Below are 144179 nucleotides of genomic sequence, written 5' to 3'. Positions count from 1 at the left end.
TTATTTACAGTCATTAAAGCCTACGAAAGCCTTATTACTCGCTTTAAATGCTTTTATAATCCTATAATTGAATTTAATTTGATTTTTTTTATTTTTTGATTAAAACATATCGTAATTGACTGTTTACCTTGGGAAACATGAAGCGAAAGCCATTCATTGACAAGAAAAGTTTATTTACTGTCACTAAAGCCTACGAAAGCCTTATTACTCGCTTTAAATGCTTTTATAATCCCATAATTGAATTTAATTTGATTTTTTTTTATTTTTTGATTAAAACATATCGTAATTGATTATTTACCTCAGGAAACATGAAGCGAAAGCCATCCATTGACAACAAAAGTTTATTTATAGTCACTAAAGCCTACGAAAGCCTTATCACTCGCTTTAAATGCTTTATAATCCCATAATTGAATTTAATTTGATTTTTTTACGTTTTTTGATTAAAATAGAATGTAATTGATTGTTTACCTCGGGAAACGTGAAGTGAAGGCTATCCATTGAAAAAAAAAGCTTATTTATAGTCATTAAAGCCTACGAAAGCCTTATTACTCGCTTTAAATGCTTTTATAATCCCATAATTCAATTTAATTTGATTTTTTTTACATATTTTGATTAAAACATATTGTAATTGATTGTTTACCTCGAGAAACATAAAGCGAAAGCCATTGATTGACAAGAAAATTTATTTACAGTCACTAAAGCCTACGAAAGCCTTATTACTCGCTTTAAATGCTTTTATAATGCCGTAATTGAATTTAATTTGATTTTTTTTACATTTTTTGATTAAAACAGATTGTAATTGATTGTTTACCTCGAGAAACGTGAAGCGAAAGCTATCCATTGAAAAGAAAAGCATATTTATAGTCACTCAAGCCTACGAAAGCCTTATTACTCGCTTTAAATGCTTTTATAATCCCATAATTGAATTTAATTTGATTTTTTTTATATTTTTTGATTAAAACAGATGGTAATTGATTGTTTACCTCGAGAAACGTGAAGCGAAAGCTATCCATTGAAAAGAAAAGCTTATTTAGAGTCACTCAAGCCTACAAAAGCCTTATTACTCGCTTTAAATGCTTTTATAATCCCATAATTGAATTTAATTTGATTTTTTTTATTTTTTGATTAAAACATATCGTAATTGATTGTTTACCTAGGAAAACATGAAGCGAAAGCCATTCATTGATAAGAAAATTTATTTACAGTCACTAAAGCCTACGAAAGCCTTATTACTCGCTTTAAATGCTTTTATAATGCCATAATTGAATTTAATTTGATTTTTTTTATATTTTTTGATTAAAACAGATTGTAATTGATTGTTTACCTCGGGAAACGTGAAGCGAAAGCTATCCATTGAAAAGAAAAGCTTATTTATAGTCACTCATGCCTACGAAAGCCTTATTACTCGCTTTCAATGCTTTTATAATCCCATAATTGAATTTAACTTGATATTTTTTACATTTTTTGACCAAAACAGATTGTAATAGATTGTTTACCTCGGGAAATGTGAAGCGAAAGCCATCCATTGATAAATAAAAAGTCCATTTATAGTCATTCATGCCTTCGGAAGCCTATTACTCGATTTAAATGCCTTTATCATCTCACAAATGATTTTAAGTTGAATTTTTTTACATTTTTTGTTAGAACATATTATAATTGAATACTTGCCTCGAGAAACGGGAAGCAAAAGCCATCCATTGGCCAGGGAAGTTCATTTATAGTCACTCATGGCTACGAAAGCCGTATTACTCGCTTTAAATGCTGTTATAATCCCATAATTGAATTTAATTTGATTTTTTTTTTATTTTTTGATTAAAACATATCGTAATTGATTGTTTACCTCGGGAAACATGAAGCGAAAGCTATCCACTGACAAGAAAAGTTTATTTACAGTCATTAAAGCCTACGAAAGCCTTATTACTCGCTTTAAATGCTTTTATAATCCTATAATTGAATTTAATTTGATTTTTTTTATTTTTTCATTAAAACATATCGTAATTGATTGTTTACCTCGGGAAACATGAAGCGAAAGCCATTCATTGACAAGAAAAGTTTATTTACTGTCACTAAAGCCTACGAAAGCCTTATTACTCGCTTTAAATGCTTTTATAATCCCATAATTGAACTTAATTTGATTTTTTTTACATTTTTTGATTAAAACAGATTGTAATTGATTGTTTGCCTCGGGAAACGTGAAGCGAAAGCTATCCATTGAAAAGAAAAGCTTTTTTATAGTCACTCATGCCTACGAAAGCCTTATTACTCGCTTTAAATGCTTTTATAATCCCATAATTGAATTTAATTTGATTTTTTTTACATGTTTTGATCAAAACAGATTGTAATTGATTGTTTACCTCGGGAAACGTGAAGCGAAAGTCATCCATTGATAAAAAAAAATGTCCTTTTATTGTCATTCATGCCTTCGGAAACCTATTACTTGATTTAAATGCCTTTACAATCTCACAAATGATTTTAAGTTGAATTTTTTTACATTTTTGGTTAGAACATATTATAATTGAATACTTGCCTCGACAAACGGGAAGCAAAAGCCATCCATTGGCCAGAGAAGTTCATTTATAGTCACTCATGGCTACGAAAGCCTTATTACTTGCTTTAAATGCTTTTATAATCCCATAATTGAATTTAATTTGATTTTTTTTTATTTTTTGATTAAAACATATCGTAATTGATTATTTACCTCAGGAAACATGAAGCGAAAGCCATCCATTGACAACAAAAGTTTATTTATAGTCACTAAAGCCTACGAAAGCCTTATCACTCGCTTTAAATGCTTTATAATCCCATAATTGAATTTAATTTGATTTTTTTACGTTTTTTGATTAAAACAGAATGTAATTGATTGTTTACCTCGGGAAACGTGAAGTGAAGGCTATCCATTGAAAAAAAAAGCTTATTTATAGTCATTAAAGCCTACAAAAGCCTTATTACTCGCTTTAAATGCTTTTATAATCCCATAATTCAATTTAATTTGATTTTTTTTACATATTTTGATTAAAACATATTGTAATTGATTGTTTACCTCGGGAAACATAAAGCGAAAGCCATTGATTGACAAGAAAATTTATTTACAGTCACTAAAGCCTACGAAAGCCTTATTACTCGCTTTAAATGCTTTTATAATGCCGTAATTGAATTTAATTTGATTTTTTTTACATTTTTTGATTAAAACAGATTGTAATTGATTGTTTACCTCGAGAAACGTGAAGCGAAGGATATCCATTGAAAAGAAAAGCTTATTTATAGTCACTCAAGCCTATGAAAGCCTTATTACTCGCTTTAAATGCTTTTATAATCCCATAATTGAATTTAATTTGATTTTTTTTGCATTTTTTGATTAAAACATATCGTAATTGATTGTTTACCTCGAAAAACATGAAGCGAAAGCCATCCATTGACAAGAAAAGTTTATTTACAGTCACTAAAGCCTACGAAAGCCTTATTACTCGCTTTGAATGCTTTTATAATCCCATAATTGAATTGAATTTTATTTTTTTTTCATTTTTTGATTAAAACATATCGTAATTGATTGTTTCCCTCGGGAAACATGAAGCGAAAGCCATTCATTGACAAGAAAATTTTTTTACAGTCACTAAAGCCTACGAAAGCCTTATTACTCGCTTTAAATGCTTTTATAATGCCATAATTGAATATAATTTGATTTTTTTTACATTTTTTTATTAAAACAGATTGTAATTGATTGTGTACCTCGGGAAACGTGAAGCGAAAGCTATCCATTGAAAAGAAAAGCTTATTTATAGTCACTCATGCCTACGAAAGCCTTATTACTCGCTTTAAATGCTTTTATAATCCCATAATTGAATTTAACTTGATATTTTTTAAATTTTTTGGCCAAAACAGATTGTAATAGATTGTTTACCTCGGGAAACGTGTAGCGAACGCCATCCATTGATAAAAAAAAAGTCCATTTATAGTCATTCATGCCTTCGGAAGCCTATTACTCGATTTAAATGCCTTTATCATCTCACAAATGATTTTAAGTTGAATTTTTTTACATTTTTTGTTAGAACATATTATAATTGAATACTTGCCTCGAGAAACGGGAAGCAAAAGCCATCCATTGGCCAGGGAAGTTCATTTATAGTCACTCATGGCTACGAAAGCCGTATTACTCGCTTTAAATGCTGTTATAATCCCATAATTGAATTTAATTTGATTTTTTTTTATTTTTTGATTAAAACATATCGTAATTGATTGTTTACCTCAGGAAACATGAAGCGAAAGCCATTCATTGACAAGCAAAGTTTATTTACTGTCACTAAAGCCTACGAAAGCCTTATTACTCGCTTTAAATGCTTTTATAATCCCATAATTGAATTGAATTTTATTTTTTTTTCATTTTTTGATTAAAACATATCGTAATTGATTGTTTTCCTCGGGAAACATGAAGCGAAAGCCATTCATTGACAAGAAAATTTTTTTACAGTCACTAAAGCCTACGAAAGCCTTATTACTCGCTTTAAATGCTTTTATAATGCCATAATTGAATATAATTTGATTTTTTTTACATTTTTTTATTAAAACAGATTGTAATTGATTGTGTACCTCGGGAAACGTGAAGCGAAAGCTATCCATTGAAAAGAAAAGCTTATTTATAGTCACTCATGCCTACGAAAGCCTTATTACTCGCTTTAAATGCTTTTATAATCCCATAATTGAATTTAACTTGATATTTTTTAAATTTTTTGGCCAAAACAGATTGTAATAGATTGTTTACCTCGGGAAACGTGTAGCGAACGCCATCCATTGATAAAAAAAAAGTCCATTTATAGTCATTCATGCCTTCGGAAGCCTATTACTCGATTTAAATGCCTTTATCATCTCACAAATGATTTTAAGTTGAATTTTTTTACATTTGTTGTTAGAACATATTATAATTGAATACTTGCCTCGAGAAACGGGAAGCAAAAGCCATCCATTGGCCAGGGAAGTTCATTTATAGTCACTCATGGCTACGAAAGCCGTATTACTCGCTTTAAATGCTGTTATAATCCCATAATTGAATTTAATTTGATTTTTTTTTATTTTTTGATTAAAACATATCGTAATTGATTGTTTACCTCAGGAAACATGAAGCGAAAGCCATTCATTGACAAGCAAAGTTTATTTACTGTCACTAAAGCCTACGAAAGCCTTATTACTCGCTTTAAATGCTTTTATAATCCCATAATTGAATTTAATTTGATTTTTTTTACATTTTTTGATTACAACATATCGTAATTGATTGTTTACCTCGGGAAACATGAAGCGAAAGCCATTCATTGACAAGAAAAGTTTATTTACTGTCACTAAAGCCTACGAAAGCCTTATTACTCGCTTTAAATGCTTTTATAATCCCATAATTGAATTTAATTTGATTTTTTTTACATTTTTTGATTAAAACAGATTGTAATTCAATGTTTACCTCGGGAAACGTGAAGCGAAAGCTATCCATTGAAAAGAAAAGCTTTTTTATAGTCACTCATGCCTACGAAAGCCTTATTACTCGCTTTAAATGCTTTTATAATCCCATAATTGAATTTAATTTGATTTTTTTTTACATGTTTTGATTAAAACAGATTGTAATTGATTGTTTGCCTCGGGAAACGTGAAGCGAAAGCTATCCATTGAAAAGAAAAGCTTTTTTATAGTCACTCATGCCTACGAAAGCCTTATTACTCGCTTTAAATGCTTTTATAATCCCATAATTGAATTTAATTTGATTTTTTTTACATGTTTTGATCAAAACAGATTGTAATTGATTGTTTACCTCGGGAAACGTGAGGCGAAAGTCATCCATTGATAAAAAAAAATGTCCTTTTATTGTCATTCATGCCTTCGGAAACCTATTACTTGATTTAAATGCCTTTACAATCTCACAAATGATTTTAAGTTGAATTTTTTTACATTTTTGGTTAGAACATATTATAATTGAATACTTGCCTCGACAAACGGGAAGTAAAAGCCATCCATTGGCCAGAGAAGTTCATTTATAGTCACTCATGGCTACGAAAGCCTTATTACTTGCTTTAAATGCTTTTATAATCCCATAATTGAATTTAATTTGATTTTTTTTTATTTTTTGATTAAAACATATCGTAATTGATTATTTACCTCAGGAAACATGAAGCGAAAGCCATCCATTGACAACAAAAGTTTATTTATAGTCACTAAAGCCTACGAAAGCCTTATCACTCGCTTTAAATGCTTTATAATCCCATAATTGAATTTAATTTGATTTTTTTACGTTTTTTGATTAAAACAGAATGTAATTGATTGTTTACCTCGGGAAACGTGAAGTGAAGGCTATCCATTGAAAAAAAAAGCTTATTTATAGTCATTAAAGCCTACGAAAGCCTTATTACTCGCTTTAAATGCTTTTATAATCCCATAATTCAATTTAATTTGATTTTTTTTACATATTTCGATTAAAACATATTGTAATTGATTGTTTACCTCGGGAAACATAAAGCGAAAGCCATTGATTGACAAGAAAATTTATTTACAGTCACTAAAGCCTACGAAAGCCTTATTACTCGCTTTAAATGCTTTTATAATGCCGTAATTGAATTTAATTTGATTTTTTTTACATTTTTTGATTAAAACAGATTGTAATTGATTGTTTACCTCGAGAAACGTGAAGCGAAGGATATCCATTGAAAAGAAAAGCTTATTTATAGTCACTCAAGCCTACGAAAGCCTTATTACTCGCTTTAAATGCTTTTATAATCCCATAATTGAATTTAATTTGATTTTTTTTATATTTTTTGATTAAAACAGATGGTAATTGATTGTTTACCTCGAGAAACGTGAAGCGAAAGCTATCCATTGAAAAGAAAAGCTTATTTAGAGTCACTCAAGCCTACAAAAGCCTTATTACTCGCTTTAAATGCTTTTATAATCCCATAATTGAATTTAATTTGATTTTTTTTATTTTTTGATTAAAACATATCGTAATTGATTGTTTACCTAGGAAAACATGAAGCGAAAGCCATTCATTGATAAGAAAATTTATTTACAGTCACTAAAGCCTACGAAAGCCTTATTACTCGCTTTAAATGCTTTTATAATGCCATAATTGAATTTAATTTGATTTTTTTTATATTTTTTGATTAAAACAGATTGTAATTGATTGTTTACCTCGGGAAACGTGAAGCGAAAGCTATCCATTGAAAAGAAAAGCTTATTTATAGTCACTCATGCCTACGAAAGCCTTATTACTCGCTTTCAATGCTTTTATAATCCCATAATTGAATTTAACTTGATATTTTTTACATTTTTTGACCAAAACAGATTGTAATAGATTGTTTACCTCGGGAAATGTGAAGCAAAAGCCATCCATTGATAAAAAAAAAGTCCATTTATAGTCATTCATGCCTTCGGAAGCCTATTACTCGATTTAAATGCCTTTATCATCTCACAAATGATTTTAAGTTGAATTTTTTTACATTTTTTGTTAGAACATATTATAATTGAATACTTGCCTCGAGAAACGGGAAGCAAAAGCCATCCATTGGCCAGGGAAGTTCATTTATAGTCACTCATGGCTACGAAAGCCGTATTACTCGCTTTAAATGCTGTTATAATCCCATAATTGAATTTAATTTGATTTTTTTTTTATTTTTTGATTAAAACATATCGTAATTGATTGTTTACCTCGGGAAACATGAAGCGAAAGCTATCCACTGACAAGAAAAGTTTATTTATAGTCACTAAAGCCTACGAAAGCCTTATTACTCGCTTTAAATGCTTTTATAATCCCATAATTGAATTGAATTTTATTTTTTTTTCATTTTTTGATTAAAACATATCGTAATTGATTGTTTACCTCGGGAAACATGAAGCGAAAGCCATTCATTGACAAGAAAATTTTTTTACAGTCACTAAAGCCTACGAAAGCCTTATTACTCGCTTTAAATGCTTTTATAATGCCATAATTGAATTTAATTTGATTTTTTTTACATTTTTTTATTAAAACAGATTGTAATTGATTGTGTACCTCGGGAAACGTGAAGCGAAAGCTATCCATTGAAAAGAAAAGCTTATTTATAGTCACTCATGCCTACGAAAGCCTTATTACTCGCTTTAAATGCTTTTATAATCCCATAATTGAATTTAACTTGATATTTTTTAAATTTTTTGACCAAAACAGATTGTAATAGATTGTTTACCTCGGGAAACGTGTAGCGAACGCCATCCATTGATAAAAAAAAAGTCCATTTATAGTCATTCATGCCTTCGGAAGCCTATTACTCGATTTAAATGCCTTTATCATCTCACAAATGATTTTAAGTTGAATTTTTTTACATTTTTTGTTAGAACATATTATAATTGAATACTTGCCTCGAGAAACGGGAAGCAAAAGCCATCCATTGGCCAAAGAAGTTCATTTATAGTCACTCATGGCAACGAAAGTCTTATTACTCGCTTTAAATGCTTTTATAATCCCATAATTGAACTTAATTTGATTTTTTTTACATTTTTTGATTAAAACAGATTGTAATTGATTGTTTGCCTCGGGAAACGTGAAGCGAAAGCTATCCATTGAAAAGAAAAGCTTTTTTATAGTCACTCATGCCTACGAAAGCCTTATTACTCGCTTTAAATGCTTTTATAATCCCATAATTGAATTTAATTTGATTTTTTTTACATGTTTTGATCAAAACAGATTGTAATTGATTGTTTACCTCGGGAAACGTGAAGCGAAAGTCATCCATTGATAAAAAAAAATGTCCTTTTATTGTCATTCATGCCTTTGGAAACCTATTACTTGATTTAAATGCCTTTACAATATCATAAATGATTTTAAGTTGAATTTTTTTACATTTTTGGTTAGAACATATTATAATTGAATACTTGCCTCGACAAACGGGAAGCAAAAGCCATCCATTGTCCAGAGAAGTTCATTTATAGTCACTCATGGCTACGAAAGCCTTATTACTTGCTTTAAATGCTTTTATAATCCCATAATTGAATTTAATTTGATTTTTTTTTATTTTTTGATTAAAACATATCGTAATTGATTATTTACCTCAGGAAACATGAAGCGAAAGCCATCCATTGACAACAAAAGTTTATTTATAGTCACTAAAGCCTACGAAAGCCTTATCACTCGCTTTAAATGCTTTATAATCCCATAATTGAATTTAATTTGATTTTTTTACGTTTTTTGATTAAAACAGAATGTAATTGATTGTTTACCTCGGGAAACATGAAGTGAAGGCTATCCATTGAAAAAAAAAGCTTATTTATAGTCACTAAAGCCTACGAAAGCCTTATTACTCGCTTTAAATGCTTTTATAATCCCATAATTCAATTTAATTTGATTTTTTTTACATATTTTGATTAAAACATATTGTAATTGATTGTTTACCTCGGGAAACATAAAGCGAAAGCCATTGATTGACAAGAAAATTTATTTACAGTCACTAAAGCCTACGAAAGCCTTATTACTCGCTTTAAATGCTTTTATAATGCCGTAATTGAATTTAATTTGATTTTTTTTACATTTTTTGATTAAAACAGATTGTTATTGATTGTTTACCTCGAGAAACGTGAAGCGAAGGATATCCATTGAAAAGAAAAGCTTATTTATAGTCACTCAAGCCTACGAAAGCCTTATTACTCGCTTTAAATGCTTTTATAATCCCATAATTGAATTTAATTTGATTTTTTTTGCATTTTTTGATTAAAACATATCGTAATTGATTGTTTACCTCGAAAAACATGAAGCGAAAGCCATCCATTGACAAGAAAAGTTTATTTACAGTCACTAAAGCCTACGAAAGCCTTATTACTCGCTTTAAATGCTTTTATAATCCCATAATTGAATTTAATTTTATTTTTTTTTCATTTTTTGATTAAAACATATCGTAATTGATTGTTTACCTCGGGAAACATGAAGCGAAAGCCATTCATTGACAAGAAAATTTTTTTACAGTCACTAAAGCCTACGAAAGCCTTATTACTCGCTTTAAATGCTTTTATAATGCCATAATTGAATTTAATTTGATTTTTTTTACATTTTTTTATTAAAACAGATTGTAATTGATTGTGTACCTCGGGAAACGTGAAGCGAAAGCTATCCATTGAAAAGAAAAGCTTATTTATAGTCACTCATGCCTACGAAAGCCTTATTACTCGCTTTAAATGCTTTTATAATCCCATAATTGAATTTAACTTGATATTTTTTAAATTTTTTGACCAAAACAGATTGTAATAGATTGTTTACCTCGGGAAACGTGTAGCGAACGCCATCCATTGATAAAAAAAAAGTCCATTTATAGTCATTCATGGCTTCGGAAGCCTATTACTCGATTTAAATGCCTTTATCATCTCACAAATGATTTTAAGTTGAATTTTTTTACATTTTTTGTTAGAACATATTATAATTGAATACTTGCCTCGAGAAACGGGAAGCAAAAGCCATCCATTGGCCAGGGAAGTTCATTTATAGTCACTCATGGCTACGAAAGCCGTATTACTCGCTTTAAATGCTGTTATAATCCCATAATTGAATTTAATTTGATTTTTTTTTATTTTTTGATTAAAACATATCGTAATTGATTGTTTACCTCGGGAAACATGAAGCGAAAGCCATTCATTGACAAGCAAAGTTTATTTACTGTCACTAAAGCCTACGAAAGCCTTATTACTCGCTTTAAATGCTTTTATAATCCCATAATTGAATTTAATTTGATTTTTTTTACATTTTTTGATTACAACATATCGTAATTGATTGTTTACCTCGGGAAACATGAAGCGAAAGCCATTCATTGACAAGAAAAGTTTATTTACTGTCACTAAAGCCTACGAAAGCCTTATTACTCGCTTTAAATGCTTTTATAATCCCATAATTGAATTTAATTTGATTTTTTTTACATTTTTTGATTAAAATAGATTGTAATTCAATGTTTACCTCGGGAAACGTGAAGCGAAAGCTATCCATTGAAAAGAAAAGCTTTTTTATAGTCACTCATGCCTACGAAAGCCTTATTACTCGCTTTAAATGCTTTTATAATCCCATAATTGAATTTAATTTGATTTTTTTTTACATGTTTTGATTAAAACAGATTGTAATTGATTGTTTACCTTGAGAACCGTGAAGCGAAAGTCATCCATTGATAAAAAAAATGTCCATATATAGTCATTCATGCCTTCGGAAACCTATTATTTGATTTAAATGCCTTTACAATCTCACAAATGATTTTAAGTTGAATTTTTTTACATTTTTGGTTAGAACATATTATAATTGAATACTTGCCTCGAGAAACGGGAAGCAAAAGCCATCCATTGGCCAGAGAAGTTCATTTATAGTCACTCATGGCTACGAAAGCCTTATTACTTGCTTTAAATGCTTTTATAATCCCATAATTGAATTTAATTTGATTTTTTTTTAATTTTTTGATTAAAACAGATCGTAATTGATTATTTACCTCGGGAAACATGAAGCGAAAGCCATCCATTGACAACAAAAGTTTATTTATAGTCACTAAAGCCTATGAAAGCTTTATCACTCGCTTTAAATGCTTTATAATCCCATAATTGAATTTAATTTGATTTTTTTACATTTTTTGATTAAAACAGAATGTAATTGATTGTTTACCTCAGGAAACGTGAAGCGAAAGCTATCCATTGAAAAGAAAAGCTTATTTATAGGCACTCATGCCTACGAAAGCCTTATTACTCGCTTTAAATGCTTTTATAATCCCATAATTGAATTTAAATTGATTTTTTTTTCATTTTTTGTTTAAAACATATCGTAATTGATTGTTTACCTCGGGAAACATGAAGCGAAAGCCATCCATTGACAAGAAAAGTTTATTTACAGTCATTAAAGCCTACGAAAGCCTTATTACTCGCTTTAAATGCTTTTATAATCCCATAATTGAATTTAGTTTGACTTTTTTTGCATTTTTTAATTAAAACAGATTGTAATTGATTGTTTACCTCGGGAAACATGAAGCAAAAGCCATCCATTGACAAGAAAAGTTTATTTATAGTCACTAAAGCCTACGAAAGCCTTATTACTCGCTTGAAATGATTTTATAATCCTGTAATTGAATTTAATTTGATTTTTTTTACATATTTTGATTAAAACAGATTGTAATTGATTGTTTACCTTGGGAAACATGAAGCGAAAGCCATTGATTGACAAGAAAATTTATTTACAGTCACTAAAGCCTACGAAAGCCTTATTACTCGCTTTAAATGCTTTTATAATGCCGTAATTGAATTTAATTTGATTTTTTTTACATTTTTTGATTAAAAAAGATTGTAATTGATTGTTTACCTCGAGAAACGTGAAGCGAAAGCTATCCATTGAAAAGAAAAGCTTATTTATAGTCACTCAAGCCTACGAAAGCCTTATTATTCGCTTTAAATGCTTTTATAATCCCATAATTGAATTTAATTTGATTTTTTTGCATTTTTTGATTAAAACATATCGTAATTGATTGTTTACCTCAGAAAACATGAAGCGAAAGCCATCCATTGACAATAAAAGTTTATTTACAGTCACTAAAGCCTACGAAAGCCTTATTACTCGCTTTAAATGCTTTTATAATCCCATAATTGAATTTAATTTGATTTTTTTTTATTTTTTGATTAAAACATATCGTAATTGATTGTTTACCTCGGGAAACATGAAGCGAAAGCCATTCATTGACAAGAAAATTTATTTACAGTCACTAAAGCCTACGAAAGCCTTATTACTCGCTTTAAATGCTTTTATAATGCCATAATTGAATTTAATTTTATTTTTTTTACATTTTTTGATTAAAACAGATTGTAATTGATTGTTTACCTCGGGAAACGTGAAGCGAAAGCTATCCATTGAAAAGAAAAGCTTATTTATAGTCACTCATGCCTACGAAAGCCTTATTACTCGCTTTAAATGCTTTTATAATCCCATAATTGAATTTAACTTGATATTTTTTACATTTTTTGACCAAAACAGATTGTAATAGATTGTTTACCTCAGGAAACGTGAAGCGAAAGCCATCCATTGATAAAAAAAAGTCCATTTATAGTCATTCATGCCTTCGAAAGCCTATTACTCGATTTAAATGCCTTTATCATCTCACAAATGATTTTAAGTTGAATTTTTTTACATTTTTTGTTAGAACATATTATAATTGAATACTTGGCTCGAGAAACGGGAAGCAAAAGCCATCCATTGGCCAGGGAAGTTCATTTATAGTCACTCATGGCTACGAAAGCCGTATTACTCGCTTTAAATGCTGTTATAGTCCCATAATTGAATTTAATTTGATTTTTTTTTATTTTTTGATTAAAACATATCGTAATTGATTGTTTACCTAGGGAAACATGAACCGAAAGCTATCCACTGACAAGAAAAGTTTATTTACAGTCACTAAAGCCTACGAAAGCCTTATTACTCGCTTTAAATGCTTTTATAATCCCATAATTGAATTTAATTTGATTTTTTTTATTTTTTGATTAAAACATATCGTAATTGACTGTTTACCTCGGGAAACATGAAGCGAAAGCCATTCATTGACAAGAAAAGTTTATTTACTGTCACTAAAGCCTACGAAAGCCTTATTACTCGCTTTAAATGCTTTTATAATCCCATTATTGAATTGAATTTGATTTTTTTTACATTTTTTGATTAAAACAGATTGTAATTGATTGTTTGCCTCGGGAAACGTGAAGCAAAAGCTATCCATTGAAAAGAAAAGCTTTTTTATAGTCACTCATGCCTACGAAAGCCTTATTACTCGCTTTAAATGCTTTTATAATCCCATAATTGAATTTAATTTGATTTTTTTTACATGTTTTGATCAAAACAGATTGTAATAGATTGTTTACCTTGGGAAACGTGAAGCGAAAGTCATCCATTGATAAAAAAAATGTCTATTTATAGTCATTCATGGCTTCGAAAACCTATTACTTGATTTAAATGCCTTTACAATCTCACAAATGATTTTAAGTTGAATTTTTTTACATTTTTGGTTAGAACATACTATAATTGAATACTTGCCTCGAGAAACGGGAAGCAAAAGCCATCCATTGGCTAGAGAAGTTCATTTATAGTCACTCATGGCTACGAAAGCCTTATTACTTGCTTTAAATGCTTTTATAATCCCATAATTGAATTTAATTTGATTTTTTTTATTTTTTGATTAAAACAGATCGTAATTGATTATTTACCTCGGGAAACAAGAAGCGAAAGCCATCCATTGACAACAAAAGTTATTTATAGTCACTAAAGCCTACGAAAGCCTTATCACTCGCTTTAAATGCTTTATAATCCCATAATTGAATTTAATTTGACTTTTTTATATTTTTTGATTAAAACATAATGTAATTGATTGTTTACCTCGGGAAACGTGAAGCGAAAGCTATCCATTGAAAAAAAAAGCTTATTTATAGTCACTCATGCCTACGAAAGCCTTATTACTCGCTTTAAATGCTTTTATAATCCCATAATTGAATTTAATTTGATTTTTTTTTCATTTTTTGATTAAAACATATCGTAATTGATTTTTTACCTCGGGAAACATGAAGCGAAAGCCATCCATTGACAAGAAAAGTTTGTTTACAGTCACTAAAACCTACGAAAGCCGTATTACTCGCTTTAAATGCTTTTATAATCGCATAATTGAATTTAATTTGATTTTTTTTCATTTTTTGATTAAAACATATCGTAATTGATTGTTTACCTCGGGAAACATGAAGCGAACGCCATTCATTGACAAGAAAAGTTTATTTACAGTCACTAAAGCCTACGAAAGCCTTATTACTCACTTTAAATGCTTATTTTTTAATTAAAACAGATTGTAATTAATTGTTTACCTCGGGAAACGTGAAGCGAAAGCTATCCATTGAAAAGAAAAGCTTATTTATAGTTACTCATGCCTACGAAAGCCTTATTACTCGCTTTAAATGCTTTTATAATCCCATAATTGAATTTAACTTTATTTTTTTTTACATTTTTTGATTAAAACAGATTGTAATAGATTGTTTACCTCAGGAAACGTGAAGCGAAAGCCATCCATTGATAAAAAAAAAGGTCCATTTATAGTCATTCAAACCTTCGGAAGCCTCTTACTCGATTTAAATGCCTTTATCATCTCACAAATGATTTTAAGTTGAATTTTTTTACATTTTTTGTTAGAACATATTATAATTGAATACTTGCCTCGAGAAACGGGAAGCAAAAGCCATCCATTGGCCAGAGAAGTTCATTTATAGTCACTCATGGCTACGAAAGCCTTATTACTCGCTTTAAATGCTTTTATAATCCCATAATTGAATTGAATTTGATTTTTTTTTTCATTTTTTGATTAAAACTTATCGTAATTGATTGTTTACCTCGGGAAACATGAAGCGAAAGCCATCCATTGACAAGAAAAGTTTATTTACAGTCACTAAAGCATACGAAAGCCTTATTACTCGCTTTAAATGCTTTTATAATCCCATAATTGAATTTAGTTTGACTTTTTTTGCATTTTTTGATTAAAACAGATTGTAATTGATTGTTTACCTCGGGAAACATGAAGCGAAAGCCATTCATTGACAAGAAAATTTATTTACAGTCACTAAAGCCTACGAAAGCCTTATTACTCGCTTTAAATGCTTTTATAGTGCCGTAATTGAATTTAATTTGATTTTTTTTTTCATTTTTTGATTAAAACATATCGTAATTGATTGTTTACCTCGGGAAACGTGAAGCGAAAGCCATTCATTGACAAGAAAATTTATTTACAGTCACTAAAGCCTACGAAAGCCTTATTACTCGCTTTAAATGCTTTTATAATGCCATAATTGAATTTAATTTTATTTTTTTTACATTTTTTGAATAAAACAGATTGTAATTGATTGTTTACCTCGGGAAACGTGAAGCGAAAGCTATCCATTGAAAAGAAAAGCTTATTTATAGTCACTCATGCCTACGAAAGCCTTATTACTCGCTTTAAATGCTTTTATAATCCCATAATTGAATTTAACTTGATATTTTTTACATTTTTTGACCAAAACAGATTGTAACAGATTGTTTACCTTGGGAAACGTGAAGCGAAAGCCATCCATCGATAAGAAAAAAAAGTCCATTTATAGTCATTCATGCCTTCGGAAGCCTATTACTCGATTTAAATGCCTTTATCATCTCACAAATGATTTTAAGTTGAATTTTTTTACATTTTTTGTTAGAACATATTATAATTGAATACTTGCCTCGAGAAACGGGAAGCAAAAGCCATCCATTGGCCAGGGAAGTTCATTTATAGTCACTCATGGCTACGAAAGCCGTATTACTCGCTTTAAATGCTGTTATAATCCCATAATTGAATTTAATTTGATTTTTTTTTATTTTTTGATTAAAACATATCGTAATTGATTGTTTACCTCGGGAAAGATGAACCGAAAGCTATCCACTGACAAGAAAAGTTTATTTACGGTCACTAAAGCCTACGAAAGCCTTATTACTCGCTTTAAATGCTTTTATAATCCCATAATTGAATTGAATTTGATTTTTTTTATTTTTTGATTAAAACATATCGTAATTGATTGTTTACCTCGGGAAACATGAAGCGAAAGCCATTCATTGACAAGAAAAGTTTATTTACTCTCACTAAAGCCTACGAAAGCCTTATTACTCGCTTTAAATGCTTTTATAATCCCATAATTGAATTGAATTTGATTTTTTTTACATTTTTTGATTAAAACAGATTGTAATTGATTGTTTGCCTCGGGAAACGTGATGCGAAAGCTATCCATTGAAAAGAAAAGCTTTTTTATAGTCACTCATGCCTACGAAAGCCTTATTACTCGCTTTAAATGCTTTTATAATCCCATAATTGAATTTAATTTGATTTTTTTTACATGTTTTGATCAAAACAGATTGTAATAGATTGTTTACCTCGGGAAACGTGAAGCGAAAGCCATCCATTGATAAAAAAAAGGTCCATTTATAGTCATTCATGCCTTCGGAAGCCTATTACCCGATTTAAATTCCTTTATCATCTCACAAATGATTTTAAGTTGAATTTTTTTACATTTTTGGTTAGAACATATTATAATTGAATACTTGCCTCGAGAAACGGGAAGCAAAAGCCATCCATTGGCCAGAGAAGTTCATTTATAGTCACTCATGACTACGAAAGCCTTATTACTCGCTTTAAATGCTTTTATAATCCCATAATTGAAATTAATTCGATTTTTTTTTACATTTTTTGTTTAAAACATATCGTAATTGATTGTTTACCTCGGGAAACATGAAGCGAAAGCCATCCATTGACAAGAAAAGTTTATTTACGGTCACTAAAGCCTACGAAAGCCTTATTACTCGCTTTAAATGCTTTTATAATCCCATAATTGAATTTAGTTTGACTTTTTTTGCATTTTTTGATTAAAACAGATTGTAATTGATTGTTTACCTCGGGAAACATGAAGCGAAAGCCATCCATTGACAAGAAAAGTTTATTTATAGTCACTAAAGCCTACGAAAGCCTTGTTACTCGTTTTAAATGCTTTTATAATCCCATAATTGAATTTAATTTGATTTTTTTTACATATTTTGATTCAAACAGATTGTAATTGATTGTTTACCTCGGGAAACATGAAGCTAAGGCACTTCATTGAGAAGAAAATTTATTTACAGTCACTAAAGCCTACGAAAGCCTTATTACTCGCTTTAAATGCTTTTATAATGCCGTAATTGAATTTAATTTGATTTTTTTTACCTTTTTTGATTAAAACAGATTGTAATTGATTGTTTACCTCAGGAAACGTGAAGCGAAAGCTATCCATTGAAAAGAAAAGCTTATTTATAGTCACTCAAGCCTACGAAAGCCTTATTACTCGCTTTAAATGCTTTTATAATCCCATAATTGAATTTAATTTGATTTTTTTTGCATTTTTTGATTAAAACATATCGTAATTGATTGTTTACCTTGAGAAACATGAAGCGAAAGCCATCCACTGACAAGAAAAGTTTATTTACAGTCACTAAAGCCTACGAAAGCCTTATTACTCGCTTTAAATGCTTTTATAATCCCACAATTGAATTTAATTTGATTTTTTTTTTATTTTTTGATTAAAATAGATCGTAATTGATTGTTTACCTCGGGAAACATGAAGCGAAAGCCATCCACTGACAAGAAAAGTTTATTTACAGTCACTAAAGCCTACGAAAGCCTTATTACTCGCTTGAAATGCTTTTATAATCCCATAATTGAATTTAATTTGATTTTTTTTACCTTTTTTGATTAAAACAAATTGTAATTGATTGTTTACCTCGGGAAACGTGAAGCGAAAGCTATCCATTGAAAAGAAAAGCTTATTTATAGTCACTCAAGCCTACGAAAGCCTTATTACTCGCTTTAAATGCTTTTATAATCCCATAATTGAATTTAATTTGATTTTTTTTGCATTTTTTGATTAAAACATATCGTAATTGATTGTTTACCTCGGAAAACATGAAGCGAAAGCTATCCACTGACAAGAAAAGTTTATTTACAGTCACTAAAGCCTACGAAAGCCTTATTACTCGCTTTAAATGCTTTTATAATCCCATAATTGAATTTAATTTGATTTTTTTTTCATTTTTTGATTAAAACATATCGTAATTGATTGTTTACCTCGGGAAACAAGAAGCGAAAGCCATTCATTGACAAGAAAATTTATTTACAGTCACTAACACCTACGAAAGCCTTATTACTCGCTTTAAATGCTTTTATAAAGCCATAATTGAATTTAATTTGATTTTTTTTACAAACAGATTGTAATTGATTGTTTACCTCGGGAAACGTGAAGCGAAAGCTATCCATTGAAAAGAAAAGTTTATTTATAGTCACTCATGCCTACGAAAGCCTTATTACTCGCTTTAAATGCTTTTATAATCCCATAATTGAATTTAACTTGATTTTTTCTACATTTTTTGACCAAAACAGATTGTAATAGATTGTTTACCTCGGGAAACGTGAAGCGAAAGCCATCCATTGATAAAAAAAAGTCCATTTATAGTCATTCATGCCTTCGGAAGCCTATTACTCGATTTAAATGGCTTTTTCATCTCACAAATGATTTTAAGTTGAATTTTTTTACATTTTTTGTTAGAACATATTATAATTGAATACTTGCCTCGAGAAACGGGAAGCAAAAGCCATCCATTGTCCAGGGAAGTTCATTTATAGTCACTCATCGCTACGAAAGCCGTATTACTCGCTTTAAATGTTGTTATAATCCCATAATTGAATTTAATTTGATTTTTTTTTTATTTTTTGATTAAAACATATCGTAATTGATTGTTTACCTCGGGAAACATGAAGCGAAAGCCATCCACTGACAAGAAAAGTTTATTTACAGTCACTAAAGCCTACGAAAGCCTTATTACTCGCTTTAAATGCTTTTATAATCCCATAATTGAATTTAATTTGATTTTTTTTTATTTTTTGATTAAAATAGATCGTAATTGATTGTTTACCTCGGGAAACATGAAGCGAAAGCCATCCACTGACAAGAAAAGTTTATTTACAGTCACTAAAGCCTACGAAAGCCTTATTACTCGCTTTAAATGCTTTTATAATCCCATAATTGAATTTAATTTGATTTTTTTTTATTTTTTGATTAAAACATATCGTAATTGATTGTTTACCTCGGGAAACATGAAGCGAAAGCCATTCATTGATAAGAATATTTATTTACAGTCACTAAAACCTACGAAAGCCTTATTACTCGCTTTAAATGCTTTTATAATGCCATAATTGAATTTAATTTGATTTTTTTACATTTTTTGTTTAAAACTGATTGTAATTGATTGTTTACCTCGGGAAACGTGAAGCGAAAGCTATCCATTGAAAAGAAAAGCTTATTTATAGTCACTCATGCCTACGAAAGCCTTATTACTCGCTTTAAATGCTTTTATAATCCCCTAATTGAATTTAAATTGATTTTTTTTTCTTTTTTTGATTAAAACATATCGTAATTGATTGTTTACCTCGTGAAACATGAAGCGAAAGCCATCCATTGACAAGAAAAGTTTATTTACAGTCACTGAAGCCTACGAAAGCCTTATTACTCGCTTTAAATGCTTTTATAATCCCATAATTGAATTTAATTTGATTTTTTTTCATTTTTTGATTAAAACATATCGTAATTGATTGTTTACCTCGGGAAACATGAGCAAACGCCATTCATTGACAAGAAAAGTTTATTTACAGTCACTAAAGCCTACGAAAGCCTTATTACTCACTTTAAATGCTTATTTTTTGATTAAAACATAATGTAATTGATTGTTTACCTCGGGAAACGTGAAGCGAAAGCCATCCATTGATAAAAAAAAAGGTCCATTTATAGTCATTCATGCCTTCGGAAGCCTATTACTCGATTTAAATGCCTTTATCATCTCACAAATGATTTTAAGTTGAATTTTTTTACATTTTTTGTTAGAACATATTATAATTGAATACTTGCCTCGAGAAACGGGAAGCAAAAGCCATCCATTGGCCAGAGAAGTTCATTTATAGTCACTTATGGCTACGAAAGCCTTATTACTCGCTTTAAATGCTTTTATAATCCCATAATTGAATTTAATTTGATTTTTTTTTCATTTTTTTATTAAAACTTATCGTAATTGATTGTTTACCTCGGGAAACATGAAGCAAAAGCCATCCATTGACAAGAAAAGTTTATTTACAGTCACTGAAGCCTACGAAAGCCTTATTACTCGCTTTAAATACTTTTATAATCCCATAATTGAATTTAGTTTGACTTTTTTTACATTTTTTGATTAAAACAGATTGTAATTGATTGTTTACCTCGGGAAACATGAAGCGAAAGCCATTCATTGACAAGAAAATTTATTTACAGTCACTAAAGCCTACGAAAGCCTTATTAGTCGCTTTAAATGCTTTTATAGTGCCGTAATTGAATTTAATTTGATTTTTTTACATTTTTTGATTAAAACAGATTGTAATTGATTGTTTACCTCGAAAAACGTGAAGCGAAAGCTATCCATTGAAAAGAAAAGCTTATTTATAGTCACTCATGCCTACGAAAGCCTTATTACTCGCTTTAAATGCTTTTATAATCCCATAATTGAATTTAACTTTATTTTTTGTTACATTTTTTGATCAAAACAGATTGTAATAGATTGTTTACCTCAGGAAACGTGAAGCGAAAGCCATCCATTGATAAAAAAAAAGGTCCATTTATAGTCATTCATGCCTTCGGAAGCCTATTACTCGATTTAAATGCCTTTATCATCTCACAAATGATTTTAAGTTGAATTTTTTTACATTTTTTGTTAGAACATATTATAATTGAATACTTGCCTCGAGAAACGGGAAGCAAAAGCCATCCATTGGCCAGAGAAGTTCATTTATAGTCACTTATGGCTACGAAAGCCTTATTACTCGCTTTAAATGCTTTTATAATCCCATAATTGAATTTAATTTGATTTTTTTTTCATTTTTTGATTAAAACTTATCGTAATTGATTGTTTACCTCGGGAAACATGAAGCAAAAGCCATCCATTGACAAGAAAAGTTTATTTACAGTCACTGAAGCCTACGAAAGCCTTATTACTCGCTTTAAATACTTTTATAATCCCATAATTGAATTTAGTTTGACTTTTTTTACATTTTTTTATTAAAACAGATTGTAATTGATTGTTTACCTCGGGAAACATGAAGCGAAAGCCATTCATTGACAAGAAAATTTATTTACAGTCACTAAAGCCTACGAAAGCCTTATTAGTCGCTTTAAATGCTTTTATAGTGCCGTAATTGAATTTAATTTGATTTTTTTACATTTTTTGATTAAAACAGATTGTAATTGATTGTTTACCTCGAAAAACGTGAAGCGAAAGCTATCCATTGAAAAGAAAAGCTTATTTATAGTCACTCATGCCTACGAAAGCCTTATTACTCGCTTTAAATGCTTTTATAATCCCATAATTGAATTTAAATTGATTTTTTTTCATTTTTTGATTAAAACATATCGTAATTGATTGTTTACCTCGGGAAACATGAAGCGAAAGCCATCCATTGACAAGTAAAGTTTATTTACAGTCACTAAAGCCTACGAAAGCCTTATTACTCGCTTTAAATGCTTTTATAATCCCATAATTGAATTTAATTTATTTTTTTTACATTTTTTGATTAAAACAGATTGTAATTGATTGTTTGCCTCGAGAAACGTGAAGCGAAAGCTATCCATTGAAAAGAAAAGCTTATTTATAGTCACTCATGCCTACGAAAGCCTTATTACTCGCTTTAAATGCATTTATAATCCCATAATTGAATTTAATTTGATTTTTCTTACATGTTTTGATCAAAACAGATTGTAATTGATTGTTTACCTCAGGAAACGTGAAGCGAAAGTCATCCATTGATAAAAAAAAAGTCCATTTATAGTCATTCATGCCTTCGGAAACCTATTACTTGATTTAAATGCCTTTACAATCTCACAAATGATTTTAAGTTGAATTTTTTTACATTTTTGGTTAGAACATATTATAATTGAATACTTGCCTCGAGAAACGGGAAGCAAAAGCCATCCATTGGCCAGAGAAGTTCATTTATAGTCACTCATGGCTACGAAAGCCTTATTACTCGCTTTAAATGCTTTTATAATCCCATAATTGAATTTAATTTGATTTTTTTTTCATTTTTTGAATAAAACTTATCGTAATTGATTGTTTACCTCGGGAAACATGAAGCAAAAGCCATCCATTGACAAGAAAAGTTTATTTACAGTCACTGAAGCCTACGAAAGCCTTATTACTCGCTTTAAATACTTTTATAATCCCATAATTGAATTTAGTTTGACTTTTTTTACATTTTTTGATTAAAACAGATTGTAATTGATTGTTTACCTCGGGAAACATGAAGCGAAAGCCATTCATTGACAAGAAAATTTATTTACAGTCACTAAAGCCTACGAAAGCCTTATTAGTCGCTTTAAATGCTTTTATAGTGCCGTAATTGAATTTAATTTGATTTTTTTACATTTTTTGATTAAAACAGATTGTAATTGATTGTTTACCTCGAAAAACGTGAAGCGAAAGCTATCCATTGAAAAGAAAAGCTTATTTATAGTCACTCATGCCTACGAAAGCCTTATTACTCGCTTTAAATGCTTTTATAATCCCATAATTGAATTTAACTTTATTTTTTGTTACATTTTTTGATCAAAACAGATTGTAATAGATTGTTTACCTCAGGAAACGTGAAGCGAAAGCCATCCATTGATAAAAAAAAAGGTCCATTTATAGTCATTCATGCCTTCGGAAGCCTATTACTCGATTTAAATGCCTTTATCATCTCACAAATGATTTTAAGTTGAATTTTTTTACATTTTTGGTTAGAACATATTATAATTGAATACTTGCCTCGAGAAACGGGAAGCAAAAGCCATCCATTGGCCAGAGAAGTTCATTTATAGTCACTCATGGCTACGAAAGCCTTATTACTCGCTTTAAATGCTTTTATAATCCCATAATTGAATTTAATTTGATTTTTTTTTCATTTTTTGATTAAAACTTATCGTAATTGATTGTTTACCTCGGGAAACATGAAGCAAAAGCCATCCATTGACAAGAAAAGTTTATTTACAGTCACTGAAGCCTACGAAAGCCTTATTACTCGCTTTAAATACTTTTATAATCCCATAATTGAATTTAGTTTGACTTTTTTTACATTTTTTGATTAAAACAGATTGTAATTGATTGTTTACCTCGGGAAACATGAAGCGAAAGCCATTCATTGACAAGAAAATTTATTTACAGTCACTAAAGCCTACGAAAGCCTTATTAGTCGCTTTAAATGCTTTTATAGTGCCGTAATTGAATTTAATTTGATTTTTTTACATTTTTTGATTAAAACAGATTGTAATTGATTGTTTACCTCGAAAAACGTGAAGCGAAAGCTATCCATTGAAAAGAAAAGCTTATTTATAGTCACTCATGCCTACGAAAGCCTTATTACTCGCTTTAAATGCTTTTATAATCCCATAATTGAATTTAACTTTATTTTTTTTCATTTTTTGATTAAAACTTATCGTAATTGATTGTTTACCTCGGGAAACATGAAGCAAAAGCCATCCATTGACAAGAAAAGTTTATTTACAGTCACTGAAGCCTACGAAAGCCTTATTACTCGCTTTAAATACTTTTATAATCCCATAATTGAATTTAGTTTGACTTTTTTTACATTTTTTGATTAAAACAGATTGTAATTGATTGTTTACCTCGGGAAACATGAAGCGAAAGCCATTCATTGACAAGAAAATTTATTTACAGTCACTAAAGCCTACGAAAGCCTTATTAGTCGCTTTAAATGCTTTTATAGTGCCGTAATTGAATTTAATTTGATTTTTTTACATTTTTTGATTAAAACAGATTGTAATTGATTGTTTACCTCGAAAAACGTGAAGCGAAAGCTATCCATTGAAAAGAAAAGCTTATTTATAGTCACTCATGCCTACGAAAGCCTTATTACTCGCTTTAAATGCTTTTATAATCCCATAATTGAATTTAACTTTATTTTTTGTTACATTTTTTGATCAAAACAGATTGTAATAGATTGTTTACCTCAGGAAACGTGAAGCGAAAGCCATCCATTGATAAAAAAAAAGGTCCATTTATAGTCATTCATGCCTTCGGAAGCCTATTACTCGATTTAAATGCCTTTATCATCTCACAAATGATTTTAAGTTGAATTTTTTTACATTTTTTGTTAGAACATATTATAATTGAATACTTGCCTCGAGAAACGGGAAGCAAAAGCCATCCATTGGCCAGAGAAGTTCATTTATAGTCACTTATGGCTACGAAAGCCTTATTACTCGCTTTAAATGCTTTTATAATCCCATAATTGAATTTAATTTGATTTTTTTTTCATTTTTTGATTAAAACTTATCGTAATTGATTGTTTACCTCGGGAAACATGAAGCAAAAGCCATCCATTGACAAGAAAAGTTTATTTACAGTCACTGAAGCCTACGAAAGCCTTATTACTCGCTTTAAATACTTTTATAATCCCATAATTGAATTTAGTTTGACTTTTTTTACATTTTTTTATTAAAACAGATTGTAATTGATTGTTTACCTCGGGAAACATGAAGCGAAAGCCATTCATTGACAAGAAAATTTATTTACAGTCACTAAAGCCTACGAAAGCCTTATTAGTCGCTTTAAATGCTTTTATAGTGCCGTAATTGAATTTAATTTGATTTTTTTACATTTTTTGATTAAAACAGATTGTAATTGATTGTTTACCTCGAAAAACGTGAAGCGAAAGCTATCCATTGAAAAGAAAAGCTTATTTATAGTCACTCATGCCTACGAAAGCCTTATTACTCGCTTTAAATGCTTTTATAATCCCATAATTGAATTTAAATTGATTTTTTTTCATTTTTTGATTAAAACATATCGTAATTGATTGTTTACCTCGGGAAACATGAAGCGAAAGCCATCCATTGACAAGTAAAGTTTATTTACAGTCACTAAAGCCTACGAAAGCCTTATTACTCGCTTTAAATGCTTTTATAATCCCATAATTGAATTTAATTTATTTTTTTTACATTTTTTGATTAAAACAGATTGTAATTGATTGTTTGCCTCGAGAAACGTGAAGCGAAAGCTATCCATTGAAAAGAAAAGCTTATTTATAGTCACTCATGCCTACGAAAGCCTTATTACTCGCTTTAAATGCATTTATAATCCCATAATTGAATTTAATTTGATTTTTCTTACATGTTTTGATCAAAACAGATTGTAATTGATTGTTTACCTCAGGAAACGTGAAGCGAAAGTCATCCATTGATAAAAAAAAAGTCCATTTATAGTCATTCATGCCTTCGGAAACCTATTACTTGATTTAAATGCCTTTACAATCTCACAAATGATTTTAAGTTGAATTTTTTTACATTTTTGGTTAGAACATATTATAATTGAATACTTGCCTCGAGAAACGGGAAGCAAAAGCCATCCATTGGCCAGAGAAGTTCATTTATAGTCACTCATGGCTACGAAAGCCTTATTACTCGCTTTAAATGCTTTTATAATCCCATAATTGAATTTAATTTGATTTTTTTTTCATTTTTTGAATAAAACTTATCGTAATTGATTGTTTACCTCGGGAAACATGAAGCAAAAGCCATCCATTGACAAGAAAAGTTTATTTACAGTCACTAAAGCCTACGAAAGCCTTATTACTCGCTTTAAATGCTTTTATAATGCCATAATTGAATTTAATTTGATTTTTTTACATTTTTTGTTTAAAACTGATTGTAATTGATTGTTTACCTCGGGAAACGTGAAGCGAAAGCTATCCATTGAAAAGAAAAGCTTATTTATAGTCACTCATGCCTACGAAAGCCTTATTACTCGCTTTAAATGCTTTTATAATCCCCTAATTGAATTTAAATTGATTTTTTTTTCTTTTTTTGATTAAAACATATCGTAATTGATTGTTTACCTCGTGAAACATGAAGCGAAAGCCATCCATTGACAAGAAAAGTTTATTTACAGTCACTGAAGCCTACGAAAGCCTTATTACTCGCTTTAAATGCTTTTATAATCCCATAATTGAATTTAATTTGATTTTTTTTCATTTTTTGATTAAAACATATCGTAATTGATTGTTTACCTCGGGAAACATGAGCAAACGCCATTCATTGACAAGAAAAGTTTATTTACAGTCACTAAAGCCTACGAAAGCCTTATTACTCACTTTAAATGCTTATTTTTTGATTAAAACATAATGTAATTGATTGTTTACCTCGGGAAACGTGAAGCGAAAGCCATCCATTGATAAAAAAAAAGGTCCATTTATAGTCATTCATGCCTTCGGAAGCCTATTACTCGATTTAAATGCCTTTATCATCTCACAAATGATTTTAAGTTGAATTTTTTTACATTTTTTGTTAGAACATATTATAATTGAATACTTGCCTCGAGAAACGGGAAGCAAAAGCCATCCATTGGCCAGAGAAGTTCATTTATAGTCACTTATGGCTACGAAAGCCTTATTACTCGCTTTAAATGCTTTTATAATCCCATAATTGAATTTAATTTGATTTTTTTTTCATTTTTTGATTAAAACTTATCGTAATTGATTGTTTACCTCGGGAAACATGAAGCAAAAGCCATCCATTGACAAGAAAAGTTTATTTACAGTCACTGAAGCCTACGAAAGCCTTATTACTCGCTTTAAATACTTTTATAATCCCATAATTGAATTTAGTTTGACTTTTTTTACATTTTTTGATTAAAACAGATTGTAATTGATTGTTTACCTCGGGAAACATGAAGCGAAAGCCATTCATTGACAAGAAAATTTATTTACAGTCACTAAAGCCTACGAAAGCCTTATTAGTCGCTTTAAATGCTTTTATAGTGCCGTAATTGAATTTAATTTGATTTTTTTACATTTTTTGATTAAAACAGATTGTAATTGATTGTTTACCTCGAAAAACGTGAAGCGAAAGCTATCCATTGAAAAGAAAAGCTTATTTATAGTCACTCATGCCTACGAAAGCCTTATTACTCGCTTTAAATGCTTTTATAATCCCATAATTGAATTTAACTTTATTTTTTGTTACATTTTTTGATCAAAACAGATTGTAATAGATTGTTTACCTCAGGAAACGTGAAGCGAAAGCCATCCATTGATAAAAAAAAAGGTCCATTTATAGTCATTCATGCCTTCGGAAGCCTATTACTCGATTTAAATGCCTTTATCATCTCACAAATGATTTTAAGTTGAATTTTTTTACATTTTTTGTTAGAACATATTATAATTGAATACTTGCCTCGAGAAACGGGAAGCAAAAGCCATCCATTGGCCAGAGAAGTTCATTTATAGTCACTTATGGCTACGAAAGCCTTATTACTCGCTTTAAATGCTTTTATAATCCCATAATTGAATTTAATTTGATTTTTTTTTCATTTTTTGATTAAAACTTATCGTAATTGATTGTTTACCTCGGGAAACATGAAGCAAAAGCCATCCATTGACAAGAAAAGTTTATTTACAGTCACTGAAGCCTACGAAAGCCTTATTACTCGCTTTAAATACTTTTATAATCCCATAATTGAATTTAGTTTGACTTTTTTTACATTTTTTTATTAAAACAGATTGTAATTGATTGTTTACCTCGGGAAACATGAAGCGAAAGCCATTCATTGACAAGAAAATTTATTTACAGTCACTAAAGCCTACGAAAGCCTTATTAGTCGCTTTAAATGCTTTTATAGTGCCGTAATTGAATTTAATTTGATTTTTTTACATTTTTTGATTAAAACAGATTGTAATTGATTGTTTACCTCGAAAAACGTGAAGCGAAAGCTATCCATTGAAAAGAAAAGCTTATTTATAGTCACTCATGCCTACGAAAGCCTTATTACTCGCTTTAAATGCTTTTATAATCCCATAATTGAATTTAAATTGATTTTTTTTCATTTTTTGATTAAAACATATCGTAATTGATTGTTTACCTCGGGAAACATGAAGCGAAAGCCATCCATTGACAAGTAAAGTTTATTTACAGTCACTAAAGCCTACGAAAGCCTTATTACTCGCTTTAAATGCTTTTATAATCCCATAATTGAATTTAATTTATTTTTTTTATATTTTTTGATTAAAACAGATTGTAATTGATTGTTTGCCTCGAGAAACGTGAAGCGAAAGCTATCCATTGAAAAGAAAAGCTTATTTATAGTCACTCATGCCTACGAAAGCCTTATTACTCGCTTTAAATGCATTTATAATCCCATAATTGAATTTAATTTGATTTTTCTTACATGTTTTGATCAAAACAGATTGTAATTGATTGTTTACCTCAGGAAACGTGAAGCGAAAGTCATCCATTGATAAAAAAAAAGTCCATTTATAGTCATTCATGCCTTCGGAAACCTATTACTTGATTTAAATGCCTTTACAATCTCACAAATGATTTTAAGTTGAATTTTTTTACATTTTTGGTTAGAACATATTATAATTGAATACTTGCCTCGAGAAACGGGAAGCAAAAGCCATCCATTGGCCAGAGAAGTTCATTTATAGTCACTCATGGCTACGAAAGCCTTATTACTCGCTTTAAATGCTTTTATAATCCCATAATTGAATTTAATTTGATTTTTTTTTCATTTTTTGAATAAAACTTATCGTAATTGATTGTTTACCTCGGGAAACATGAAGCAAAAGCCATCCATTGACAAGAAAAGTTTATTTACAGTCACTAAAGCCTACGAAAGCCTTATTACTCGCTTTAAATGCTTTTATAATCCCATAATTGAATTTAGTTTGACTTTTTTTGCAGTTTTTGATTAAAACAGATTGTAATTGATTGTTTACCTCGGGAAACATGAAGCGAAAGCCATTCATTGACAAGAAAATTTATTTACAGTCACTAAAGCCTACGAAAGCCTTATTACTCGCTTTAAATGATTTTATAGTGCCGTAATTGAATTTAATTTGATTTTTTTTACATTTTTTGATTAAAACAGATTGTAATTGATTGTTTACCTCGGGAAACGTGAAGCGAAAGCTATCCATTGAAAAGAAAAGCTTATATATAGTCACTCATGCCTACGAAAGCCTTATTACTCGCTTTAAATGCTTTTATAATCCCATAATTGAATTTAAATTGATTTTTTTTTTATTTTTTGATTAAAACATATCGTAATTGATTGTTTACCTCGGGAAACATAAAGCGAAAGCCATCCATTGACAAGTAAAGTTTATTTACAGTCACTAAAGCCTACGAAAGCCTTATTACTCGCTTTAAATGCTTTTATAATCCCATAATTGAATTGAATTTTATTTTTTTACATTTTTTGGTTAAAACAGATTGTAATTGATTGTTTGCCTCGAGAAACGTGAAGCGAAAGCTATCCATTGAAAAGAAAAGCTTATTTATAGTCACTCATGCCTACGAAAGCCTTATTACTCGCTTTAAATGCATTTATAATCCCATAATTGAATTTAATTTGATTTTTCTTACATGTTTTGATCAAAACAGATTGTAATTGATTGTTTACCTCGATAAACGTGAAGCGAAAGTCATCCATTGATAAAAAAAAAGACCATTTATAGTCATTCATGCCTTCGGAAACCTATTACTTGATTTAAATGCCTTTACAATCTCACAAATGATTTTAACTTGAATTTTTTTACATTTTTGGTTAGAACATATTATAATTGAATACTTGCCTCGACAAACGGGAAGCAAAAGCCATCCATTGGCCAGAGAAGTTCATTTATAGTCACTCATGGCTACGAAAGCCTTATTACTCGATTTAAATGCTTTTATAATCCCATAATTGAATTTAATTTGATTTTTTTTATTTTTTAATTAAAACATATCGTAATTGATTATTTACCTCAGGAAACATGAAGCGAAAGCCATCCATTGACAACAAAAGTTTATTTATAGTCACTAAAGCCTACGAAAGCCTTATCACTCGCTTTAAATGCTTTATAATCCCATAATTGAATTTAATTTGATTTTTTTACATTTTCTGATTAAAACATAATGTAATTGATTGTTTACCTCGGGAAACGTGAAGAGAAAGCTATCCATTGAAAAGAAAAGCTTATTTATAGTCACTCATGCCTACGAAAGCCTTATTACTCGCTTTAAATGCTTTTATAATCCCATAATTGAATTTAACTTTATTTTTTGTTACATTTTTTGATCAAAACAGATTGTAATAGATTGTTTACCTCAGGAAACGTGAAGCGAAAGCCATCCATTGATAAAAAAAAGGTCCATTTATAGTCATTCATGCCTTCGGAAGCCTATTACTCGATTTAAATGCCTTTATCATCTCACAAATGATTTTAAGTTGAATTTTTTTACATTTTTTGTTAGAACATATTATAATTGAATACTTGCCTCGAGAAACGGGAAGCAAAAGCCATCCATTGGCCAAAGAAGTTCATTTATAGTCACTCATGGCAACGAAAGCCTTATTACTCGCTTTAAATGCTTTTATAATCCCATAATTGAATTTAATTTGATTTTTTTTTCATTTTTTGATTAAAACTTATCGTAATTGATTGTTTACCTCGGGAAACATGAAGCAAAAGCCATCCATTGACAAGAAAAGTTTATTTACATTCACTAAAGCCTACGAAAGCCTTATTACTCGCTTTAAATGCTTTTATAATCTCATAATTGAATTTAGTTTGACTTTTTTTCCATTTTTTGATTAAAACAGATTGTAATTGATAGTTTACCTCGGGAAACATGAAGCGAAAGCCATTCATTGACAAGAAAATTTATTTACAGTCACTAAAGCCTACGAAAGCCTTATTAGTCGCTTTAAATGCTTTTATAGTGCCGTAATTGAATTTAATTTGATTTTTTTACATTTTTTGATTAAAACAGATTGTAATTGATTGTTTACCTCGAAAAACGTGAAGCGAAAGCTATCCATTGAAAAGAAAAGCTTATTTATAGTCACTCATGCCTACGAAAGCCTTATTACTCGCTTTAAATGCTTTTATAATCCCATAATTGAATTTAAATTGATTTTTTTTCATTTTTTGATTAAAACATATCGTAATTGATTGTTTACCTCGGGAAACATGAAGCGAAAGCCATCCATTGACAAGTAAAGTTTATTTACAGTCACTAAAGCCTACGAAAGCCTTATTACTCGCTTTAAATGCTTTTATAATCCCATAATTGAATTTAATTTATTTTTTTTATATTTTTTGATTAAAACAGATTGTAATTGATTGTTTGCCTCGAGAAACGTGAAGCGAAAGCTATCCATTGAAAAGAAAAGCTTATTTATAGTCACTCATGCCTACGAAAGCCTTATTACTCGCTTTAAATGCATTTATAATCCCATAATTGAATTTAATTTGATTTTTCTTACATGTTTTGATCAAAACAGATTGTAATTGATTGTTTACCTCAGGAAACGTGAAGCGAAAGTCATCCATTGATAAAAAAAAAGTCCATTTATAGTCATTCATGCCTTCGGAAACCTATTACTTGATTTAAATGCCTTTACAATCTCACAAATGATTTTAAGTTGAATTTTTTTACATTTTTGGTTAGAACATATTATAATTGAATACTTGCCTCGAGAAACGGGAAGCAAAAGCCATCCATTGGCCAGAGAAGTTCATTTATAGTCACTCATGGCTACGAAAGCCTTATTACTCGCTTTAAATGCTTTTATAATCCCATAATTGAATTTAATTTGATTTTTTTTTCATTTTTTGAATAAAACTTATCGTAATTGATTGTTTACCTCGGGAAACATGAAGCAAAAGCCATCCATTGACAAGAAAAGTTTATTTACAGTCACTAAAGCCTACGAAAGCCTTATTACTCGCTTTAAATGCTTTTATAATCCCATAATTGAATTTAGTTTGACTTTTTTTGCAGTTTTTGATTAAAACAGATTGTAATTGATTGTTTACCTCGGGAAACATGAAGCGAAAGCCATTCATTGACAAGAAAATTTATTTACAGTCACTAAAGCCTACGAAAGCCTTATTACTCGCTTTAAATGATTTTATAGTGCCGTAATTGAATTTAATTTGATTTTTTTTACATTTTTTGATTAAAACAGATTGTAATTGATTGTTTACCTCGGGAAACGTGAAGCGAAAGCTATCCATTGAAAAGAAAAGCTTATTTATAGTCACTCATGCCTACGAAAGCCTTATTACTCGCTTTAAATGCTTTTATAATCCCATAATTGAATTTAAATTGATTTTTTTTTCATTTTTTGATTAAAACATATCGTAATTGATTGTTTACCTCGGGAAACATGAAGCGAAAGCCATCCATTGACAAGTAAAGTTTATTTACAGTCACTAAAGCCTACGAAAGCCTTATTACTCGCTTTAAATGCTTTTATAATCCCATAATTGAATTGAATTTTATTTTTTTACATTTTTTGGTTAAAACAGATTGTAATTGATTGTTTGCCTCGAGAAACGTGAAGCGAAAGCTATCCATTGAAAAGAAAAGCTTATTTATAGTCACTCATGCCTACGAAAGCCTTATTACTCGCTTTAAATGCATTTATAATCCCATAATTGAATTTAATTTGATTTTTCTTACATGTTTTGATCAAAACAGATTGTAATTGATTGTTTACCTCGATAAACGTGAAGCGAAAGTCATCCATTGATAAAAAAAAAGACCATTTATAGTCATTCATGCCTTCGGAAACCTATTACTTGATTTAAATGCCTTTACAATCTCACAAATGATTTTAACTTGAATTTTTTTACATTTTTGGTTAGAACATATTATAATTGAATACTTGCCTCGGCAAACGGGAAGCAAAAGCCATCCATTGGCCAGAGAAGTTCATTTATAGTCACTCATGGCTACGAAAGCCTTATTACTCGCTTTAAATGCTTTTATAATCCCATAATTGAATTTAATTTGATTTTTTTTATTTTTTAATTAAAACATATCGTAATTGATTATTTACCTCAGGAAACATGAAGCGAAAGCCATCCATTGACAACAAAAGTTTATTTATAGTCACTAAAGCCTACGAAAGCCTTATCACTCGCTTTAAATGCTTTATAATCCCATAATTGAATTTAATTTGATTTTTTTACATTTTTTGATTAAAACATAATGTAATTGATTGTTTACCTCGGGAAACGTGAAGCGAAAGCTATCCATTGAAAAGAAAAGCTTATTTATAGTCACTCATGCCTACGAAAGCCTTATTACTCGCTTTAAATGCTTTTATAATCCCATAATTGAATTTAACTTTATTTTTTGTTACATTTTTTGATCAAAACAGATTGTAATAGATTGTTTACCTCAGGAAACGTGAAGCGAAAGCCATCCATTGATAAAAAAAAGGTCTATTTATAGTCATTCATGCCTTCGGAAGCCTATTACTCGATTTAAATGCCTTTATCATCTCACAAATGATTTTAAGTTAAATTTTTTTACATTTTTTGTTAGAACATATTATAATTGAATACTTGCCTCGAGAAACGGGAAGCAAAAGCCATCCATTGGCCAGAGAAGTTCATTTATAGTAACTCATGGCTACGAAAGCCTTATTACTCGCTTTAAATGCTTTTATAATCCCATAATTGAATTTAATTTGATTTTTTTTTCATTTTTTGAATAAAACTTATCGTAATTGATTGTTTACCTCGGGAAACATGAAGCAAAAGCCATCCATTGACAAGAAAAGTTTATTTACAGTCACTAAAGCCTACGAAAGCCTTATTACTCGCTTTAAATGCTTTTATAATCCCATAATTGAATTTAGTTTGACTTTTTTTGCACTTTTTGATTAAAACAGATTGTAATTGATTGTTTACCTCGGGAAACATGAAGCGAAAGCCATTCATTGACAAGAAAATTTATTTACAGTCACTAAAGCCTACGAAAGCCTTATTACTCGCTTTAAATGATTTTATAGTGCCGTAATTGAATTTAATTTGATTTTTTTTACATTTTTTGATTAAAACAGATTGTAATTGATTGTTTACCTCGGGAAACGTGAAGCGAAAGCTATCCATTGAAAAGAAAAGCTTATATATAGTCACTCATGCCTACGAAAGCCTTATTACTCGCTTTAAATGCTTTTATAATCCCATAATTGAATTTAAATTGATTTTTTTTTTATTTTTTGATTAAAACATATCGTAATTGATTGTTTACCTCGGGAAACATAAAGCGAAAGCCATCCATTGACAAGTAAAGTTTATTTACAGTCACTAAAGCCTACGAAAGCCTTATTACTCGCTTTAAATGCTTTTATAATCCCATAATTGAATTGAATTTTATTTTTTTACATTTTTTGGTTAAAACAGATTGTAATTGATTGTTTGCCTCGAGAAACGTGAAGCGAAAGCTATCCATTGAAAAGAAAAGCTTATTTATAGTCACTCATGCCTACGAAAGCCTTATTACTCGCTTTAAATGCATTTATAATCCCATAATTGAATTTAATTTGATTTTTCTTACATGTTTTGATCAAAACAGATTGTAATTGATTGTTTACCTCGATAAACGTGAAGCGAAAGTCATCCATTGATAAAAAAAAAGACCATTTATAGTCATTCATGCCTTCGGAAACCTATTACTTGATTTAAATGCCTTTACAATCTCACAAATGATTTTAACTTGAATTTTTTTACATTTTTGGTTAGAACATATTATAATTGAATACTTGCCTCGACAAACGGGAAGCAAAAGCCATCCATTGGCCAGAGAAGTTCATTTATAGTCACTCATGGCTACGAAAGCCTTATTACTCGATTTAAATGCTTTTATAATCCCATAATTGAATTTAATTTGATTTTTTTTATTTTTTAATTAAAACATATCGTAATTGATTATTTACCTCAGGAAACATGAAGCGAAAGCCATCCATTGACAACAAAAGTTTATTTATAGTCACTAAAGCCTACGAAAGCCTTATCACTCGCTTTAAATGCTTTATAATCCCATAATTGAATTTAATTTGATTTTTTTACATTTTCTGATTAAAACATAATGTAATTGATTGTTTACCTCGGGAAACGTGAAGAGAAAGCTATCCATTGAAAAGAAAAGCTTATTTATAGTCACTCATGCCTACGAAAGCCTTATTACTCGCTTTAAATGCTTTTATAATCCCATAATTGAATTTAACTTTATTTTTTGTTACATTTTTTGATCAAAACAGATTGTAATAGATTGTTTACCTCAGGAAACGTGAAGCGAAAGCCATCCATTGATAAAAAAAAGGTCCATTTATAGTCATTCATGCCTTCGGAAGCCTATTACTCGATTTAAATGCCTTTATCATCTCACAAATGATTTTAAGTTGAATTTTTTTACATTTTTTGTTAGAACATATTATAATTGAATACTTGCCTCGAGAAACGGGAAGCAAAAGCCATCCATTGGCCAAAGAAGTTCATTTATAGTCACTCATGGCAACGAAAGCCTTATTACTCGCTTTAAATGCTTTTATAATCCCATAATTGAATTTAATTTGATTTTTTTTTCATTTTTTGATTAAAACTTATCGTAATTGATTGTTTACCTCGGGAAACATGAAGCAAAAGCCATCCATTGACAAGAAAAGTTTATTTACATTCACTAAAGCCTACGAAAGCCTTATTACTCGCTTTAAATGCTTTTATAATCTCATAATTGAATTTAGTTTGACTTTTTTTGCATTTTTTGATTAAAACAGATTGTAATTGATAGTTTACCTCGGGAAACATGAAGCGAAAGCCATTCATTGACAAGAAAATTTATTTACAGTCACTAAAGCCTACGAAAGCCTTATTACTCGCTTTAAATGCTTTTATAGTGCCGTAATTGAATTTAATTTGATTTTTTTTTCATTTTTTGATTAAAACTTATCGTAATTGATTGTTTACCTCGGGAAACATGAAGCAAAAGCCATCCATTGACAAGAAAAGTTTATTTACAGTCACTAAAGCCTACGAAAGCCTTATTACTCGCTTTAAATGCTTTTATAATCCCATAATTGAATTTAGTTTGACTTTTTTTGCATTTTTTGATTAAAACAGATTGTAATTGATAGTTTACCTCGGGAAACATGAAGCGAAAGCCATTCATTGACAAGAAAATTTATTTACAGTCACTAAAGCCTACGAAAGCCTTATTACTCGCTTTAAATGCTTTTATAGTGCCGTAATTGAATTTAATTTGATTTTTTTTACATTTTTTGATTAAAACAGATTGTAATTGATTGTTTACCTCGGGAAACGTGAAGCGAAAGCTATCCATTGAAAAGAAAAGCTTATTTATAGTCACTCATGCCTACGAAAGCCTTATTACTCGCTTTAAATGCATTTATAATCCCATAATTGAATTTAATTTGATTTTTCTTACATGTTTTGATCAAAACAGATTGTAATTGATTGTTTACCTCGGGAAACGTGAAGCGAAAGTCATCCATTGATAAAAAAAAAGTCCATTTATAGTCATTCATGCCTTCGGAAGCCTATTACTTGATTTAAATGCCTTTACAATCGCACAAATGATTTTAAGTTGAATTTTTTTACATTTTTGGTTAGAACATATTATAATTGAATACTTGCCTCGACAAACGGGAAGCAAAAGCCATCCATTGGCCAGAGAAGTTCATTTATAGTCACTCATAGCTACGAAAGCCTTATTACTCGCTTTAAATGCTTTTATAATCCCATAATTGAATTTAATTTGATTTTTTTTTATTTTTTGATTAAAACATATCGTAATTGATTTTTTCTCTCGGGAAACATGAAGCGAAAGCCATTCATTGATAAGAAAATTTTTTACAGTCACTAAAACCTACGAAAGCCTTATTACTCGCTTTAAATGCTTTTATAATGCCATAATTGAATTTAATTTGATTTTTTTACATTTTTTGATTAAAACTGATTGTAATTGATTGTTTACCTCGGGAAACGTGAAGCGAAAGCTATCCATTGAAAAGAAAAGCTTATTTATAGTCACTCATGCCTACGAAAGCCTTATTACTCGCTTTAAATGCTTTTATAATCCCATAATTGAATTTAAATTGATTTTTTTTTCTTTTTTTGATTAAAACAGATTGTAATTGATTGTTTACCTCAGGAAACATGAAGCGAAAGCCATCCATTGACAAGAAAAGTTTATTTATAGTCACTAAAGCCTACGAAAGCCTTATTACTGGCTTTAACTGCTTTTATAATCCCATAATTGAATTTAATTTGATTTTTTTTTTCATTTTTTGATTAAAACATATCGTAATTGATTGTTTACCTCAGGAAACATGAAGCGAACGCCATTCATTGACAAGAAAAGTTTATTTACAGTCACTAAAGCCTACGAAAGCCTTATTACTCACTTTAAATGCTTATTTTTTGATTAAAACAGATTGTAATTGATTCTTTACCTCGAGAAACGTGAAGTGAAAGCTATCCATTGAAAAGAAAAGCTTATTTATAGTCACTCATGCCTACGAAAGCCTTATTACTCGCTTTAAATGCTTTTATAATCCCATAATTGAATTTAACTTTATTTTTTGTTACATTTTTTGATCAAAACAGATTGTAATAGATTGTTTACCTCAGGAAACATGAAGCGAAAGCCATCCATTGATAAAACAAAAGGTCCATTTATAGTCATTCATGCCTTCGGAAGCCTATTACTCGATTTAAATGCCTTTATCATCTCACAAATGATTTTGAGTTGAATTTTTTTACATTTTTTGTTAGAACATATTATAATTGAATACTTGCCTCGAGAAACGGGAAGCAAAAGCCATCCATTGGCCAGAGAAGTTCATTTATAGTCACTCATGGCTACGAAAGCCTTATTACTCGCTTTAAATGCTTTTATAATCCCATAATTGAATTTAATTTGATTTTTTTTTCATTTTTTGACTAAAACTTATCGTAATTGATTGTTTACCTCAAGAAACATGAAGCAAAAGCCATCCATTAACAAGAAAAGTTTATTTACAGTCACTAAAGCCTACGAAAGCCTTATTACTCGCTTTAAATGCTGTTATAATCCCATAATTGAATTTAATTTGATTTTTTTACATTTTTTGATTAAAACATAATGTAATTGATTGTTTACCTCGGGAAACGTGAAGCGAAAGCTATCCATTGAAAAGAAAAGCTTATTTATAGTCACTCATGCCTACGAAAGCCTTATTACTCGCTTTAAATGCTTTTATAATCCCATAATTGAATTTAACTTTATTTTTTGTTACATTTTTTGATCAAAACAGATTGTAATAGATTGTTTACCTCAGGAAACGTGAAGCGAAAGCCATCCATTGATAAAAAAAAAGGTCCATTTATAGTCATTCAAGCCTTCGAAAGCCTATTACTCGATTTAAATGCCTTTATCATCTCACAAATGATTTTTAGTTGAATTTTTTTACATTTTTTGTTAGAACATATTATAATTGAATACTTGCCTCGAGAAACGGGAAGCAAAAGCCATCCATTGGCCAGAGAAGTTCATTTATAGTCACTCATGGCTACGAAAGCCTTATTACTCGCTTTAAATGCTTTTATAATCCCATAATTGAATTTAATTTGATTTTTTTTTCATTTTTTGACTAAAACTTATCGTAATTGATTGTTTACCTCAAGAAACATGAAGCAAAAGCCATCCATTAACAAGAAAAGTTTATTTACAGTCACTAAAGCCTACGAAAGCCTTATTACTCGCTTTAAATGCTTTTATAATCCCATAATTGAATTTAGTTTGACTTTTTTTACATTTTTGATTAAAACAGATTGTAATTGATTGTTTACCTCGGGAAACATGAAGCGAAAGCCATTCATTGACAAGAAAATTTATTTACAGTCACTAAAGCCTACGAAAGCCTTATTACTCGCTTTAAATGCTTTTATAGTGCCGTAATTGAATTTAATTTGATTTTTTTTACATTTTTTGATTAAAACAGATTGTAATTGATTGTTTACCTCGGGAAACGTGAAGCGAAAGCTATCCATTGAAAAGAAAAGCTTATTTATAGTCACTCATGCCTACGAAAGCCTTATTACTCGCTTTAAATGCTTTTATAATCCCATAATTGAATTTAAATTGAGTTTTTTTTCATTTTTTGATTAAAATATATCGTAATTGATTGTTTACCTCGGGAAACATGAAGCGAAAGCCATCCATTGACAAGTAAAGTTTCTTTACAGTCACTAAAGCCTACGAAAGCCTTATTACTCGCTTTAAATGCTTTTATAATCCCATAATTGAATTTAATTTCATTTTTTTACATTTTTTTATTAAAACAGATTGTAATTGATTGTTTGCCTCGAAAAACGTGAAGCGAAAGCTATCCATTGAAAAGAAAAGCTTATTTATAGTCACTCATGCCTACGAAAGCCTTATTACTCGCTTTAAATGCATTTATAATCCCATAATTGAATTTAATTTGATTTTTCTTACATGTTTTGATCAAAACAGATTGTAATTGATTGTTTACCTCGGGAAACGTGAAGCGAAAGTCATCCATTGATAAAAAAAAAGTCCATTTATAGTCATTCATGCCTTCGGAAACCTATTACTTGATTTAAATGCCTTTACAATTTCACAAACGATTTTAAGTTGAATTTTTTTACATTTTTGGTTAGAACATATTATAATTGAATACTTGCCTCGAGAAACAGGAAGCAAAAGCCATCCATTGGCCAGAGAAGTTCATTTATAGTCACTCAAGGCTACGAAAGCCTTATTACTCGCTTTAAATGCTTTTATAATCCCATAATTAAATTTAATTCGATTTTTTTTACATTTTTTGTTTAAAACATATCGTAATTGATTGTTTACCTCGGGAAACATGAAGCGAAAACCATCCATTGACAAGAAAAGTTTATTTACAGTCACTAAAGCCTACGAAAGCCTTATTACTCGCTTTAAATGCTTTTATAATCCCATAATTGAATTTAGTTTGACTTTTTTTGCATTTTTTGATTAAAACAGATTGTAATTGATTGTTTACCTCAGGAAACATGAAGCGAAAGCCATCCATTGACAAGAAAAGTTTATTTATAGTCACTAAAGCCTACGAAAGCCTTATTACTCGCTTTAAATGCTTTTATAATCCCATAATTGAATTGAATTTAATTTTTTTTACATATTTTGATTAAAACAGATTGTAATTGATTGTTTACCTCGGGAAACATGAAGTGAAAGCACTTCATTGACAAGAAAATTTATTTACAGTCACTAAAGCCTACGAAAGCCTTATTACTCGCTTTAAATGCTTTTATAATGCCGTAATTGAATTTAATTTGATTTTTTTTACATTTTTTGATTAAAACAGATTGTAATTGATTGTTTACCTCGGGAAACGTGAAGCGAAAGCTATCCATTGAAAAGAAAAGCTTATTTATAGTCACTCAAGCCTACGAAAGCCTTATTACTCGCTTTGAATGCTTTTATAATCCCATAATTGAATTTAATTTGATTTTTTTTGCATTTTTTGATTAAAACATATCATAATTGATTGTTTACCTCGGAAAACATGAAGCGAAAGCCATCCATTGATAAGAAAAGTTTATTTACAGTCACTAAAGCCTACGAAAGCCTTATTATTCGCTTTAAATGCTTTTATAATCCCATAATTGAATTTAATTTGATTTTTTTTTTTTTGATTAAAACATATCGTAATTGATTGTTTACCTCGGGAAACATGAAGCGAAAGCCATTCATTGATAAGAAAATTTATTTACAGTCACTAAAACCTACGTAAGCCTTATTACTCGCTTTAAATGCTTTTATAATGTCATAATTGAATTTAATTTGATTTTTTTTACATTTTTTGATTAAAACTGATTGTAATTGATTGTTTACCTCGGAAAACGTGAAGCGAAAGCTATCCATTGAAAAGAAAAGCTTATTTATAGTCACTCATGCCTACGAAAGCCTTATTACTCGCTTTAAATGCTTTTATAATCCCATAATTGAATTTAAATTGATTTTTTTTTCTTTTTTTGATTAAAACATATCGTAATTGATTGTTTACCTCGTGAAACATGAAGCGAAAGCCATCCATTGACAAGAAAAGTTTATTTACAGTCACTAAAGCCTACGAAAGCCTTATTACTCGCTTTAAATGCTTTTCTAATCCCATAATTGAATTTAATTTGATTTTTTTTCATTTTTTGATTAAAACATATCGTAATTGATTGTTTACCTCGGGAAACATGAAGCGAACGCCATTCATTGACAAGAAAAGTTTATTTCCAGTCACTAAAGCCTACGAAAGCCTTATTACTCACTTTAAATGCTTATTTTTTGATTAAAACAGATTGTAATTGATTGTTTGCCTCGAGAAACGTGAAGCGAAAGCTATCCATTGAAAAGAAAAGCTTATTTATAGTCACTCATGCCTACGAAAGCCTTATTACTCGCTTTAAATGCATTTATAATCCCATAATTGAATTTAATTTGATTTTTCTTACATGTTTTGATCAAAACAGATTGTAATTGATTGTTTACCTCGGGAAACGTGAAGCGAAAGTCATCCATTGATAAAAAAAAAGTCCATTTATAGTCACTCATGCCTACGAAAGCCTTATTACTCGCTTTAAATGCTTTTATAATGCCGTAATTGAATTTAATTTGATTTTTTTTACATTTTTTGATTAAAACAGATTGTAATTGATTGTTTACCTCGGGAAACGTGAAGCGAAAGCTATCCATTGAAAAGAAAAGCTTATTTATAGTCACTCAAGCCTACGAAAGCCTTATTACTCGCTTTGAATGCTTTTATAATCCCATAATTAAATTTCATTTGATTTTTTTTGCATTTTTTGATTAAAACAGATCATAATTGATTGTTTACCTCGGAAAACATGAAGCGAAAGCCATCCATTGACAAGAAAAGTTTATTTACAGTCACTAAAGCCTACGAAAGCCTTATTACTCGCTTTAAATGCTTTTATAATCCCATAATTGAATTTAATTTGATTTTTTTTTTATTTTTAGATTAAAACATATCGTAATTGATTGTTTACCTCGGGAAACATGAAGCGAAAGCCATTCATTGATAAGAAAATTTATTTACAGTCACTAAAACCTACGAAAGCCTTATTACTCGCTTTAAATGCTTTTATAATGCCATAATTGCATTTAATTTGATTTTTTTTACATTTTTTGATTAAAACTGATTGTAATTGATTGTTTACCTCGGGAAACGTGAAGCGAAAGCTATCCATTGAAAAAAAAAGCTTATTTATAGTCACTCATGCCTACGAAAGCCTTATTACTCGCTTTAAATGCTTTTATAATCCCATAATTGAATTTAAATTGACTTTTTTTTTCTTTTTTTGATTAAAACATATCGTAATTGATTGTTTACCTCGTGAAACATGAAGCGAAAGCCATCCATTGACAAGAAAAGTTTATTTACAGTCACTAAAGCCTACGAAAGCCTTATTACTCGCTTTAAATGCTTTTCTAATCCCATAATTGAATTTAATTTGATTTTTTTTTATTTTTTGATTAAAACATATCGTAATTGATTGTTTACCTCGGGAAACATGAAGCGAACGCCATTCATTGACAAGAAAAGTTTATTTACCTACGAAAGCCTTATTACTCACTTTAAATGCTTATTTTTTGATTAAAACAGATTGTAATTGATTGTTTACCTCGGGAAACGTGAAGCGAAAGCTATCCATTGAAAAGAAAAGCTTATTGATAGTCACTCATGCCTACGAAAGCCTTATTACTCGCTTTAAATGCTTTTATAATCCCATAATTGAATTTAACTTTATTTTTTGTTACATTTTTTGATCAAAACAGATTGTAATAGATTGTTTACCTCAAGAAACGTGAAGGGAAGGCCATCCATTGATAAAAAAAAATGTCCATTTATAGTCATTCATGCCTTCGGAAGCCTATTACTCGATTTAAATGCCTTTATCATCTCACAAATGATTTTAAGTTCAATTTTTTTACATTTTTTGTTAGAACATATTATAATTGAATACTTGCCTCGAGAAACGGGAAGCAAAAGCCATCCATTGGCCAGAGAAGTTCATTTATAGTCACTCATGGCTACGAAAGCCTTATTACTCGCTTTAAATGCTTTTATAATCCCATAATTGAATTTAATTTGATTTTTTTTTTCATTTTTTGATTAAAACTTATCGTAATTGATTGTTTACCTCGGGAAACATGAAGCAAAAGCCATCCATTGAACAGTTTATTTACAGTCACTAAAGCCTACGAAAGCCTTATTACTCGCTTTAAATGCTTTTATAATCCCATAATTGAATTTAGTTTGACTTTTTTTGCATTTTTTGATTAAAACAGATTGTAATTGATTGTTTACCTCGGGAAACATGAAGCGAAAGCCATTCATTGACAAGAAAATTTATTTACAGTCACTAAAGCCTACGAAAGCCTTATTACTCGCTTTAAATGCTTTTATAGTGCCGTAATTGAATTTAATTTGATTGTTTTTACATTTTTTGATTAAAACAGATTGTAATTGATTGTTTACCTCGGGAAACGTGAAGCGAAAGCTATCCATTGAAAAGAAAAGCTTATTTATAGTCACTCATGCCTACGAAAGCCTTATTACTCGCTTTAAATGCTTTTATAATCCCATAATTCAATTTCATTTGATTTTTTTTTCATTTTTTGATTAAAACATATCGTAATTGATTGTTTACCTCGGGAAACATGAAGCGAAAGCTATCCATTGACAAGTAAAGTTTATTTACAGTCACTAAAGCCTACGAAAGCCTTATTACTCGCTTTAAATGCTTTTATAATCCCATAATTGAATTTAATTTCATTTTTTTACATTTTTTGATTAAAATAGATTGTAATTGATTGTTTGCCTCGAGAAACGTGAAGCGAAAGCTATCCATTGAAAAGAAAAGCTTATTTATAGTCACTCATGCCTACGAAAGCCTTATTACTCGCTTTAAATGCATTTATAATCCCATAATTGAATTTAATTTGATTTTTCTTACATGTTTTGATCAAAACAGATTGTAATTGATTGTTTACCTCGGGAAACGTGAAGCGAAAGTCATCCATTGATAAAAAAAAAGTCCATTTATAGACATTCATGCCTTCGGAAACCTATTACTTGATTTAAATGCCTTTACAATCTCACAAATGATTTTAAGTTGAATTTTTTAACATTTTTGGTTAGAACATATTATAATTGAATACTTGCCTCGACAAACGGGAAGCAAAAGCCATCCATTGGCCAGAGAAGTTCATTTATAGTCACTCAAGGCTACGAAAGCCTTATTACTCGCTTTAAATGCTTTTATAATCCCATAATTGAATTTAATTCGATTTTTTTTACATTTTTTGTTTAAAACATATCGTAATTGATTGTTTACCTCGGGAAACATGAAGCGAAAACCATCCATTGACAAGAAAAGTTTATTTACAGTCACTAAAGCCTACGAAAGCCTTATTACTCGCTTTAAATGCTTTTATAATCCCATAATTGAATTTAGTTTGACTTTTTTTGCATTTTTTGATTAAAACAGATTGTAATTGATTGTTTACCTCAGGAAACATGAAGCGAAAGCCATCCATTGACAAGAAAAGTTTATTTATAGTCACTAAAGCCTACGAAAGCCTTATTACTCGCTTTAAATGCTTTTATAATCCCATAATTGAATTGAATTTAATTTTTTTTACATATTTTGATTAAAACAGATTGTAATTGATTGTTTACCTCGGGAAACATGAAGTGAAAGCACTTCATTGACAAGAAAATTTATTTACAGTCACTAAAGCCTACGAAAGCCTTATTACTCGCTTTAAATGCTTTTATAATACCGTAATTGAATTTAATTTGATTTTTTTTACATTTTTTGATTAAAACAGATTGTAATTGATTGTTTACCTTGGGAAACGTGAAGCGAAAGCTATCCATTGAAAAGAAAAGCTTATTTATAGTCACTCAAGCCTACGAAAGCCTTATTACTCGCTTTGAATGCTTTTATAATCCCATAATTGAATTTAATTTGATTTTTTTTGCATTTTTTGATTAAAACATATCATAATTGATTGTTTACCTCGGAAAACATGAAGCGAAAGCCATCCATTGACAATAAAAGTTTATTTACAGTCACTAAAGCCTACGAAAGCCTTATTACTCGCTTTAAATGCTTTTTTAATCCCATAATTGAATTTAATTTGATTTTTTTTTATTTTTTGATTAAAACATATCGTAATTGATTGTTTACCTCGGGAAACATGAAGCGAAAGCCATTCATTGATAAGAAAATTTATTTACAGTCACTAAAACCTACGAAAGCCTTATTACTCCTTTAAATGCTTTTATAATGCCATAATTGCATTTAATTTGATTTTTTTTACATTTTTTGATTAAAACTGATTGTAATTGATTGTTTACCTCGGGAAACGTGAAACGAAAGCTATCCATTGAAAAGAAAAGCTTATTTATAGTTACTCATGCCTACGAAAGCCTTATTACTCGCTTTAAATGCTTTTATAATCCCATAATTGAATTTAAATTGACTTTTTTTTTCTTTTTTTGATTAAAACATATCGTAATTGATTGTTTACCTCGTGAAACATGAAGCGAAAGCCATCCATTGACAAGAAAAGTTTATTTACAGTCACTAAAGCCTACGAAAGCCTTATTACTCGCTTTAAATGCTTTTCTAATCCAATAATTGAATTTAATTTGATTTTTTTTCATTTTTTGATTAAAACATATCGTAATTGATTGTTTACCTCGGGAAACATGAAGCGAACGCCATTCATTGACAAGAAAAGTTTATTTACAGTCACTAAAGCCTACGAAAGCCTTATTACTCACTTTAAATGCTTATTTTTTGATTAAAACATATTGTAATTGATTGTTTACCTCGGGAAACGTGAAGCGAAAGCTATCCATTGAAAAGAAAAGCTTATTTATAGTCACTCATGCCTACGAAAGCCTTATTACTCGCTTTAAATGCTTTTATAATCCCATAATTGAATTTAACTTTATTTTTTGTTACATTTTTTGATCAAAACAGATTGTAATAGATTGTTTACCTCAAGAAACGTGAAGCGAAGGCCATCCATTGATAAAAAAAAATGTCCATTTATAGTCATTCATGCCTTCGGAAGCCTATTACTCGATTTAAATGCCTTTATCATCTCACAAATGATTTTAAGTTCAATTTTTTTACATTTTTTGTTAGAACATATTATAATTGAATACTTGCCTCGAGAAACGGGAAGCAAAAGCCATCCATTGGCCAGAGAAGTTCATTTATAGTCACTCATGGCTACGAAAGCCTTATTACTCGCTTTAAATGCTTTTATAATCCCATAATCGAATTTAATTTGATTTTTTTTTTCATTTTTTGATTAAAACTTATCGTAATTGATTGTTTACCTCGGGAAACATGAAGCAAAAGCCATCCATTGAACAGTTTATTTACAGTCACTAAAGCCTACGAAAGCCTTATTACTCGCTTTAAATGCTTTTATAATCCCATAATTGAATTTAGTTTGACTTTTTTTGCATTTTTTGATTATAACATATTGTAATTGATTGTTTACCTCGGGAAACATGAAGCGAAAGCCATTCATTGACAAGAAAATTTATTTACAGTCACTAAAGCCTACGAAAGCCTTATTACTCGCTTTAAATGCTTTTATAGTGCCGTAATTGAATTTAATTTGATTTTTTTTACATTTTTTGATTAAAACAGATTGTAATTGATTGTTTACCTCGGGAAACGTGAAGCGAAAGCTATCCATTGAAAAGAAAAGCTTATTTATAGTCACTCATGCCTACGAAAGCCTTATTACTCGCTTTAAATGCTTTTATAATCCCATAATTCAATTTCATTTGATTTTTTTTTCATTTTTTGATTAAAACATATCGTAATTGATTGTTTACCTCGGGAAACATGAAGCGAAAGCTATCCATTGACAAGTAAAGTTTATTTACAGTTACTAAAGCCTACGAAAGCCTTATTACTCGCTTTAAATGCTTTTATAATCCCATAATTGAATTTAATTTCATTTTTTTACATTTTTTGATTAAAATAGATTGTAATTGATTGTTTACCTCGATAAACGTGAAGCGAAAGCTATCCATTGAAAAGAAAAGCTTATTTATAGTCACTCATGCCTACGAAAGCCTTATTACTCGCTTTAAATGCATTTATAATCCCATAATTGAATTTAATTTGATTTTTCTTACATGTTTTGATCAAAACAGATTGTAATTGATTGTTTACCTCGGGAAACGTGAAGCGAAAGTAATCCATTGATAAAAAAAAGTCCATTTATAGTCATTCATGCCTTCGGAAACCTATTACTTGATTTAAATGCCTTTACAATCTCACAAATGATTTTAAGTTGAATTTTTTTACATTTTTGGTTAGAACATATTATAATTGAATACTTGCCTCGACAAACGGGAAGCAAAAGCCATCCATTGGCCAGAGAAGTTCATTTATAGTCACTCATGGCTACGAAAGCCTTATTACTCGCTTTAAATACTTTTATAATCCCATAATTGAATTTAATTCGATTTTTTTACATTTTTTGTTTAAAACATATCGGAATTGATTGTTTACCTCGGGAAACATGAAGCGAAAGCCATCCATTGACAAGAAAAGTTTATTTATTGTCACTAAAGCTTACGAAAGCCTTATTACTCGCTTTAAATACTTTTATAATCCCATAATTGAATTTAGTTTGACTTTTTTTGCATTTTTTGATTAAAACATAATGTAATTGATTGTTTACCTCAAGAAACGTGAAGCGAAAGCTATCCATTGAAAGGAAAAGCTTATTTATAGTCACTCATGCCTACGAAAGCCTTATTACTCGCTTTAAATGCTTTTATAATCCCATAATTGAATTTAATTTGATTTATTTTATTTTTTGATTAAAACATATCGTAATTCATTATTTACCTCGGGAAACATGATGCGAAAGCCATCCATTGACAACAAAAGTTTATTTATAATCACTAAAGCCTACGAAAGCCTTATTACTCGCTTTAAATGCTTTTATAATCCCATAATTGAATTTAAATTGATTTTTTTTTTAATTTTTTGATTAAAACATATCGTAATTGATTGTTTACCTCGGGAAACATGAAGCGAAAGCCATCCATTGACAAGAAAAGTTTATTTACAGTCACTAAAGCCTACGAAAGCCTTATTATTCGCTTTAAATGCTTTTATAATCCCATAATTGAATTTAGTTTGACTTTTTTTGCATTTTTTGATTAAAACAGATTGTAATTGATTGTTTACCTCGAGAAACATGAAGCGAAAGCCATCCATTGACAAGAAAAGTTTATTTATAGTCACTAAAGCCTACGAAAGCCTTATTACTCGCTTTAAATGCTTTTATAATCCCATAATTGAATTTAATTTGATTTTTTTTACATATTTTGATTAAAACAGATTGTAATTGATTGTTTACCTCGGGAAACATGAAGCGAAAGCACTTCATTGACAAGAAAATATATTTACAGTCACTAAAGCCTATGAAAGCCTTATTACTCGCTTTAAATGCTTTTATAATGCCGTAATTGAATTTAATTTCATTTTTTTACATTTTTTGATTGAAACAGATTGTAATTGATTGTTTACCTCAGGAAACGTGAAGCGAAAGCTATCCATTGACAAGAAAAGTTTATTTACAGTCACTAAAGCCTACGAAAGCCTTATTACTCGCTTTAAATGCTTTTATAATCCCATAATTGAATTTAATTTGATTTTTTTTTATTTTTTGATTAAAACATATCGTAATTGATTGTTTACCTCGGGAAACATGAAGCGAAAGCCATTCATTAACAAGAAAATTTATTTACAGTCACTAAAACCTACGAAAGCCTTATTACTCGCTTTAAATGCTTTTATAATTGAATTTAATTGGATTTTTTTTACATTTTTTGATTAAAACAGATTGTAATTGATTGTTTACCTCGGGAAACGTGAAGCGAAAGCTATCCATTGAAAGGAAAAGCTTATTTATAGTCACTCATGCCTACGAAAGCCTTATTACTCGCTTTAAATGCTTTTATAATCCCATAATTGAATTTAATTTGATTTTTCTTACATGTTTTGATCAAAACAGATTGTAATTGATTGTTTACCTCGGGAAACGTGAAGCGAAAGTCATCCATTGATAAAAAAAAAGTCCATTTATAGTCATTCATGCCTTCGGAAACCTATTACTTGATTTAAATGCCTTTACAATCTCACAAATGATTTTAAGTTGAATTTTTTTACATTTTTGGTTAGAACATATTATAATTGAATACTTGCCTCGAGAAACGGGAAGCAAAAGCCATCCATTGGCCAGAGAAGTTCATTTATAGTCACTCATGGCTACGAAAGCCTTATTACTAGCTTTAAATGCTTTTATAATCCCATAATTGAATTTAATTTGATTTTTTTTATTTTTTGATTAAAGCATATCGTAATTGATTATTTACCTCGGGAAACATGAAGCGAAAGCCATCCATTGACAACAAAAGTTTATTTATAGTCACTAAAGCCTACGAAAGCCTTATCACTCGCTTTAAATGCTTTATAATCCCATAATTGAATTTAATTTAATTTTTTTACATTTTTTGATTAAAACATAATGTAATTGATTGTTTACCTCGGGAAACGTGAAGCGAAAGCTATCCATTGAAAAGAAAAGCTTATTTATAGTCACTCATGCCTACGAAAGCCTTATTACTCGCTTTAAATGCTTTTATAATCCCATAATTGAATTTCAATTGAATTTTTTTTTATTTTTTGATTAAAACATATCGTAATTGATTGTTTACCTCGGGAAACATGAAGCGAAAGCCATCCATTGACAAGAAAAGTTTATTTACAGTCACTAAAGCCTACGAAAGCCTTATTATTCGCTTTAAATGCTTTTATAATCCCATAATTGAATTTAGTTTGACTTTTTTTGCATTTTTTGATTAAAACAGATTGTAATTGATTGTTTACCTCGGGAAACATGAAGCGAAAGCCATCCATTGACAAGAAAAGTTTATTTATAGTCACTAAAGCCTACGAAAGCCTTATTACTCGCTTTAAATGCTTTTATAATCCCATAATTGAATTTAATTTGATTTTTTTTACATATTTTGATTAAAACAGATTGTAATTGATTGTTTACCTCGGGAAACATGAAGCGAAAGCACTTCATTGACATGAAAATTTATTTACAGTCACTAAAGCCTACGAAAGCCTTATTACTCGCTTTAAATGCTTTTATAATCCCATAATTGAATTTAATTTGATTTTTTTTACATTTTTTGATTAAAACATATTGTAATTGATTGTTTGCCTCGAGAAACGTGAAGCGAAAGCTATCCATTGAAAAGAAAAGCTTTTTTATAGTCACTCATGCCTACGAAAGCCTTATTACTCGCTTTAAATGCTTTTATAATCCCATAATTGAATTTAATTTGATTTTGTTTACATGTTTTGATCAAAACAGATTGTAATTGATTGTTTACCTCGGGAAACGTGAAGCGAAAGTCATCCATTGATAAAAAAAATATCCATTTATAGTCATTCATGCCTTCGGAAACCTAGTACTTGATTTAAATGCCTTTACAATCTCACAAAATGATTTTAAGTTGAATTTTTTTACATTTTTGATTAGAACATATTATAATTGAATACTTGCCTCGAGAAACGGGAAGCAAAAGCCATCCATTGGCCAGAGAAGTTCATTTATAGTCACTCATGGCTACGAAAGCCTTATTACTTGCTTTAAATGCTTTTATAATCCCATAATTGAATTTAATTTGATTTTTTTTATTTTTTGATTAAAACAGATCGTAATTCATTATTTACCTCGGGAAACATGATGCGAAAGCCATCCATTGACAACAAAAGTTTATTTATAGTCACTAAAGCCTACGAAAGCCTTATCACTCGCTTTAAATGCTTTATAATCCCATAATTGAATTTAATTTGATTTTTTTTCATTTTTTGATTAAAACATATCGTAATTGATTTTTTACCTCGGGAAACATGAAGCTAAAGCCATCCATTGACAAGAAAAGTTTATTTACAGTCACTAAAGCCTACGAAAGCCTTATTACTCACTTTAAATGCTTATTTTTTGATTAAAACATATCGTAATTGATTGTTCACCTCGGGAAACGTGAAGCGAAAGCTATCCATTGAAAAGAAAAGCTTATTTATAGTCACTCATGCCTACGAAAGCCTTATTACTCGCTTTAAATGCTTTTATAATCCCATAATTGAATTTAACTTTATTTTTTTTTACATTTTTTGATCAAAACAGATTGTAATAGATTGTTTACCTCAGGAAACGTGAAGCGAAAGCCATCCATTGATAAAAAAAAAGGTCCATTTATAGTCATTTACGCCTTCGGAAGCCTATTACTCGATTTAAATGCCTTTACCATCTCACAAATGATTTTAAGTTGAATTTTTTTACTATTTTTGTTAGAACATATTATAATTGAATACTTGCCTCGAGAAACGGGAAGCAAAAGCCATCCATTGGTCAGAGAAGTTCATTTATAGTCACTCATGGCTACGAAAGCCTTATTACTCGCTTTAAATGCTTTTATAATCCCATAATTGAATTTAATTCGATTTTTTTTACATTTTTTGTTTAAAACATATCGTAATTGATTGTTTACCTCGGGAAACATAAAGGGAAAGCCATCCATTGACAAGTAAAGTTTATTTACAGTCACTAAAGCCTACGAAAGCCTTATTACTCGCTTTAAATGCTTTTATAATCCCATAAGTGAATTTAATTTCATTTTTTTACATTTTTAGATTAAAACAGATTGTAATTGATTGTTTGCCTCGAGAAACATGAAGCGAAAGCTATCCATTGAAAAGAAAAGCTTATTTATAGTCACTCATGCCTACGAAAGCCTTATTACTCGCTTTAAATGCTTTTATAATCCCATAATCGAATTTAAATTGATTTTTTTTTTCAGTTTTTGATTAAAACATATCGTAATTGATTGTTTTCCTCGGGAAACATGAAGCGAAAGCCATCCATTGACAAGTAAAATTTATTTACAGTCACTAAAGCCTATGAAAGCCTTATTACTCGCTTTAAATGCTTTTATAATCCCATAATTGAATTTAATTTCATTTTTTTACATTTTTTGATTAAAACAGATTGTAATTGATTGTTTGCCTCGAGAAACGTGAAGCGAAAGCTATCCATTGAAAAGAAAAGCTTATTTATAGTCACTCATGCCTACGAAAGCCTTATTTCTCGCTTTAAATGCATTTATAATCCCATAATTGAATTTAATTTGATTTTTCTTACATGTTTTGATCAAAACATATTGTAATTGATTGTTTACTTCGGGAAACGGGAAGCGACAGTCATCCATTGATAAAAAAAAATGTCCATTTATAGTCAATCATGCCTTCGTAAACCTATTACTTGATTTAAATGCCTTTACAATCTCACAAATGATTTTAAGTTGAATTTTTTTACATTTTTGGTTAGAACATATTATAATTGAATACTTGCCTCGAGAAACGGGAAGCAAAAGCCATCCATTGGCCAGAGAAGTTCATTTATAGTCACTCATGGCTACGAAAGCCTTATTACTCGCTTTAAATGCTTTTATAATCTCATAATTGAATTTAATTCGATTTTTTTTACATTTTTTGTTTAAAACATATCGTAATTGATTATTTACCTCGGGAAACATGAAGCGAAAGCCATTCATTGACAAGAAAAGTTTATTTACAGTCACTAAAGCCTACGAAAGCCTTATTACTCGCTTTAAATGCTTTTATAATCCCATAGTTGAATTTAGTTCGACTTTTTTTGCATTTTTTGATTAAAACAGATTGTAATTGATTGTTTACCTCGGGAAACATGAAGCGAAAGCACTTCATTGACAAGAAAATTTATTTACAGTCACTAAAGCCTACGAAAGCCTTATTACTCGCTTTAAATGCTTTTATAATGCCGTAATTGGATTTAATTTGATTTTTTTACATTTTTTGATTAAAACAGATTCTAATTGATTGTTTACCTCGGGAAACGTGAAGCGAAAGCTATCCATTGAAAAGAAAAGCTTATTTATAGTCACTCAAGCCTACGAAAGCCTTATTACTCGCTTTGAATGCTTTTATAATCCCATAATTGAATTTAATTTGATTTTTTTTGCATTTTTTGATTAAAACATATCGTAATTGATTGTTTACCTCGGAAAACATGAAGCGAAAGCCATCCATTGACAAGAAAAGTTTATTTACAGTCACTAAAGCCTACGAAAGCCTTATTACTCGCTTTAAATGCTTTTATAATCCCATAATTGAATTTAATTTGATTTTTTTTTATTTTTTGATTAAAACATATCGTAATTGATTGTTTACCTCGGGAAACATGAAGCGAAAGCCATTCATTAACAAGAAAATTTATTTACAGTCACTAAAACCTACGAAAGCCTTATTACTCGCTTTAAATGCTTTTATAATGCCATAATTGAATTTAATTGGATTTTTTTTACATTTTTTGATTAAAACAGATTGTAATTGATTGTTTACCTCGGGAAACGTGAAGCGAAAGCTATCCATTGAAAAGAAAAGCTTATTTATAGTCACTCATGCCTACGAAAGCCTTATTACTCGCTTTAAATGCTTTTATAATCCCATAATTGAATTTAATTTGATTTTTCTTACATGTTTTGATCAAAACAGATTGTAATTGATTGTTTACCTCGGGAAACGTCAAGCGAAAGTCATCCATTGATAAAAAAAAAGTCCATTTATAGTCAATCATGCCTTCGGAAACCTATTACTTGATTTAAATGCCTTTACAATCTCACAAATGATTTTAAGTTGAATTTTTTTACATTTTTGGTTAGAACATATTATAATTGAATACTTGCCTCGACAAACGGGAAGCAAAAGCCATCCATTGGCCAGAGAAGTTCATTTATAGTCACTCATGGCTACGAAAGCCTTATTACTCGCTTTAAATGGTTTTATAATCCCATAATTGAATTTAATTTGATTTTTTTTTTATTTTTTAATTAAAACATATCGTAATTGATTATTTACCTCGGGAAACATGAAGCGAAAGCCATCCATTGACAAGAAAAGTTTATTTAGAGTCACTAAAACCTACGAAAGCCTTATCACTCGCTTTAAATGCTTTATAATCCCATAATTGAATTTAATTTGATTTTTTTACATTTTTTGATTAAAACATAATGTAATTGATTGTTTACCTCGGGAAACGTGAAGCGAAAGCTATCCATTGAAAAGAAAAGCTTATTTATAGTCACTCATGCCTACGAAAGCCTTATTACTCGCTTTAAATGCTTTTATAATCCCATAATTGAATTTAACTTTATTTTTTTTTACATTTTTTGATCAAAACAGATTGTAATAGATTGTTTACCTCAGGAAACGTGAAGCGAAAGCCATCCATTGATAAAAAAAAAGGTCCATTTATAGTCATTTATGCCTTCGGAAGCCTATTACTCGATTTAAATGCCTTTATCATCTCACAAATGATTTTAAGTTGAATTTTTTTACATTTATTGTTAGAACATATTATAATTGAATACTTGCCTCGAGAAACGGGAAGCAAAAGCCATCCATTGGCCAAAGAAGTTCATTTATAGTCACTCATGGCTACGAAAGCCTTATTACTCGCTTTAAATGCTTTTATAATCCCATAATTGAATTTAATTCGATTTTTTTTATATTTTATGTTTAAAACATATCGTAATTGATTGTTTACCTCGGGAAACATGAAGCGAAAGCCATCCATTGACAAGTAAAGTTTATTTACAGTCACTAAAGCCTACGAAAGCCTTATTACTCGCTTTAAATGCTTTTATAATCCCATAATTGAATTTAATTTCATTTTTTTACATTTTTTGGTTAAAACAGATTGTAATTGATTGTTTTCCTTGAGAAACGTGAAGCGAAAGCTATCCATTGAAAAGAAAAGCTTATTTATAGTCACTCATGCCTACGAAAGCCTTATTACTCGCTTTAAATGCTTTTATAATCCCATAATTGAATTTAAATTGATTTTTTTTTTCATTTTTTGATTAAAACATATCGTAATTGATTGTTTACCTCGGGAAACATGAAGCGAAAGCCATCCATTGACAAGTAAAGTTTATTTACAGTCACTAAAGCCTACGAAAGCCTTATTACTCGCTTTAAAGGCTTTTATAATCCCATAATTGAATTTAATTTCATTTTTTTACATTTTTTGATTAAAACTGATTGTAATTGATTGTTTACCTCGGGAAACGTGAAGCGAAAGCTATCCATTGAAAAGAAAAGCTTATTTATAGTCACTCATGCCTACGAAAGCCTTATTACTCGCTTTAAATGCTTTTATAATCCCATAATTGAATTTAATTTGATTTTTTTTATTTTTGATTAAAACATATCCTAATTGATTGTTTACCTCGGGAAACATGAAGCGAAAGCCATTCATTGACAAGAAAATTTATTTACAGTCACTAAAACCTACGAAAGCCTTATTACTCGCTTTAAATGCTTTTATAATCCCATAATTGAATTTAATTTGATTTTTTTTACATTTTTTGATTAAAACAGATTGTAATTGATTGTTTACCTCGGGAAACGTGAAGCGAAAGCTATCCATTGAAAAGAAAAGCTTATTTATAGTCACTCATGCCTACAAAAGCCTTATTACTCGCTTTAAATGCTTTTATAATCCCATAATTGAATTTAAATTGATTTTTTTTCATTTTTTGATTAAAACATATCGTAATTGATTGTTTACCTTGAGAAACATGAAGCGAAAGCCATCCATTGACAAGAAAAGTTTATTTACAGTCACTAAAGCCTACGAAAGCCTTATTACTCGCTTTAAATGCTTTTATAATCCCATAATTGAATTTAATTTCATTTTTTTACATTTTTTGATTAAAACAGATTGTAATTGATTGTTTGCCTCGGGAAACGTGAAGCGAAAGCTATCCATTGAAAAGAAAAGCTTATTTATAGTCACTCATGCCTACGAAAGCCTTATTACTCGCTTTAAATGCTTTTATAATCCCATAATTGAATTTAATTTGATTTTTCTTACATGTTTTGATCAAAACAGATTGTAATTGATTGTTTACCTCGGGAAACGTGAAGCGAAAGTCATCCATTGATAAAAAAAAAGTCCATTTATAGTCATTCATGCCTTCGAAAACCTATTACTTGATTTAAATGCCTTTACAATCTCACAAATGATTTTAAGTTGAATTTTTTTATATTTTTGGTTAGAACATATTATAATTGAATACTTGCCTCGACAAACGGGAAGCAAAAGCCATCCATTGGCCAGAGAAGTTCATTTATAGTCACTCATGGCTACGAAAGCCTTATTACTCGCTTTAAATGCTTTTATAATCCCATAATTGAATTTAATTTGATTTTTTTACATTTTTTGATTAAAACATAATGTAATTGATTGTTTACCTCGGGAAACGTGAAGCGAAAGCTATCCATTGAAAAGAGAAGCTTATTTATAGTCACTCATGCCTACGAAATCCTTATTACTCGCTTTAAATGCTTTTATAATCCCATAATTGAATTTAAATTGATTTTTTTTTTCATTTTTTGTTTAAGACATATCGTAATTGATTGTTTACCTCGGGAAACATGAAGCGAAAGCCATCCATTGACAAGTAAAGTTTATTTACAGTCACTAAAGCCTACGAAAGCCTTATTACTCGCTTTAAATGCTTTTATAATCCCATAATTGAATTTAATTTCATTTTTTTACATTTTTCGGTTAAAACAGATTGTAATTGATTGTTTGCCTTGAGAAACGTGAAGCGAAAGCTATCCATTGAAAAGAAAAGCTTATTTATAGTCACTCATGCCTACGAAAGCCTTATTACTCGCTTTAAATGCTTTTATAATCCCATAATTGAATTTAAATTGATTTTTTTTTTCATTTTTTGATTAAAACATATCGTAATTGATTGTTTACCTCAGGAAACATGAAGCAAAAGCCATCCATTGACAAGTAAAGTTTATTTACAGTCACTAAAGCCTACGAAAGCCTTATTACTCGCTTTAAAGGCTTTTATAATCCCATAATTGAATTTAATTTCATTTTTTTACATTTTTTGATTAAAACTGATTGTAATTGATTGTTTACCTCGGGAAACGTGAAGCGAAAGCTATCCATTGAAAAGAAAAGCTTATTTATAGTCACTCATGCCTACGAAAGCCTTATTACTCGCTTTAAATGCTTTTATAATCCCATAATTGAATTTAATTTGATTTTTTTTATTTTTGATTAAAACATATCCTAATTGATTGTTTACCTCGGGAAACATGAAGCGAAAGCCATTCATTGACAAGAAAATTTATTTACAGTCACTAAAACCTACGAAAGCCTTATTACTCGCTTTAAATGCTTTTATAATCCCATAATTGAATTTAATTTGATTTTTTTTACATTTTTTGATTAAAACAGATTGTAATTGATTGTTTACCTCGGGAAACGTGAAGCGAAAGCTATCCATTGAAAAGAAAAGCTTATTTATAGTCACTCATGCCTACGAAAGCCTTATTACTCGCTTTAAATGCTTTTATAATCCCATAATTGAATTTAAATTGATTTTTTTTCATTTTTTGATTAAAACATATCGTAATTGATTGTTTACCTTGAGAAACATGAAGCGAAAGCCATCCATTGACAAGAAAAGTTTATTTACAGTCACTAAAGCCTACGAAAGCCTTATTACTCGCTTTAAATGCTTTTATAATCCCATAATTGAATTTAATTTCATTTTTTTACATTTTTTGATTAAAACAGATTGTAATTGATTGTTTGCCTCGGGAAACGTGAAGCGAAAGCTATCCATTGAAAAGAAAAGCTTATTTATAGTCACTCATGCCTACGAAAGCCTTATTACTCGCTTTAAATGCTTTTATAATCCCATAATTGAATTTAATTTGATTTTTCTTACATGTTTTGATCAAAACAGATTGTAATTGATTGTTTACCTTGGGAAACGTGAAGCGAAAGTCATCCATTGATAAAAAAAAAGTCCATTTATAGTCATTCATGCCTTCGGAAACCTATTACTTGATTTAAATGCCTTTACAATCTCACAAATGATTTTAAGTTGAATTTTTTTATATTTTTGGTTAGAACATATTATAATTGAATACTTGCCTCGACAAACGGGAAGCAAAAGCCATCCATTGGCCAGAGAAGTTCATTTATAGTCACTCATGGCTACGAAAGCCTTATTACTCGCTTTAAATGCTTTTATAATCCCATAATTGAATTTAATTTCATTTTTTTACATTTTTTGATTAAAACATAATGTAATTGATTGTTTACCTCGGGAAACGTGAAGCGAAAGCTATCCATTGAAAAGAGAAGCTTATTTATAGTCACTCATGCCAACGAAATCCTTATTACTCGCTTTAAATGCTTTTATAATCCCATAATTGAATTTAAATTGATTTTTTTTTTCATTTTTTGTTTAAGACATATCGTAATTGATTGTTTACCTCGGGAAACATGAAGCGAAAGCCATCCATTGACAAGAAAAGTTTATTTACAGTCACTAAAGCCTACGAAAGCCTTATTACTCGCTTTAAATGCTTTTATAATCCCATAATTGAATTTAGTTTGACTTTTTTTGCATTTTTTGATTAAAACGTATTGTAATTGATTGTTTACCTCAGGAAACATGAAGCGAAAGCCATCCATTGACAAGAAAAGTTTATTTATAGTCACTAAAGCCTACGAAAGCCTTATTACTCGCTTTAAATGCTTTTATAATCCCATAATTGAATTTAATTTGATTTTTTTTACATATTTTGATTAAAACAGATTGTAATTGATTGTTTACCTCGTGAAACATGAAGCAAAAGCACTTCATTGACAAGAAAATTTATTTACAGTCACTAAAGCCTAGAAAGCCTTATTACTCGCTTTAAATGCTTTTATAATGCCGTAATTGAATTTAATTTGATTTTTTTTACATTTTTTGATTAAAACAGATTGTAATTGATTGTTTACCTCGGGAAACGTGAAGTGAAAGCTATCCATTGAAAAGAAAAGCTTATTTATTGTCACTCAAGCCTACGAAAGCCTTATTACTCGCTTTAAATGCTTTTATAATCCCATAATTGAATTTAATTTGATTTTTTTTGCATTTTTTGATTAAAACATATCGTAATTGATTGTTTATCTCGGAAAACATGAAGCGAAAGCCATCCATTGACAAGAAAAGTTTATTTACAGTCACTAAAGCCTACGAAAGCCTTATTACTCGCTTTAAATGCTTTTATAATCCCATAATTGAATTTAATTTGATTTTTTTTTCATTTTTTGATTAAAACATATCGTAATTGATTGTTTACCCTCGGGAAACATGTAGCGAAAGCCATTCATTGACAAGAAAATTTATTTACAGTCACTAAAACCTACGAAAGCCTTATTACTCGCTTTAAATGCTTTTATAATGCCATAATTGAATTTATTTTGATTCTTTTTACATTTTGTGATTAAAACAGATTGTAATTGATTGTTTGCCTCGGGAAACGTGAAGCGAAAGCTATCCATTGAAAAGAAAAGCTTATTTATAGTCACTCATGCCTACGAAAGCCTTATTACTCGCTTTAAATGCTTTTATAATCCCATAATTGAATTTAAATTGATTTTTTTTTTCATTTTTTGATTAAAACATATCGTAATTGATTGTTTACCTCGGGAAACATGAAGCGAAAGCCATCCATTGACAAGTAAAGTTTATTTACAGTCACTAAAGCCTACGAAAGCCTTATTACTCGCTTTAAAGGCTTTTATAATCCCATAATTGAATTTAATTTCATTTTTTTACATTTTTTGATTAAAACTGATTGTAATTGATTGTTTACCTCGGGAAACGTGAAGCGAAAGCTATCCATTGAAAAGAAAAGCTTATTTATAGTCACTCATGCCTACGAAAGCCTTATTACTCGCTTTAAATGCTTTTATAATCCCATAATTGAATTTAATTTGATTTTTTTTATTTTTGATTAAAACATATCCTAATTGATTGTTTACCTCGGGAAACATGAAGCGAAAGCCATTCATTGACAAGAAAATTTATTTACAGTCACTAAAACCTACGAAAGCCTTATTACTCGCTTTAAATGCTTTTATAATCCCATAATTGAATTTAATTTGATTTTTTTTACATTTTTTGATTAAAACAGATTGTAATTGATTGTTTACCTCGGGAAACGTGAAGCGAAAGCTATCCATTGAAAAGAAAAGCTTATTTATAGTCACTCATGCCTACGAAAGCCTTATTTCTCGCTTTAAATGCTTTTATAATCCCATAATTGAATTTAAATTGATTTTTTTTTCATTTTTTGATTAAAACATATCGTAATTGATTGTTTACCTTGAGAAACATGAAGCGAAAGCCATCCATTGACAAGAAAAGTTTATTTACAGTCACTAAAGCCTACGAAAGCCTTATTACTCGCTTTAAATGCTTTTATAATCCCATAATTGAATTTAATTTCATTTTTTTACATTTTTTGATTAAAACAGATTGTAATTGATTGTTTGCCTCGGGAAACGTGAAGCGAAAGCTATCCATTGAAAAGAAAAGCTTATTTATAGTCACTCATGCCTACGAAAGCCTTATTACTCGCTTTAAATGCTTTTATAATCCCATAATTCAATTTAATTTGATTTTTTTTACATTTTTTGATTAAAACAGATTGTAATTGATTATTTACCTCGGGAAACGTGAAGCGAAAGCTATCCATTGAAAAGAAAAGCTTATTTATAGTCACTCATGCCTACGAAAGCCTTATTACTCGCTTTAAATGCTTTTATAATCCCATAATTGAATTTAATTCGATTTTTTTAACATTTTTTGTTTAAAACATATCGTAATTGATTGTTTACCTCGGGAAACACGAAGCGAAAGCCATCCATTGACAAGAAAAGTTTATTTACAGTCACTAAAGCCTACGAAAGCCTTATTACTCGCTTTAAATGCTTTTATAATCCCATAATTGAATTTAGTTTGACTTTTTTTGCATTTTTTGATTAAAACAGATTGTAATTGATTGTTTACCTCGGGAAACATGAAGCGAAAGCCATCCATTGACAAGAAAAGTTTATTTATAGTCACTAAAGCCTACGAAAGCCTTATTACTCGCTTTAAATGCTTTTATAATCCCATAGTTGAATTTAATTTGATTTTTTTTACATATTTTGATTAAAACAGATTGTAATTGATTGTTTACCTCGGGAAACATGAAGCGAAAGCACTTGATTGAGAAGAAAATTTATTTACAGTCACTAAAGCCTGCGAAAGCCTTATTACTCGCTTTAAATGCTTTTATAATGCCGTAATTGAATTTAATTTGATTTTTTTTACATTTTTTGATTAAAACAGATTGTAATTGATTGTTTACCTCGAGAAACGTGAAGCGAAAGCTATCCATTGAAAAGAAAAGCTTATTTATAGTCACTCAAGCCTACGAAAGCCTTATTACTCGCTTTGAATGCTTTTATAATCCCATAATTGAATTTAATTTTATTTTTTTTGCATTTTTTGATTAAAACATATCGTAATTGATTGTTTACCTCGGAAAACATGAAGCGAAAGCCATCCATTGACAAGAAAAGTTTATTTACAGTCACTAAAGCCTACGAAAGCCTTATTACTCGCTTTAAATGCTTTTATAATCCCATAATTGAATTTAATTTGATTTTTTTTTATTTTTGATTAAAACATATCGTAATTGATTGTTTACCTCGGGAAACATGAAGCGAAAGCCATTCATTGACAAGAAAATTTATTTACAGTCACTAAAACCTATGAAAGCCTTATTACTCGCTTTAAATGCTTTTATAATCCCATAATTGAATTTAATTTGATTTTTTTTACATTTTTTGATTAAAACAGATTGTAATTGATTGTTTACCTCGGGAAACGTGAAGCGAAAGCTATCCATTGAAAAGAAAAGCTTATTTATAGTCACTCATGCCTACGAAAGCCTTATTACTCGCTTTAAATGCTTTTATAATCCCATAATTGAATTTAAATTGATTTTTTTTTCATTTTTTGATTAAAACATATCGTAATTGATTGTTTACCTTGAGAAACATGAAGCGAAAGCCATCCATTGACAAGAAAAGTTTATTTACAGTCACTAAAGCCTACGAAAGCCTTATTACTCGCTTTAAATGCTTTTATAATCCCATAATTGAATTTAATTTTATTTTTTTACATTTTTTGATTAAAACAGATTGTAATTGATTGTTTGCCTCGGGAAACGTGAAGCGAAAGCTATCCATTGAAAAGAAAAGCTTATTTATAGTCACTCATGCCTACGAAAGCCTTATTACTCGCTTTAAATGCTTTTATAATCCCATAATTCAATTTAATTTGATTTTTCTTACATGTTTTGATCAAAACAGATTGTAATTGATTGTTTACCTTGGGAAACGTGAAGCGAAAGTCATCCATTGATAAAAAAAAAGTCCATTTATAGTCATTCATGCCTTCGGAAACCTATTACTTGATTTAAATGCCTTTACAATCTCACAAATGATTTTAAGTTGAATTTTTTTATATTTTTGGTTAGAACATATTATAATTGAATACTTGCCTCGACAAACGGGAAGCAAAAGCCATCCATTGGCCAGAGAAGTTCATTTATAGTCACTCATGGCTACGAAAGCCTTATTACTCGCTTTAAATGCTTTTATAATCCCATAATTGAATTTAATTTCATTTTTTTACATTTTTTGATTAAAACATAATGTAATTGATTGTTTACCTCGGGAAACGTGAAGCGAAAGCTATCCATTGAAAAGAGAAGCTTATTTATAGTCACTCATGCCTACGAAATCCTTATTACTCGCTTTAAATGCTTTTATAATCCCATAATTGAATTTAAATTGATTTTTTTTTTCATTTTTTGTTTAAAACATATCGTAATTGATTGTTTACCTCGGGAAACATGAAGCGAAAGCCATCCATTGACAAGAAAAGTTTATTTACAGTCACTAAAGCCTACGAAAGCCTTATTACTCGCTTTAAATGCTTTTATAATCCCATAATTGAATTTAGTTTGACTTTTTTTGCATTTTTTGATTAAAACAGATTGTAATTGATTGTTTACCTCAGGAAACATGAAGCGAAAGCCATCCATTGACAAGAAAAGTTTATTTATAGTCACTAAAGCCTACGAAAGCCTTATTACTCGCTTTAAATGCTTTTATAATCCCATAATTGAATTTAATTTGATTTTTTTTACATATTTTGATTAAAACAGATTGTAATTGATTGTTTACCTCGTGAAACATGAAGCAAAAGCACTTCATTGACAAGAGAATTTATTTACAGTCACTAAAGCCTACGAAAGCCTTATTACTCGCTTTAAATGCTTTTACAATGCCGTAATTGAATTTAATTTGATTTTTTTTACATTTTTTGATTAAAACAGATTGTAATTGATTGTTTACCTCGGGAAACGTGAAGCGAAAGCTATCCATTGAAAAGAAAAGCTTATTTATTGTCACTCAAGCCTACGAAAGCCTTATTACTCGCTTTAAATGCTTTTATAATCCCATAATTGAATTTAATTTGATTTTTTTTTGCATTTTTTGATTAAAACATATCGTAATTGATTGTTTACCTCGGAAAACATGAAGCGAAAGCCATCCATTGACAAGAAAAGTTTATTTACAGTCACTAAAGCCTACGAAAGCCTTATTACTCGCTTTAAATGCTTTTATAATCCCATAATTGAATTTAATTTGATTTTTCTTACATGTTTTGATCAAAACAGATTGTAATTGATTGTTTACCTCGGGAAACGTGAAGCGAAAGTCATCCATTGATAAAAAAAAAGTCCATTTATAGACATTCATGCCTTCGGAAACCTATTACTTGATTTAAATGCCTTTACAATCTCACAAATGATTTTAAGTTGAATTTTTTTACATTTTTGGTTAGAACATATTATAATTGAATACTTGCCTCGACAAACGGGAAGCAAAAGCCATCCATTGGCCAGAGAAGTTCATTTATAGTCACTCAAGGCTACGAAAGCCTTATTACTCGCTTTAAATGCTTTTATAATCCCATAATTGAATTTAATTCGATTTTTTTTACATTTTTTGTTTAAAACATATCGTAATTGATTGTTTACCTCGGGAAACATGAAGCGAAAACCATCCATTGACAAGAAAAGTTTATTTACAGTCACTAAAGCCTACGAAAGCCTTATTACTCGCTTTAAATGCTTTTATAATCCCATAATTGAATTTAGTTTGACTTTTTTTGAATTTTTTGATTAAAACAGATTGTAATTGATTGTTTACCTCAGGAAACATGAAGCGAAAGCCATCCATTGACAAGAAAAGTTTATTTATAGTCACTAAAGCCTACGAAAGCCTTATTACTCGCTTTAAATGCTTTTATAATCCCATAATTGAATTTAATTTAATTTTTTTTACATATTTTGATTAAAACAGATTGTAATTGATTGTTTACCTCGGGAAACATGAAGTGAAAGCACTTCATTGACAAGAAAATTTATTTACAGTCACTAAAGCCTACGAAAGCCTTATTACTCGCTTTAAATGCTTTTATAATACCGTAATTGAATTTAATTTGATTTTTTTTACATTTTTTGATTAAAACAGATTGTAATTGATTGTTTACCTCGGGAAACGTGAAGCGAAAGCTATCCATTGAAAAGAAAAGCTTATTTATAGTCACTCAAGCCTACGAAAGCCTTATTACTCGCTTTGAATGCTTTTATAATCCCATAATTGAATTTAATTTGATTTTTTTTGCATTTTTTGATTAAAACATATCATAATTGATTGTTTACCTCGGAAAACATGAAGCGAAAGCCATCCATTGACAATAAAAGTTTATTTACAGTCACTAAAGCCTACGAAAGCCTTATTACTCGCTTTAAATGCTTTTTTAATCCCATAATTGAATTTAATTTGATTTTTTTTTATTTTTTGATTAAAACATATCGTAATTGATTGTTTACCTCGGGAAACATGAAGCGAAAGCCATTCATTGATAAGAAAATTTATTTACAGTCACTAAAACCTACGAAAGCCTTATTACTCGCTTTAAATGCTTTTATAATGCCATAATTGCATTTAATTTGATTTTTTTTACATTTTTTGATTAAAACTGATTGTAATTGATTGTTTACCTCGGGAAACGTGAAGCGAAAGCTATCCATTGAAAAGAAAAGCTTATTTATAGTTACTCATGCCTACGAAAGCCTTATTACTCGCTTTAAATGCTTTTATAATCCCATAATTGAATTTAAATTGACTTTTTTTTTCTTTTTTTGATTAAAACATATCGTAATTGATTGTTTACCTCGTGAAACATGAAGCGAAAGCCATCCATTGACAAGAAAAGTTTATTTACAGTCACTAAAGCCTACGAAAGCCTTATTACTCGCTTTAAATGCTTTTCTAATCCAATAATTGAATTTAATTTGATTTTTTTTCATTTTTTGATTAAAACATATCGTAATTGATTGTTTACCTCGGGAAACATGAAGCGAACGCCATTCATTGACAAGAAAAGTTTATTTACAGTCACTAAAGCCTACGAAAGCCTTATTACTCACTTTAAATGCTTATTTTTTGATTAAAACATATTGTAATTGATTGTTTACCTCGGGAAACGTGAAGCGAAAGCTATCCATTGAAAAGAAAAGCTTATTTATAGTCACTCATGCCTACGAAAGCCTTATTACTCGCTTTAAATGCTTTTATAATCCCATAATTGAATTTAACTTTATTTTTTGTTACATTTTTTGATCAAAACAGATTGTAATAGATTGTTTACCTCAAGAAACGTGAAGCGAAGGCCATCCATTGATAAAAAAAAATGTCCATTTATAGTCATTCATGCCTTCGGAAGCCTATTACTCGATTTAAATGCCTTTATCATCTCACAAATGATTTTAAGTTCAATTTTTTTACATTTTTTGTTAGAACATATTATAATTGAATACTTGCCTCGAGAAACGGGAAGCAAAAGCCATCCATTGGCCAGAGAAGTTCATTTATAGTCACTCATGGCTACGAAAGCCTTATTACTCGCTTTAAATGCTTTTATAATCCCATAATCGAATTTAATTTGATTTTTTTTTTCATTTTTTGATTAAAACTTATCGTAGTTGATTGTTTACCTCGGGAAACATGAACCAAAAGCCATCCATTGAACAGTTTATTTACAGTCACTAAAGCCTACGAAAGCCTTATTACTCGCTTTAAATGCTTTTATAATCCCATAATTGAATTTAGTTTGACTTTTTTTGCATTTTTTGATTAAAACATATTGTAATTGATTGTTTACCTCGGGAAACATGAAGCGAAAGCCATTCATTGACAAGAAAATTTATTTACAGTCACTAAAGCCTACGAAAGCCTTATTACTCGCTTTAAATGCTTTTATAGTGCCGTAATTGAATTTAATTTGATTTTTTTTACATTTTTTGATTAAAACAGATTGTAATTGATTGTTTACCTCGGGAAACGTGAAGCGAAAGCTATCCATTGAAAAGAAAAGCTTATTTATAGTCACTCATGCCTACGAAAGCCTTATTACTCGCTTTAAATGCTTTTATAATCCCATAATTCAATTTCATTTGATTTTTTTTTCATTTTTTGATTAAAACATATCGTAATTGATTGTTTACCTCGGGAAACATGAAGCGAAAGCTATCCATTGACAAGTAAAGTTTATTTACAGTTACTAAAGCCTACGAAAGCCTTATTACTCGCTTTAAATGCTTTTATAATCCCATAATTGAATTTAATTTCAATTTTTTACATTTTTTGATTAAAATAGATTGTAATTGATTGTTTACCTCGATAAACGTGAAGCGAAAGCTATCCATTGAAAAGAAAAGCTTATTTATAGTCACTCATGCCTACGAAAGCCTTATTACTCGCTTTAAATGCATTTATAATCCCATAATTGAATTTAATTTGATTTTTCTTACATGTTTTGATCAAAACAGATTGTAATTGATTGTTTACCTCGGGAAACGTGAAGCGAAAGTAATCCATTGATAAAAAAAAGTCCATTTATAGTCATTCATGCCTTCGGAAACCTATTACTTGATTTAAATGCCTTTACAATCTCACAAATGATTTTAAGTTGAATTTTTTTACATTTTTGGTTAGAACATATTATAATTGAATACTTGCCTCGACAAACGGGAAGCAAAAGCCATCCATTGGCCAGAGAAGTTCATTTATAGTCACTCATGGCTACGAAAGCCTTATTACTCGCTTTAAATACTTTTATAATCCCATAATTGAATTTAATTCGATTTTTTTACATTTTTTGTTTAAAACATATCGTAATTGATTGTTTACCTCGGGAAACATGAAGCGAAAGCCATCCATTGACAAGAAAAGTTTATTTATAGTCACTAAAGCTTACGAAAGCCTTATTACTCGCTTTAAATACTTTTATAATCCCATAATTGAATTTAGTTTGACTTTTTTTGCATTTTTTGATTAAAACATAATGTAATTGATTGTTTACCTCAAGAAACGTGAAGCGAAAGCTATCCATTGAAAGGAAAAGCTTATTTATAGTCACTCATGCCTACGAAAGCCTTATTACTCGCTTTAAATGCTTTTATAATCCCATAATTGAATTTAATTTGATTTATTTTATTTTTTGATTAAAACATATCGTAATTCATTATTTACCTCGGGAAACATGATGCGAAAGCCATCCATTGACAACAAAAGTTTATTTATAATCACTAAAGCCTACGAAAGCCTTATTACTCGCTTTAAATGCTTTTATAATCCCATAATTGAATTTAAATTGATTTTTTTTTAATTTTTTGATTAAAACATATCGTAATTGATTGTTTACCTCGGGAAACATGAAGCGAAAGCCATCCATTGACAAGAAAAGTTTATTTACAGTCACTAAAGCCTACGAAAGCCTTATTATTCGCTTTAAATGCTTTTATAATCCCATAATTGAATTTAGTTTGACTTTTTTTGTATTTTTTGATTAAAACATATTGTAATTGATTGTTTACCTCGAGAAACATGAAGCGAAAGCCATCCATTGACAAGAAAAGTTTATTTATAGTCACTAAAGCCTACGAAAGCCTTATTACTCGCTTTAAATGCTTTTATAATCCCATAATTGAATTTAATTTGATTTTTTTTACATATTTTGATTAAAACAGATTGTAATTGATTGTTTACCTCGGGAAACATGAAGCGAAAGCACTTCATTGACAAGAAAATATATTTACAGTCACTAAAGCCTATGAAAGCCTTATTACTCGCTTTAAATGCTTTTATAATGCCGTAATTGAATTTAATTTCATTTTTTTACATTTTTTGATTGAAACAGATTGTAATTGATTGTTTACCTCAGGAAACGTGAAGCGAAAGCTATCCATTGACAAGAAAAGTTTATTTACAGTCACTAAAGCCTACGAAAGCCTTATTACTCGCTTTAAATGCTTTTATAATCCCATAATTGAATTTAATTTGATTTTTTTTTATTTTTTGATTAAAACATATCGTAATTGATTGTTTACCTCGGGAAACATGAAGCGAAAGCCATTCATTAACAAGAAAATGTATTTACAGTCACTAAAACCTACGAAAGCCTTATTACTCGCTTTAAATGCTTTTATAATGCCATAATTGAATTTAATTGGATTTTTTTTACATTTTTTGATTAAAACAGATTGTAATTGATTGTTTACCTCGGGAAACGTGAAGCGAAAGCTATCCATTGAAAGGAAAAGCTTATTTATAGTCACTCATGCCTACGAAAGCCTTATTACTCGCTTTAAATGCTTTTATAATCCCATAATTGAATTTAATTTGATTTTTCTTACATGTTTTGATCAAAACAGATTGTAATTGATTGTTTACCTCGGGAAACGTGAAGCGAAAGTCATCCATTGATAAAAAAAAAGTCCATTTATAGTCATTCATGCCTTCGGAAACCTATTACTTGATTTAAATGCCTTTACAATCTCACAAATGATTTTAAGTTGAATTTTTTTACATTTTTGGTTAGAACATATTATAATTGAATACTTGCCTCGAGAAACGGGAAGCAAAAGCCATCCATTGGCCAGAGAAGTTCATTTATAGTCACTCATGGCTACGAAAGCCTTATTACTAGCTTTAAATGCTTTTATAATCCCATAATTGAATTTAATTTGATTTTTTTTATTTTTTGATTAAAACATATCGTAATTGATTATTTACCTCGGGAAACATGAAGCGAAAGCCATCCATTGACAACAAAAGTTTATTTATAGTCACTAAAGCCTACGAAAGCCTTATCACTCGCTTTAAATGCTTTATAATCCCATAATTGAATTTAATTTAATTTTTTTACATTTTTTGATTAAAACATAATGTAATTGATTGTTTACCTCGGGAAACGTGAAGCGAAAGCTATCCATTGAAAAGAAAAGCTTATTTATAGTCACTCATGCCTACGAAAGCCTTATTACTCGCTTTAAATGCTTTTATAATCCCATAATTGAATTTAAATTGATTTTTTTTTATTTTTTGATTAAAACATATCGTAATTGATTGTTTACCTCGGGAAACATGAAGCGAAAGCCATTCATTGACAAGAAAATTTATTTACAGTCACTAAAACCTACGAAAGCCTTATTACTCGCTTTAAATGCTTTTATAATCCCATAATTGAATTTAATTTGATTTTTTTTACATTTTTTGATTAAAACAGATTGTAATTGATTGTTTACCTCGGGAAACGTGAAGCGAAAGCTATCCATTGAAAAGAAAAGCTTATTTATAGTCACTCATGCCTACGAAAGCCTTATTACTCGCTTTAAATGCTTTTATAATCCCATAATTGAATTTAAATTGATTTTTTTTTCATTTTTTGATTAAAACATATCGTAATTGATTGTTTACATTGAGAAACATGAAGCGAAAGCCATCCATTGACAAGAAAAGTTTATTTACAGTCACTAAAGCCTACGAAAGCCTTATTACTCGCTTTAAATGCTTTTATAATCCCATAATTGAATTTAATTTCATTTTTTTACATTTTTTGATTAAAACAGATTGTAATTGATTGTTTGCCTCGGGAAACGTGAAGCGAAAGCTATCCATTGAAAAGAAAAGCTTATTTATAGTCACTCATGCCTACGAAAGCCTTATTACTCGCTTTAAATGCTTTTATAATCCCATAATTGAATTTAAATTGATTTTTTTTTTCATTTTTTGATTAAAACATATCGTAATTGATTGTTTACCTCGGGAAACATGAAGCGAAAGCCATCCATTGACAAGTAAAGTTTATTTACAGTCACTAAAGCCTACGAAAGCCTTATTACTCGCTTTAAAGGCTTTTATAATCCCATAATTGAATTTAATTTCATTTTTTACATTTTTTGATTAAAACTGATTGTAATTGATTGTTTGCCTCGAGAAACATGAAGCGAAAGCTATCCATTGAAAAGAAAAGCTTATTTATAGTCACTCATGCCTACGAAAGCCTTATTACTCGCTTTAAATGCATTTATAATCCCATAATTGAATTTAATTTGATTTTTCTTACATGTTTTGATCAAAACAGATTGTAATTGATTGTTTACCTCGGGAAACGTGATGCGAAAGTCATCCATTGATAAAAAAAAAGTCCATTTATAGTCATTCATGCCTTCGGAAACCTATTACTTGATTTAAATGCCTTTACAGTCTCACAAATGATTTTAAGTTGAATTTTTTTACATTTTTGGTTAGAACATATTATAATTGAATACTTGCCTCGAGAAACGGGAAGCAAAAGCCATCCATTGGCCAGAGAAGTTCATTTATAGTCACTCATGGCTACGAAAGCCTTATTACTCGCTTTAAATGCTTTTATAATCCCATAATTGAATTTAATTCGATTTTTTTAACATTTTTTGTTTAAAACATATCGTAATTGATTGTTTACCTCGGGAAACACGAAGCGAAAGCCATCCATTGACAAGAAAAGTTTATTTACAGTCACTAAAGCCTACGAAAGCCTTATTACTCGCTTTAAATGCTTTTATAATCCCATAATTGAATTTAGTTTGACTTTTTTTGCATTTTTTGATTAAAACAGATTGTAATTGATTGTTTACCTCGGGAAACATGAAGCGAAAGCCATCCATTGACAAGAAAAGTTTATTTATAGTCACTAAAGCCTACGAAAGCCTTATTACTCGCTTTAAATGCTTTTATAATCCCATAGTTGAATTTAATTTGATTTTTTTTACATATTTTGATTAAAACAGATTGTAATTGATTGTTTACCTCGGGAAACATGAAGCGAAAGCACTTCATTGAGAAGAAAATTTATTTACAGTCACTAAAGCCTACGAAAGCCTTATTACTCGCTTTAAATGCTTTTATAATGCCGTAATTGAATTTAATTTGATTTTTTTTACATTTTTTGATTAAAACAGATTGTAATTGATTGTTTACCTCGAGAAACGTGAAGCGAAAGCTATCCATTGAAAAGAAAAGCTTATTTATAGTCACTCAAGCCTACGAAAGCCTTATTACTCGCTTTGAATGCTTTTATAATCCCATAATTGAATTTAATTTTATTTTTTTTGCATTTTTTGATTAAAACATATCGTAATTGATTGTTTACCTCGGAAAACATGAAGCGAAAGCCATCCATTGACAAGAAAAGTTTATTTACAGTCACTAAAGCCTACGAAAGCCTTATTACTCGCTTTAAATGCTTTTATAATCCCATAATTGAATTTAATTTGATTTTTTTTTTATTTTTGATTAAAACATATCGTAATTGATTGTTTACCTCGGGAAACATGAAGCGAAAGCCATTCATTGACAAGAAAATTTATTTACAGTCACTAAAACCTATGAAAGCCCTATTACTCGCTTTAAATGCTTTTATAATCCCATAATTGAATTTAATTTGATTTTTTTTACATTTTTTGATTAAAACAGATTGTAATTGATTGTTTACCTCGGGAAACGTGAAGCGAAAGCTATCCATTGAAAAGAAAAGCTTATTTATAGTCACTCATGCCTACGAAAGCCTTATTACTCGCTTTAAATGCTTTTATAATCCCATAATTGAATTTAAATTGATTTTTTTTTCATTTTTTGATTAAAACATATCGTAATTGATTGTTTACCTTGAGAAACATGAAGCGAAAGCCATCCATTGACAAGAAAAGTTTATTTACAGTCACTAAAGCCTACGAAAGCCTTATTACTCGCTTTAAATGCTTTTATAATCCCATAATTGAATTTAATTTCATTTTTTTACATTTTTTGATTAAAACAGATTGTAATTGATTGTTTGCCTCGGGAAACGTGAAGCGAAAGCTATCCATTGAAAAGAAAAGCTTATTTATAGTCACTCATGCCTACGAAAGCCTTATTACTCGCTTTAAATGCTTTTATAATCCCATAATTCAATTTAATTTGATTTTTCTTACATGTTTTGATCAAAACAGATTGTAATTGATTGTTTACCTTGGGAAACGTGAAGCGAAAGTCATCCATTGATAAAAAAAAAGTCCATTTATAGTCATTCATGCCTTCGGAAACCTATTACTTGATTTAAATGCCTTTACAATCTCACAAATGATTTTAAGTTGAATTTTTTTATATTTTTGGTTAGAACATATTATAATTGAATACTTGCCTCGACAAACGGGAAGCAAAAGCCATCCATTGGCCAGAGAAGTTCATTTATAGTCACTCATGGCTACGAAAGCCTTATTACTCGCTTTAAATGCTTTTATAATCCCATAATTGAATTTAATTTCATTTTTTTACATTTTTTGATTAAAACATAATGTAATTGATTGTTTACCTCGGGAAACGTGAAGCGAAAGCTATCCATTGAAAAGAGAAGCTTATTTATAGTCACTCATGCCTACGAAATCCTTATTACTCGCTTTAAATGCTTTTATAATCCCATAATTGAATTTAAATTGATTTTTTTTTTCATTTTTTGTTTAAAACATATCGTAATTGATTGTTTACCTCGGGAAACATGAAGCGAAAGCCATCCATTGACAAGAAAAGTTTATTTACAGTCACTAAAGCCTACGAAAGCCTTATTACTCGCTTTAAATGCTTTTATAATCCCATAATTGAATTTAGTTTGACTTTTTTTGCATTTTTTGATTAAAACAGATTGTAATTGATTGTTTACCTCAGGAAACATGAAGCGAAAGCCATCCATTGACAAGAAAAGTTTATTTATAGTCACTAAAGCCTACGAAAGCCTTATTACTCGCTTTAAATGCTTTTATAATCCCATAATTGAATTTAATTTGATTTTTTTTACATATTTTGATTAAAACAGATTGTAATTGATTGTTTACCTCGTGAAACATGAAGCAAAAGCACTTCATTGACAAGAAAATTTATTTACAGTCACTAAAGCCTACGAAAGCCTTATTACTCGCTTTAAATGCTTTTATAATGCCGTAATTGAATTTAATTTGATTTTTTTTACATTTTTTGATTAAAACAGATTGTAATTGATTGTTTACCTCGGGAAACGTGAAGCGAAAGCTATCCATTGAAAAGAAAAGCTTATTTATTGTCACTCAAGCCTACGAAAGCCTTATTACTCGCTTTAAATGCTTTTATAATCCCATAATTGAATTTAATTTGATTTTTTTTTGCATTTTTTGATTAAAACATATCGTAATTGATTGTTTACCTCGGAAAACAAGAAGCGAAAGCCATCCATTGACAAGAAAAGTTTATTTACAGTCACTAAAGCCTACGAAAGCCTTATTACTCGCTTTAAATGCTTTTATAATCCCATAATTGAATTTAATTTGATTTTTTTTTTCATTTTTTGATTAAAACATATCGTAATTGATTGTTTACCCTCGGGAAACATGAAGCGAAAGCCATTCATTGACAAGAAAATTTATTTACAGTCACTAAAACCTACGAAAGCCTTATTACTCGCTTTAAATGCTTTTAAAATGTCATAATTGAATTTAATTTGATTCTTTTTACATTTTGTGATTAAAACAGATTGTAATTGATTGTTTACCTCGGGAAACGTGAAGCGAAAGCTATCCATTGAAAAGAAAAGCTTATTTATAGTCACTCATGCCTACGAAAGCCTTATTACTCGCTTTAAATGCTTTTATAATCCCATAATTGAATTTAACTTTATTTTTTTTTTACATTTTTTGATCAAAACAGATTGTAATAGATTGTTTACCTCAGGAAACGTGAAGCGAAAGCCATCCATTGATAAAAAAAAAAGGTCCATTTATAGTCATTTACGCCTTCGGAAGCCTATTACTCGATTTAAATGCCTTTATCATCTCACAAATGATTTTAAGTTGAATTTTTTTACTATTTTTGTTAGAACATATTATAATTGAATACTTGCCTCGAGAAACGGGAAGCAAAAGCCATCCATTGGCCAGAGAAGTTCATTTATAGTCACTCATGGCTACGAAAGCCTTATTACTCGCTTTAAATGCTTTTATAATCCCATAATTGAATTTAATTCGATTTTTTTTACATTTTTTGTTTAAAACATATAGTAATTGATTGTTTACCTCGGGAAACATGAAGGGAAAGCCATCCATTGACAAGTAAAGTTTATTTACAGTCACTAAAGCCTACGAAAGCCTTATTACTCGTTTTAAATGCTTTTATAATCCCATAATTGAATTTAATTTCATTTTTTTACATTTTTAGATTAAAACAGATTGTAATTGATTGTTTGCCTCGAGAAACATGAAGCGAAAGCTATCCATTCAAAAGAAAAGCTTATTTATAGTCACTCATGCCTACGAAAGCCTTATTACTCGCTTTAAATGCTTTTATAATCCCATAATCGAATTTAAATTGAATTTTTTTTTCAGTTTTTGATTAAAACATATCGTAATTGATTGTTTACCTCGGGAAACATGAAGCGAAAGCCATCCATTGACAAGTAAAGTTTATTTACAGTCACTAAAGCCTATGAAAGCCTTATTACTCGCTTTAAATGCTTTTATAATCCCATAATTGAATTTAATTTCATTTTTTTACATTTTTTGATTAAAACAGATTGTAATTGATTGTTTGCCTCGAGAAACGTGAAGCGAAAGCTATCCATTGAAAAGAAAAGCTTATTTATAGTCACTCATGCCTACGAAAGCCTTATTTCTCGCTTTAAATGCATTTATAATCCCATAATTGAATTTAATTTGATTTTTCTTACATGTTTTGATCAAAACATATTGTAATTGATTGTTTACCTAGGGAAACGTGAAGCGACAGTCATCCATTGATAAAAAAAAAGTCCATTTATAGTCAATCATGCCTTCGGAAACCTATTACTTGATTTAAATGCCTTTACAATCTCACAAATGATTTTAAGTTGAATTTTTTTACATTTTTGGTTAGAACATATTATAATTGAATACTTGCCTCGACAAACGGGAAGCAAAAGCCATCCATTGGCCAGAGAAGTTCATTTATAGTCACTCATGGCTACGAAAGCCTTATTACTCGCTTTAAATGCTTTTATAATCCCATAATTGAATTTAATTTCATTTTTTTACATTTTTTGATTAAAACATAATGTAATTGATTGTTTACCTCGGGAAACGTGAAGCGAAAGCTATCCATTGAAAAGAGAAGCTTATTTATAGTCACTCATGCCTACGAAATCCTTATTACTCGCTTTAAATGCTTTTATAATCCCATAATTGAATTTAAATTGATTTTTTTTTTCATTTTTTGTTTAAAACATATCGTAATTGATTGTTTACCTCGGGAAACATGAAGCGAAAGCCATCCATTGACAAGAAAAGTTTATTTACAGTCACTAAAGCCTACGAAAGCCTTATTACTCGCTTTAAATGCTTTTATAATCCCATAATTGAATTTAGTTTGACTTTTTTTGCATTTTTTGATTAAAACAGATTGTAATTGATTGTTTACCTCAGGAAACATGAAGCGAAAGCCATCCATTGACAAGAAAAGTTTATTTATAGTCACTAAAGCCTACGAAAGCCTTATTACTCGCTTTAAATGCTTTTATAATCCCATAATTGAATTTAATTTGATTTTTTTTACATATTTTGATTAAAACAGATTGTAATTGATTGTTTACCTCGTGAAACATGAAGCAAAAGCACTTCATTGACAAGAAAATTTATTTACAGTCACTAAAGCCTACGAAAGCCTTATTACTCGCTTTAAATGCTTTTATAATGCCGTAATTGAATTTAATTTGATTTTTTTTACATTTTTTGATTAAAACAGATTGTAATTGATTGTTTACCTCGGGAAACGTGAAGCGAAAGCTATCCATTGAAAAGAAAAGCTTATTTATTGTCACTCAAGCCTACGAAAGCCTTATTACTCGCTTTAAATGCTTTTATAATCCCATAATTGAATTTAATTTGATTTTTTTTTGCATTTTTTGATTAAAACATATCGTAATTGATTGTTTACCTCGGAAAACAAGAAGCGAAAGCCATCCATTGACAAGAAAAGTTTATTTACAGTCACTAAAGCCTACGAAAGCCTTATTACTCGCTTTAAATGCTTTTATAATCCCATAATTGAATTTAATTTGATTTTTTTTTTCATTTTTTGATTAAAACATATCGTAATTGATTGTTTACCCTCGGGAAACATGAAGCGAAAGCCATTCATTGACAAGAAAATTTATTTACAGTCACTAAAACCTACGAAAGCCTTATTACTCGCTTTAAATGCTTTTAAAATGTCATAATTGAATTTAATTTGATTCTTTTTACATTTTGTGATTAAAACAGATTGTAATTGATTGTTTACCTCGGGAAACGTGAAGCGAAAGCTATCCATTGAAAAGAAAAGCTTATTTATAGTCACTCATGCCTACGAAAGCCTTATTACTCGCTTTAAATGCTTTTATAATCCCATAATTGAATTTAACTTTATTTTTTTTTTACATTTTTTGATCAAAACAGATTGTAATAGATTGTTTACCTCAGGAAACGTGAAGCGAAAGCCATCCATTGATAAAAAAAAAAGGTCCATTTATAGTCATTTACGCCTTCGGAAGCCTATTACTCGATTTAAATGCCTTTATCATCTCACAAATGATTTTAAGTTGAATTTGTTTACTATTTTTGTTAGAACATATTATAATTGAATACTTGCCTCGAGAAACGGGAAGCAAAAGCCATCCATTGGCCAGAGAAGTTCATTTATAGTCACTCATGGCTACGAAAGCCTTATTACTCGCTTTAAATGCTTTTATAATCCCATAATTGAATTTAATTCGATTTTTTTTACATTTTTTGTTTAAAACATATCGTAATTGATTGTTTACCTCGGGAAACATGAAGGGAAAGCCATCCATTGACAAGTAAAGTTTATTTACAGTCACTAAAGCCTACGAAAGCCTTATTACTCGTTTTAAATGCTTTTATAATCCCATAATTGAATTTAATTTCATTTTTTTACATTTTTAGATTAAAACAGATTGTAATTGATTGTTTGCCTCGAGAAACATGAAGCGAAAGCTATCCATTCAAAAGAAAAGCTTATTTATAGTCACTCATGCCTACGAAAGCCTTATTACTCGCTTTAAATGCTTTTATAATCCCATAATCGAATTTAAATTGAATTTTTTTTTCAGTTTTTGATTAAAACATATCGTAATTGATTGTTTACCTCGGGAAACATGAAGCGAAAGCCATCCATTGACAAGTAAAGTTTATTTACAGTCACTAAAGCCTATGAAAGCCTTATTACTCGCTTTAAATGCTTTTATAATCCCATAATTGAATTTAATTTCATTTTTTTACATTTTTTGATTAAAACAGATTGTAATTGATTGTTTGCCTCGAGAAACGTGAAGCGAAAGCTATCCATTGAAAAGAAAAGCTTATTTATAGTCACTCATGCCTACGAAAGCCTTATTTCTCGCTTTAAATGCATTTATAATCCCATAATTGAATTTAATTTGATTTTTCTTACATGTTTTGATCAAAACATATTGTAATTGATTGTTTACCTCGGGAAACGTGAAGCGACAGTCATCCATTGATAAAAAAAAAGTCCATTTATAGTCAATCATGCCTTCGGAAACCTATTACTTGATTTAAATGCCTTTACAATCTCACAAATGATTTTAAGTTGAATTTTTTTACATTTTTGGTTAGAACATATTATAATTGAATACTTGCCTCGAGAAACGGGAAGCAAAAGCCATCCATTGGCCAGAGAAGTTCATTTATAGTCACTCATGGCTACGAAAGCCTTATTACTCGCTTTAAATGCTTTTATAATCCCATAATTGAATTTAATTCGATTTTTTTTACATTTTTTGTTTAAAACATATCGTAATTGATTGTTTACCTCGGGAAACATGAAGCGAAAGCCATTCATTGACAAGAAAAGTTTATTTACAGTCACTAAAGCCTACGAAAGCCTTATTACTCGCTTTAAATGCTTTTATAATCCCATAATTGAATTTAGTTCGACTTTTTTTGCATTTTTTGATTAAAACAGATTATAATTGATTGTTTACCTCGGGAAACATGAAGCGAAAGCCATCCATTGACAAGAAAAGTTTATTTATAGTCACTAAAGCCTACGAAAGCCTTATTACTCGCTTTAAATGCTTTTATAATGCCGTAATTGAATTTAATTTGATTTTTTTTACATATTTTGATTAAAACAGATTGTAATTGATTGTTTACCTCGGGAAACATGAAGCGAAAGCACTTCATTGACAAGAAAATTTATTTACAGTCACTAAAGCCTACGAAAGCCTTATTACTCGCTTTAAATGATTTTATAATGCCGTAATTGAATTTAATTTAATTTTTTTTACATTTTTTGATTAAAACAGATTGTAATTGATTGTTTACCTCAGGAAACGTGAAGCGAAAGCTATCCATTGACAAGAAAAGTTTATTTACAGTCACTAAAGCCTACGAAAGCCTTATTACTCGCTTTAAATGCTTTTATAATCCCATAATTGAATTTAATTTGATTTTTTTTTATTTTTTGATTAAAACATATCGTAATTGATTGTTTACCTCGGGAAACATGAAGCGAAAGCCATTCATTAACAAGAAAATTTATTTACAGTCACTAAAACCTACGAAAGCCTTATTACTCGCTTTAAATGCTTTTATAATGCCATAATTGAATTTAATTGGATTTTTTTTACATTTTTTGATTAAAACAGATTGTAATTGATTGTTTACCTCGGGAAACGTGCAGCGAAAGCTATCCATTGAAAAGAAAAGCTTATTTATAGTCACTCATGCCTACGAAAGCCTTATTACTCGCTTTAAATGCTTTTATAATCCCATAATTGAATTTAATTTGATTTGTCTTACATGTTTTGATCAAAACAGATTGTAATTGATTGTTTACCTCGGGAAACGTGAAGCGAAAGTCATCCATTGATAAAAAAAAAGTCCATTTATAGTCATTCATGCCTTCGGAAACCTATTACTTGATTTAAATGCCTTTACAATCTCACAAATGATTTTAAGTTGAATTTTTTTACATTTTTGGTTAGAACATATTATAATTGAATACTTGCCTCGAGAAACGGGAAGCAAAAGCCATCCATTGGCCAGAGAAGTTCATTTATAGTCACTCATGGCTACGAAAGCCTTATTACTCGCTTTAAATGCTTTTATAATCCCATAATTGAATTTAATTCGATTTTTTTAACATTTTTTGTTTAAAACATATCGTAATTGATTGTTTACCTCGGGAAACACGAAGCGAAAGCCATCCATTGACAAGAAAAGTTTATTTACAGTCACTAAAGCCTACGAAAGCCTTATTACTCGCTTTAAATGCTTTTATAATCCCATAATTGAATTTAGTTTGACTTTTTTTGCATTTTTTGATTAAAACAGATTGTAATTGATTGTTTACCTCGGGAAACATGAAGCGAAAGCCATCCATTGAAAAGAAAAGCTTATTTATAGTCACTCATGCCTACGAAAGCCTTATTACTCGCTTTAAATGCTTTTATAATCCCATAATTGAATTTAAATTGATTTTTTTTTTCATTTTTTGATTAAAACATATCGTAATTGATTGTTTACCTCGGGAAACATGAAGCGAAAGCCATCCATTGACAAGTAAAGTTTATTTACAGTCACTAAAGCCTACGAAAGCCTTATTACTCGCTTTAAAGGCTTTTATAATCCCATAATTGAATTTAATTTCATTTTTTACATTTTTTGATTAAAACTGATTGTAATTGATTGTTTGCCTCGAGAAACATGAAGCGAAAGCTATCCATTGAAAAGAAAAGCTTATTTATAGTCACTCATGCCTACGAAAGCCTTATTACTCGCTTTAAATGCATTTATAATCCCATAATTGAATTTAATTTGATTTTTCTTACATGTTTTGATCAAAACAGATTGTAATTGATTGTTTACCTCGGGAAACGTGATGCGAAAGTCATCCATTGATAAAAAAAAAGTCCATTTATAGTCATTCATGCCTTCGGAAACCTATTACTTGATTTAAATGCCTTTACAGTCTCACAAATGATTTTAAGTTGAATTTTTTTACATTTTTGGTTAGAACATATTATAATTGAATACTTGCCTCGAGAAACGGGAAGCAAAAGCCATCCATTGGCCAGAGAAGTTCATTTATAGTCACTCATGGCTACGAAAGCCTTATTACTCGCTTTAAATGCTTTTATAATCCCATAATTGAATTTAATTCGATTTTTTTAACATTTTTTGTTTAAAACATATCGTAATTGATTGTTTACCTCGGGAAACACGAAGCGAAAGCCATCCATTGACAAGAAAAGTTTATTTACAGTCACTAAAGCCTACGAAAGCCTTATTACTCGCTTTAAATGCTTTTATAATCCCATAATTGAATTTAGTTTGACTTTTTTTGCATTTTTTGATTAAAACAGATTGTAATTGATTGTTTACCTCGGGAAACATGAAGCGAAAGCCATCCATTGACAAGAAAAGTTTATTTATAGTCACTAAAGCCTACGAAAGCCTTATTACTCGCTTTAAATGCTTTTATAATCCCATAGTTGAATTTAATTTGATTTTTTTTACATATTTTGATTAAAACAGATTGTAATTGATTGTTTACCTCGGGAAACATGAAGCGAAAGCACTTCATTGAGAAGAAAATTTATTTACAGTCACTAAAGCCTACGAAAGCCTTATTACTCGCTTTAAATGCTTTTATAATGCCGTAATTGAATTTAATTTGATTTTTTTAATATTTTTTGATTAAAACAGATTGTAATTGATTGTTTACCTCGAGAAACGTGAAGCGAAAGCTATCCATTGAAAAGAAAAGCTTATTTATAGTCACTCAAGCCTACGAAAGCCTTATTACTCGCTTTGAATGCTTTTATAATCCCATAATTGAATTTAATTTTATTTTTTTTGCATTTTTTGATTAAAACATATCGTAATTGATTGTTTACCTCGGAAAACATGAAGCGAAAGCCATCCATTGACAAGAAAAGTTTATTTACAGTCACTAAAGCCTACGAAAGCCTTATTACTCGCTTTAAATGCTTTTATAATCCCATAATTGAATTTAATTTGATTTTTTTTTTATTTTTGATTAAAACATATCGTAATTGATTGTTTACCTCGGGAAACATGAAGCGAAAGCCATTCATTGACAAGAAAATTTATTTACAGTCACTAAAACCTATGAAAGCCTTATTACTCGCTTTAAATGCTTTTATAATCCCATAATTGAATTTAATTTGATTTTTTTTACATTTTTTGATTAAAACAGATTGTAATTGATTGTTTACCTCGGGAAACGTGAAGCGAAAGCTATCCATTGAAAAGAAAAGCTTATTTATAGTCACTCATGCCTACGAAAGCCTTATTACTCGCTTTAAATGCTTTTATAATCCCATAATTGAATTTAAATTGATTTTTTTTTCATTTTTTGATTAAAACATATCGTAATTGATTGTTTACCTTGAGAAACATGAAGCGAAAGCCATCCATTGACAAGAAAAGTTTATTTACAGTCACTAAAGCCTACGAAAGCCTTATTACTCGCTTTAAATGCTTTTATAATCCCATAATTGAATTTAATTTCATTTTTTTACATTTTTTGATTAAAACAGATTGTAATTGATTGTTTGCCTCGGGAAACGTGAAGCGAAAGCTATCCATTGAAAAGAAAAGCTTATTTATAGTCACTCATGCCTACGAAAGCCTTATTACTCGCTTTAAATGCTTTTATAATCCCATAATTCAATTTAATTTGATTTTTCTTACATGTTTTGATCAAAACAGATTGTAATTGATTGTTTACCTTGGGAAACGTGAAGCGAAAGTCATCCATTGATAAAAAAAAAGTCCATTTATAGTCATTCATGCCTTCGGAAACCTATTACTTGATTTAAATGCCTTTACAATCTCACAAATGATTTTAAGTTGAATTTTTTTATATTTTTGGTTAGAACATATTATAATTGAATACTTGCCTCGACAAACGGGAAGCAAAAGCCATCCATTGGCCAGAGAAGTTCATTTATAGTCACTCATGGCTACGAAAGCCTTATTACTCGCTTTAAATGCTTTTATAATCCCATAATTGAATTTAATTTCATTTTTTTACATTTTTTGATTAAAACATAATGTAATTGATTGTTTACCTCGGGAAACGTGAAGCGAAAGCTATCCATTGAAAAGAGAAGCTTATTTATAGTCACTCATGCCTACGAAATCCTTATTACTCGCTTTAAATGCTTTTATAATCCCATAATTGAATTTAAATTGATTTTTTTTTTCATTTTTTGTTTAAAACATATCGTAATTGATTGTTTACCTCGGGAAACATGAAGCGAAAGCCATCCATTGACAAGAAAAGTTTATTTACAGTCACTAAAGCCTACGAAAGCCTTATTACTCGCTTTAAATGCTTTTATAATCCCATAATTGAATTTAGTTTGACTTTTTTTGCATTTTTTGATTAAAACAGATTGTAATTGATTGTTTACCTCAGGAAACATGAAGCAAAAGCCATCCATTGACAAGAAAAGTTTATTTATAGTCACTAAAGCCTACGAAAGCCTTATTACTCGCTTTAAATGCTTTTATAATCCCATAATTGAATTTAATTTGATTTTTTTTACATATTTTGATTAAAACAGATTGTAATTGATTGTTTACCTCGTGAAACATGAAGCAAAAGCACTTCATTGACAAGAAAATTTATTTACAGTCACTAAAGCCTACGAAAGCCTTATTACTCGCTTTAAATGCTTTTATAATGCCGTAATTGAATTTAATTTGATTTTTTTTACATTTTTTGATTAAAACAGATTGTAATTGATTGTTTACCTCGGGAAACGTGAAGCGAAAGCTATCCATTGAAAAGAAAAGCTTATTTATTGTCACTCAAGCCTACGAAAGCCTTATTACTCGCTTTAAATGCTTTTATAATCCCATAATTGAATTTAATTTGATTTTTTTTTGCATTTTTTGATTAAAACATATCGTAATTGATTGTTTACCTCGGAAAACATGAAGCAAAAGCCATCCATTGACAAGAAAAGTTTATTTACAGTCACTAAAGCCTACGAAAGCCTTATTACTCGCTTTAAATGCTTTTATAAACCCATAATTGAATTTAATTTGATTTTTTTTTTCATTTTTTGATTAAAACATATCGTAATTGATTGTTTACCCTCGGGAAACATGAAGCGAAAGCCATTCATTGACAAGAAAATTTATTTACAGTCACTAAAACCTACGAAAGCCTTATTACTCGCTTTAAATGCTTTTAAAATGTCATAATTGAATTTAATTTGATTCTTTTTACATTTTGTGATTAAAACAGATTGTAATTGATTGTTTACCTCGGGAAACGTGAAGCGAAAGCTATCCATTGAAAAGAAAAGCTTATTTATAGTCACTCATGCCTACGAAAGCCTTATTACTCGCTTTAAATGCTTTTATAATCCCATAATTGAATTTAACTTTATTTTTTTTTTACATTTTTTGATCAAAACAGATTGTAATAGATTGTTTACCTCAGGAAACGTGAAGCGAAAGCCATCCATTGATAAAAAAAAAAGGTCCATTTATAGTCATTTACGCCTTCGGAAGCCTATTACTCGATTTAAATGCCTTTATCATCTCACAAATGATTTTAAGTTGAATTTTTTTACTATTTTTGTTAGAACATATTATAATTGAATACTTGCCTCGAGAAACGGGAAGCAAAAGCCATCCATTGGCCAGAGAAGTTCATTTATAGTCACTCATGGCTACGAAAGCCTTATTACTCGCTTTAAATGCTTTTATAATCCCATAATTGAATTTAATTCGATTTTTTTTACATTTTTTGTTTAAAACATATCGTAATTGATTGTTTACCTCGGGAAACATGAAGGGAAAGCCATCCATTGACAAGTAAAGTTTATTTACAGTCACTAAAGCCTACGAAAGCCTTATTACTCGTTTTAAATGCTTTTATAATCCCATAATTGAATTTAATTTCATTTTTTTACATTTTTAGATTAAAACAGATTGTAATTGATTGTTTGCCTCGAGAAACATGAAGCGAAAGCTATCCATTCAAAAGAAAAGCTTATTTATAGTCACTCATGCCTACGAAAGCCTTATTACTCGCTTTAAATGCTTTTATAATCCCATAATCGAATTTAAATTGATTTTTTTTTTCAGTTTTTGATTAAAACATATCGTAATTGATTGTTTACCTCGGGAAACATGAAGCGAAAGCCATCCATTGACAAGTAAAGTTTATTTACAGTCACTAAAGCCTATGAAAGCCTTATTACTCGCTTTAAATGCTTTTATAATCCCATAATTGAATTTAATTTCATTTTTTTACATTTTTTGATTAAAACAGATTGTAATTGATTGTTTGCCTCGAGAAACGTGAAGCGAAAGCTATCCATTGAAAAGAAAAGCTTATTTATAGTCACTCATGCCTACGAAAGCCTTATTTCTCGCTTTAAATGCATTTATAATCCCATAATTGAATTTAATTTGATTTTTCTTACATGTTTTGATCAAAACATATTGTAATTGATTGTTTACCTCGGGAAACGTGAAGCGACAGTCATCCATTGATAAAAAAAAAGTCCATTTATAGTCAATCATGCCTTCGGAAACCTATTACTTGATTTAAATGCCTTTACAATCTCACAAATGATTTTAAGTTGAATTTTTTTACATTTTTGGTTAGAACATATTATAATTGAATACTTGCCTCGAGAAACGGGAAGCAAAAGCCATCCATTGGCCAGAGAAGTTCATTTATAGTCACTCATGGCTACGAAAGCCTTATTACTCGCTTTAAATGCTTTTATAATCCCATAATTGAATTTAATTCGATTTTTTTTATATTTTTTGTTTAAAACATATCGTAATTGATTGTTTACCTCGGGAAACATGAAGCGAAAGCCATTCATTGACAAGAAAAGTTTATTTACAGTCACTAAAGCCTACGAAAGCCTTATTACTCGCTTTAAATGCTTTTATAATCCCATAATTGAATTTAGTTCGACTTTTTTTGCATTTTTTGATTAAAACAGATTGTAATTGATTGTTTACCTCGGGAAACATGAAGCGAAAGCCATCCATTGACAAGAAAAGTTTATTTATAGTCACTAAAGCCTACGAAAGCCTTATTACTCGCTTTAAATGCTTTTATAATGCCGTAATTGAATTTAAATTGATTTTTTTTACATATTTTGATTAAAACAGATTGTAATTGATTGTTTACCTCGGGAAACATGAAGCGAAAGCACTTCATTGACAAGAAAATTTATTTACAGTCACTAAAGCCTACGAAAGCCTTATTACTCGCTTTAAATGATTTTATAATGCCGTAATTGAATTTAATTTGATTTTTTTTACATTTTTTGATTAAAACAGATTGTAATTGATTGTTTACCTCAGGAAACGTGAAGCGAAAGCTATCCATTGACAAGAAAAGTTTATTTACAGTCACTAAAGCCTACGAAAGCCTTATTACTCGCTTTAAATGCTTTTATAATCCCATAATTGAATTTAATTTGATTTTTTTTTATTTTTTGATTAAAACATATCGTAATTGATTGTTTACCTCGGGAAACATGAAGCGAAAGCCATTCATTAACAAGAAAATTTATTTACAGTCACTAAAACCTACGAAAGCCTTATTACTCGCTTTAAATGCTTTTATAATGCCATAATTGAATTTAATTGGATTTTTTTTACATTTTTTGATTAAAACAGATTGTAATTGATTGTTTACCTCGGGAAACGTGAAGCGAAAGCTATCCATTGAAAAGAAAAGCTTATTTATAGTCACTCATGCCTACGAAAGCCTTATTACTCGCTTTAAATGCTTTTATAATCCCATAATTGAATTTAATTTGATTTTTCTTACATGTTTTGATCAAAACAGATTGTAATTGATTGTTTACCTCGGGAAACGTGAAGCGAAAGTCATCCATTGATAAAAAAAAAGTCCATTTATAGTCATTCATGCCTTCGGAAACCTATTACTTGATTTAAATGCCTTTACAATCTCACAAATGATTTTAAGTTGAATTTTTTTACATTTTTGGTTAGAACATATTATAATTGAATACTTGCCTCGACAAACGGGAAGCAAAAGCCATCCATTGGCCAGAGAAGTTCATTTATAGTCACTCATGGCTACGAAAGCCTTATTACTCGTTTTAAATGCTTTTATAATCCCATAATTGAATTTAATTTGATTTTTTTTATTTTTGAATTAAAACATATCGTAATTGATTATTTACCTCGGGAAACATGAAGCGAAAGCCATCCATTGACAAGAAAAGTTTATTTATAGTCACTAAAACCTACGAAAGCCTTATCACTCGCTTTAAATGCTTTATAATCCCATAATTGAATTTAATTTCATTTTTTTACATTTTTTGATTAAAACATAATGTAATTGATTGTTTACCTCGAGAAACGTGAAGCGAAAGCTATCCATTGAAAAGAAAAGCTTATTTATAGTCACTCATGCCTACGAAAGCCTTATTACTCGCTTTAAATGCTTTTATAATCCCATAATTGAATTTAACTTTATTTTTTTTTACATTTTTTTATCAAAACAGATTGTAATAGATTGTTTACCTCAGGAAACGTGAAGCGAAAGCCATCCATTGATAAAAAAAAAGATCCATTTATAGTCATTTATGCCTTCGGAAGCCTATTACTCGATTTAAATGCCTTTATCATCTCACGAATGATTTTAAGTTGAATTTTTATACATTTTTGGTTAGAACATATTATAATTGAATACTTGCCTCGACAAACGGGAAGCAAAAGCCATCCATTGGCCAGAGAAGTTCATTTATAGTCACTCATGGCTACGAAAGCCTTATTACTCGCTTTAAATGCTTTTATAATCCCATAATTGAATTTAATTCGATTTTTTTTACATTTTTTGTTTAAAACATATCGTAATTGATTGTTTACCTCAGGAAACATGAAGCGAAAGCCATTCATTGACAAGAAAAGTTTATTTACAGTCACTAAAGCCTACGAAAGCCTTATTACTCGCTTTAAATGCTTTTATAATCCCATAATTGAATTTAGTTCGACTTTTTTTGCATTTTTTGATTAAAACAGATTGTAATTGATTGTTTACCTCGGGAAACATGAAGCGAAAGCCATCCATTGACAAGAAAAGTTTATTTATAGTCACTAAAGCCTACGAAAGCCTTATTACTCGCTTTAAATGCTTTTATAATGCCGTAATTGAATTTAATTTGATTTTTTTTACATATTTTGATTAAAACAGATTGTAATTGATTGTTTACCTCGGGAAACATGAAGCCAAAGCACTTCATTGACAAGAAAATTTATTTACAGTCACTAAAGCCTACGAAAGCCTTATTACTCGCTTTAAATGCTTTTATAATGCCGTAATTGAATTTAATTTGATTTTTTTTACATTTTTTGATTAAAACAGATTGTAATTGATTGTTTACCTCAGGAAACGTGAAGCGAAAGCTATCCATTGACAAGAAAAGTTTATTTACAGTCACTAAAGCCTACGAAAGCCTTATTACTCGCTTTAAATGCTTTTATAATCCCATAATTGAATTTAATTTGATTTTTTTTTATTTTTTGATTAAAACATATCGTAATTGATTGTTTACCTCGGGAAACATGAAGCGAAAGCCATTCATTAACAAGAAAATTTATTTACAGTCACTAAAACCTACGAAAGCCTTATTACTCGCTTTAAATGCTTTTATAATGCCATAATTGAATTTAATTGGATTTTTTTTACATTTTTTGATTAAAACAGATTGTAATTGATTGTTTACCTCGGGAAACGTGAAACGAAAGCTATCCATTGAAAAGAAAAGCTTATTTATAGTCACTCATGCCTACGAAAACCTTATTACTCGCTTTAAATGCTTTTATAATCCCATAATTGAATTTAATTTGATTTTTCTTACATGTTTTGATCAAAACAGATTGTAATTGATTGTTTACCTCGGGAAACGTGAAGCGAAAGTCATCCATTGATAAAAAAAAGTCCATTTATAGTCATTCATGCCTTCGGAAACCTATTACTTGATTTAAATGCCTTTACAATCTCACAAATGATTTTAAGTTGAATTTTTTTACATTTTTGGTTAGAACATATTATAATTGAATACTTGCCTCGACAAACGGGAAGCAAAAGCCATCCATTGGCCAGAGAAGTTCATTTATAGTCACTCATGGCTACGAAAGCCTTATTACTCGCTTTAAATGCTTTTATAATCCCATAATTGAATTTAATTTAATTTTTTTTATTTTTTAATTAAAACATATCGTAATTGATTATTTACCTCGGGAAACATGAAGCGAAAGCCATCCATTGACAAGAAAAGTTTATTTATAGTCACTAAAACCTACGAAAGCCTTATCACTCGCTTTAAATGCTTTATAATCCCATAATTGAATTTAATTTGATTTTTTTACATTTTTTGATTAAAACATAATGTAATTGATTGTTTACCTCGAGAAACGTGAAGCGAAAGCTATCCATTGAAAAGAAAAGCTTATTTATAGTCACTCATGCCTACTAAAGCCTTATTACTCGCTTTAAATGCTTTTATAATCCCATAATTGAATTTAACTTTATTTTTTTTTACATTTTTTGATCAAAACAGATTCTAATAGATTGTTTACCTCAGGAAACGTGAAGCGAAAGCCATCCATTGATAAAAAAAAAGGTCCATTTATAGTCATTTATACCTTCGGAAGCCTATTACTCGATTTAAATGCCTTTATCATCTCACAAATGATTTTAAGTTGAATTTTTTTACATTTTTTGTTAGAATATATTATAATTGAATACTTGCCTCGAGAAACGGGAAGCAAAAGCCATCCATTGGCCAGAGAAGTTCATTTATAGTCACTCATGGCTACGAAAGCCTTATTACTCGCTTTAAATGCTTTTATAATCCCATAATTGAATTTAATTCGATTTTTTTTACATTTTTTGTTTAAAACATATCGTAATTGATTGTTTACCTCGGGAAACATGAAGGGAAAGCCATCCATTGACAAGTAAAGTTTATTTACAGTCAGTAAAGCCTACGAAAGCCTTATTACTCGTTTTAAATGCTTTTATAATCCCATAATTGAATTTAATTTCATTTTTTTACATTTTTAGATTAAAACAGATTGTAATTGATTGTTTGCCTCGAGAAACATGAAGCGAAAGCTATCCATTGAAAAGAAAAGCTTATTTATAGTCACTCATGCCTACGAAAGCCTTATTACTCGCTTTAAATGCTTTTATAATCCCATAATCGAATTTAAATTGATTTTTTTTTTCAGTTTTTGATTAAAACATATCGTAATTGATTGTTTACCTCGGGAAACATGAAGCGAAAGCCATCCATTGACAAGTAAAGTTTATTTACAGTCACTAAAGCCTACGAAAGCCTTATTACTCGCTTTAAATGCTTTTATAATCCCATAATTGAATTTAATTTCATTTTTTTATATTTTTTGGTTAAAACAGATTGTAATTGATTGTTTGCCGTGAGAAACGTGAAGCGAAAGCTATCCATTGAAAAGAAAAGCTTATTTATAGTCACTCATGCCTACGAAAGCCTTATTACTCGCTTTAAATGCTTTTATAATCCCATAATTGAATTTAAATTGATTTTTTTTCCATTTTTTGATTAAAACATATCGTAATTGATTGTATACCTTGGGAAACATGAAGCGAAAGCCATCCATTGACAAGTAAAGTTTATTTACAGTCACTAAAGCCTACGAAAGCCTTATTACTCGCTTTAAAGGCTTTTATAATCCCCTAATTGAATTTAATTTGATTTTTTTACATTTTTTGATTAAAACAGATTGTAATTGATTGTTTACCTCAGGAAACGCGAAGCGAAAGCTATCCATTGAAAAGAAAAGCTTATTTATAGTCGCTCATACCTACGAAAGCCTTATTACTCGCTTTAAATGCTTTTATAATCCCATAATTAAATTTAATTTCATTTTTTTTCATTTTTTGATTAAAACAGATTGTAATTGATTGTTTACCTCGAGAAACGTGAAGCGAAAGCTATCCATTGAAAAGAAAAGCTTATTTATAGTCACTCATGCCTAAGAAAGCCTTATTACTCGTTTTAAATGCTTTATAATCCCATAATTGAATTTAATTTGATTTTTTTATATTTTTTGATTAAAACAGATTGTAATTGATTGTTTACCTCAGGAAACGCGAAGTGAAAGCTATCCATTGAAAAGAAAAGCTTATTTATAGTCGCTCATGCCTATGAAAGCCTTATTACTCGCTTTAAATGCTTTTGTAATCCCATAATTAAATTTTATTTTAATTTTTTTTCATTTTTTGATTAAAACAGATTGTAATTGATTGTTTACCTCGGGAAACATGAAGCGAAAGCCATCCATTGACAAGAAAAGTTTATTTATAGTCACTAAAGCCTACGAAAGCCTTATTACTCGCTTTAAATGCTTTTATAATCCCTTAATTGAATTTAATTTCATTTTTTTCATTTTTTGATTAAAACATATCGTAATTGATAGTTTACCTCGGGAAACATGAAGCGAAAGCCATCCATTGACAAGAAAAGTTTTTTTATAGTCACTAAACCCTACGAAAGCCTTATTACTCGCTTTAAATACTTTATAATCCCATAATTGAATTTAGTTTGATTTTTTTTACATTTTTTGATTAAAACAGATTGTAATTGATTGTTTACCTCGGGAAACATGAAGCGAAAGGTATCCATTGAAAAGAAAAGCTTATTTACAGTCACTCATGCTTACGAAAGCCTTATTACTCACTTTAAATGCTTTTATAATCCCATAATTGAATTTAATTTGATTTTTTTCATTTTTTCATTAAAACATATCGTAATTGATTGTTTACCTCGGGAAACGTGAAGCTAAAGCCATCCATTGACAAGAAAAGTTTATTTACAGTCACTAAAGCCTACGAAAGCCTTATTACTCGCTTTAACTGCTTTTATAATCCCATAACTGAATTTAATTTGATTTTTTTTACAGTTTTTGATGAAAACAGATTGTAATTGATTGTTTACCTCGAGAAACGTGAAGCGAAAGCTATCCATTAAAAAGAAAAGCTTATTTATAGTCACTCATGCCTACGAAAGCCTTATTACTCGCTTTAATTGCTTTTATAATCCCATAATTGAATTTAACTTGATTGTTTTTACATTTTTTGATCAAAACAGATTGTAATAGATTGTTTACCTCGGGAAACGTGAAGCGAAAGCCATTCATTGATAAAAAAAAAGTCCATTTACAGTCATTTATGCCTTCAGAAGCCTATTACTCCATTTAAATGCCCTTATAATCTCACAAATGATTTTAAGTTGAATTTTTTTACATTTTTTGTTAGAGGATATTATAATTGAATACTTGCCTCGAGAAACGCGAAGCAAAAGCCATCCATTGGCCAGAAAAGTTCATTTATAGTCACTCATGGCTACGAAAGCCTTATTACTCGCTTTAAATGCTTTTATAGTCCCATAATTGAATTTAATTTGATATTTTTTTCATTTTTTGATTAAAACAGATCGTAATTGATTGTTTACCTTGGGAAACATGAAGCGAAAGCTATCCATTGAAAAGAAAAGCTTATTTACAGTCACTCATGCAGACGAAAGCCTTATAACTCGCTTTAAATGCTTTTATAATCCCATAATTGAATTTAATTTGATTTTTTTACATTTTTTGATTAAAACAGATTGTAATTGATTGTTTACCACGGGAAACGTGAAGCGAAAGCTCTCCATTGAAAAGAAAAGCTTATTTATAGTCACTCATGCCTACGAAAGCCTTATTACTCGCTTTAAATGCTTTTATAATCCCATAATTGAATTTAACCTGATTTTTTTACATTTTTTTATCAAAACAGATTGTAATAGATTCTTTACCTCGGGAAACGTGAAGCGAAAGCCATCCATTGATAAAAAAAAAGTCCATTTATAGTCTTTCATGCCTTCGGAAGCCTATTACTCGATTTAAATGCCTTTCTAATCTCACAAATGATTTTAAGTTGAATTTTTTTACCTATTTTGTTAGAACATATTATAATTGAATACTTGCCTTGAGAAACAGGAAGCAAAAGCCGTCCATTGGCCAGAAAAGTTCATTTATAGTCACTCATGGCTACGAAAGCCTTATTACTCGCTTTAAATGCTTTTATAATCCCATAATTGAATTTAATTTGATTTTTTTTATATTTTTTGATTAAAACAGATTGTAATTGATTGTTTACCTCGAGAAACATGAAGCGAAATCCATCCATTGACAAGAAAAGTTTATTTATAGTCACTAAAGCCTACGAAAGCCTTATTACTCGCTTTAAATGCTTTTATAATCCCATAATTGAATTTAATTTGATTTTTTTTACATTTTTTGATTAAAAGATATTGTAATTGATTATTTACCTCGGGAAACATGAAGCGAAAGCCATCCATTGACAAGAAAAGTTTTTTTATAGTCACTAAACCCTACGAAAGCCTTATTACTCGCTTTAAATGCTTTTATAATCCCTTAATTGAATTGAATTTAATTTTTTTTCATTTTTTGATTAAAACAGATCGTAATTGATTGTTTACCTCGAGAAACATGAAGCGAAAGCCATCCATTGACAAGAAATTTTTTTATAGTCACTAAAGCCTACGAAAGCCTTATTACTCGGTTTAAATACTTTATAATCCCATAATTGAATTTAATTTGATTTTTTTTACATTTTTTGATTAAAACAGATTGTAATTGATTGTTTACCTCGGGAAACATGAAGCGAAAGCTCTCCATTGAAAAGAAAAGCTTATTTACAGTCACTCATGCTTACGAAAGCCTTATTACTCGCTTTAAATGCTTTTATAATCCCATAATTGAATTTAAGTTGATTTTTTTTTATTTTTTGATTAAAACATATCGTAATCGATTGTTTACCTCAGGAAACGAGAAGCGAAAGCTATCCATTGAAAAGAAAAGCTTATTTATAGTCACTCATGCCTATGAAAGCCTTATTACTCGCTTTAAATGCTTTTATAATCCCATAATTGAATTTAATTTCATTTTTTTTCATTTTTTGATTAAAACAGATCGTAATCGATTGTTTACCTCGGGAAACATGAAGCGAAAGCCATCCATTGACAAGAAAAGTTTATTTATAGTCACTAAAGCCTACGAAAGCCTTATTACTCGCTTTAAATGCTTTTATAATCCCATAATTGAATTTAGTTTGAATTTTTTTGCATTTTTTGATTAAAACATATTGTAATTGATTATTTACCTCGGGAAACATGAAGCGAAAGGCATCCATTGACAAGAAAAGTTTATTTACAGTCACTAAAGCCTACGAAAGCCTTATTACTCGTTTTAAATGCTTTTATAATCCCATAATTGAATTTAATTTCATTTTTTTACATTTTTAGATTAAAACAGATTGTAATTGATTGTTTGCCTCGAGAAACATGAAGCGAAAGCTATCCATTCAAAAGAAAAGCTTATTTATAGTCACTCATGCCTACGAAAGCCTTATTACTCGCTTTAAATGCTTTTATAATCCCATAATCGAATTTAAATTGATTTTTTTTTTCAGTTTTTGATTAAAACATATCGTAATTGATTGTTTACCTCGGGAAACATGAAGCGAAAGCCATCCATTGACAAGTAAAGTTTATTTACAGTCACTAAAGCCTATGAAAGCCTTATTACTCGCTTTAAATGCTTTTATAATCCCATAATTGAATTTAATTTCATTTTTTTACATTTTTTGATTAAAACAGATTGTAATTGATTGTTTGCCTCGAGAAACGTGAAGCGAAAGCTATCCATTGAAAAGAAAAGCTTATTTATAGTCACTCATGCCTACGAAAGCCTTATTTCTCGCTTTAAATGCATTTATAATCCCATAATTGAATTTAATTTGATTTTTCTTACATGTTTTGATCAAAACATATTGTAATTGATTGTTTACCTCGGGAAACGTGAAGCGACAGTCATCCATTGATAAAAAAAAAGTCCATTTATAGTCAATCATGCCTTCGGAAACCTATTACTTGATTTAAATGCCTTTACAATCTCACAAATGATTTTAAGTTGAATTTTTTTACATTTTTGGTTAGAACATATTATAATTGAATACTTGCCTCGAGAAACGGGAAGCAAAAGCCATCCATTGGCCAGAGAAGTTCATTTATAGTCACTCATGGCTACGAAAGCCTTATTACTCGCTTTAAATGCTTTTATAATCCCATAATTGAATTTAATTCGATTTTTTTTATATTTTTTGTTTAAAACATATCGTAATTGATTGTTTACCTCGGGAAACATGAAGCGAAAGCCATTCATTGACAAGAAAAGTTTATTTACAGTCACTAAAGCCTACGAAAGCCTTATTACTCGCTTTAAATGCTTTTATAATCCCATAATTGAATTTAGTTCGACTTTTTTTGCATTTTTTGATTAAAACAGATTGTAATTGATTGTTTACCTCGGGAAACATGAAGCGAAAGCCATCCATTGACAAGAAAAGTTTATTTATAGTCACTAAAGCCTACGAAAGCCTTATTACTCGCTTTAAATGCTTTTATAATGCCGTAATTGAATTTAAATTGATTTTTTTTACATATTTTGATTAAAACAGATTGTAATTGATTGTTTACCTCGGGAAACATGAAGCGAAAGCACTTCATTGACAAGAAAATTTATTTACAGTCACTAAAGCCTACGAAAGCCTTATTACTCGCTTTAAATGATTTTATAATGCCGTAATTGAATTTAATTTGATTTTTTTTACATTTTTTGATTAAAACAGATTGTAATTGATTGTTTACCTCAGGAAACGTGAAGCGAAAGCTATCCATTGACAAGAAAAGTTTATTTACAGTCACTAAAGCCTACGAAAGCCTTATTACTCGCTTTAAATGCTTTTATAATCCCATAATTGAATTTAATTTGATTTTTTTTTATTTTTTGATTAAAACATATCGTAATTGATTGTTTACCTCGGGAAACATGAAGCGAAAGCCATTCATTAACAAGAAAATTTATTTACAGTCACTAAAACCTACGAAAGCCTTATTACTCGCTTTAAATGCTTTTATAATGCCATAATTGAATTTAATTGGATTTTTTTTACATTTTTTGATTAAAACAGATTGTAATTGATTGTTTACCTCGGGAAACGTGAAGCGAAAGCTATCCATTGAAAAGAAAAGCTTATTTATAGTCACTCATGCCTACGAAAGCCTTATTACTCGCTTTAAATGCTTTTATAATCCCATAATTGAATTTAATTTGATTTTTCTTACATGTTTTGATCAAAACAGATTGTAATTGATTGTTTACCTCGGGAAACGTGAAGCGAAAGTCATCCATTGATAAAAAAAAAGTCCATTTATAGTCATTCATGCCTTCGGAAACCTATTACTTGATTTAAATGCCTTTACAATCTCACAAATGATTTTAAGTTGAATTTTTTTACATTTTTGGTTAGAACATATTATAATTGAATACTTGCCTCGACAAACGGGAAGCAAAAGCCATCCATTGGCCAGAGAAGTTCATTTATAGTCACTCATGGCTACGAAAGCCTTATTACTCGTTTTAAATGCTTTTATAATCCCATAATTGAATTTAATTTGATTTTTTTTATTTTTGAATTAAAACATATCGTAATTGATTATTTACCTCGGGAAACATGAAGCGAAAGCCATCCATTGACAAGAAAAGTTTATTTATAGTCACTAAAACCTACGAAAGCCTTATCACTCGCTTTAAATGCTTTATAATCCCATAATTGAATTTAATTTCATTTTTTTACATTTTTTGATTAAAACATAATGTAATTGATTGTTTACCTCGAGAAACGTGAAGCGAAAGCTATCCATTGAAAAGAAAAGCTTATTTATAGTCACTCATGCCTACGAAAGCCTTATTACTCGCTTTAAATGCTTTTATAATCCCATAATTGAATTTAACTTTATTTTTTTTTACATTTTTTTATCAAAACAGATTGTAATAGATTGTTTACCTCAGGAAACGTGAAGCGAAAGCCATCCATTGATAAAAAAAAAGATCCATTTATAGTCATTTATGCCTTCGGAAGCCTATTACTCGATTTAAATGCCTTTATCATCTCACGAATGATTTTAAGTTGAATTTTTATACATTTTTGGTTAGAACATATTATAATTGAATACTTGCCTCGACAAACGGGAAGCAAAAGCCATCCATTGGCCAGAGAAGTTCATTTATAGTCACTCATGGCTACGAAAGCCTTATTACTCGCTTTAAATGCTTTTATAATCCCATAATTGAATTTAATTCGATTTTTTTTACATTTTTTGTTTAAAACATATCGTAATTGATTGTTTACCTCAGGAAACATGAAGCGAAAGCCATTCATTGACAAGAAAAGTTTATTTACAGTCACTAAAGCCTACGAAAGCCTTATTACTCGCTTTAAATGCTTTTATAATCCCATAATTGAATTTAGTTCGACTTTTTTTGCATTTTTTGATTAAAACAGATTGTAATTGATTGTTTACCTCGGGAAACATGAAGCGAAAGCCATCCATTGACAAGAAAAGTTTATTTATAGTCACTAAAGCCTACGAAAGCCTTATTACTCGCTTTAAATGCTTTTATAATGCCGTAATTGAATTTAATTTGATTTTTTTTACATATTTTGATTAAAACAGATTGTAATTGATTGTTTACCTCGGGAAACATGAAGCCAAAGCACTTCATTGACAAGAAAATTTATTTACAGTCACTAAAGCCTACGAAAGCCTTATTACTCGCTTTAAATGCTTTTATAATGCCGTAATTGAATTTAATTTGATTTTTTTTACATTTTTTGATTAAAACAGATTGTAATTGATTGTTTACCTCAGGAAACGTGAAGCGAAAGCTATCCATTGACAAGAAAAGTTTATTTACAGTCACTAAAGCCTACGAAAGCCTTATTACTCGCTTTAAATGCTTTTATAATCCCATAATTGAATTTAATTTGATTTTTTTTTATTTTTTGATTAAAACATATCGTAATTGATTGTTTACCTCGGGAAACATGAAGCGAAAGCCATTCATTAACAAGAAAATTTATTTACAGTCACTAAAACCTACGAAAGCCTTATTACTCGCTTTAAATGCTTTTATAATGCCATAATTGAATTTAATTGGATTTTTTTTACATTTTTTGATTAAAACAGATTGTAATTGATTGTTTACCTCGGGAAACGTGAAACGAAAGCTATCCATTGAAAAGAAAAGCTTATTTATAGTCACTCATGCCTACGAAAACCTTATTACTCGCTTTAAATGCTTTTATAATCCCATAATTGAATTTAATTTGATTTTTCTTACATGTTTTGATCAAAACAGATTGTAATTGATTGTTTACCTCGGGAAACGTGAAGCGAAAGTCATCCATTGATAAAAAAAAGTCCATTTATAGTCATTCATGCCTTCGGAAACCTATTACTTGATTTAAATGCCTTTACAATCTCACAAATGATTTTAAGTTGAATTTTTTTACATTTTTGGTTAGAACATATTATAATTGAATACTTGCCTCGACAAACGGGAAGCAAAAGCCATCCATTGGCCAGAGAAGTTCATTTATAGTCACTCATGGCTACGAAAGCCTTATTACTCGCTTTAAATGCTTTTATAATCCCATAATTGAATTTAATTTAATTTTTTTTATTTTTTAATTAAAACATATCGTAATTGATTATTTACCTCGGGAAACATGAAGCGAAAGCCATCCATTGACAAGAAAAGTTTATTTATAGTCACTAAAACCTACGAAAGCCTTATCACTCGCTTTAAATGCTTTATAATCCCATAATTGAATTTAATTTGATTTTTTTACATTTTTTGATTAAAACATAATGTAATTGATTGTTTACCTCGAGAAACGTGAAGCGAAAGCTATCCATTGAAAAGAAAAGCTTATTTATAGTCACTCATGCCTACTAAAGCCTTATTACTCGCTTTAAATGCTTTTATAATCCCATAATTGAATTTAACTTTATTTTTTTTTACATTTTTTGATCAAAACAGATTCTAATAGATTGTTTACCTCAGGAAACGTGAAGCGAAAGCCATCCATTGATAAAAAAAAAGGTCCATTTATAGTCATTTATACCTTCGGAAGCCTATTACTCGATTTAAATGCCTTTATCATCTCACAAATGATTTTAAGTTGAATTTTTTTACATTTTTTGTTAGAATATATTATAATTGAATACTTGCCTCGAGAAACGGGAAGCAAAAGCCATCCATTGGCCAGAGAAGTTCATTTATAGTCACTCATGGCTACGAAAGCCTTATTACTCGCTTTAAATGCTTTTATAATCCCATAATTGAATTTAATTCGATTTTTTTTACATTTTTTGTTTAAAACATATCGTAATTGATTGTTTACCTCGGGAAACATGAAGGGAAAGCCATCCATTGACAAGTAAAGTTTATTTACAGTCAGTAAAGCCTACGAAAGCCTTATTACTCGTTTTAAATGCTTTTATAATCCCATAATTGAATTTAATTTCATTTTTTTACATTTTTAGATTAAAACAGATTGTAATTGATTGTTTGCCTCGAGAAACATGAAGCGAAAGCTATCCATTGAAAAGAAAAGCTTATTTATAGTCACTCATGCCTACGAAAGCCTTATTACTCGCTTTAAATGCTTTTATAATCCCATAATCGAATTTAAATTGATTTTTTTTTTCAGTTTTTGATTAAAACATATCGTAATTGATTGTTTACCTCGGGAAACATGAAGCGAAAGCCATCCATTGACAAGTAAAGTTTATTTACAGTCACTAAAGCCTACGAAAGCCTTATTACTCGCTTTAAATGCTTTTATAATCCCATAATTGAATTTAATTTCATTTTTTTATATTTTTTGGTTAAAACAGATTGTAATTGATTGTTTGCCGTGAGAAACGTGAAGCGAAAGCTATCCATTGAAAAGAAAAGCTTATTTATAGTCACTCATGCCTACGAAAGCCTTATTACTCGCTTTAAATGCTTTTATAATCCCATAATTGAATTTAAATTGATTTTTTTTCCATTTTTTGATTAAAACATATCGTAATTGATTGTATACCTTGGGAAACATGAAGCGAAAGCCATCCATTGACAAGTAAAGTTTATTTACAGTCACTAAAGCCTACGAAAGCCTTATTACTCGCTTTAAAGGCTTTTATAATCCCCTAATTGAATTTAATTTGATTTTTTTACATTTTTTGATTAAAACAGATTGTAATTGATTGTTTACCTCAGGAAACGCGAAGCGAAAGCTATCCATTGAAAAGAAAAGCTTATTTATAGTCGCTCATACCTACGAAAGCCTTATTACTCGCTTTAAATGCTTTTATAATCCCATAATTAAATTTAATTTCATTTTTTTTCATTTTTTGATTAAAACAGATTGTAATTGATTGTTTACCTCGAGAAACGTGAAGCGAAAGCTATCCATTGAAAAGAAAAGCTTATTTATAGTCACTCATGCCTAAGAAAGCCTTATTACTCGTTTTAAATGCTTTATAATCCCATAATTGAATTTAATTTGATTTTTTTATATTTTTTGATTAAAACAGATTGTAATTGATTGTTTACCTCAGGAAACGCGAAGTGAAAGCTATCCATTGAAAAGAAAAGCTTATTTATAGTCGCTCATGCCTATGAAAGCCTTATTACTCGCTTTAAATGCTTTTGTAATCCCATAATTAAATTTTATTTTAATTTTTTTTCATTTTTTGATTAAAACAGATTGTAATTGATTGTTTACCTCGGGAAACATGAAGCGAAAGCCATCCATTGACAAGAAAAGTTTATTTATAGTCACTAAAGCCTACGAAAGCCTTATTACTCGCTTTAAATGCTTTTATAATCCCTTAATTGAATTTAATTTCATTTTTTTCATTTTTTGATTAAAACATATCGTAATTGATAGTTTACCTCGGGAAACATGAAGCGAAAGCCATCCATTGACAAGAAAAGTTTTTTTATAGTCACTAAACCCTACGAAAGCCTTATTACTCGCTTTAAATACTTTATAATCCCATAATTGAATTTAGTTTGATTTTTTTTACATTTTTTGATTAAAACAGATTGTAATTGATTGTTTACCTCGGGAAACATGAAGCGAAAGGTATCCATTGAAAAGAAAAGCTTATTTACAGTCACTCATGCTTACGAAAGCCTTATTACTCACTTTAAATGCTTTTATAATCCCATAATTGAATTTAATTTGATTTTTTTCATTTTTTCATTAAAACATATCGTAATTGATTGTTTACCTCGGGAAACGTGAAGCTAAAGCCATCCATTGACAAGAAAAGTTTATTTACAGTCACTAAAGCCTACGAAAGCCTTATTACTCGCTTTAACTGCTTTTATAATCCCATAACTGAATTTAATTTGATTTTTTTTACAGTTTTTGATGAAAACAGATTGTAATTGATTGTTTACCTCGAGAAACGTGAAGCGAAAGCTATCCATTAAAAAGAAAAGCTTATTTATAGTCACTCATGCCTACGAAAGCCTTATTACTCGCTTTAATTGCTTTTATAATCCCATAATTGAATTTAACTTGATTGTTTTTACATTTTTTGATCAAAACAGATTGTAATAGATTGTTTACCTCGGGAAACGTGAAGCGAAAGCCATTCATTGATAAAAAAAAAGTCCATTTACAGTCATTTATGCCTTCAGAAGCCTATTACTCCATTTAAATGCCCTTATAATCTCACAAATGATTTTAAGTTGAATTTTTTTACATTTTTTGTTAGAGGATATTATAATTGAATACTTGCCTCGAGAAACGCGAAGCAAAAGCCATCCATTGGCCAGAAAAGTTCATTTATAGTCACTCATGGCTACGAAAGCCTTATTACTCGCTTTAAATGCTTTTATAGTCCCATAATTGAATTTAATTTGATATTTTTTTCATTTTTTGATTAAAACAGATCGTAATTGATTGTTTACCTTGGGAAACATGAAGCGAAAGCTATCCATTGAAAAGAAAAGCTTATTTACAGTCACTCATGCAGACGAAAGCCTTATAACTCGCTTTAAATGCTTTTATAATCCCATAATTGAATTTAATTTGATTTTTTTACATTTTTTGATTAAAACAGATTGTAATTGATTGTTTACCACGGGAAACGTGAAGCGAAAGCTCTCCATTGAAAAGAAAAGCTTATTTATAGTCACTCATGCCTACGAAAGCCTTATTACTCGCTTTAAATGCTTTTATAATCCCATAATTGAATTTAACCTGATTTTTTTACATTTTTTTATCAAAACAGATTGTAATAGATTCTTTACCTCGGGAAACGTGAAGCGAAAGCCATCCATTGATAAAAAAAAAGTCCATTTATAGTCTTTCATGCCTTCGGAAGCCTATTACTCGATTTAAATGCCTTTCTAATCTCACAAATGATTTTAAGTTGAATTTTTTTACCTATTTTGTTAGAACATATTATAATTGAATACTTGCCTTGAGAAACAGGAAGCAAAAGCCGTCCATTGGCCAGAAAAGTTCATTTATAGTCACTCATGGCTACGAAAGCCTTATTACTCGCTTTAAATGCTTTTATAATCCCATAATTGAATTTAATTTGATTTTTTTTATATTTTTTGATTAAAACAGATTGTAATTGATTGTTTACCTCGAGAAACATGAAGCGAAATCCATCCATTGACAAGAAAAGTTTATTTATAGTCACTAAAGCCTACGAAAGCCTTATTACTCGCTTTAAATGCTTTTATAATCCCATAATTGAATTTAATTTGATTTTTTTTACATTTTTTGATTAAAAGATATTGTAATTGATTATTTACCTCGGGAAACATGAAGCGAAAGCCATCCATTGACAAGAAAAGTTTTTTTATAGTCACTAAACCCTACGAAAGCCTTATTACTCGCTTTAAATGCTTTTATAATCCCTTAATTGAATTGAATTTAATTTTTTTTCATTTTTTGATTAAAACAGATCGTAATTGATTGTTTACCTCGAGAAACATGAAGCGAAAGCCATCCATTGACAAGAAATTTTTTTATAGTCACTAAAGCCTACGAAAGCCTTATTACTCGGTTTAAATACTTTATAATCCCATAATTGAATTTAATTTGATTTTTTTTACATTTTTTGATTAAAACAGATTGTAATTGATTGTTTACCTCGGGAAACATGAAGCGAAAGCTCTCCATTGAAAAGAAAAGCTTATTTACAGTCACTCATGCTTACGAAAGCCTTATTACTCGCTTTAAATGCTTTTATAATCCCATAATTGAATTTAAGTTGATTTTTTTTTATTTTTTGATTAAAACATATCGTAATCGATTGTTTACCTCAGGAAACGAGAAGCGAAAGCTATCCATTGAAAAGAAAAGCTTATTTATAGTCACTCATGCCTATGAAAGCCTTATTACTCGCTTTAAATGCTTTTATAATCCCATAATTGAATTTAATTTCATTTTTTTTCATTTTTTGATTAAAACAGATCGTAATCGATTGTTTACCTCGGGAAACATGAAGCGAAAGCCATCCATTGACAAGAAAAGTTTATTTATAGTCACTAAAGCCTACGAAAGCCTTATTACTCGCTTTAAATGCTTTTATAATCCCATAATTGAATTTAGTTTGAATTTTTTTGCATTTTTTGATTAAAACATATTGTAATTGATTATTTACCTCGGGAAACATGAAGCGAAAGGCATCCATTGACAAGAAAAGTTTATTTATAGTCACTAAAGCCTACGAAAGCCTTATTACTCGCTTTAAATGCTTTTATAATCCCATAATTGAATTTAACTTGATTTTTTTTACATTTTTTTATCAAAACAGATTGTAATAGATTCTTTACCTCGGGAAACGTGAAGCGAAAGCCATCCATTGATAAAAAAAAAGTCCATTTATAGTCTTTCATGCCTTCGGAAGCCTATTACTCGATTTAAATGCCTTTATAATCTCACAAATGATTTCAAGTTGAATTTTTTTACCTATTCTGTTAGAACATATTATAATTGAATACTTGCCTCGAGAAACAGGAAGCAAAAGCCATCCATTGGCCAAAAAAGTTCATTTATAGTCACTCACGGCTACGAAAGCCTTATTACTCGCTTTAAATGCTTTTATAATCCCATAATTGAATTTAATTTGATTTTTTTTATATTTTTTGATTAAAGCAGATTGTAATTGATTGTTTACCTCGGGAAACATGAAGCGAAAGCCATCCATTGACAAGAAAAGTTTATTTATAGTCGCTAAAGCCTACGAAAGCCTTATTACTCGCTTTAAATGCTTTTATAATCCCATAATTGAATTTAATTTGATTTTTTTTTACATTTTTTGATTAAAACATATTGTAATTGATTATTTACCTCGGGAAACATGAAGCGAAAGCCATCCATTGACAAGAAAAGTTTTTTTATATTCACTAAAGCCTACGAAAGCCTTATTACTCGCTTTAAATGCTTTTATAATCCCATAATTGAATTGAACTTAATTGTTTTTATATTTTTTGATTAAAACAGATTGTAATTGATTGTTTACCTCAGGAAACGTGAAGCGAAAGCTATCCATTGAAAAGAAAAGCTTATTTATAGTCACTCATGCCTACGAAAGCCTTATTACTCGCTTTAAATTCTTTCATAATCCCATAATTGAATTTAATTTCATTTTTTTTCATTTTTTGATTAAAACAGATCGTAATCGATTGTTTACCTCGGGAAACGTGAAGCGAAAGCCATCCATTGGCAAGAAAAGTTTATTTATAGTCACTAAAGCCTGCGAAAGCCTTATTACTCGCTTTAAATGCTTTTATAATCCCATAATTGAATTTAATTTAATTTTTTTTATTTTTTCATTAAAACAGATCGTAACTGATTGTTTACCTCGGGAAATATGAAGCGAAAGCCATCCATTGACAAGAAAAGTTTATTTATAGTCATTAAAGCCTACGAAAGCCTTATTACTCGCTTTAAATGCTTTTATAATCCCATAATTGAATTTAGTTTGACTTTTTTTGTATTTTTTGATTAAAACAGATTGTAATTGATTATTTACCTCGGGAAACATGAAGCGAAAGCCATCCATTGACAAGAAAAGTTTATTTATAGTCACTAAAGCCTACGAAAGCCTTATTACTCGCTTTAAATGCTTTTATAATCCCTTAATTGAATTGAATTTAATTTTTTTTCATTTTTTGATTAAAACAGATCGTAATTGATTGTTTACCTCGAGAAACATGAAGCGAAAGCCATCCATTGACAAGAAAAGTTTATTTATAGTCACTAAAGCCTACGAAAGCCTTATTACTCGGTTTAAATACATTATAATCCCATAATTGAATTTAATTTGATTTTTTTACATTTTTTGATTAAAACAGATTGTAATTGATTGTTTACCTCGGGAAACATGAAGCGAAAGCTCTCCATTGAAAAGAAAAGCTCATTTACAGTCACTCATGCTTACGAAAGCCTTATTACTCGCTTTAAATGATTTTATAATCCCATAATTGAATTTAATTTGATTTTTTTTTATTTTTTGATTAAAACATATCGTAATCGATTGTTTACCTCAGGAAACGAGAAGCGAAAGCTATCCATTGAAAAGAAAAGCTTATTTATAGTCACTCATGCCTACGAAAGCCTTATTACTCGCTTTAAATGCTTTTATAATCCCATAATTGAATTGAATTTCATTTTTTTTCATTTTTTGATTAAAACAGATCGTAATCGATTGTTTACCTCAGGAAACGTGAAGCGAAAGCTATCCATTGAAAAGAAAAGCTTATTTATAGTCACTCATGCCTACGAAAGCCTTATTACTCGCTTTAAATTCTTTTATAATCCCATAATTGAATTTAATTTTATTTTTTTTCATTTTTTGATTAAAATAGATCGTAATCGATTGTTTACCTCGGGAAACGTGAAGCGAAAGCCATCCATTGACAAGAAAAGTTTATTTATAGTCACTAAAGCCTACGAAAGCCTTATTACTCGCTTTAAATGCTTTTATAATCCCATAATTGAATTTAGTTTGAATTTTTTTTGTATTTTTTGATTAAAACATATTGTAATTGATTATTTACCTCGGGAAACATGAAGCGAAAGCCATCCATTGACAAGAAAAGTTTATTTATAGTCACTAAAGCCTACGAAAGCCTTATTACTCGCTTTAAATGCTTTTATAATCGCTTAATTGAGTTTAATTTCATTTTTTTCATTTTTTGATTAAAACAGATCGTAATTGATTGTTTACCTCGGGAAAGATGAAGCGAAAGCCATCCATTGACAAGAAAAGTTTTTTTATAGTCACTAAAGCCTACGAAAGCCTTATTACTCGGTTTAAATACTTTATAATCCCATAATTGAATTTAATTTGATTTTTTTTACATTTTTTGATTAAAACAGATTGTAATTGATTGTTTACCTCGGGAAACATGAAGCGAAAGCTATCCATTGAAAATAAAAGCTTATTTACAGTCACTCATGCTTACGAAAGCCTTATTACTCGCTTTAAATGCTTTTATAATCCCATAATTGAATTTAATTTGATTTTTTTTACATTTTTTGATTAAAACAGATTGTAATTGATTGTTTACCTCGGGAAACATGAAGCGAAAGCTATCCATTGAAAAGAAAAGCTTATTTACAGTAACTCATGCTTACGAAAGCCTTATTACTCGCTCTAAATGCTTTTATAACCCCATAATTGAATTTGATTTGATTTTTTTTTATTTTTTGATTAAAACATATCGTAATCGATTGTTTACCTCAGGAAACGTGAAGCGAAAGCTATCCATTGAAAACAAAAGCTTATTTATAGTCACTCATGCCTACGAAAGCCTTATTACTCGCTTTAAATGCTTTTATAATCCCATAATTGAATTTAATTTGATTTTTTTTTATTTTTTGATTAAAACATATCGTAATCGATTGTTTACCTCAGGAAACGTGAAGCGAAAGCAATCCATTGAAAAGAAAAGCTTATTTATAGTCACTTATGCCTACGAAAGCCTTATTACTCGCTTTAAATGCTTTTATAATCCCATAATTGAATTTAGTTTGACTTTTTTTTGTATTTTTTGATTAAAACATATTGTAATTGAATATTTACCTCGAGAAACATGAAGCGAAAGCCATCCATTGACAAGAAAAGTTTATTTATAGTCACTAAAGCCTACGAAAGCCTTATTACTCGCTTTAAATGCTTTTATAATCCCTTAATTGAATTTAATTTAATTTTTTTTATTTTTTGATTAAAACAGATCGTAATTGATTGTTTACCTCGGGAAACATGAAGCGAAAGCCATCCATTGACAAGAAAAGTTTTTTTATAGTCACTAAAGCCTACGAAAGCCTTATTACTCGGTTTAAATACTTTATAATCCCATAATTGAATTTAATTTGATTTTTTTTACAGTTTTTGATTAAAACAGATTGTAATTGATTGTTTACCTCGGGAAACATGAAGCGAAAGCTCTCCATTGAAAATAAAAGCTTATTTACAGTCACTCATGCTTACGAAAGCCTTATTACTCGCTTTAAATGCTTTTATAATCCCATAATTGAATTTAATTTGATTTTTTTTATTTTTTGATTAAAACATATCGTAATCGATTGTTTACCTCAGGAAACGTGAAGCGAAAGCTATCCATTGAAAAGAAAAGCTTATTTATTGTCACTCAAGCCTACGAAAGCCTTATTACTCGCTTTAAATGCTTTTATAATCCCATAATTGAATTGAATTTCATTTTTTTCATTTTTTGATTAAAACATATCGTAATCGATTGTTTACCTCGGGAAACATGAAGCGAAAGCCATCCATTAACAAGAAAAGTTTATTTATAGTCACTAAAGCCTACGAAAGCCTTATTACTCGCTTTAAATGCTTTATAATCCCATAATTGAATTTAATTTGATTTGTTTTACATTTTTTGATTAAAATAGATTGTAATTGATTGTTTACCTCGGGAAACATGAAGCGAAAGCTATCCATTGAAAAGAAAAGCTTATTTACAGTCATTCATGCTTACGAAAGCCTTATTACTCGCTTTAAATGCTTTTATAATCCCATAATTGAATTTAATTTGATTTTTTTTCATTTTTTGATTAAAACATATCGTAATTGATTGTTTACCTCGGGAAACATGAAGCGAAAGCCATCCATTGACAAGAAAAGTATATTTACAGTCACTAAAGCCTACGAAAGCCTTATTACTCGCTTTAACTGCTTTTATAATCCCATAATTGAATTTAATTTGATTTTTATTACATTTTTTGATTAAAACAGATTGTAATTGATTGTTTACCTCGGGAAACGTGAAGCGAAAGCTATCCATTGAAAAGAAAAGCTTATTTATAGTCACTCATACCTACGAAAGCCTTATTACTCGCTTTAAATGCTTTTATAATCCCATAATTGAATTTAACTTGATTGTTTTTACATTTTTTGATCAAAACAGATTGTAATAGATTGTTTACCTCGGGAAAAGTGAAGCGAAAGCCATCCATTGATAAAAAAAAAGTCCATTTATAGTCATTCATGCCTTCAGAAGCCTATTACTCCATTTAAATGCCTTTATAATCTCACAAATGATTTTAAGTTGAATTTTTTTACATTTTTTGTTAGAAGATATTATAATTGAATACTTGCCTCGAGAAACAGGAAGCAAAAGCCATCCATTGGCCAGAAAAGTTCATTTATAGTCACTCATGGCTGCGAAAGCCTTATTACTCGCTTTAAATCTTTTATAATCCCATAATTGAATTTAATTTGATTTTTTTTATATTTTTTGATTAAAACAGATTGTAATTGATTGTTGACCTCAGGAAACGTGAAGCGAAAGCTATCCATTGAAAAGAAAAGCTTATTTATAGTCACTCATGCCTACGAAAGCCTTATTACTCGCTTTAAATTCTTTTATAATCCCATAATTGAATTTAATTTTATTTTTTTTCATTTTTTGATTAAAATAGATCGTAATCGATTGTTTACCTCGGGAAACGTGAAGCGAAAGCCATCCATTGACAAGAAAAGTTTATTTATAGTCACTAAAGCCTACGAAAGCCTTATTACTCGCTTTAAATGCTTTTATAATCCCATAATTGAATTTAATTTAATTTTTTTTATTTTTTCATTAAAACAGATCGTAATTTATTTTTTACCTCGGGAAACATGAAGCGAAAGCCATCCATTGACAAGAAAAGTTTATTTATAGTCACTAAAGCCTACGAAAGCCTTATTACTCGCTTTAAATGCTTTTATAATCCCATAATTGAATTTAGTTTGACTTTTTTTGTATTTTTTGATTAAAACAGATTGTAATTGATTATTTACCTCGGGAAACATGAAGCGAAAGCCATCCATTGACAAGAAAAGTTTATTTATATTCACTAAAGCCTTCGAAAGCCTTATTATTCGCTTTAAATGCTTTTATAATCCCTTAATTGAATTTAATTTAATTTTTTTTCATTTTTCGATTAAAACATATCGTAATTGATTGTTTACCTCGAGAAACATGAAGCGAAAGCCATCCATTTACAAGAAAAGTTTTTTTATAGTCACTAAAGCCTACGAAAGCCTTATTACTCGGTTTAAATACTTTATAATCCCATAATTGAATTTAATTTGATTTTTTTTACATTTTTTGATTAAAACAGATTGTAATTGATTGTTTACCTCGGGAAACATGAATCGAAAGCTCTCCATTGAAAAGAAAAGCTCATTTACAGTCACTCATGCTTACGAAAGCCTTATTACTCGCTTTAAATGCTTTTATAATCCCATAATTGAATTTAATTTGATTTTTTTTACATTTTTTGATTAAAACAGATTGTAATTGATTGTTTACCTCGGGAAACATGAATCGAAAGCTCTCCATTGAAAAGAAAAGCTCATTTACAGTCACTCATGCTTACGAAAGCCTTATTACTCGCTTTAAATGCTTTTATAATCCCATAATTGAATTTAGTTTGACTTTTTTTGTATTTTTTGATTAAAACAGATTGTAATTGATTATTTACCTCGGGAAACATGAAGCGAAAGCCATCCATTGACAAGAAAAGTATATTTACAGTCACTAAAGCCTACGAAAGCCTTATTACTCGCTTTAACTGCTTTTATAATCCCATAATTGAATTTAATTTGATTTTTATTACATTTTTTGATTAAAACAGATTGTAATTGATTGTTTACCTCGGGAAACGTGAAGCGAAAGCTATCCATTGAAAAGAAAAGCTTATTTATAGTCACTCATACCTACGAAAGCCTTATTACTCGCTTTAAATGCTTTTATAATCCCATAATTGAATTTAACTTGATTGTTTTTACATTTTTTGATCAAAACAGATTGTAATAGATTGTTTACCTCGGGAAAAGTGAAGCGAAAGCCATCCATTGATAAAAAAAAAGTCCATTTATAGTCATTCATGCCTTCAGAAGCCTATTACTCCATTTAAATGCCTTTATAATCTCACAAATGATTTTAAGTTGATTTTTTTTTTACATTTTTTGATTAAAACAGATTGTAATTAATTGTTTACCTCGGGAAACATGAAGCGAAAGCTATCCATTGAAAAGAAAAGCTTATTTACAGTCACTCATGCTTACGAAAGCCTTATTACTCGCTTTAAATGCTTTTATAATCCCATAATTGAATTTAATTTGATTTTTTTTCATTTTTTGATTAAAACATATTGTAATCGATTGTTTACCTCAGGAAACGTGAAGCGAAAGCTATCCATTGAAAAGAAAAGGTTATTTATCGTCACTCATGCCTACGAAAGCCTTATTACTCGCTTTAAATGCTTTTATAATCCCGTAATTGAATTTAATTTTATTTTTTTATATTTTTTGATTAAAACATGCTGTAATTGATTGTTTACCTCGAAAACGTGAAGCGAAAGCTCTCCGTTGAAAAGAAAAGCTTATTTATAGTCACTCATGGCTACGAAAGCCTTATTACCCGCTTTAAATGCATTTATAATCTCACAAATGATTTTAAGTTGAATTTTTTTACATTTTTTGTTAGAAGATATTATAATTGAATACTTGCCTTGAGAAACGCGAAGCAAAAGCCATCCATCGTCCAGAAAAGTTCATTTATAGTCACTCATGGCTACGAAAGCCTTATTACTCGCTTTAAATGCTTTTATAATCCCATAATTGAATTTAATTTGATTTTTTTTATATTTTTTGATTAAAACAGATTGTAATTGATTGTTGACCTAAGGAAACGTGAAGCGAAAGCTATCCATTGAAAAGAAAAGCTTATTTATAGTCACTCATGCCTACGAAAGCCTTATTACTCGCTTTAAATTCTTTTATAATCCCATAATTGAATTTAATTTTATTTTTTTTCATTTTTTGATTAAAATAGATCGTAATCGATTGTTTACCTCGGGAAACGTGAAGCGAAAGCCATCCATTGACAAGAAAAGTTTATTTATAGTCACTAAAGCCTACGAAAGCCTTATTACTCGCTTTAAATGCTTTTATAATCCCATAATTGAATTTAATTTAATTTTTTTTATTTTTTTTATTAAAACAGATCGTAATTGATTGTTTACCTCGGGAAACATGAAGCGAAAGCCATCCATTGACAAGAAAAGTTTATTTATAGTCACTAAAGCCTACGAAAGCCTTATTACTCGCTTTAAATGCTTTTATAATCCCATAATTGAATTTAGTTTGACTTTTTTTGTATTTTTTGATTAAAACAGATTGTAATTGATTATTTACCTCGGGAAACATGAAGCGAAAGCCATCCATTGACAAGAAAAGTTTATTTATATTCACTAAAGCCTTCGAAAGCCTTATTATTCGCTTTAAATGCTTTTATAATCCCTTAATTGAATTTAATTTAATTTTTTTTCATTTTTCGATTAAAACATATCGTAATTGATTGTTTACCTCGAGAAACATGAAGCGAAAGCCATCCATTTACAAGAAAAGTTTTTTTATAGTCACTAAAGCCTACGAAAGCCTTATTACTCGGTTTAAATACTTTATAATCCCATAATTGAATTTAATTTGATTTTTTTTACATTTTTTGATTAAAACAGATTGTAATTGATTGTTTACCTCGGGAAACATGAATCGAAAGCTCTCCATTGAAAAGAAAAGCTCATTTACAGTCACTCATGCTTACGAAAGCCTTATTACTCGCTTTAAATGCTTTTATAATCCCATAATTGAATTTAATTTGATTTTTTTTACATTTTTTTATTAAAACAGATTGTAATTGATTGTTTACCTCGGGAAACATGAATCGAAAGCTCTCCATTGAAAAGAAAAGCTCATTTACAGTCACTCATGCTTACGAAAGCCTTATTACTCGCTTTAAATGCTTTTATAATCCCATAATTGAATTTAATTTGATTTTTTTTTATTTTTTGATTAAAACATATCGTAATCGATTGTTTACCTCAGGAAACGTGAAGCGAAAGCTATCCATTAAAAAGAAAAGCTTATTTATAGTCACTCATGCCTACGAAAGCCTTATTACTCGCTTTAAATGCTTTTATAATCCCACAATTGAATTGAATTTCATTTTGTTTCATTTTTTGATTAAAACAGATCGTAATCGATTGTTTACCTCGGGAAACATGAAGCGAAAGCCATCCATTGACAAGAAAAGTTTATTTATAGTCACTAAAGCCTACGAAAGCCTTATTACTCGCTTTAAATGCTTTTATAATCCCATAATTGAATTTAGTTTTACTTTTTTTTGCATTTTTTGATTAAAACAGATTGTAATTGATTATTTACCTCGGGAAACATGAAGGGAAAGCCATCAATTGACAAGAAAAGTTTATTTATAGTCACTAAAGCCTACAAAAGCCTTATTACTCGCTTTAAATGCTTTTATAATCTCTTAATTGAATTTAATTTCATTTTTTTCATTTTTTGATTAAAACAGATCGTAATTGATTGTTTACCTCGGGAAAGATGAAGCGAAAGCCATCCATTGACAAGAAAAGTTTTTTTATAGTCACTAAAGCCTGCGAAAGCCTTATTACTCGCTTTAAATACTTTATAATCCCATAATTGAATTTAATTTGATTTTTTTTACATTTTTTGATTAAAACAGATTGTAATTGATTGTTTACCTCGGGAAACATGAAGCGAAAGGTATCCATTGAAAAGAAAAGCTTATTTACAGTCACTCATGCTTACGAAAGCCTTATTACTCACTTTAAATGCTTTTATAATCCCATAATTGAATTTAATTTGATTTTTTTCATTTTTTCATTAAAACATATCGTAATTGATTGTTTACCTCGGGAAACGTGAAGCTAAAGCCATCCATTGACAAGAAAAGTTTATTTACAGTCACTAAAGCCTACGAAAGCCTTATTACTCGCTTTAACTGCTTTTATAATCCCATAACTGAATTTAATTTGATTTTTTTTACAGTTTTTGATGAAAACAGATTGTAATTGATTGTTTACCTCGAGAAACGTGAAGCGAAAGCTATCCATTAAAAAGTAAAGCTTATTTATAGTCACTCATGCCTACGAAAGCCTTATTACTCGCTTTAATTGCTTTTATAATCCCATAATTGAATTTAACTTGATTGTTTTTACATTTTTTGATCAAAACAGATTGTAATAGATTGTTTACCTCGGGAAACGTGAAGCGAAAGCCATTCATTGATAAAAAAAAAGTCCATTTACAGTCATTCATGCCTTCAGAAGCCTATTACTCCATTTAAATGCCCTTATAATCTCACAAATGATTTTAAGTTGAATTTTTTTACATTTTTTGTTAGAGGATATTATAATTGAATACTTGCCTCGAGAAACGCGAAGCAAAAGCCATCCATTGGCCAGAAAAGTTCATTTATAGTCACTCATGGCTACGAAAGCCTTATTACTCGCTTTAAATGCTTTTATAGTCCCATAATTGAATTTAATTTGATATTTTTTTCATTTTTTGATTAAAACAGATCGTAATTGATTGTTTACCTTGGGAAACATGAAGCGAAAGCTATCCATTGAAAAGAAAAGCTTATTTACAGTCACTCATGCAGACGAAAGCCTTATAACTCGCTTTAAATGCTTTTATAATCCCATAATTGAATTTAATTTGATTTTTTTACATTTTTTGATTAAAACAGATTGTAATTGATTGTTTACCACGGGAAACGTGAAGCGAAAGCTCTCCATTGAAAAGAAAAGCTTATTTATAGTCACTCATGCCTACGAAAGCCTTATTACTCGCTTTAAATGCTTTTATAATCCCATAATTGAATTTAACCTGATTTTTTTACATTTTTTTATCAAAACAGATTGTAATAGATTCTTTACCTCGGGAAACGTGAAGCGAAAGCCATCCATTGATAAAAAAAAAGTCCATTTATAGTCTTTCATGCCTTCGGAAGCCTATTACTCGATTTAAATGCCTTTCTAATCTCACAAATGATTTTAAGTTGAATTTTTTTACCTATTTTGTTAGAACATATTATAATTGAATACTTGCCTCGAGAAACAGGAAGCAAAAGCCGTCCATTGGCCAGAAAAGTTCATTTATAGTCACTCATGGCTACGAAAGCCTTATTACTCGCTTTAAATGCTTTTATAATCCCATAATTGAATTTAATTTGATTTTTTTTATATTTTTTGATTAAAACAGATTGTAATTGATTGTTTACCTCGAGAAACATGAAGCGAAATCCATCCATTGACAAGAAAAGTTTATTTATAGTCACTAAAGCCTACGAAAGCCTTATTACTCGCTTTAAATGCTTTTATAATCCCATAATTGAATTTAATTTGATTTTTTTTACATTTTTTGATTAAAAGATATTGTAATTGATTATTTACCTCGGGAAACATGAAGCGAAAGCCATCCATTGACAAGAAAAGTTTTTTTATAGTCACTAAACCCTACGAAAGCCTTATTACTCGCTTTAAATGCTTTTATAATCCCTTAATTGAATTGAATTTAATTTTTTTTCATTTTTTGATTAAAACAGATCGTAATTGATTGTTTACCTCGAGAAACATGAAGCGAAAGCCATCCATTGACAAGAAAATTTTTTTATAGTCACTAAAGCCTACGAAAGCCTTATTACTCGGTTTAAATACTTTATAATCCCATAATTGAATTTAATTTGATTTTTTTTACATTTTTTGATTAAAACAGATTGTAATTGATTGTTTACCTCGGGAAACATGAAGCGAAAGCTCTCCATTGAAAAGAAAAGCTTATTTACAGTCACTCATGCTTACGAAAGCCTTATTACTCGCTTTAAATGCTTTTATAATCCCATAATTGAATTTAAGTTGATTTTTTTTTATTTTTTGATTAAAACATATCGTAATCGATTGTTTACCTCAGGAAACGAGAAGCGAAAGCTATCCATTGAAAAGAAAAGCTTATTTATAGTCACTCATGCCTATGAAAGCCTTATTACTCGCTTTAAATGCTTTTATAATCCCATAATTGAATTTAATTTCATTTTTTTTCATTTTTTGATTAAAACAGATCGTAATCGATTGTTTACCTCGGGAAACATGAAGCGAAAGCCATCCATTGACAAGAAAAGTTTATTTATAGTCACTAAAGCCTACGAAAGCCTTATTACTCGCTTTAAATGCTTTTATAATCCCATAATTGAATTTAGTTTGAATTTTTTTGCATTTTTTGATTAAAACATATTGTAATTGATTATTTACCTCGGGAAACATGAAGCGAAAGGCATCCATTGACAAGAAAAGTTTATTTATAGTCACTAAAGCCTACGAAAGCCTTATTACTCGCTTTAAATGCTTTTATAATCCCATAATTGAATTTAACTTGATTTTTTTTACATTTTTTTATCAAAACAGATTGTAATAGATTCTTTACCTCGGGAAACGTGAAGCGAAAGCCATCCATTGATAAAAAAAAAGTCCATTTATAGTCTTTCATGCCTTCAGAAGCCTATTACTCGATTTAAATGCCTTTATAATCTCACAAATGATTTCAAGTTGAATTTTTTTACCTATTCTGTTAGAACATATTATAATTGAATACTTGCCTCGAGAAACAGGAAGCAAAAGCCATCCATTGGCCAAAAAAGTTCATTTATAGTCACTCACGGCTACGAAAGCCTTATTACTCGCTTTAAATGCTTTTATAATCCCATAATTGAATTTAATTTGATTTTTTTTATATTTTTTGATTAAAGCAGATTGTAATTGATTGTTTACCTCGGGAAACATGAAGCGAAAGCCATCCATTGACAAGAAAAGTTTATTTATAGTCGCTAAAGCCTACGAAAGCCTTATTACTCGCTTTAAATGCTTTTATAATCCCATAATTGAATTTAATTTGATTTTTTTTTACATTTTTTGATTAAAACATATTGTAATTGATTATTTACCTCGGGAAACATGAAGCGAAAGCCATCCATTGACAAGAAAAGTTTTTTTATATTCACTAAAGCCTACGAAAGCCTTATTACTCGCTTTAAATGCTTTTATAATCCCATAATTGAATTGAACTTAATTGTTTTTATATTTTTTGATTAAAACAGATTGTAATTGATTGTTTACCTCAGGAAACGTGAAGCGAAAGCTATCCATTGAAAAGAAAAGCTTATTTATAGTCACTCATGCCTACGAAAGCCTTATTACTCGCTTTAAATTCTTTCATAATCCCATAATTGAATTTAATTTCATTTTTTTTCATTTTTTGATTAGAACAGATCGTAATCGATTGTTTACCTCGGGAAACATGAAGCGAAAGCCATCCATTGGCAAGAAAAGTTTATTTATAGTCACTAAAGCCTGCGAAAGCCTTATTACTCGCTTTAAATGCTTTTATAATCCCATAATTGAATTTAATTTAATTTTTTTTATTTTTTCATTAAAACAGATCGTAACTGATTGTTTACCTCGGGAAATATGAAGCGAAAGCCATCCATTGACAAGAAAAGTTTATTTATAGTCATTAAAGCCTACGAAAGCCTTATTACTCGCTTTAAATGCTTTTATAATCCCATAATTGAATTTAGTTTGACTTTTTTTGTATTTTTTGATTAAAACAGATTGTAATTGATTATTTACCTCGGGAAACATGAAGCGAAAGCCATCCATTGACAAGAAAAGTTTATTTATAGTCACTAAAGCCTACGAAAGCCTTATTACTCGCTTTAAATGCTTTTATAATCCCTTAATTGAATTGAATTTAATTTTTTTTCATTTTTTGATTAAAACAGATCGTAATTGATTGTTTACCTCGAGAAACATGAAGCGAAAGCCATCCATTGACAAGAAAAGTTTATTTATAGTCACTAAAGCCTACGAAAGCCTTATTACTCGGTTTAAATACATTATAATCCCATAATTGAATTTAATTTGATTTTTTTACATTTTTTGATTAAAACAGATTGTAATTGATTGTTTACCTCGGGAAACATGAAGCGAAAGCTCTCCATTGAAAAGAAAAGCTCATTTACAGTCACTCATGCTTACGAAAGCCTTATTACTCGCTTTAAATGATTTTATAATCCCATAATTGAATTTAATTTGATTTTTTTTTATTTTTTGATTAAAACATATCGTAATCGATTGTTTACCTCAGGAAACGAGAAGCGAAAGCTATCCATTGAAAAGAAAAGCTTATTTATAGTCACTCATGCCTACGAAAGCCTTATTACTCGCTTTAAATGCTTTTATAATCCCATAATTGAATTGAATTTCATTTTTTTTCATTTTTTGATTAAAACAGATCGTAATCGATTGTTTAGCTCAGGAAACGTGAAGCGAAAGCTATCCATTGAAAAGAAAAGCTTATTTATAGTCACTCATGCCTACGAAAGCCTTATTACTCGCTTTAAATTCTTTTATAATCCCATAATTGAATTTAATTTTATTTTTTTTCATTTTTTGATTAAAATAGATCGTAATCGATTGTTTACCTCGGGAAACGTGAAGCGAAAGCCATCCATTGACAAGAAAAGTTTATTTATAGTCACTAAAGCCTACGAAAGCCTTATTACTCGCTTTAAATGCTTTTATAATCCCATAATTGAATTTAGTTTGAATTTTTTTTGTATTTTTTGATTAAAACATATTGTAATTGATTATTTACCTCGGGAAACATGAAGCGAAAGCCATCCATTGACAAGAAAAGTTTATTTATAGTCACTAAAGCCTACGAAAGCCTTATTACTCGCTTTAAATGCTTTTATAATCGCTTAATTGAGTTTAATTTCATTTTTTTCATTTTTTGATTAAAACAGATCGTAATTGATTGTTTACCTCGGGAAAGATGAAGCGAAAGCCATCCATTGACAAGAAAAGTTTTTTTATAGTCACTAAAGCCTACGAAAGCCTTATTACTCGGTTTAAATACTTTATAATCCCATAATTGAATTTAATTTGATTTTTTTTACATTTTTTGATTAAAACAGATTGTAATTGATTGTTTACCTCGGGAAACATGAAGCGAAAGCTATCCATTGAAAATAAAAGCTTATTTACAGTCACTCATGCTTACGAAAGCCTTATTACTCGCTTTAAATGCTTTTATAATCCCATAATTGAATTTAATTTGATTTTTTTTACATTTTTTGATTAAAACAGATTGTAATTGATTGTTTACCTCGGGAAACATGAAGCGAAAGCTATCCATTGAAAAGAAAAGCTTATTTACAGTAACTCATGCTTACGAAAGCCTTATTACTCGCTCTAAATGCTTTTATAACCCCATAATTGAATTTGATTTGATTTTTTTTTATTTTTTGATTAAAACATATCGTAATCGATTGTTTACCTCAGGAAACGTGAAGCGAAAGCTATCCATTGAAAACAAAAGCTTATTTATAGTCACTCATGCCTACGAAAGCCTTATTACTCGCTTTAAATGCTTTTATAATCCCATAATTGAATTTAATTTGATTTTTTTTTATTTTTTGATTAAAACATATCGTAATCGATTGTTTACCTCAGGAAACGTGAAGCGAAAGCAATCCATTGAAAAGAAAAGCTTATTTATAGTCACTCATGCCTACGAAAGCCTTATTACTCGCTTTAAATGCTTTTATAATCCCATAATTGAATTTAGTTTGACTTTTTTTTGTATTTTTTGATTAAAACATATTGTAATTGAATATTTACCTCGAGAAACATGAAGCGAAAGCCATCCATTGACAAGAAAAGTTTATTTATAGTCACTAAAGCCTACGAAAGCCTTATTACTCGCTTTAAATGCTTTTATAATCCCTTAATTGAATTTAATTTAATTTTTTTTATTTTTTGATTAAAACAGATCGTAATTGATTGTTTACCTCGGGAAACATGAAGCGAAAGCCATCCATTGACAAGAAAAGTTTTTTTATAGTCACTAAAGCCTACGAAAGCCTTATTACTCGGTTTAAATACTTTATAATCCCATAATTGAATTGAATTTGATTTTTTTTACATTTTTTGATTAAAACAGATTGTAATTGATTGTTTACCTCGGGAAACATGAAGCGAAAGCTCTCCATTGAAAATAAAAGCTTATTTACAATCACTCATGCTTACGAAAGCCTTATTACTCGCTTTAAATGCTTTTATAATCCCATAATTGAATTTAATTTGATTTTTTTTATTTTTTGATTAAAACATATCGTAATCGATTGTTTACCTCAGGAAACGTGAAGCGAAAGCTATCCATTGAAAAGAAAAGCTTATTTATTGTCACTCAGGCCTACGAAAGCCTTATTACTCGCTTTAAATGCTTTTATAATCCCATAATTGAATTGAATTTCATTTTTTTCATTTTTTGATTAAAACATATCGTAATCGATTGTTTACCTCGGGAAACATGAAGCGAAAGCCATCCATTAACAAGAAAAGTTTATTTATAGTCACTAAAGCCTACGAAAGCCTTATTACTCGCTTTAAATGCTTTATAATCCCATAATTGAATTTAATTTGATTTGTTTTACATTTTTTGATTAAAATAGATTGTAATTGATTGTTTACCTCGGGAAACATGAAGCGAAAGCTATCCATTGAAAAGAAAAGCTTATTTACAGTCATTCATGCTTACGAAAGCCTTATTACTCGCTTTAAATGCTTTTATAATCCCATAATTGAATTTAATTTGATTTTTTTTCATTTTTTGATTAAAACATATCGTAATTGATTGTTTACCTCGGGAAACATGAAGCGAAAGCCATCCATTGACAAGAAAAGTATATTTACAGTCACTAAAGCCTACGAAAGCCTTATTACTCGCTTTAACTGCTTTTATAATCCCATAATTGAATTTAATTTGATTTTTATTACATTTTTTGATTAAAACAGATTGTAATTGATTGTTTACCTCGGGAAACGTGAAGCGAAAGCTATCCATTGAAAAGAAAAGCTTATTTATAGTCACTCATACCTACGAAAGCGTTATTACTCGCTTTAAATGCTTTTATAATCCCATAATTGAATTTAACTTGATTGTTTTTACATTTTTTGATCAAAACAGATTGTAATAGATTGTTTACCTCGGGAAAAGTGAAGCGAAAGCCATCCATTGATAAAAAAAAAGTCCATTTATAGTCATTCATGCCTTCAGAAGCCTATTACTCCATTTAAATGCCTTTATAATCTCACAAATGATTTTAAGTTGATTTTTTTTTTACATTTTTTGATTAAAACAGATTGTAATTAATTGTTTACCTCGGGAAACATGAAGCGAAAGCTATCCATTGAAAAGAAAAGCTTATTTACAGTCACTCATGCTTACGAAAGCCTTATTACTCGCTTTAAATGCTTTTATAATCCCATAATTGAATTTAATTTGATTTTTTTTCATTTTTTGATTAAAACATATTGTAATCGATTGTTTACCTCAGGAAACGTGAAGCGAAAGCTATCCATTGAAAAGAAAAGGTTATTTATCGTCACTCATGCCTACGAAAGCCTTATTACTCGCTTTAAATGCTTTTATAATCCCGTAATTGAATTTAATTTTATTTTTTTATATTTTTTGATTAAAACATGCTGTAATTGATTGTTTACCTCGAAAACGTGAAGCGAAAGCTCTCCGTTGAAAAGAAAAGCTTATTTATAGTCACTCATGGCTACGAAAGCCTTATTACCCGCTTTAAATGCATTTATAATCTCACAAATGATTTTAAGTTGAATTTTTTTACATTTTTTGTTAGAAGATATTATAATTGAATACTTGCCTTGAGAAACGCGAAGCAAAAGCCATCCATCGTCCAGAAAAGTTCATTTATAGTCACTCATGGCTACGAAAGCCTTATTACTCGCTTTAAATGCTTTTATAATCCCATAATTGAATTTAATTTGATTTTTTTTATATTTTTTGATTAAAACAGATTGTAATTGATTGTTGACCTAAGGAAACGTGAAGCGAAAGCTATCCATTGAAAAGAAAAGCTTATTTATAGTCACTCATGCCTACGAAAGCCTTATTACTCGCTTTAAATTCTTTTATAATCCCATAATTGAATTTAATTTTATTTTTTTTCATTTTTTGATTAAAATAGATCGTAATCGATTGTTTACCTCGGGAAACGTGAAGCGAAAGCCATCCATTGACAAGAAAAGTTTATTTATAGTCACTAAAGCCTACGAAAGCCTTATTACTCGCTTTAAATGCTTTTATAATCCCATAATTGAATTTAATTTAATTTTTTTTATTTTTTCATTAAAACAGATCGTAATTGATTGTTTACCTCGGGAAACATGAAGCGAAAGCCATCCATTGACAAGAAAAGTTTATTTATAGTCACTAAAGCCTACGAAAGCCTTATTACTCGCTTTAAATGCTTTTATAATCCCATAATTGAATTTAGTTTGACTTTTTTTGTATTTTTTGATTAAAACAGATTGTAATTGATTATTTACCTCGGGAAACATGAAGCGAAAGCCATCCATTGACAAGAAAAGTTTATTTATATTCACTAAAGCCTTCGAAAGCCTTATTATTCGCTTTAAATGCTTTTATAATCCCTTAATTGAATTTAATTTAATTTTTTTTCATTTTTCGATTAAAACATATCGTAATTGATTGTTTACCTCGAGAAACATGAAGCGAAAGCCATCCATTTACAAGAAAAGTTTTTTTATAGTCACTAAAGCCTACGAAAGCCTTATTACTCGGTTTAAATACTTTATAATCCCATAATTGAATTTAATTTGATTTTTTTTACATTTTTTGATTAAAACAGATTGTAATTGATTGTTTACCTCGGGAAACATGAATCGAAAGCTCTCCATTGAAAAGAAAAGCTCATTTACAGTCACTCATGCTTACGAAAGCCTTATTACTCGCTTTAAATGCTTTTATAATCCCATAATTGAATTTAATTTGATTTTTTTTACATTTTTTGATTAAAACAGATTGTAATTGATTGTTTACCTCGGGAAACATGAATCGAAAGCTCTCCATTGAAAAGAAAAGCTCATTTACAGTCACTCATGCTTACGAAAGCCTTATTACTCGCTTTAAATGCTTTTATAATCCCATAATTGAATTTAATTTGATTTTTTTTTATTTTTTGATTAAAACATATCGTAATCGATTGTTTACCTCAGGAAACGTGAAGCGAAAGCTATCCATTAAAAAGAAAAGCTTATTTATAGTCACTCATGCCTACGAAAGCCTTATTACTCGCTTTAAATGCTTTTATAATCCCACAATTGAATTGAATTTCATTTTTTTTCATTTTTTGATTAAAACAGATCGTAATCGATTGTTTACCTCGGGAAACATGAAGCGAAAGCCATCCATTGACAAGAAAAGTTTATTTATAGTCACTAAAGCCTACGAAAGCCTTATTACTCGCTTTAAATGCTTTTATAATCCCATAATTGAATTTAGTTTTACTTTTTTTTGCATTTTTTGATTAAAACAGATTGTAATTGATTATTTACCTCGGGAAACATGAAGGGAAAGCCATCAATTGACAAGAAAAGTTTATTTATAGTCACTAAAGCCTACAAAAGCCTTATTACTCGCTTTAAATGCTTTTATAATCGCTTAATTGAATTTAATTTCATTTTTTTCATTTTTTGATTAAAACAGATCGTAATTGATTGTTTACCTCGGGAAAGATGAAGCGAAAGCCATCCATTGATAAGAAAAGTTTTTTTATAGTCACTAAAGCCTGCGAAAGCCTTATTACTCGCTTCAAATACTTTATAATCCCATAATTGAATTTAATTTGATTTTTTTTTACATTTTTTGATTAAAACAGATTGTAATTGATTGTTTACCTCGGGAAACATGAAGCGAAAGCTATCCATTGAAAAGAAAAGCTTATTTACAGTCACTTATGCTTACGAAAGCCTTATTACTCGCTTTAAATGCTTTTATAATCCCATAATTGAATTTAATTTGATTTTTTTTACATTTTTTGATTAAAACAGATTGTAATTGATTGTTTACCTCGGGAAACATGAAGCGAAAGCTATCCATTGAAAAGAAAAGCTTATTTACAGTCACTCATGCTTACGAAAGCCTTATTACTCGCTTTAAATGCTTTTATAACCCCATAATTGAATTTAATTTGATTTTTTTTTCATTTTTTTATTAAAACATATCGTAATCGATTGTTTACCTCAGGAAACATAAAGCGAAAGCTATCCATTGAAAAGAAAAGCTTATTTATAGTCACTCATGCCTACGAAAGCCTTATTACTCGCTTTAATGCTTTTATAATCCCATAATTGAATTTAATTTGATTTTTTTTTATTTTTTGATTAAAACATATCGTAATCGATTGTTTACCTCAGGAAACGTGAAGCGAAAGCTATCCATTGAAAAGAAAAGCTTATTTATAGTCACTCATGCCTACGAAAGCCTTATTACTCGCTTTAAATGCTTTTATAATCCCATAATTGAATTGAATTTCATTTTTTTTTATTTTTTGATTAAAACAGATCGTAATCGATTGTTTACCTCAGGAAACGTGAAGCGAAAGCTATCCATTGAAAAGAAAAGCTTATTTATAGTCACTCATGCCTACGAAAGCCTTATTACTCGCTTTAATGCTTTTATAATCCCATAATTGAATTTAATTTGATTTTTTTTCATTTTTTTATTAAAACATATCGTAATCGATTGTTTACCTCAGGAAACGTAAAGCGAAAGCTATCCATTGAAAAGAAAAGCTTATTTATAGTCACTCATGCCTACGAAAGCCTTATTACTCGCTTTAATGCTTTTATAAACCCATAATTGAATTTAATTTGATTTTTTTTCATTTTTTTATTAAAACATATCGTAATCGATTGTTTACCTCAGGAAACGTAAAGCGAAAGCTATCCATTGAAAAGAAAAGCTTATTTATAGTCACTCATGCCTACGAAAGCCTTATTACTCGCTTTAATGCTTTTATAATCCCATAATTGAATTTAATTTGATTTTTTTTTATTTTTTGATTAAAACATATCGTAATCGATTGTTTACCTCAGGAAACGTGAAGCGAAAGCTATCCATTGAAAAGAAAAGCTTATTTATAGTCACTCATGCCTACGAAAGCCTTATTACTCGCTTTAAATGCTTTTATAACCCCATAATTGAATTTAATTTGATTTTTTTTCATTTTTTTATTAAAACATATCGTGATCGATTGTTTACCTCAGGAAACGTAAAGCGAAAGCTATCCATTGAAAAGAAAAGCTTATTTATAGTCACTCATGCCTACGAAAGCCTTATTACTCGCTTTAATGCTTTTATAACCCCATAATTGAATTTAATTTGATTTTTTTTCATATTTTTATTAAAACATATCGTAATCGATTGTTTACCTCAGGAAACGTAAAGCGAAAGCTATCCATTGAAAAGAAAAGCTTATTTATAGTCACTCATGCCTACGAAAGCCTTATTACTCGCTTTAATGCTTTTATAATCCCATAATTGAATTTAATTTGATTTTTTTTTATTTTTTGATTAAAACATATCGTAATCGATTGTTTACCTCAGGAAACGTGAAGCGAAAGCTATCCATTGAAAAGAAAAGCTTATTTATAGTCACTCATGCCTACGAAAGCCTTATTACTCGCTTTAATGCTTTTATAATCCCATAATTGAATTTAATTTGATTTTTTTTACATTTTTTGATTAAAACAGATTGTAATTGATTGTTTACCTCGGGAAACATGAAGCGAAAGCTATCCATTGAAAAGAAAAGCTTGTTTACAGTCACCCATGCTTACGAAAGCTTTATTACTCGCTTTAAATGCTTTTATAACCCCATAATTGAATTTAATTTGATTTTTTTTTATTTTTTTATTAAAACATATCGTAATCGATTGTTTACCTCAGGAAACGTAAAGCGAAAGCTATCCATTGAAAAGAAAAGCTTATTTACAGTCACTTATGCTTACGAAAGCCTTATTACTCGCTTTAAATGCTTTTATAATCCCATAATTGAATTTAATTTGATTTTTTTTACATTTTTTGATTAAAACAGATTGTAATTGATTGTTTACCTCGGGAAACATGAAGCGAAAGCTATCCATTGAAAAGAAAAGCTTGTTTACAGTCACCCATGCTTACGAAAGCTTTATTACTCGCTTTAAATGCTTTTATAACCCCATAATTGAATTTAATTTGATTTTTTTTTATTTTTTTATTAAAACATATCGTAATCGATTGTTTACCTCAGGAAACGTAAAGCGAAAGCTATCCATTGAAAAGAAAAGCTTATTTACAGTCACTTATGCTTACGAAAGCCTTATTACTCGCTTTAAATGCTTTTATAATCCCATAATTGAATTTAATTTGATTTTTTTTACATTTTTTGATTAAAACAGATTGTAATTGATTGTTTACCTCGGGAAACATGAAGCGAAAGCTATCCATTGAAAAGAAAAGCTTATTTACAGTCACTCATGCTTACGAAAGCCTTATTACTCGCTTTAAATGCTTTTATAACCCCATAATTGAATTTAATTTAATTTTTTTTTCATTTTTTTATTAAAACATATCGTAATCGATTGTTTACCTCAGGAAACATAAAGCGAAAGCTATCCATTGAAAAGAAAAGCTTATTTATAGTCACTCATGCCTACGAAAGCCTTATTACTCGCTTTAATGCTTTTATAATCCCATAATTGAATTTAATTTGATTTTTTTTTATTTTTTGATTAAAACATATCGTAATCGATTGTTTACCTCAGGAAACGTGAAGCGAAAGCTATCCATTGAAAAGAAAAGCTTATTTATAGTCACTCATGCCTACGAAAGCCTTATTACTCGCTTTAAATGCTTTTATAATCCCATAATTGAATTGAATTTCATTTTTTTTTATTTTTTGATTAAAACAGATCGTAATCGATTGTTTACCTCAGGAAACGTGAAGCGAAAGCTATCCATTGAAAAGAAAAGCTTATTTATAGTCACTCATGCCTACGAAAGCCTTATTACTCGCTTTAATGCTTTTATAATCCCATAATTGAATTTAATTTGATTTTTTTTCATTTTTTTATTAAAACATATCGTAATCGATTGTTTACCTCAGGAAACGTAAAGCGAAAGCTATCCATTGAAAAGAAAAGCTTATTTATAGTCACTCATGCCTACGAAAGCCTTATTACTCGCTTTAATGCTTTTATAAACCCATAATTGAATTTAATTTGATTTTTTTTCATTTTTTTATTAAAACATATCGTAATCGATTGTTTACCTCAGGAAACGTAAAGCGAAAGCTATCCATTGAAAAGAAAAGCTTATTTATAGTCACTCATGCCTACGAAAGCCTTATTACTCGCTTTAATGCTTTTATAATCCCATAATTGAATTTAATTTGATTTTTTTTTATTTTTTGATTAAAACATATCGTAATCGATTGTTTACCTCAGGAAACGTGAAGCGAAAGCTATCCATTGAAAAGAAAAGCTTATTTATAGTCACTCATGCCTACGAAAGCCTTATTACTCGCTTTAAATGCTTTTATAACCCCATAATTGAATTTAATTTGATTTTTTTTCATTTTTTTATTAAAACATATCGTGATCGATTGTTTACCTCAGGAAACGTAAAGCGAAAGCTATCCATTGAAAAGAAAAGCTTATTTATAGTCACTCATGCCTACGAAAGCCTTATTACTCGCTTTAATGCTTTTATAACCCCATAATTGAATTTAATTTGATTTTTTTTCATATTTTTATTAAAACATATCGTAATCGATTGTTTACCTCAGGAAACGTAAAGCGAAAGCTATCCATTGAAAAGAAAAGCTTATTTATAGTCACTCATGCCTACGAAAGCCTTATTACTCGCTTTAATGCTTTTATAATCCCATAATTGAATTTAATTTGATTTTTTTTTATTTTTTGATTAAAACATATCGTAATCGATTGTTTACCTCAGGAAACGTGAAGCGAAAGCTATCCATTGAAAAGAAAAGCTTATTTATAGTCACTCATGCCTACGAAAGCCTTATTACTCGCTTTAATGCTTTTATAATCCCATAATTGAATTTAATTTGATTTTTTTTACATTTTTTGATTAAAACAGATTGTAATTGATTGTTTAGCTCGGGAAACATGAAGCGAAAGCTATCCATTGAAAAGAAAAGCTTGTTTACAGTCACCCATGCTTACGAAAGCTTTATTACTCGCTTTAAATGCTTTTATAACCCCATAATTGAATTTAATTTGATTTTTTTTTATTTTTTTATTAAAACATATCGTAATCGATTGTTTACCTCAGGAAACGTAAAGCGAAAGCTATCCATTGAAAAGAAAAGCTTATTTACAGTCACTTATGCTTACGAAAGCCTTATTACTCGCTTTAAATGCTTTTATAATCCCATAATTGAATTTAATTTGATTTTTTTTACATTTTTTGATTAAAACAGATTGTAATTGATTGTTTACCTCGGGAAACATGAAGCGAAAGCTATCCATTGAAAAGAAAAGCTTGTTTACAGTCACCCATGCTTACGAAAGCTTTATTACTCGCTTTAAATGCTTTTATAACCCCATAATTGAATTTAATTTGATTTTTTTTTATTTTTTTATTAAAACATATCGTAATCGATTGTTTACCTCAGGAAACGTAAAGCGAAAGCTATCCATTGAAAAGAAAAGCTTATTTACAGTCACTTATGCTTACGAAAGCCTTATTACTCGCTTTAAATGCTTTTATAATCCCATAATTGAATTTAATTTGATTTTTTTTACATTTTTTGATTAAAACAGATTGTAATTGATTGTTTACCTCGGGAAACATGAAGCGAAAGCTATCCATTGAAAAGAAAAGCTTATTTACAGTCACTCATGCTTACGAAAGCCTTATTACTCGCTTTAAATGCTTTTATAACCCCATAATTGAATTTAATTTAATTTTTTTTTCATTTTTTTATTAAAACATATCGTAATCGATTGTTTACCTCAGGAAACATAAAGCGAAAGCTATCCATTGAAAAGAAAAGCTTATTTATAGTCACTCATGCCTACGAAAGCCTTATTACTCGCTTTAATGCTTTTATAATCCCATAATTGAATTTAATTTGATTTTTTTTTATTTTTTGATTAAAACATATCGTAATCGATTGTTTACCTCAGGAAACGTGAAGCGAAAGCTATCCATTGAAAAGAAAAGCTTATTTATAGTCACTCATGCCTACGAAAGCCTTATTACTCGCTTTAAATGCTTTTATAATCCCATAATTGAATTGAATTTCATTTTTTTTTATTTTTTGATTAAAACAGATCGTAATCGATTGTTTACCTCAGGAAACGTGAAGCGAAAGCTATCCATTGAAAAGAAAAGCTTATTTATAGTCACTCATGCCTACGAAAGCCTTATTACTCGCTTTAATGCTTTTATAATCCCATAATTGAATTTAATTTGATTTTTTTTCATTTTTTTATTAAAACATATCGTAATCGATTGTTTACCTCAGGAAACGTAAAGCGAAAGCTATCCATTGAAAAGAAAAGCTTATTTATAGTCACTCATGCCTACGAAAGCCTTATTACTCGCTTTAATGCTTTTATAAACCCATAATTGAATTTAATTTGATTTTTTTTCATTTTTTTATTAAAACATATCGTAATCGATTGTTTACCTCAGGAAACGTAAAGCGAAAGCTATCCATTGAAAAGAAAAGCTTATTTATAGTCACTCATGCCTACGAAAGCCTTATTACTCGCTTTAATGCTTTTATAATCCCATAATTGAATTTAATTTGATTTTTTTTTATTTTTTGATTAAAACATATCGTAATCGATTGTTTACCTCAGGAAACGTGAAGCGAAAGCTATCCATTGAAAAGAAAAGCTTATTTATAGTCACTCATGCCTACGAAAGCCTTATTACTCGCTTTAAATGCTTTTATAACCCCATAATTGAATTTAATTTGATTTTTTTTCATTTTTTTATTAAAACATATCGTGATCGATTGTTTACCTCAGGAAACGTAAAGCGAAAGCTATCCATTGAAAAGAAAAGCTTATTTATAGTCACTCATGCCTACGAAAGCCTTATTACTCGCTTTAATGCTTTTATAACCCCATAATTGAATTTAATTTGATTTTTTTTCATATTTTTATTAAAACATATCGTAATCGATTGTTTACCTCAGGAAACGTAAAGCGAAAGCTATCCATTGAAAAGAAAAGCTTATTTATAGTCACTCATGCCTACGAAAGCCTTATTACTCGCTTTAATGCTTTTATAATCCCATAATTGAATTTAATTTGATTTTTTTTTATTTTTTGATTAAAACATATCGTAATCGATTGTTTACCTCAGGAAACGTGAAGCGAAAGCTATCCATTGAAAAGAAAAGCTTATTTATAGTCACTCATGCCTACGAAAGCCTTATTACTCGCTTTAATGCTTTTATAATCCCATAATTGAATTTAATTTGATTTTTTTTACATTTTTTGATTAAAACAGATTGTAATTGATTGTTTACCTCGGGAAACATGAAGCGAAAGCTATCCATTGAAAAGAAAAGCTTGTTTACAGTCACCCATGCTTACGAAAGCTTTATTACTCGCTTTAAATGCTTTTATAACCCCATAATTGAATTTAATTTGATTTTTTTTTATTTTTTTATTAAAACATATCGTAATCGATTGTTTACCTCAGGAAACGTAAAGCGAAAGCTATCCATTGAAAAGAAAAGCTTATTTACAGTCACTTATGCTTACGAAAGCCTTATTACTCGCTTTAAATGCTTTTATAATCCCATAATTGAATTTAATTTGATTTTTTTTACATTTTTTGATTAAAACAGATTGTAATTGATTATTTACCTCGGGAAACATGAAGCGAAAGCTATCCATTGAAAAGAAAAGCTTATTTAGAGTCACTCATGCTTACGAAAGCCTTATTACTCGCTTTAAGTGCTTTTATAACCCCATAATTGAATTTAATTTGATTTTTTTTCATTTTTTTATTAAAACATATCGTAATCGATTGTTTACCTCAGGAAACGTAAAGCGAAAGCTATCCATTGAAAAGAAAAGCTTATTTACAGTCATTCATGCTTACGAAAGCCTTATTACTCGCTTTAAATGCTTTTATAATCCCTTAATTGAATTTAATTTCATTTTTTTTCATTTTTTGATTAAAACATATCGTAATTGATTGTTTACCTCAGGAAACATGAAGCGAAAGCCATCCATTGACAAGAAAAGTTTATTTATAGTCACTAAAGCCTACGAAAGCCTTATTACTCGCTTTAAATGCTTTTATAATCCCATAATTCAATTTAGTTTGACTTTTTTTGTATTTTTTTATTAAAACATATTGTAATTGATTAATTACCTCGGGAAACATGAAGCGAAAGCCATCCATTGACAAGAAAAGTTTATTTATAGTCACTAAAGCCTACGAAAGCCTTATTACTCGCTTTAAATGCTTTTATAATCCCTTAATTGAATTTAATTTAATTTGTTTTCATTTTTTGATTAAAACAGATCGTAATTGATTGTTTACCTCGGGAAACATGAAGCGAAAGCCATCCATTGACAAGAAAAGTTTTTTTATAGTCACTAAAGCCTACGAAAGCCTTATTACTCGGTTTAAATACTTTATAATCCCATAATTGAATTTAATTATATTTTTTTTAGATTTTTTGATTAAAACAGATTGTAATTGATTGTTTACCTCGGGAAACATGAAGCGAAAGCTCTCCATTGAAAAGCAAAGCTTATTTACAGTCACTCATGCTTACGAAAGCCTTATTACTCGCTTTAAATGCTTTTATAATCCCATAATTGAATTTAATTTGATTTTTTTTTTATTTTTTGATTAAAACATATCGTAATCGATTGTTTACCTCAGGAAACGTGAAGCGAAAGCTATCCATTGAAAAGAAAAGCTTATTTATAGTCACTCATGCCTACGAAAGCCTTATTACTCGCTTTAAATGCTTTTATAATCCCATAATTGAATTGAATTTCATTTTTTTTTATTTTTTGATTAAAACAGATCGTAATCGATTGTTTACCTCGGGAAACATGAAGCGAAAGCCATCCATTGACAAGAAAAGTTTATTTATAGTCACTAAAGCCTACGAAAGCCTTATTACTCGCTTTAAATGCTTTTATAATCCCATAATTGAATTTAGTTTGACTTTTTTTACATTTTTTGATTAAAACATATTGTAATTGATTATTTACCTCGGGAAACATGAAGCGAAATCCATCCATTGACAAGAAAAGTTTATTTATAGTCACTAAAGCCTACGAAAGCCTTATTACTCGCTTTAAATGCTTTTATAATCTCTTAATTGAATTTAATTTCATTTTTTTTCATTTTTTGGTTAAAACAGATCGTAATTGATTGTCTACCTCAGGAAACATGAAGCGAAAGCCATCCATTGACATGAAAAGTTTTTTTATGGTCACTAAAGCCTACGAAAGCCTTATTACTCGCTTTAAATACTTTATAATCCCATAATTGAATTTAATTTGATTTTTTTTACATTTTTTGATTAAAACAGATTGTAATTGATTGTTTACCTCGGGAAACATGAAGCGAAAGCTATCCATTGAAAAGAAAAGCTTATTTACAGTCACTCATGCTTACGAAAGCCTTATTACTCGCTTTAAATGCTTTTATAACCCCATAATTAAATTTAATTTGATTTTTTTTCATTTTTTGATTAAAACATATCGTAATCGATTGTTTACCTCAGGAAACGTGAAGCGAAAGCTATCCATTGAAAAGAAAAGCTTATTTATAGTCACTCATGCCTACGAAAGCCTTATTACTCGCTTTAAATGCTTTTATAATCCCATAATTGAATTTAATTTCATTTTTTTTCATTTTTTGATTAAAACAGATCGTAATCGATTGTTTACCTCGGGAAACATGAAGCGAAAGCCATCCATTGACAAGAAAAGTTTATTTATAGTCACTAAAGCCTACGAAAGCCTTATTACTCGCTTTAAATGCTTTTATAATCCCATAATTGAATTTAGTTTGACTTTTTTTGCATTTTTTGATTAAAACATATTGTAATTGATTATTTACCTCGGGAAACATGAAGCGAAAGCCATCCATTGACAAGAAAAGTTCATTTATAGTCACTAAAGCCTACGAAAGCCTTATTACTCGCTTTAAATGCTTTTATAATCCCTTAATTGAATTTAATTTCATTTTTTTTCATTTTTTGATTAAAACAGATCGTAATTGATTGTTTACCTCGGGAAACATGAAGAGAAAGCCATCCATTGATAAGAAAAGTTTTTTTATAGTCACTAAAGCCTACGAAAGCCTTATTACTCGCTTTAAATGCTTTCATAATCCCATAATTGAATTTAATTTGATTTTTTTTTTTACATTTTTTGATTAAAACAGATTGTAATTGATTGTTTACCTCGAGAAACATGAAGCGAAAGCTATCCATTGAAAAGAAAAGCTTATTTACAGTCACTCATGCTTACGAAAGCCTTATTACTCGCTTTAAATGCTTTTATAATCCCATAATTGAATTTAATTTGATTTTTTTTCATTTTTTGATTAAAACATATTGTAATCGATTGTTTACCTCAGGAAACGTGAAGCGAAAGCTATCCATTGAAAAGAAAAGGTTATTTATAGTCACTCATGCCTACGAAAGCCTTATTACTCGCTTTAAATGCTTTTATAATCCCATAATTGAATTTAATTTGATTGTTTTACATTTTTTGATTAAAACATACTGTAATTGATTGTTTACCTTGGAAACGTGAAGCGAAAGCTCTCCATTGAAAAGAAAAGCTTATTTATAGTCACTCATGGCTACGAAAGCCTTATTACCCGCTTTAAATGCCTTTATAATCTCACAAATGATTTTAAGTTGAATTTTTTTACATTTTTTGTTAGAAGATATTATAATTGAATACCTGCCTCGAGAAACGCGAAGCAAAAGCCATCCATCGGCCAGAAAAGTTCATTTATAGTCACTCATGGCTAGAAAGCCTTATTACTCGCTTTAAATGCTTTTATAATCCCATAATTGAATTTAATTTGATTTTTTTTTTTTTTTTATTAAAACAGATCGTAATTGATTGTTTACCTCGGGAAACATGAAGCGAAAGCCATCCATTGACAAGAAAAGTTTATTTACAGTCACTAAAGCCTACGAAAGCCTTATTACTCGCTTTAAATGCTTTTATAATCCCATAATTGAATTTAATTTGATTTTTTTACATTTTTTGATTAAAACATATTGTAATTGATTGTTTACCTCGGGAAACGTGAAGCGAAAGCTCTCCATTGAAAATAAAAGCTTATTTATAGTCACTCATGCCTACGAAAGCCTTATTACTCGCTTTAAATGCTTTTGTAATCCCATAATTGAATTTAACTTGATTTTTTTTACATTTTTTGATCAAAATAGATTGTAATAGATTGTTTACCTCGGGAAACGTGAAGCGAAAACCATCCATTGATAAAAAAAAAGTCCATTTATAGTCTTTCATGCCTTCGGAAGCCTATTACTCGATTTAAATGCCTTTATAATCTCACAAATGATTTTAAGTTGAATTTTTTTACCTATTTTGTTAGAACATATTATAATTGAATACTTGCCTCGAGAAACGGGAAGCAAAAGCCATCCATTGGCCAGAAAAGTTCATTTATAGTCACTTATGGCTACGAAAGCCTTATTACTCGCTTTAAATGCTTTTATAATCCCATAATTGAATTTAATTTGATTTTTTTACATTTTTTGGTTAAAACAGATTGTAATTGATTGTTTACCTCGGGAAACATGAAGCGAAAGCCATCCATTGACAAGAAAAGTTTATTTATAGTCACTAAAGCCTACGAAAGCCTTATTACTCGCTTTAAATGCTTTTATAATCCCATAATTGAATTTAGTTTGACTTTTTTTACATTTTTTGATTAAAACAGATTGTAATTGATTGTTTACCTTGGGAAACATGAAGCGAAAGCCATCCATTGACAAGAAAAGTTTATTTATAGTCACTAAAGGCAACGAAAGCCTTGTTACTCGCTTTAAATGCTTTTATAATCCCATAATTGAATTTGATTTGATTTTTTTTTCATTTTTTGATTAAAATAGATCGTAATTTATTGTTTACCTCGGGAAACATGAAGCGAAAGCCATCCATTGGCAAGAAAAGTTTATTTATAGTCACTAAAGCCCACGAAAGCCATATTACTCGCTTTAAATGCTTTTATCATCCCATAACTGAATTTAATTTGATTTTTTTTACATTTTTTGATTAAAATAGATTGTAATTGATTGTTTACCTCGAGAAACGTGAAGCGAAAGCTATTCATTGAAAAGAAAAGTTTATTTATAGTCACTCATGGCTACGAAAACATTATTATTCGCTTTAAATGCTTTTATAATGCCATAATTGAATTTAATTTAATTTTTTTTATATTTTAGATTAAAACAGATCGTAATTGATTGTTTACCTCGGGAAACGTGAAGCGAAAGCTATCCATTAAAAATAAAAGTTCATTTATCGTCACTCATGTCTACGAAAGCCTTATTACTCGCTTTAAATGCTTTTATAAACCCATAATTGAATTTAATTTGATTTTTTTTACATTTTTTGATTAAAACAGATTGTAATTGATTGTTGACCTCGGGAAACATGAAGCGAAAGCTATCCATTGAAAAGAAAAGCTTATTTATAGTCACTCATGCCTACGAAAGCCTTATTACTCGCTTTAAATGCTTTTATAATCCCATAATTGAATTTAATTTGATTTTTTTTACATTTTTTGATCAAAACAGTTTCTAATTGATTGTTTGCCTTGGGAAACGTGAAGCGAAAGCTATCCATGGAAAAGAAAAGTTTATTTATAGTCACTCATGCCTACGAAAGCCTTATTACTCGCTTTAAATGCTTTTATAATCCCATAATTGAATTTAATTTCATTTTTTTTCATTTTTTGATTAAAACAGATCGTAATCGATTGTTTACCTCGGGAAACATGAAGCGAAAGCCATCCATTGACAAGAAAAGTTTATTTATAGTCACTAAAGCCTACGAAAGCCTTATTACTCGCTTTAAATGCTTTTATAATCCCATAATTGAATTTAGTTTTACTTTTTTTGCATTTTTTGATTAAAACATATTGTAATTGATTATTTACCTCGGGAAACATGAAGCGAAAGCCATCCATTGACAAGAAAAGTTTATTTATAGTCACTAAAGCCTACGAAAGCCTTATTACTCGCTTTAAATGCTTTTATAATCCCATAATTGAATTTAATTTCATTTTTTTTCATTTTTTGATTAAAACAGACCGTAATCGATTGTTTACCTCGGGAAACATGAAGCGAAAGCCATCCATTGACAAGAAAAGTTTATTTATAGTCACTAAAGCCTACGAAATCCTTATTACTCGCTTTAAATGCTTTTATAATCCCATAATTGAATTTAGTTTTACTTTTTTTGCATTTTTTGATTAAAACATATTGTAATTGATTATTTACCTCGGGAAACATGAAGCGAAAGCCATCCATTGACAAGAAAAGTTTTTTTATAGTCACTAAAGCCTACGAAAGCCTTATTACTCGCTTTAAATACTTTATAATCCCATAATTGAATTTAATTTGATTTTTTTTTTTACATTTTTTGATTAAAACAGATTGTAATTAATTGTTTACCTCGGGAAACATGAAGCGAAAGCTATCCATTGAAAAGAAAAGCTTATTTACAGTCACTCATGCTTACGAAAGCCTTATTACTCGCTTTAAATGCTTTTATAATCCCATAATTGAATTTAATTTGATTTTTTTTCATTTTTTGATTAAAACATATTGTAATCGATTGTTTACCTCAGGAAACGTGAAGCGAAAGCTATCCATTGAAAAGAAAAGGTTATTTATCGTCACTCATGCCTACGAAAGCCTTATTACTCGCTTTAAATGCTTTTATAATCCCGTAATTGAATTTAATTTTATTTTTTTATATTTTTTGATTAAAACATGCTGTAATTGATTGTTTACCTCGAAAACGTGAAGCGAAAGCTCTCCGTTGAAAAGAAAAGCTTATTTATAGTCACTCATGGCTACGAAAGCCTTATTACCCGCTTTAAATGCATTTATAATCTCACAAATGATTTTAAGTTGAATTTTTTTACATTTTTTGTTAGAAGATATTATAATTGAATACTTGCCTTGAGAAACGCGAAGCAAAAGCCATCCATCGTCCAGAAAAGTTCATTTATAGTCACTCATGGCTACGAAAGCCTTATTACTCGCTTTAAATGCTTTTATAATCCCATAATTGAATTTAATTTGATTTTTTTTTTTGATTAAAACAGATCGTAATTGATTGTTTACCTCGGGAAACATGAAGCGAAAGCCATCCATTGACAAGAAAAGTTTATTTACAGTCACTAAAGCCTACGAAAGCCTTATTACTCGCTTTAAATGCTTTTATAATCCCATAATTGAATTTAATTTGATTTTTTTACATTTTTTGATTAAAACAGATTGTAATTGATTGTTTACCTCGGGAAACGTGAAGCGAAAGCTCTCCATTGAAAAGAAAAGCTTATTTATAGTCACTCATGCCTACGAAAGCCTTATTACTCGCTTTAAATGCTTTTGTAATCCCATAATTGAATTTAACTTGATTTTTTTTACATTTTTTGATCAAAATAGATTGTAATAGATTGTTTACCTCGGGAAACGTGAAGCGAAAATCATCCATTGATAAAAAAAAGTCCATTTATAGTCTTTCATGCCTTCGGAAGCCTATTACTCGATTTAAATGCCTTTATAATCTCACAAATGATTTTAAGTTGAATTTTTTTACCTATTTTGTTAGAACATATTATAATTAAATACTTGCCTCGAGAAACGGGAAGCAAAAGCCATCCATTGGCCAGAAAAGTTCATTTATAGTCACTTATGGCAACGAAAGCCTTATTACTCGCTTTAAATGCTTTTATAATCTCATAATTGAATTTAATTTGATTTTTTTACATTTTTTGATTAAAACAGATTGTAATTGATTGTTTACCTCGGGAAACATGAAGCGAAAGCCATCCATTGACAAGAAAAGTTTATTTATAGTCACTAAAGCCTACGAAAGCCTTATTACTCGCTTTAAATACTTTTATAATCCCATAATTGAATTTAGTTTGACTTTTTTTGCATTTTTTGATTAAAACAGATTGTAATTGATTGTTTACCTTGGGAAACATGAAGCGAAAGCCATCCATTGACAAGAAAAGTTTGTTTATAGTCACTAAAGGCAACGAAAGCCTTGTTACTCGCTTTAAATGCTTTTATAATCCCATAATTGAATTTGATTTGATTTTTTTTTCATTTTTTGATTAAAATAGATCGTAATTGATTGTTTACCTCGGGAAACATGAAGGGAAAGCCATCCATTGGCAAGAAAAGTTTATTTATAGTCACTAAAGCCCACGAAAGCCATATTACTCGCTTTAAATACTTTTATAATCCCATAATTGAATTTAATTTGATTTTTTTTACATTTTTTGATTAAAATAGATTGTAATTGATTGTTTACCTCGGGAAACGTGAAGCGAAAGCTATCCATTGAAAAGAAAAGTTTATTTATAGTCACTCATGGCTACGAAAACATTATTATTCACTTTAAATGCTTTTATAATCCCATAATTGAATTTAATTTAATTTTTTTTATTTTAGATTAAAACAGATTGTAATTGATTGTTTACCTCGGGAAACGTGAAGCGAAAGCTATCCATTGAAAAGAAAAGTTCATTTATCGTCACTCATGTCTACGAAAGCCTTATTACTCGCTTTAAATGCTTTTATAAACCCATAATTGAATTTAATTTGATTTTTTTTACATTTTTTGATTAAAATAGATTGTAATTGATTGTTGACCTCGGGAAACATGAAGTGAAAGCTATCCATTGAAAAGAAAAGCTTATTTATAGTCACTCATGCCTACGAAAGCCTTATTACTCGCTTTAAATGCTTTTATAATCCCATAGTTGAATTTAATTTGATTTTTTTTTACATTTTTTGATCAAAACAGATTGTAATTGATTGTTTGCCTCGAGAAACGTGAAGCGAAAGCTATCCATGGAAAAGAAAAGTTTGTTTATAGTCACTCATGGCTACGAAAGCCTTATTACTCGCTTTAAATGCTTTTATAATCCCATAATTGAATTGAATTTGATTTTTTTTACATTTTTTGATTAAAACACATTGTAATTGATTGTTGACCTCGGGAAACGTGAAGCGAAAGCTATCCATTGAAAAGAAAAGCTTATTTATAGTTACTCATGCCTACGAAAGCCTTATTACTCGCTTTAAATGCTTTTATAATCCCATAATTGAATTTAACTTGATTTTTTTTACATTTTTTGATCAAAACAGATTGTAATTGATTGTTTGCCTCGAGAAACGTGAAGCAAAAGCCATCCACTGATAAAAAAAAGTCCATTTATAGTCATTCATGCCTTCGGAAGCCTATTACTCGATTTAAATGACTTTATAATCTCGCAAATGATTTTAAGTTGAATTTTTTTACATCTTTTATTACAACATATTATAATTGAATACTTGCCTCGAGAAACGAGAAGCAAAAGCCATCCATTGGCCAGAGAAGTTCATTTATAGTCACGCATGGCTACAAAAGCCTTATTACTCGCTTTAAATGCTTTTATAATCCCATAATTGAATTTAATTTGATTTTTTTCATTTTTTGATTAAAATAGATTGTAATTGATTGTTGACCTCGGGAAACATGAAGTGAAAGCTATCCATTGAAAAGAAAAGCTTATTTATAGTCACTCATGCCTACGAAAGCCTTATTACTCGCTTTAAATGCTTTTATAATCCCATAATTGAATTTAATTTGATTTTTTTTACATTTTTTGATCAAAACAGATTGTAATTGATTGTTTGCCTCGAGAAACGTGAAGCGAAAGCTATCCATTGAAAAGAAAAGTTCATTTATCGTCACTCATGTCTACGAAAGCCTTATTACTCGCTTTAAATGCTTTTATAAACCCATAATTGAATTTAATTTGATTTTTTTTACATTTTTTGATTAAAATAGATTGTAATTGATTGTTGACCTCGGGAAACATGAAGTGAAAGCTATCCATTGAAAAGAAAAGCTTATTTATAGTCACTCATGCCTACGAAAGCCTTATTACTCGCTTTAAATGCTTTTATAATCCCATAATTGAATTTAATTTGATTTTTTTTACATTTTTTGATCAAAACATATTGTAATTGATTGTTTGCCTCAAGAAACGTGAAGCGAAAGCTATCCATGGAAAAGAAAAGTTTGTTTATAGTCACTCATGGCTACGAAAGCCTTATTACTCGCTTTAAATGCTTTTATAATCCCATAATTGAATTGAATTTGATTTTTTTTTTACATTTTTTGATTAAAACAGATTGTAATTGATTGTTGACCTCGGGAAACGTGAAGCGAAAGCTATCCATTGAAAAGAAAAGCTTATTTATAGTCACTCATGCCTACGAAAGCCTTATTACTCGCTTTAAATGCTTTTATAATCCCATAATTGAATTTAACTTGATTTTTTTTACATTTTTTGATTAAAACAGATTGTAATTGATTGTTTGCCTCGGGAAACGTAAAGCAAAAGCCATCCATTGATAAAAAAAAGTCCATTTATAGTCATTCATGCCTTCGGAAGCCTATTACTCGATTTAAATGCCTTTATAATCTCGCAAATGATTTTAAGTTGAATTTTTTTACATCTTTTATTACAACATATTATAATTGAATACTTGCCTCGAGAAACGAGAAGCAAAAGCCATCCATTGGCCAGAGAAGTTCATTTATAGTCACTCATGGCTACGAAAGCCTTATTACTCGCTTTAAATGCTTTTATAATCCCATAATTGAATTTAATTTGATTTTTTTTTCATTTTTTGATTAAAACAGATCGTAATTGATTGTTTACCTCGGGAAACATGAAGCGAAAGCCATCCATTGACAAGAAAAGTTTATTTATAGTCACTAAAGCCTACGAAAGCCTTATTACTCGCTTTAAATGCTTTATAATCCCATAATTGAATTTAATTTTATTTTTTTTCATTTTTTGATTAAAACAGATCGTAATTGATTGTTTACCTCGGGAAACATGAGGCGAAAGCCATCTATTGTCAAGAAAAGTTTTTTTATAGTCGCTAAAGCCTACGAAAGCCTTATTACTCGCTTTAAATACTTTATAATCCCATAATTGAATTTAATTTGATTTTTTTTTTACATTTTTTGATTAAAACAGATTGTAATTAATTGTTTACCTCGGGAAACATGAAGCGAAAGCTATCCATTGAAAAGAAAAGCTTATTTACAGTCACTCATGCTTACGAAAACCTTATTACTCGCTTTAAATGCTTTTATAATCCCATAATTGAATTTAATTTGATTTTTTTTCATTTTTTGATTAAAACATATTGTAATCGATTGTTTACCTCAGGAAACGTGAAGCAAAAGCTATCCATTGAGAAGAAAAGGTTATTTATCGTCACTCATGCCTACGAAAGCCTTATTACTCGCTTTAAATGCTTTTATAATCCCATAATTGAATTTAATTTTATTGTTTTACATTTTTTGATTAAAACATACTGTAATTGATTGTTTACCTCGGAAACGTGAAGCGAAAGCTCTCCGTTGAAAAGAAAAGCTTATTTATAGTCACTCATGGCTACGAAAGCCTTATTACCCGCTTTAAATGCCTTTATAATCTCACAAATGATTTTAAGTTGAATTTTTTTACATTTTTTGTTAGAAGATATTATAATTGAATACTTGCCTCGAGAAACGCGAAGCAAAAGCCATCCATCGGCCAGAAAAGTTCATTTATAGTCACTCATGGCTACGAAAGCCTTATTACTCGCTTTAAATGCTTTTATAATCCCATAATTGAATTTAATTTGATTTTTTTTTATTTTTTGATTAAAACAGATTGTAATTGATTGTTTACCTCGGGAAACATGAAGCGAAAGCCATCCATTGACAAGAAAAGTTTATTTACAGTCACTAAAGCCTACGAAAGCCTTATTACTCGCTTTAAATGCTTTTATAATCCCATAATTGAATTTAATTTGATTTTTTTACATTTTTTGATTAAAACAGATTGTAATTGATTGTTTACCTCGGGAAACGCGAAGCGAAAGCTCTCCATTGAAAAGAAAAGTTTATTTATAGTCACTCATGCCTACGAAAGCCTTATTACTCGCTTTAAATGCTTTTGTAATCCCATAATTGAATTTAACTTGATTTTTTTTACATTTTTTGATCAAAATAGATTGTAATAGATTGTTTACCTCGGGAAACGTGAAGCGAAAACCATCCATTGATAAAAACAAAGTCCATTTATAGTCTTTCATGCCTTCGGAAGCCTATTACTCGATTTAAATGCCTTTATAATCTCACAAATGATTTTAAGTTGAATTTTTTTACCTATTTTGTTAGAACATATTATAATTGAATACTTGCCTCGAGAAACGGGAAGCAAAAGCCATCCATTGGCCAGAAAAGTTCATTTATAGTCACTTATGGCTACGAAAGCCTTATTACTCGCTTTAAATGCTTTTATAATCCCATAATTGAATTTAATTTGATTTTTTTACATTTTTTGATTAAAACAGATTGTAATTGATTGTTTACCTCGGGAAACATGAAGCGAAAGCCATCCATTGACAAGAAAAGTTTATTTATAGTCACTAAAGCCTACGAAAGCCTTATTACTCGCTTTAAATACTTTTATAATCCCATAATTGATTTTAGTTTGATTTACATTTTTTGATTAAAACAGATTGTAATTGATTGTTTACCATGGGAAACATGAAGCGAAAGCCATCCGTTGACAAGTAAAGTTTATTTATAGTCACTAAAGCCTACGAAAGCCTTGTTACTCGCTTTAAATGCTTTTATAATCCCATAATTGAATTTGATTTGATTTTTTTTTCATTTTTTGATTAAAATAGATCGTAATTGATTGTTTACCTCGGGAAACATGAAGGGACAGCCATCCATAGGCAAGAAAAGTTTATTTATAGTCACTAAAGCCCACGAGAGCCATATTACTCGCTTTAAATGCTTTTATAATCCCATAATTGAATTTAATTTGATTTTTTTTACATTTTTTGATTAAAATAGATTGTAATTGATTGTTTACCTCGGGAAACGTGAAGCGAAAGCTATCCATTGAAAAAAAAAGTTTATTTATAGTCACTCATGGCTACGAAAACATTATTATTCGCTTTAAATGCTTTTATAATCCCATAATTGAATTTAATTTAATTTTTTATATTTTAGATTAAAACAGATTGTAATTGATTGTTTACCTCGGGAAACGTGAAGCGAAAGCTATCCATTGAAAAGAAAAGTTCATTTATCGTCACTCATGTCTACGAAAGCCTTATTACTCGCTTTAAATGCTTTTATAAACCCATAATTGAATTTAATTTGATTTTTTTTACATTTTTTGATGAAAATAGATTGTAATTGATTGTTGACCTCGGGAAACATGAAGTGAAAGCTATCCATTGAAAAGAAAAGCTTATTTATAGTCACTCATGCCTACGAAAGCCTTATTACTTGCTTTAAATGCTTTTATAATCCCATAATTGAATTTAATTTGATTTTTTTTACATTTTTTGATCAAAACAGATTGAATTGATTGTTTGCCTCGAGAAACGTGAAGCGAAAGCTATCCATGGAAAAGAAAAGTTTGTTTATAGTCACTCATGGCTACGAAAGCCTTATTACTCGCTTTAAATGCTTTTATAATCCCATAATTGAATTGAATTTGATTTTTTGTACATTTTTTGATTAAAACAGATTGTAATTGATTGTTGACCTCGGGAAACGTGAAGCGAAAGCTATCCATTGAAGAGAAAAACTTATTTATAGTCACTCATGCCTACGAAAGCCTTATTACTCGCTTTAAATGCTTTTATAATCCCATAATTGAATTTAACTTGATTTTTTTTACATTTTTTGATCAAAACGGATTGTAATTGATTGTTTGCCTCGGGAAACGTGAAGCAAAAGCCATCCATTGATAAAAAAAAGTCCATTTATAGTCATTCATGCCTTCGGAAGCCTATTACTCGATTTAAATGCCTTTATAATCTCGCAAATGATTTTAAGTTGAATTTTTTTACATCTTTTATTACAACATATTATAATTGAATACTTGCCTCGAGAAACGAGAAGCAAAAGCCATCCATTGGCCAGAGAAGTTCATTTATAGTCACTCATGGCTACGAAAGCCTTATTACTCGCTTTAAATGCTTTTATAATCCCATAATTGAATTTAATTTGATTTTTTTTCATTTTTTGATTAAAACAGATCGTAATTGATTGTTTACCTCGGGAAACATGAAGCGAAAGCCATCCATTGACAAGAAAAGTTTATTTATAATCACTAAAGCCTACGAAAGCATTATTACTCGCTTTAAATGCTTTATAATCCCATAATTGAATTTAATTTGATTTTTTTACATTTTTTGATTAAAACATATTGTAATTTGTTGTTTACCTCAGGAAACGTGAAGCGGAAGCTATCCATTGAAAAGAAAAGCATATTTATAGTCACTCATACCTACGAAAGCCTTATTACTCTCTTTAAATGCTTTTATAATCCCATTATTGAATTTAATTTCATTTTTTTTCATTTTTTTATTAAAACAGATCATAATCAATTGTTTACCTCGGGAAACATGAAGCGAAAG

This window comes from Theobroma cacao, chromosome 3 (assembly GCF_053813885.1).
Source record: "Theobroma cacao isolate CCN51 chromosome 3, ASM5381388v1, whole genome shotgun sequence".
In the NCBI taxonomy this organism is placed as follows: Eukaryota; Viridiplantae; Streptophyta; class Magnoliopsida; order Malvales; family Malvaceae; genus Theobroma; species Theobroma cacao.
The sequence above is the reverse complement of the archived record's forward strand: the minus strand, read 5'-3'. Positions refer to the sequence as shown.